Below are 144,179 nucleotides of genomic sequence, written 5' to 3'. Positions count from 1 at the left end.
TCTAAAAGCAGGCCCAATGTGGGCCAGGAATTGGGGTTCACATAATACAAATGAAAGTAACCCTGCAAAACCAGGCACTGAAAAAACATTGCCCTGTGCAATGTCAGTATAAATTGCTGCATATTTTTAAAACTTCTTAATCTAAGTGCATATTAGTACATCACAAAACATGACAAAATATGATTAAATAATCTATTTAAGCAAAATCAATAGTAACTTCAAATTATTCCCATTAATATTTACAGAACATTCTTCAGCGAGAAGATCAGAGTAGGCTACTTCTATCAAAGCCAATCTCTGATTATCTAACAGGAGTTAATCTTGTAGCAGATCCATCTCCCTCTCTCCTGTCCTGATTGATTGACCTAATATATTAAGACAAGAAGAAGCAATTCTAACTCCCAAAATAAGAAAGCTTGAGAGACAGGCAGTTTTGACAGGGTTCTGAAATGCGAGATAGCAGAACTTTTTTTCCATATGTATGGTAAGGCTACTTTCTAATAATTTTATCATCCCAGTTTTGGAAGTATCAGAGATACTTCAGCAAAATATCTCTTGGATTATTGGATGCATTTTGTGTTATTTTCAGTCAATTAAGTTAAGAGCTCAACACTACCACGTGGCAAACTTTGTGTACACAGATCCAATTCTGAAGGTGACAGAAAAGTTCTCACTTCTGACAATGAGTTATGATGGTTTTTTTCATCAGCATGAAAGAGCCATAACTCATGAGTGCTTGTGGCATTTGAGTTATGACGAATGAGAAAGTATGAACAGTTCCCTGTCACTGGTAAGATACTCTTGTTTATCATATGAATATTAGACTCATAGGAGAAGTCTGAATGTATTCTTTTTAAATAAGTCCTTCAACAATGAGGGATTCTTTGACATGAGATGACTCATCTTATGGATGCTGCAACCTAGATTAGTAAGAACCTTTATTCATTATTACCTTTAAAGCATGACTAATTATTTATTTTTAGTTATATTTTTATAGGAATATAACTTTGACAGCAGTAATTGTCTTGAATGCAACTGAACAAGATAGGTTCAGAAGCAAAATGGAATTTTTAGGTTGAAAAACACCTCTCAAAACATACATTTAGCCCAATAAAATCTGCTCCTACCCCCTGACAAATAATAGTTTGGTTTGGGGGCACCTTGTGAAATAATCAAGGAGAATCTTGTTACTCTATAACCTTGAATCAATGATATTACTCCTGTGGCAGTGAATTCCACCAGTTAGTCTGGTCCTATGCATTTCAAACCTTGTTATGTGGTCTCTGTAAATATTTGAGCCTGAGCAATCTTCACACCCGAATACATCCATCACTGAGGCAGTGTAATTCCACGCCCATAAAATTGCCTACCTTTGCTCCATCTCAACCCATCCATCAATGGAACCATTATTCATCCTTTCATTGCCTAAAAATTCGGCTTTATGAACACCTTATTTGTCCTCCATAGCTACTCTCTACAAACACTAACTTGTCCAAAACTCCTGTCTCTCACTTTGTTTCTCTAAAGTACAAAGTATATCAGAGTTTTGTTTTCTGAATGCCTTCTTTGTAGAGTTCTTGAATTATTCTCCTTAGAGCAGAGGGATGAAGGGGAGATTTAATAGAGACATGTGAAATTATTAGGTATTTTGGTGAAGTAAATAAGCAGAAACCAACTTCATTGACAGGACAGTCAGTAAACAAAGGACATAGCTTTAAAATAAATGACAAAATAACCGGAGGGGATTAAGGGGACATGTTGCAACAATAACAACAACCTTATGTTAGTATGCAGCAAGTTGCTACAATCTGGAATGCACTCGCTGAAAGATCATGGAAGCAGATTCAATAATAATGTTCAAAAGAGGATTGATTACATGCTTGAAAAGAAAAATAATATCAGGAAAGTGGGACAAATTTCTTTCAGAGAGCTCACACAGGCACAATGGGCTGAATAGCCTCTTTGATTCTCTGGTTCCAGGGCTGCTAGATTTGGCTCTATTGTACCCAGTTTTTCATTGTTGTGGGTAGCACTTTGCCTCCAAAATGGTATCTTCGCTATGTGCACACAATTCTCCTGCTACCTGTGCCAGACACCATATTGGAGAGAGCATTAGCACACGTGCAGGGACCGTCCGCTGGCAGTACGTAGAGCAGGCAGTTGTGACGTCAATCAGTGAGTAATGATCACTCCGACACCAGCACCACCACTTGGAACTCAATTATCCAGCTAACCCTCTCTCTTAACCTCACACAGTAGAACATGTGTTTGGCAGCAGGAAGTAGTCCCCTCCACCAGCACTATTTAAAGGGAGCATCAAATACTTTCATTTTCGTCCCTAGCTAATTCCTATTGCCTGTTGTGATTGTAGAACTCAGGAAGTTTCCTGAATTGTTCAAAGTTTCTAAAGGGAGCCATGTGGTACATGCTGAAGGCCTTTGTCCTGACTTCAAGATTCTGAACAAATGACTTGACCCCAGACATGGGTACTTTAGTTTAAATCTCCCTTGGACTATAGCACGACAGGGAGAATGAGCAGAGGTGACACAGAGCAGCACAAGCTGCTGGAAAAGTAAGGGAGAGAAGGCCTCTCAACAGGAGGCCGTACTGGCCCAGAGAATTCACAGAGCAACTCTTCAGCCAGAACTTCAGCCATAAACAGTGTGTCAGACATTTATGCTTCACTAAGGAGGTCCTCATTGAAATCTATCTCCTCCTGCAGTCACAACTAGTCACAGAACAGGATAGTGGCATTGCCAGTGGCTATAAAGGAATCCGTGGCCTGAAGTTTTATGTGTCTGGCTTCTTCCAGGCTGGAGCAGGCAATATGTGCAACATTTTCCAGTCCAGCTGGTGGATAATCATACTCAGCATATCATGCAGGCCAATGCCCAGTATCCTGGCAGCATGAAGCTTTTATTCTGCAGCCGCCTGCTTTGCCATCTGCATTTCAGCCACCATGGCAAACCACAGATAGCTACTAGGTGATAAGACAACATGACTCATGATTCCAGTGCAAACTCGTGCACACATGCGCAGCATGCATACAACAAAAGCCATGCTTTCACACAAAATGTGGAATATTACGAGCAGACCATCAGGGTGCTTAAACAACATCTGTTGCCTGGACACCCTAGAGGAGCCCTGCAGTACTCAGTAGAGCTTATGTCAAGATTTGTGGTGGTCTTCAAGAATGCAATATAACCTCAACATCATCAACAGCTATACGGCAAGCAACTGAGGAGGATGAAGAGGTGAAGGGGGAAGCAAAGAGAAGGGGAGGAGTTAACTGATGCAACCTCTTTCTGGCAAGGATGTCCATGATTGGCTCAGCCAACTGCGACACCAGTAAACGCAAACTTAATCCCCCATTCACTGACAGTCCCACACCTTATCTTCCTTCTGTCACTGACAATCACAACATCTGCTTGGTCATAATGCAAAAATAAAAGCCAACATAAAATAAATATTCCAAACTAAATTTATCAAACAAGGCATACCGTATTGCACAGAAACATCAAATAATCACCCTTGTGCATTCCCTCAGTGCTTGTATACCATGGGTTTTTGCCAGTCCTAACGCTATGACACAAGCAACAAGGCTGGTGGAAGATTGCTGGCTTTCAGAAGGGGAGACTGCAGTTGGCCTAAAATGAACACCTCGAGCAGCTCTGGCTCCAGAAGACTTGGCTTTGGACTGCACCATCTCGGCATGGGCAACAGCAGTCTGGATTGGCTGGCTGCTGGCAACTCACAGAGTGGCAGTGATGTCATCCTGGGAGAGATCAGCAGGTTCATGCTCCATGGAGACACTGTCACTCCCCAGGCAACCTCTCAGAAAGCCCAGTAATCAGGCGGCTGCAAAATAAAAGCTTCATGCTGCCAGGATACTGGGCATTGGCCTGCATGATATGCTGAGTATGATTATCCACCAGCTGGACTGGAAAATGTTGCACATATTGCCTGCTCCAGCCTGGAAGAACCCAGACACATAAAACTTCAGGCCACGGATAGGTTGCTGGACTGTGTGAGGTCATTGAAACATCCTGTGGTGCATCCAGGTCTTCATGGCTAGCCTCCTGGCATTGATTGCTACAACTACCTGCTCCTAGACCCCTAGTACAGTTGGTATGGAGGGCCTCCTGGCACCCTGTGGATTGAGCTCTCTCCTCCTTCATCATCTTCTCCATCAAGGTGACAGCTAGCGTCAGAGAACCTGAGAATATGCTATCTGTCCTGCGCGACCATTATTCAGCATCCTTGCTCACACTTTCTGCTGCAACCTGTTCCAGTCAAAATGTAACTCTTCCTTAAGAGATGCACTCTGCATTTTAAAAGGTGCTGGTGTTGCTCTTCCTCTGGCCTCTGCAGATGCATGCAGCCCCTCAACAGTGTGTTTAGCGCCAGCTACATGCAGCTATCATGTAGATCAACAGGCAGCACAAAGTTTGCATCAGGAGCAACAGGCATGGTTTAATTATGCATTGTGATACCTGCACCTATGTTTGGGCCCTATCCAATTTTGCAGCCAAGGTCTCTCTGCTAAGCTGCTATCTGGTAATGTGCTGTATTGCTGGTCCAGTTGATTTCCACAGCATGTACTAATTAGTCACATATTTGACATGACTTAATTACTTTAGGAAGGTTCTAAATTGTCGTACATGATTGACTCCACTTAACAGTGCTAAAGAATCCCACAGTAATACATTGCATGGTGAATATTTCTTCTATTAATACTTTTCTATTTCAGCATCAAGGCTTTGCTCTATTAAGATGCCATTTTCTTCTGCATCATTTCCAAGATGAGCCATCCTTCAGCCATTTTAACTGAGGCTGCCAACTTGCATTAAATTACAGTTTTATGCTATGGTTTTGCATGCTGGATTTAAACTGAACACTTCCAACTCATTAAGGACCTTTAGTCAGAAGGATGAGATCTTCATCCCTTCACTCTGATGTGGATTCAAATACTTGCGGGAGTGATGGGATGTAACTGAAAAGGCTATGCAGTAATCTACTGCACCCTTTTAGAGATTCCCTATGACAGTTGTATGACATATGTTTGAGGACTGTATAATGTAAAGAGAAAAAAATATATTGGGTTAATGGTCTTGAGACATTTTATTTGATAAATTTATCAAATTTTAAAACCAAAACCTACAATTTGGTACAATCATGTTTTCCTGATTGCCTTAGGACAGACTGTTTGTAAGTCTTTATAATTTCCACTTATTTTAGATCTGCTATTACTGTGATATTTTATCTAATTTCATTTATCTGATTGAAGAATGTGTGTCACATGCTAACTGATTTGTATATTAAAGACATGTGGCTTTATTATTAAAGAAGTCAGAAGCGGGAGTCTGTACTGAATATAAATCAGCATATTATATCATTTAATAAACAGAGAGAAAGATCAGGCAGATTGTAAATCAAACACAGCTTCGCAGTATAAGCAATAAACCAGGATGCCTGAAGACAGTGCACCACAAAATAACTGCAAACAGCTAGATAAATACTGGAGCAAATTAACTTAATCTAAACAGGTTTGGTTATCATTGTGTGATGGAAAGAATTACAGTATGTATTTATATTGTTGAAAGCTATGTCTGTGCACCTTTATAGTATAAATCATAAATCTTTTTAAAAGATGTTATAAATATGTGCTATAGGGTATGGTGTTGCAGAATCCCTTTGACTAAGCAAATTACAAAGCAGAGATCACTGTCTCTTCAACCAGTCACCAGAGCACATACTCAGTGCCTACCACCAGTTATTTCTGTTAGTTTTCCAGAGATCTTTCAAACCAACATTTTCACCAACCCACCCTGAGCAATACTATTACAAGCATATATTATGATAACTAAAGCTGAAAAGTTTTACTTACACCCAATCCAAAATGTCAACTTCCATCATCAAACACATGCTTTCTTTGGACCAAATCTTGATTTGTGTGTAAAATGTTTATGGTTACTGAACTCAAGTTAAATGGTATGTCCTTTTACTAATGCTACATGCTATAGAAGCAATTGGCGATAGCACTATGCACTCATTGTGATGGAAAATACTATCTGATAGCTATATAGTTCAAACCAGAAAGAATTAATACACGTTTATTAGGAAGTTGGATAATATAGAAGCAAAAGAAATAAGCATTTAGGAATAATAAAAACAGTAGTTAACTTCCATTGGTACAATAATCTTTGTCTTTTTCAGTGAGTATTAATTGAGTTTTGATAAAGCAATACATGGCTCTAAGCATTATGGAATCCCTTTTCACTAGTGTGACGCAGACATGTGATGTCCGAGTGAACTCAAAGCACTCAGACTGTCTCATTGACGCACTTAGTCCAGGCAAATTGCTAACACCTCAGAACAAAACAGCTTTCCCCTCATTAAGCAAGCTACATTTGAAGAAGTTCCAGCTGGTATAAAGCGAGATCAAGTATGCTCATCAATCAATCACAACTGTCAATCAGGAAAAATTCAGAGACTGTCTCCCAGGTTTATTTATGTAATTCTGATATCCTTGGAATAAAAAAAAACTACCAAAATAGTTGAGAGTCATCCTCTGGTGGACAACAGCTACAGATAACTGTTTCTTTTGGAAAATTGTTTTGACTGAAGTCTGCACCCTTGTTTTCAACTTTTTTCATTCTCCCAAGCCCCTCACCACTGGAGCCTGCTCTTTCATGGCAAGTTTTCTCTGTTTCCTAATCTCCTGCTTTAACTCCCATCACCTCAACTTCTCACATATTCTGTGTCATACAAATGTCTTTGATTTTGCTCATTACGCCTTTGTTAATACATTAACCCGTTTAGCCATATTCCATTTCAGGACTTTATACATCATTTGAAAGGGAGAGAGAGATACAGATCCTTCTGAACTGAAGCTGGCTGCATGGTCTGTCCATTTTCACACCCCTGTTTCAAACCAGTATTTCTCCTGGCTAATGAGTTAGTAATGCAATCATATGTTTTATACACACATATTTTAGTATAGGTATACACAACTTAGGGCAGAATTTTGCTGTCAGGTTGGTGGAACCCCTGACATCATCCCGCCCCATTTAAATTTTCAGGAAGGTGGGCCCACAGCAAAATCAAATTGAGGCCATTGACAGGATCATTTAAACAATTAAGGGACCTGCCCGTCCAACCTTAAGGTTGGGTGCAAAAACAAAAACAGAATTACCTGAAAAAACTCAGCAGGTCTGGCAGCATCGGCGGAGAAGAAAAGAGTTGACGTTTCGAGTCCTCATGACCCTTCGACAGAACTTGAGTTCGAGTCCAAGAAAGAGTTGAAATATAAGCTGGTTTAAGGTGTGCATCCGCAGTTTTTTTGTTTTTATCTTAAGGTTGGGTGGTCAGCCAGGAGGCCCGGCGGCAAATAGAGAAAACATGAAACCTCATCCAGGGGTGGGATGAGATTTCATGCAGGGTTTCAAAAATTTTAATAAAGTTATTATGTAAATTATGAACATGTCCCATCTCATGTGACATTGTCACATGAGGGGGACATGTTAGGGAATTTTATTTTCTCTATTTTTAATACTTTTCAACATGGAAGCGATCTCCCTGAGGCTGCAATTAGCCTCAGAGAGATGTGCGCTCTTCTATGCGCATGCACGAAAGAACACACTCTCACTTTTGGGGAATCCCCCCGCCCGCACAGGGAGTACATAGTGCTTCCCGCCGGACATCACGCTGGGCGGGCCTTAATTGTTTTAAGTGTGTTTGCAAGTGTGTTTCATGAATAAAATACCATTATTATAACAATTACCATTCATTTTATAAGGTATCTCTATACCTTAGAGTGCGTGTGCAGAACCTTTACGCATCACTATGCAACAAATCCAAAGGCTGAGAGATTGTTTCTTTTCTCTTTACGGAGAATCTTTCTTGCAAGTCATTTTTCACAGTTGAGAGAGAGGGATGATGGTGTGTGGAATCCTCACATGTGTGTGCGCCACTGACCTCGCTGTTGCCGCAGGCACGGTCCATGTCCTCACCAGTGAGCACGATGGTTCGCTCCACGAAGTGAATGAGAGGCCTCCCTGCTGTTGTGATCCAGCTTCTTCTGCATGGAAACAGATGGAGGGTGTGTGAGCAGGACACATGGCACTGTGCGGAATGTTTGTGTAGTGAACTGAGCCAAGGACGGGATGAGGTCACATCCTCCAGAGGATATGAGTCTGTTGGAGATGTGAGGGCGTGAGTTTCCTGTGGGTGCGTGATGTGTTTGTGAGTGTGTGAGTTAAGAGTGATGAGGCGGTTAACTTACCCTGGTGGAACAGATGAGAGCATTCATCCTCTTCCTGCACTGGATGGCTGACCTCCTCTGCTCCAGTGGTATTGACCTCCAGTGCCGCCACCTCCCAGGCCAGATTGGTGACTCTGGTGGACTTCTTGCAGCCAAAGTGAGGGTAGAGGACTTCCACTGGGTCCAGCAGGTGCCCAGAGAGACATCAGTAAATTTGGGGGCTGCCTTCAGGGCCATCTTACGCTTGGAGCAGTCCTAGTCTGTAGACATGAAGTAGGCTGCACTCTGGTGCGCTTTAAACATGGCGCCCGAAGCGAGGAAATGCTGATGTCACACTGTGGCGGGCAAATCTGAGCCCACCTGCCAGCAATCCAGCGTGTTTCCTGTGAATGCATTATTAATGAGGCGGGCGCACTATGAACATGTCCATATGGTGCAAAAAGCCGCCATTGCGGCCGGCAGGTAAGCCGTCCCTTTTCCCTGCCTGCTACTGCCCTTTGTGCAAATCCGGGACAATTCCTCGCTTAGTCAATAAGCAAAAGATTCAGTACATGTCTTATATTTATTATTTTGTTAATTATTTCATTTTATTTTTGGCATTGATTGTGCTCACAGCTGCTCTACATTCAACAGTAATCTAATTGAAGGATTTACTGTCCTGAAAGCCATCATAGTATTCTCAATTACTTTTACAATAGAAGTACTGTGAATAGTTCTTTTCAGTTTCAGATTTGTGCCATTGCAAATGCATCATGAAATAATACAACAAAATATATTACATGGGTGATGCGATCCTCAAACTTAGGTGAGCAAGAATAAAAAGACAGGTTTGAACTACCTACCTATTATAAAGGGTGGTAAAAATATGGAATTGACTGCCAAAGGAAGTAATGAGGACTGATTGCATTCTGTAAAACCAAGAGGGAGTTGGGCAGGTATTTAACAGAAAAAATAAAATTGATGGGAAAGGCTGAGAGACTTCTTGGAGTAACATTTTCCCTAGACCCTGACTTTGGCCAAAAAGATGAGAATGGTCTTTTCTATCCCCATGCTTTCCCATATTCTTAATGCCTATGTGGTAGAAAGAATAAAATGCAAATGCCACATCACTGTACAACCTTTGTTTGTTACATCCGGGCAAGCTGAAAGCATTCTCTACCATATTGAAATTTAGGGCTCACCTATGAGAAACATCTGAAACATGGAAGCCAGGTAAATCTAGAATAAAGAAACAGCCCCAAAACTTAAGGTCACGGCAGAAAAAAAATGTAAGCCAAATTGATCTTTATAAAGTTAAAATCTTTATTTCTCTTCAGGATAGCAGTCTGGATTGTAAGCTATCTCCCATATTGAGACTCAGCTGACTCTTTACTTTTACATATTGCTCTTCCCGTCTTAATTTTGTTCAGTCCTTTGCAAGAGCTTCTTGTACCCAAATGCTAGCTTGCTTTTTTTTTCTTTTTCAGATGCTAACAGACCTGCGGTTGGCCTTATCAGTTTTAATTTTTGCTGTAAGTAGGTACTGATCACAAACTGATATCTGCAGTGCAGCAGTATCCTCAGAGAGGTCATGTCAGAATCGCCTAAAGGTTTATAATGAATCAATTGTTAATGCTATTGTTCTTATTTAATTAAATGCATGAAAGTATGCAGCTTGCATACTTGAAAGGAGATGTGCCCTTATTGATAGAATTAAATATTGTTCGCGTAGACCGGCTGACAAAAAGCTTTCAGTCTCTTTAACTGATCATAATGAAAGGTTGGAGAGAAACGATTGCTCGAGGTTACAAATTTGTCCAGTCATTCTGCAAACGGTTTGTTATTTATTACATGCCACCACGTGTGCAAATTGATTTGATTTATTTTGTAAAATGGAACTTCTAAGCACTTCACCAAACAGAAAATAGAAAAAAAAACACTTGGTAATCAGATGAATATAATCAGATAAAATATTACAATAACAAATCAGTATTTGTAATAACTGCAAGCTGAAATTTACAAATAGATTGTCCTGAAGCAATCAGCCAAACCTGATTGTAAGACATTAAATCATAGAGTCCTTGAAGATTTGTTGTTCAAATATTCAACATGAAGAGAATAAACAAGGCTTTACATGTGCTTCAGATCTAATAGAGCCAAGTTTTATATTACTTTATCATTAAGACACCCAACTATAATATTTGGATGTACTATTATTTTTTCTATCATTTTTCTCCTGTTTTGCCTACCCTACCAATTTAGCCCATTGCATTTGTCTATCCTGAACAAGAGTCTGCTACACAACCAGATTTGCAGGCTTCATGAAGTGATGTAGAAAGAAACTTTTATCTCCTTCCTCGGTCATTTCCCCCTGTTAGCTGTCCCAGCAGAAATTACCTCCCTCCTTCCTTAGAGGGGAGGAATCCCTTGATTGAAATTCCAGTTAATCAAACTGTATGCCTTATACAATTCAACTTTGTATCTGCTAATTGGTCTAATATCCCATGAGCTGCTGTTTACCAGTCTTTCATTGAAGTGATCATAGTCTGTTGTTTGGCAGTGCTAAAACATTAATTGTCACATCTTGGCTTTAATGATTGTACTAATTATCATTCGGTCACACACAGCATAAACAGTTCAATAACGTTGAATAATCTGGTAACACATTGCATATAATTTCCTGATAACACAGCCTGATCCAAGCTCAGTCCTTTCACTAATATTGTTTTGTATGAGCAACCTTCTTGTCACATGATATAATCCCAAAAATGTCATACAGAAACCAAGAACTCTGCAGGTTTTACTTCATGAATAAAAAAAACTTGCTGTTTATGCACCCACCCTCATTACAATGAGTGCTAATGGTTTATGGTAACTGAAGTAGCCACAATTATATCTTTTACATGGGATTAAAAGTTTTTTTTATTGATCACACTCTATGATACCAGTTATCCTACCTTAAAAATAGAAATGCTCAGTTATAGTCTGAAATAGTTTCTATTTCTTGTCCTTGAATCATATATTAATGTAGATCTTCCAAGATCAAGAAAATGTGCATTGAAAGTAGTTACAAAGCCTTTTAGTATCTATTCATATAATTTTCTTTTTCTAAAGCACTGAGGGACAAAAGGAGATATAGCTGCTCTGTATCCCATTACATGTGTATTTTCCTCAGCAGGTACAAGCTATAATTAGTTTGCATGTAAGTAGCAAGCCAGCAAGTTTGTCACGAATATTTGCTCATCAGTTATAGTAACCATATAGATTCTAGAGTCTGTATGAGTACGGGATTTGTAAAATCCAAGAGTGTCCACAAATGCCTGCAAGTGTCAGTGTATAATCTCTGGCAGGAGCATGTGACTTCCTCTAATCCCATGAATCTCAAACAAGACTAATTGGAATTCCTCCAAATCACAAGTGGAGTCTAGGAGATTTACCTATACCGTGCTGTTGAAAGATTAACTGACATATTTTTCAAAGCTTTCAGGATTGCACAAAAAAAAAGTTTTTTTTTTATTTACTGAGCCTGAGGGATTAACCTTAGCACTCTGAGTGAAATGATGTGAGCTGCAATAGCAACACCTTGGAAATATACTTTCATAAAAGGGTTCAGAAAATAAAATTTTTAAATTACGTATTCTTAGAGGACCAGCATTCTTTAATTTCAGCCTAAATTTTCTGAGAAAGTACAGCTAATATCCCTTGTTCATTATCATGAAAACTTTAAAAAATAATTGTCAGGTAGAAATTGCTCAACTGTATTTATAACTAAAATACATTTGTGTTTTCAAATGGATTCCTCTGAGCGCTACTTTAAAAGTAAATGGGTTAATAAATATATTAAAGTAATGCAAATGAAATTGCAAGTGTATTGGATAATTACTGTTGAAATTAATTTGAATCAATTTATTCTTCTGATAGTTTTATTCCAGCATTTATAGAGAGTAATGGCTTCATGAGCCAGCCATTTTCCAACTAAGACTATGTTCTGCTAAAACAGCTTCAATTATTACACTAATAGAGCTACTTATATGTTAGTAACATAACATTTATCTTATAATACCAAACCAAATGCTCTAAACATTTTAACAAAAAATTAAAAGCTTGCTTGCCCTTTATCCCAGTCTGCTCTCCATTCTTTCATTTTTGTATTTTTATCATTTTGGTTTAGTTCTAAATAATATACAATATTTACTTTCTCATGCAATTAACATTAGCCCAAGACTAAAAGCTATGGAAAGGGACACAGAAGATTCACAAGAATGATGTTAGGTCATGGAGAAAGCCTAAATCAATTTAAGATAGCGGAAAGTTAAATTAGATGGGGTGTAAAAATGGCAACCAACCTGACTTTTTCAGGTCCCTACTGAAAAGACGAGGTTAAAATTACCCCTTAGATCCTGCTGAACAGCTAGCGGTGGTACAGGTGTTTTGGGCATCTGGCCTCCTTCTGTGCTATCACCTTTCTGATATAATCGAACTTAACATCCATGCATGTCTTCCTTTCTTTAACAACTTACATATTAAACTTTCTGCTTTCTTGATACCCCAGGTTCCAAGTCTATATTCTGGAGATGGTGCCACATAATACAAAATTAGCCCTCTAATTATTTTAAGGATTGATCCGGTCAAATCTCTTGATCAGTTGGGCCAAGTTCTTCACAGTTTTTAAGTGTACGCCAGGAGCTTCTGCCATTTAATAAATGAGGGAGCGAAGCAGACGTCACTGAAACAATCATTAGTAGCATCCCACAGGTTAATTAGCTTGCTGGAGACCTGCAGCTGGAAGCTACACAGCTTGTGCCCTGTAAAGACTGAAGAGAAAGACTAGAACCTAAAGAGTATGGCAGGATACATGTTACTTTATGGGAGTGAGAAATATTGCAGAATGAAGGGAAAATATTGTCTCGAAAAGAGTATTTCGAGGAGTAGATGACTACTTACTGAACTTGAGAGATTCAAGAATTGCTGCACAGTATTATGTTGTACATAGACTTCCAACATCCTGGAAGTTTGATCATGTGACATTTAATCACATGACATTTGATGACAGATTGCAAACATTATTCTGTTTACCTATGTCGAGTGGCAAAGTATTGCAGGCTGCCACGATTTCAGTCAGATGAATAATTCATAAACCAAAGCAAGCTTGAGTAATACATTTCCAGAGTAGTTTGTGGGTTGATGCTGAACTTTCCTTTCTTTACCAAGAGAGAAACTTCCACTGCTTCAATTTTTTTTAAACTTTCACATTCCCTATCCTGCCTTTTCATTCCCTATGTTTTTCTTTACATATTACCTGTATTTTACATCAATTTCTCACTACTGCCACCTTTTGCCTTTGTCTGTTGTGCTGGCCCTACCCCTTGCCCTTCTGTCAGTTAATTGTTCCCATGCAACTAAATTGGCTTAATGGCCTTTCAGGATTCCACACATGTAATTTAAATTGAGGGGACAGTTGAAATATTGAAAAGATTAATCTTTTAGCTTTAAATTCATCCTGCCAGATCATGATCAGCTCTTTCCACTCACTTGGATTTTGGCTGGATTGAACTATTTTTGCAACAATATTTCCAGGTATTTTCCTTCTCTGTCGAAATCTGAGGGTCATGCAGATGCAAAGTTGTACTTTACTGCTGAGTTATTCGCAGCATCACCTAGGACAGCAACCCTAAATTTCCAAAGATCCCTCAGCAAACCAGCAGGGTTGGCATCACTACTTCCAAGGTTGACAGAAATTAAAGTGGGGAGGAGGGACTTAATTCCATTTTTCCTTCCAATCTTCTATGTTTTAGAAAAACAAATAAGTACTGCTCGTCCTATGTTCTACTTGTACAACATATAGATGTGTTCCATCATTTTTTACAGGTTCAACCATATTTGTATTGCTCTGACAAGTAGCTGCTGTGAAATTATAACAAAGAGAATAAAGGAACTATTTAAATATCTTTGAAACCATTCAGCTGTTCTTTAAGATCTCAGTGTCGGATTGTTTTAAGTGCCCTGTGCAATTTATTAGGCCTTTTCTCATGAGAAGCTTGTTGTTTTAATATCATTCCTTCCTGAGTAAAATCAGATTTTTGCAATACATACATAAGTATGCTCAACCACAAGAAACAAAAATAATGACAACTCTGAATGTGCAACAGTAAGAATAATATTCTAAAAAGGCCCAATTCCAATCAAAGTCAAAAATATAGAAGATCTGCCAAATGTACTAACATGTCAAAATAACTGAAGTGGAAGCATTTGTTTGGGGGGTAATTGCTCATTAAAGAGCTTATTTTAAATCAGTGATATTTTCACACATTATCTCAGCTGGGGATTGAAAGCAGATTTCTATCATGGTTACCATCGCAAAAAGATGGTTGCTAAGTCCTTTATCAATAACTTCCGGATGATTCAGTGCCAACTGCATGGCCGTGGACTTCCGACCATCCTGTGAATTCACAATATTGGTCAAAAGAAAAATCACAGCTGTGAGAAGGGATGATGGACAGAATTTTATATTACACAGGGTTCCTGGTGCCCTCTGGGATAAATTTCTGGGACAAACCTTTCCAGTGGGTTGTGCCACAGACATTTAATGCTCAAAAGAGCATCAACTGGCTCAGGGCAAAACTTTTTCCCCATCTGGAAAGGAAGTTTCACCTCTGAGGGAAGTCTCACCTCTGAGAGCTGCCAGTCTGGTCCCAGCATCACAACCGCGATTGGTGGCGGTTCAGTGGAATGTGTTTTGGTAGCAGTGATCATAATTCAGTAAAAATTCTCAGTTGGGAAAAGGCTAATTTTACTAAGCTGAGCCATGAGAAAAGTGGCTGGAAACATCTACTTGAAAGTGAATCCATTTCAGAGCAGTGGGAGGCATTCAAGGAGAATATAGTGAGGTTTCAGAACTAATATGTTCCCAAAAAGGAAAAAAAAAAGGATGTGACTTGCAAATCCAGAACTCCCTGGATGTCAAGGTGCATACTGGGTAGGATAAGGCAAAAAAAGGCAAGCTCATGTCAGATACCAGGAGCTCAATACTGCAGAAAGACTAAAGGAGTATGGAAAGTGTAGGGATGAATTTTAAAAAGGAAATTAGGAAAGCAAAGAAAGGGCATGAAAACACATTGGTAAGAAAAACTAAGGAAAGCACAAAAATGTTTTATTAAAATATTAAGAGCAAAAGGGTAAGAAAGGGAATATAAGGCCTTTCTGAGACTGAAAAAGGAATGTGTGTGGAGAAGTGGAAGACATGGACATGGTTCTTAATGAATACTTTCTTCACAAAAGAGCTGGACAAGAGGAGTCATTGTTCTTTAGGAGAAGCAGTGTGAAATGCTGGATGGGGTAAACATAGTGAGAGAGGAAATATTAAAGGGTTTAGCATATCTGAATGAAGATAATTCATCAGGCCTGGATGAAATATATCCCAGGGAAGCAAGGAAGAGAATAGTGGAAGCACTGACCATCATTTTCCAAACCTCTCCAACTACAGGAATGGTGCCAAAGAACTACAAATGTGCCATTGCTTAAAAAGAGAGAAAGAGATAGACTGAATACTTGGCAGTCAGCCTAACCTTGGTAGTAGGCAAATTATTGGAAAAAATTCTGAGGGGCAGTATTACTTGCCATTTAGGATGAAGATTAATTAAGGACAGTTGTGTTAAGGAAAGTCGTGTCTGATTAATTTGATTGACTTGTTTGAGGTAAAGGAAAATCCATGAGGTAGAGTGTTTTACAAAATCTGTGTGGATCTTAACAAGGCTTTTGACAAGGTCCAAGGGAAAATGGTCAGAAAAGTAAGAGCCCATTGGTCCAATGGCAAGTGGCAAGTTGGATCCAAATTTAAATCAGTGGCAGGGAGCAAAGGGAGTGTTTCTATTGACAGCACTTTTGGTGACTAGAAGTCTATTTCCAATGAGCTTCTACAGGGCGAAGTTCCTTGCTTTTTTTGTGGTATATGTCAATAACTTAGATTTAAATGTAGGGATAATGAATAATTTTGCAGCTACAAAAATTGGTCATGTGGTTGGTAGGGGAGGAAGAAACTATGGACTCTAGAAAAATATCAATGGAATGGTCAGTGCGCAGAAGGGTGGCAAATGAAACTCAATCCAGAGAAGTGTTAGGTAAGACATTTGGGGAGGACAAACAGGATAGGGGATATACATTAAATGGTAGGATACTGAGAAGTGTAGTGGGACAGAGGCACCTTAGAGTGTATATCTGCAGATCCCTGAAGGTAGTAGGACAGGGAGATAAAGTAGTTAAGGAGGCAAATGGGATACTTGCTTTTAAATTAACCGAAGCATAGAATAAGAGCAAGGTTATCCTAGAACTGCATAAAGCACTAGTTAGGCCACAGATGAGTGCAATGTAGTTTTGGCCACCATATCACAGGAAGGATGTGAATGCACCAGAGCGGTTACAGAGGAGATTTATGAAGATATTGCCCAGACTGGAAAATTTTAGCTAGGATGAAAGATTGAATAGGCTGGGTTGTTTTATTTGAAACCAGGAGAGGCTGAGGGGAGTTTTAATTGAGATGAATATAATTATGAAGGGCCTAGAGTGGATAGAAAGGACCTACTTCCCTTTATGGAGAGGTCAATAACCAGGTGGCATAGATTAACAGTAATTGTGAGAAGGATTAGAGGGGAGTTGAGAATTTATTTTCATCCAGAGAGCTAGTAGGGATCTGGAACCCTCTGCCTGAAAGTATGGTACAGGCAGAAATCCTTACACATCAAAAAGGTATTTGGACATCACTTAAAGTGGCATAACCTACAAAGCTACAGATTAAGTTAGAAAGTGGGATTGGGATAGATAGCTCTTTTTCTGCCGATGAACTTCTGTGCTGTAAATGTACACGATTTTTATAATTCAAATTGGTTGGATGTTTAGTTATATGCTTGAGCCTCAGCTATTTACAATATCAATGACTTAGGTGAAGGGACCGAGTGTAATGCATCCAAAATTGCTGACGATGCAAAGTTAGGCGAGGAGGACACAAAGAACCTGCAAAGTGTTAAAGAAAGATTAAGTAAATGAGCAAGAACATGGAGGATGAAATATAACGAGGGGAAGTGTGAATTTATCCATTTTGGAAGGAAACATTGAAAACAGAATGATTTTTAAATGGTGAGAGACTGGAAAATGTTGGTTTTCGAAGGGAACTGGGTGTCTTTGTACACAGATCACAGAAAGTTAATAGCTAGGTACAACTGGCTCTGAGGAAAGCAAATTGTATATTAGCCTTTATTAAAAATGGATTGGAGTACAAGAGGAAATAGGTCTTACTACAATTATATAGAGCTTTGGTGAGGGCACATCTGGAGTATTGTGTATAATTTTGGTCTCCTTACCTAAGGAAAGATACATTTGCTTTGGATTGTACCAAAGTTTCACTAGACTGACACCTGGGATGAGGGGATTATTCGATGAGGATAGATTGAGTAGGGTAGGTCTGTATTCTGCAGGATTTAGAACAGAAATGAGGTGATCTCACTGATGCATAGAAAATTCTGAAATGGATTAACAGGATAGGTGCTAGGAGGATGTTTCCTCTGGCTGGGGAGTCAAGAACTAAGGAGTCACACTCCCAGAATAAGTGGTCAGACATTTAGGACTGAAACAAGGAGAAATTTCTTCATTCAAAGAGCTGTGAATCTTTAGAATGCTATACCCTAGAGAACTGTGGATGTTCAGTGGTTCAGTATATTCTAGGTAGATCTGTTTTTGGATCCAAAGGGAATCAAGGGTTATGGGGATAGTAGGGGAAGGTAGTGTTGTGGAAGATCAGTCATGATCTCATTGAATGGCAGTGCACGTTCATCAGGATGATTGGCCGACTCCTACTCCTATTTCTTATGCATAAAAAAAATATATACTGCAGCCATTTTGAACACAAAGCATACCCCTTCTGTGTAATTCAGCCTCTAAATGCAACAAAGTCTGTATTAGTTTGTAGAATGCAAAATAAACGTTGTCAAGTCAAAAGAAAATTATTTAAAATCTGTAAAAAGTTGCATTTTTACTTTAATTTATTTAATAGAAAATCCATGATTAAGCATTAGTTTATTTGCAATAATTTGTCTATGTAATAGCATATTGTATTGTAATTAATTCTATTAAAAAGACAGTTGCATCTATTTTAATGAAGATAAATGCCACCTTTCCATGACGATTATTTGGAAAAGCATAATTTAGAAGTTTTTACCAATTAAACCCAAGTGCTCAGTGTTCTTGACAAGAGAGTCTTATTGTTACTTTAAAGCCATTAGAGTTCATGTGGTTTTGTTGCTGCTGCAAAACTTAACCCTTTCAGAAAAAGTCATATCTCCCACCCCAGCCTCAAATTCTTATATCTCTCCTATTTTTTCCATGAAGACTCACCTCCTGCTCTCTAAGCTTCATTCCCACTGAACCCCTGACAACCCATGTTCCCTTCTTGGGCCCCATTGTAAATTATCTCAATTCAACGATTGTCACCTTCCTTGTAAACACCACTGTCATCACCACCCTCCTAAAAATCAACCCACCTACAACCCGTCTCTCAGTGTGAACAAGTATTCAATCTCCACCCTCCTGTTCCCCCTCCAAAGTCACTGAATATGTTGGCACCACCCAAATCCATTTTTGAGGCAGCAACCTGATCTCTCTAGTAAGGTTCTGCCTCTCCCACAGCACTGAAACTGTTCTAAATCAGTCACAAAAGACATTCTTTGAGTTTGATCATTGTGCATTGGCCTACCTCATCTTCCTTGACCTTCCTGCAGCCTTCAGCATGTTTAGCGACCTCAATGTCTGTGGTGTCAGACTGTTTGGATCAGCCACAATTTCAAATTATTGTTGTCACAAACACTAACACTACACTGTCCATTGTCTAGCCATTGTCCCAACCTGAATATCACTGTTCACAATGTTGGCATTTTGTTTGACCCTAAGCAGAGCTTTCACCTCCATAACCCTTCCATCATAGCCTATTTCTACCTCCATAGCTTCATCCTCCTCCCCTATTACCATACCCCATCTGCCAGTGACACACTCATCCATGGCTTTATAATCTCTAAATTCAATTATTTGAATGCTTCCTTGGCTAGTTTCCCATCCTCCACCCACTAAACTTCAGCCAATCCTCTGCAGCAAGTATCCTATCCTGCACAAAATCCTACTTGCTCATCAGCCTTATCCTTGCTTCCCTTAGCTGGTTTGCTGGATGCCTCAAATTTAGAATTCTCACCCAAGTAGTTAAATCATTTCAAAGCCTTACCACTATCCATCTCCTCCAGCTCTACAACCCTTCCTGCTGAATTCGCCACTCCTCTAACTCCAACCTCTTTCACATCTCCATCTCTTTGTCCCACCACTGGTGGCCATGCCTAAGTCACTGAAGCCCCATAATCTGAAATTCTCAACGGCTATCACTCCATCTTTCTCTAAGATCTTCCTAAAAAAAAAACCACTTGTTTAACCAAGCTTTTGATAACCTCTAATATTTCCTAGGCCTGAATCTTCTGGTTGGCATGTGGAGGGTGGCCCCCACTTGCCAACGCATAAAATGACACGATGTGATGTCGGGCATGCGCGTCATTCCAATCTTCAGTTCGGCGGGTGCACACCGGAGTCGGCTGCGTGCCCGCCAAACTGTCAAAGACCTGTTAAGGCCATTAATCCCCTCATTAAAGTCATTAACAGGGCTGCCCGTCCAACCTTAAGTTGGCGGGCAGGCAAAGAGCCCAGGCGGATTTCGCATTTATCATGAAACCTCATGCACGGGCGGGATGAGGTTCCACGAAGGGTTTATAAGTTTAATAAAAATTTTTATTAAAATGCATTGACATGTCCCAGCTCATGTGACAGGGGCATGTCTGATTATTTTTTTTTTCTTTATTTCAATTTTTCATAATCAAAGTAATCTCCCTGAGGCAACTCCATGCCTCAGGGAGATTTCTGCACTCTTTCACGTGCATGCGCAGAAGAGCACAGGCCTCGACTCTCCCTCCTCCCCCCTGCCCGCACAGGTAGCGCTCAGTGCTTCTGGGTGAGTGTCACGCTGGGTGGACCTTAATTGGCCTGCCCACATAAAATGGCAGCATGCAGCCAACAATCTGCTGTGCGCCCGCCCGACGGGGAGAAAATTCTCCCATTAATTTCTGTCCACATTTGGACATTTTTCTACATCAAATGTGCAATATAAACAAAAGCTGTTGTAGAATGGGATGTGAGACATAGACATGCTGGCAAGGCCAGTATTTGTTGCCCATCTCTAGTTGCCCTAGAACTGAGTGGCTTGATAGGCTATTTCAGAGGGCAAAAACAAAAAAAACTGCAGATGCTGGAAATCCAAAACAAAAACAGAATTACCTGGAAAAACTCAGCAGGTCTGGCAGCATCGGCGGAGAAGAAAATAGTTCTGTTGAAGGGTCATGAGGACTTGAAATGTCAACTCTTTTCTTCTCTGCTGATGCTGCCAGACTTGCTGAGTTTTTCCAGGTAATTCTGTTTTTATTTCAGAGGGCAGTTAAGAGTCAACCATATTACTATGGAATCACAGGGGCTAGAACTGGTGAGGACAGCAGATTTCCTTCCCTAAAGGGCATTAGTGAATCAGATGAGTTGTTATGGCCACCATTACAGAGATAACTTTCAATCCAGATTTATTAATTGAATTTAAATTCCAATAGCTGCCATGGTGGGATTTGAACCCACACCCCCAGAGTATTAACCTGGGTTACTAGTCTAGTGACATTACCACTATACCACCACCTCCCCTTGTTTAGCATATTACAAAAAAGATGTAATATTTCTTATAGCGTTCTGGCAGATGAAAAAATTACTCTCTCTTTCCAAAAACAGTGAATGATGGCAAAACTGTAACTCTTTCACCCAAGGTACAATTTGTGTAAGAATTTTGTTGCAAGAGTGGCTTGGTGATGCAGTACATTAGTGTTGATGCATGCTATACCTCAGTGCTAGGATGTGCATTCCTATCTGTAATTCCCTAGAGTCAAGCTGACGATCTCAGTCAGAGTGCCACACAATGGAACTGAACTAAGCAGAGTTGAAAAGACTACCACAGAAAGAAGCAAAGAAATCTGAAGACGAATAAAGATATTCTGAGCAACCTCCTAGTGGCCTTTAAAATAGAATGATCAGGAAAGCACAAGAGCTTATCATCTGCTAAACGTTACACACCAACAGTAATAGAAGGTACAATGCCCCTAAAGGTTAGACGAGCTTCCCTTGTTAACAATCCATATTTGGTTTCCAAGTTTCCTTGATGGTCAACAATGGAAATGTTTCAGAACGAATGATGAGAGCAACTGTGCCATTATTTTAGTGGCTAATTTCTCATATCAGGTCTTTGCCACAGATACAGGTTATGGTAGAGGGGGAAAGAAATAGTTTGAGAAATTAACTAAATGCAAAAAGGTCAAAATATATAACTCATTGATTGATCTAAAGAACTGAGTTGAAGACACTTCTTGAGTTTATTTCTTCCCAGACTGTGAGCATAAATCCCCAGAGCATCTTGGTGATTACAAACAATGGTTTTATTCACAAACAGGGAATAGGATGACTAAAGGTTCATTACCTGTCACTAATGAAGTTAGCTGCCCCCTGGGGTGGAGGGCTATTTCTGAAATCTGCTTCGTGTTTTGCTGGGTGATTTTCTAACGAAATTCCAAGATTGCACGAACGTTTTCCTCAAGAATTTTGTTTTTTAAAAGAACAGTAAGTTTCAACTGAAGATTCTCAAGAGGTTTAGGGATACACAACTAGGCATTAAGTGAGGAACAGGAAGCAGCTTTCTATTTGTACCTCACAGGCTTTGACAACATATATTGCAACTACCTTGTAGTCTGTGTAATATTATCCTGCAGCAGAAATGTTTTATCTTACACTGTCCTGGCAACAGATTGAATCTAGGAGATTTGCTAGTGGATACATTGCACCCTGTTTACTTGATATTTCACTGATCTTATTCATACCCTACCCAGGAAGCGTACTACCTGCCTGTTAAACTCCAAGAGCCAGTTGAAGGAAAGAACCAAAGCCAATCTTTGCACACTTCTATATTTATTTACAGCATTACACATTATAAGCCTCCTAACCCAACAACCATGGTTTCAGTCAGTGTTTATTTGTAGGATGCAAGTAAACCACCTGTTAATGCCCACCATCTGTATATAATTAAACACAATTAACATTGTCTGTATTCTTTGTGTTCCATCTCAGGAGAGACAGGGAAGTAAGACAGTGCTGTGGTTAAGGACCCTGTGAATTCTGCATATCCTGTCCATAAGAGAGGAAAGCCATCAAAATTCATCTAAATATTTAATAAACGTTAGGCAACATGGTACACAGGTTTAGGCCTAAGCTATAAACTGAATTTCAGGGGTAACATGTAAAGGTAGAAGCAAAATTGATAAAGGTATTAAACTCCAAGAGGTAGTAAATAGGAGCACAAGAAGAAATATATCCTTAGCTTTCTTAGCTTCTTTCTAAATTGGAGAACATCAGTGACTTACTTAGGTTACTAAAATCTACAAAACTTCCAAACATTTCAACCAAATCAGACCAGAACAACTGCAAATGAATTGAGACAAATGCACTGGTAATAAAAAGTGCACCAGGATTCTACTACTGATACTTTCAAAAGGACAAAACCAAGACTGGGTAAGTGTGATCAAAAAAATGAGGTATGAAAAGTCCCAACAGGCAATTCATCCAATAAGGAATCCCAGAGATCTTAATCCAGAGCTTTTAACTACATAATCTGAGCCATGGCTTGACTGTTTCAGTCGAGATAAGTGCTGGAAACCAAAGACTCAAGGTCACATGTAATTTACCATCATTTTGTTCAGCCTGTGCATGTCAGCTGGAGCAGAGGCAGTAACCAATTCATGGGACCTTGAAACCAAGTGTGGTCATAGCAGCAGGAATTCCCATCAATGAGCACCTTCCCAATTGTGCTGCAAGTTGGAGGCCTGTAATGATACCTATAAGCTTTACCCAGAAAAATCCAAATTTCTTCCATAAGGCCAGAAGTGCCGCTGTTCACTGATGATTTCAGTATTCGGTTCCATTTGCAATTCTGCAGGTAATGAAACAGTCCATGCCCTCATGTAGTAACACCTGGACAACATCTAGACTTGGTCTGATAAGTGGCAAGTAAAATTCATGCCATATAAATGATGGGCAATGACTATGACCAACAAGAGAGCCTAACAACTTCTCCCTGATATTCAACTTCTCATTGCCAAATCCCTGACCATCAACATCATGGAAGTTATCATTGACCAGAAACTCAACTCAACCAGCCACATAAATGCCAAGGCATTGGAGCAGAACAGGGGCCGGGTGTTCCATGGTGAATAGTTCACCTCTTGGCTTTCTAAAGCTGCTGCATCACCTGCTAGATACAAGGCTGGAGCGTGATTGAATACTCGCCATTTGCCTGAATCAACACAACAACAGGTACAGAAAGGAAGCTTGTGTGGTCAGAAGTTTGGAGAAAATGATACCAAAGGAGAAGAAGATATCTCATGAACATGAAGAACTTAAAAAGACATGACAGAGATGGGAGAGGAAGAGGTGAGATGTTTTGGGGCTACAGCAGAGTGGAGATTTGAGGATGGCGGGGAGGGGAATGTTTGGTTTGCTGGGGAAGGGGTGAGAAACAGCATAGGCAGTTGAATAAATGATTTGAATCAATGCCAAAGATTCTAATGAGCTCTATGTAAAGATTAGTGCAGGAGAAGCTGGAGGGGGTAGGGGGAAGAGGAGGGTAATTTAAAAATACTTGGTATTTCATTATAATTGTTCTTTGATATGATATTGGAGTCACAAGTGGTTTGGGAAGATTAAGTGCTTGGTGTGGTTTAATTGGATCTGGCGGTGGATGGCTAAGCCAGTGGTGTACCAGATACATTCACATCTATACCTCTTGGACTTGAGTAAGTGAAGTTGAGGGTCATACTGGGGGAACTACCAGGATAGGAGAGCATAAGGGTTTAAATGAGTACAAGGATAGCAAAGTTGGAAGAGAGGAAGTAGTTGAGCAGATATTGTAGCGAACTGAGGGCCAGCAATTTAAAATTCATTTGTAAGCATTGTAGGGGGTGCTTTTCCAGGGGTGGCACAAAAGGAAGTGGGATTGAATGGGTAGTAATGGGATACAATGCCAGAGATGGCTTTGTCTATGAATCAGACCACAGGAAAAAAAGAAAAGGAGCAGCCAAGGGAGCTGGTAAGAGCGAGGGAGTAGCTGTGAACATAGAATTTACACAGAGAGAGGTTTAGAGAGGAAAGGGAGGTAAGTAAAATCAGCTGGAGAGGGACAAGTGATTTGAATGGAAATAAAAATGTTAATGCACTTCCATCAGAAACCGTGGGAAGATAGAGGGAAAGACAACTCAATGAGAAACTTAGGCTGAAACTTTACCAATGGTGTGCTGCTCCTGATGGTGGAACAGGAAGTGGGTGCCATTTCCACTGTCTTGATTTTTGCTGGTTCCCATAAGATTACAATTAAAATTTAAAGTGCCAGTTCTGTGCACAAGAGACACGTGCAATCATGTGGTGGGGAATGCATTCATTAGTGAAACCTGCCATCAGCTGACAATGCAGCAGGTATGGGCAGGTTATAAAAGAGCTTCTTTGTCAAACATGGAGGCTCTTCATCTCGGCCACAACTTTCCTGCCCAACTCCATTGCCATTAACAAACGACTCATTGAGAGCACAAAGGTGGCATGGCTGCTTTCAAAATAAAATTTCACTTGTAAATATTTTATGTTACATTGGTTACACTTTATTCATGTATGCATCACTATTATTTGTTAAGAATAGCTTAGTCAGGGAGCTAAATGTACTGGCACTCCTCATGGCTGGCACCCAATGTTGATGACTGGGAAGTTAGGGTCATTTCTTTTATTGTGGAAGAAATGTTGATGTGTTTTTGCATTCACTCTTTATTGAATGTTCTTTATAGTGTCCAGCATTGTACTTGCCCCTCTGTGGGACATGGCTCAACTTGCAGACTCAGCTGACCTTCCCTTTCATGCATTATAAAGGGAATTGTCTACGAAGGCCCTCAATGGGGATAATTTTGTTGTGAGTGAATTCAAAGCCCTGTAAGGACTCTGCCAGCTAACACCCCAAGATGGACTCATGGGGCTGAATCTTCCCCCCGTCCAGGGGGAAGTTGATGGGTGGGCGTGCTTCCAATCAGAGGCGTGCCGCCATTTTACATGGGCAGGCCAATTAAGGCATGCGCATGAAAGAGCGCAGTCATCTCCCTGAAGCTAAGTGCAGCCTCAGGGAGATTGGCTGTACTTGAAAAAAAGACAAAATTGAACAATAAAATTTCCCCTACATGTCCCCTCATGTGACAATGTCACATGAGTTGGGACCTGTCCATAATTTTTACAAAATCTTTATTAAAATTTTTTAAAGCCTACATGAAATGTCATCCTGCCAGTGGATGAGATTTCATGTTTTTTCTAGTTCCTGCCGGGGCTCCTGGCCTGTCCACCAAACTTAAGGTTGGATGGGCAGGTCCTTTAATTACTTAATTGACCCTGTCAATGGCCTCAATTGGTCATTGACAGGTCGGCAGGCCCACAGCTGATTTTGCTGCGCTCCCGCCTCGCTGAAAATTTAAATCGGGCGCGGTGACATCAGGAGTTCCCCTCGACATCACCGTGCATCATTTTATGCATCGGCGAGCGGGCCCTGCCCCCGCTTGCCAAGTCGTGAATTCCGCCCATGTAGATTGGACCAACACCACCCTTTAGACCCCTCATTTTATTACCTTGACTGATTGCGGTGGGGAATAGTAGGGACACTCAGGACACCAGGCCCTTCCCAATTCACTCCTCCATGCGCCTTAACCCAGTCCATATTCTCCCCCACTTCCCCCACCCCACCACTGACACACCATTGCTAGTCCTGAGTCTTCCTATAAGTAGCCATTCTCTTGCTCCCCACGTTGTGCCACAGATTTCAACAAGGAAAACCGCTGACAACTGCACAAAGCTGACTCTTGCACGGCATCCTTAAATGAATGTGAACTAGGTGCCATAAGATTCTCATGTGCTGCTGACTTTACCTGGAAGGTAATTTAATTTATTTTTTACCTGAATGTGTATTCATTGAATGCAAATGTGTTCAGCACGGATTTATGAAAGGGGAAATCATGTTTAACAAACCTGTTGCGGTTGTTTGAGAATGTAACTAGCAGAATAGACAAGTGGGAACTGGCGAATATGGTATATTTAAATTTTTGGAAAGCTTTTGATAAGGTTCCATACAAGAGGTTGGTAAGCAAAATTAGCATACGTGGGTTTGGGAGGAATATACTGGCATGGATTGACAACTGGTTAATGGACAGAAAATAGAGTAGCAATAAATGGAATACAATGTGGAGAAATGTGAAGCTATCCACTTTGGTAGGAAAAACAGAAATACAGAGTATTTCTTAAATGGTGAAGGACTGGGAAGTGTTGAACTTCAAAGGGACTTGGGTGTTCTTGTTCATGAGTCACTGAAAGCTAACTTGCAGGCACAGCAAACAATTAAGGAGGCAAATAGTATGTTGGCCTTTATGACAAGAGAATTTGAGCATAGGAGTAAGGATGTCTTACTGCAATTATATGGATCCTTGGTGAAACCACACCTGGAGTAGTGTGCACAGTTTTGGTGTCATAACCTAAGGAAAGGTATACTTATAATAAAGGGGAACAAAGGTTCACCAAATTAATTCCTATGTTGGAAGGATTGTCCCCTGAGGAAACGTTGAATAACCTGTGCCTTTATTCTCTGGAGTTTAGAACAATGAAAAGGTCGCTTTCAAAAGTACAACATTCTTATAGGGCTCAACAGGGTAGATGCAAGAAGGATGTTTCCCCTGGCTGAGGGTTCAAGCACCAGGGGACACAGTCTCAGAATAAGGGGCAGGACTGAGAAGAGGAGGAATTTCTTCAGAGAGGGTGGAACTTTCCTTGCCCGCTGGCATCAGGCGTGTTCGGAGGCGCGAGCGGACAATATGGCGAGAAGGCCAAAAATTGGTTTCACGGCATTATGAAACCAGTTTGCGATCATCCACTGAGCCCATCAATGGCGGGCTGAGTTTCCCGCCATCAGACGTTGGGAACCTCATTGTAATACATCTGCATAGCATTATAAGGCCAGCCAGCTGGAATCATCGCCCCACGCTGGATCATCCAAGCACGTCGACATGATTGCACACTGATGTGTTTTACAACAGTACGTATAAGGCCTGTGCTTGGCAGGCTGCACTTTGAGGGGAACTCAAACGATGTGCAGTGCTCACGAAGCTAACCTGTTGGACTTCAAAATTCAGGCAGATTGGCGCGGGGGTGGGGGGGGTGTTGCTGTCCTGCAGTTGAGGCGTTTGGGGGGGTGGGGGGCAGAGCTGCTCAGTGGTTGAAGGTAGTGCAAAAGCACGTACAGGGTGGGGCAGGAGGGAAGCTGCCACACATTAGGGAAACCTTGTATAAAGTGACCATTCCTCCGCAGCTGAGACAATTCAAATGCAGCCACATTGACACGCAGAGGCATGAAAGTGCCACCAAGTGTTGCAGATCTTTTCACCCCTCAGGCACAGACGGTAATCCACAGACAGCAAGCCAATGAGCATTTTAGTGGACTGCAGAACAGTTGGACAAATGTGCAAGTTGCACAATCCCCTTGCGAAAGCTGGCCATATAGCAGTCACTGTTGGAGGTGCTCACAGCCCCTTGCAATGTCATCATCCCGGTTTGGACCAGTCTCCTCCATGGTTCAAGCTAGCAGAGCAGCCTTGCGGTGCAGGTTAGGAGAATGCCTGCGCCTGAGCTGAGCGCACTGCATGGAGTCCAGTGGGCAAAGCTGCTGCCAATTGGTCAGGTGGAGTGGGGTGGGGGATGGTGGGATTTCGGGCAGCTATGCAGTGCACTAATCTCTGGCCATCCAAGTGGCAGCTAGTGCTCTCTAGGATATATTAAGGGACCTGTACGCTTAACCAAGCGAGGCTCTTAGAACACCCAAGCTAACCCGTGTGTCTCGCTCCTTCATCGGGCAGGAGTACAGCATCAGGAGCATGGAGCCTGGTAAACTAGCTGAATGCCTTGTGGCATACGGAGAGCAAAGATGATGGAAAAGAGAGCAGCGGAGGGGCCTGTCTGCACAGAGGGAGGAGCAGCACCTTCAGGAAGAAGGGGCGGGTGGGGCTCCCGCACACGCCACTGAAGAACCTCTGAGCTGTCGCTGGTCAGCACCTAGCTAGACCCAGGGTTTATAGACACCGCCTTTCATTCCTACAAATGACTGACAACCAGTGTCGCCAAAGACTGCGCATGAATCGGGGCCATAAAATGCAGCGAGCCGTCATAAATCCCATTGACTTCAGCAGGAACGTAAAATCCCGCTGTCATAAAATTCTGCCCCATGTCTAGGGAACTGGTCAGTCATATCTGCCAGCTTTCTTTTAATTCATTCACAAGATGAGAGCTTCGCCTGGTGGGCCAGCATTTAGTGCCCATCCCTTATTGCCTTGAGGCGGTGTTGGCGAGCTGCCTTGAACTGCTGCAGGCCATGTGATGTAGCTACACCCACAGTGCTGTTAGGAAGGGAGTTCCAGGATTTTGACCCAGCAGCAATGCAGGAACAGCGACATATTTCCAAGTCAGGATGCTAAGTGACTTGGAGGGGAACTTCCAGGTGATGGTGTTCCCATCTATCTGCTGCCTTTGTTCATCTAGATGGTAGTGGTCATGGGTCTGGAAGGTGCTGTCTATGGAGTCTTGGTGAATTCCTGCAGTGCATCTTGTAGATGGTACACACTGCTGCTACTGTGCATCGGTGGTGGAGGGAGTGAATGTCTGTGGATGTGGTACCAATCAAGCGGGCTGCTTTGTCCTGGATGGTGTCAAGTTTCTTGAGTGTTGTGGGAGCTGCATTCATTCAGGCAAGTGGGGAGTATTCCATCACATTCCTGACTTGTGCCTTGCAGATGGTGGACAGACTTTGGGGAGCGAGGAGGGGAGTTACTCGCTGCAGGATTTGGCGCCATGGGGACATGGAGGGCATCCACTGCCAGTAGCTGTGAAAGTGACAGTGGTGCTCACCATTTACGCCAGTGGCTCCATTCAGTTCTCCGCAGGTGACCTCTATGGGATATCACAAGCCTCCACCACAAAAGCATCCATGAGGTCACCACCTTCGCGAGGGCACACAACTTTGTGCATTTCACCCAGGGCTAGGACAGCTAGGATGCAAAAGCGATTAGATTTGCCCAGATCTCGGGTTTCCCAAGGTGCAGGGTGCCATCGACTCTACATATTTGGCGCTCAGATCTCGGTCGCAACAAGCAGTGGACTACATCAACCGTAAAGTCTTCCATTCACTGAATGAGCAGCTGGTGTGCAACCACCACAAATGCATCCTGCAGGTCTGCGCACGGTTCCCAAGGAGTGTCCACGACTCCTACATTCTCAGTAAGTCACAGGTCGCTGTCATCTTCCAGGGTCCACAGATGCTGCATGGATGGTTTCTTGGGGACAAGGCCTACCCACAGAGGCCGTGGCTGATGACACCTGTGCAGTGGCCTCAGGCTGCAGTAGAGCAAAGGTATAATGAAGCTCATGCTGCAGCTCGCAACTTGGTAGACCAGACCATTGGGACGCTGAAAATGAGATTCTGGTGCCTGGACCGGTCTGGTGGAGCCCTGAAATATAGTCCACAGAGTGTATCACACATCATTATCACCTGCTAACCTGGTGCTGCAATGGGGATAGGAGCTGGCTGAGAAGGAGATGGACGAGCTGAAGGTCTCCTCTGATGAGGAGGACTTCGACAAGAATGAGGAGGACTTTGAAGACAACAATGACAGTGATGAGGCCGTAGCACTGGCCAGACAAGGCCGGCGCACTCAGGAGGTCCTCATAGCTGCTAGGTTTGTGGAGGATGATGAAGACATGCAGTGAGGAGACACCATAAATCTTCACCTTGCATCTGTGAACGTTTGACTCCAGTCTGGCTTATGGTAGTGCACAGACCCTCTGCAATAAGGCTCCTGTCATGGAGATGGGGTAGAGGCCCTAATAGTCGCTCAATTCCAGGAGGATGATAATGACCTGCAGTGAGGACACTCCATAGATCTCCACAATGCTTCTGAGAATGTCTGACTCCTGTCTGGTCGAGGGCAGCTTGCTTGCGCTCTCTGATCAGGGTCATATCATGGAGAAGCAGCCATGAAACTTTAAAAGGACCTGAGCCCTTCAGGAGCACAGCATCACGGGTCATAGGTGCTGACAGGATGGGAGCCAGCCCCATCATTAGGTAGCGAGAGCACACAGAGAGAATAATGGAACTCTTTGGGGCCTGCCTACAACATTCTGGCAGCAATGACAAGCAATGTCGAGGTACTGGTATCAGTAATGTGTCCAAGGGTTGAGAGGATGGGCCATCACTCTGGTCTGAAGGCTGCACAAAGCACAGGGAAGAGGCCCTGGACTGAGACATCTGCCTTCATCTTGTGCAGGAACCAAGGCTTCACACATCTGAGTGACACAACTACTGCTCATCAAAATAAGGAGTCATAAGCAGGGACACATTCTTGTGAGTTTATTTACAATATTGAACGTTATGTATAAATGATTAATACCGATGCCCAGGCTGTGCAATTACATCTTCTTATCCCCAATGGAGGGCTCACTACACAGGAGTCCTCCCCCTTTTCCATCGGAGACCTGGGTTGGAGGGTGTTGCACGCAATCGGAGAATGTGTAGGTTCACAGACTCCCAGGACACCTGCCCTTTTCATGGTCTTGTGGAGTCCGTGGACCATGCTTATATAGGGTGTGGTAGGCTGCACTCCCTTTTTAGTTATTTAAAAAAACTTTTATTAATGTTTTGTTTGCACTTCAGCCCCATGCTCCTGATCTACGGACACCCGGTGCGGAAGGGGGTCGGGAAGGAGGAGGAGGCAGTGGGCGATCGAAGGGGCAGTCCCGCCCGATTGTTTGTCCCTCTTCTGCGGCTACGTTCGCGGCCGGGTGTCCCTGGTGAGGGAGCGCGCGGTGTCTGCCAGCACTCTCGAGGCCTTCCATGCTTGGTGAGCACCACGGGGACTGGGGTGTTTTATTGACCCCTTTACTCACATTTTGGTTTAATGTTTGTAAGTTTCCTTTAAACTTTGTCCTTAGTTTTACTGCTGACCTGAATTAGAGGCTGTGCTTGATTTATCCCTTATTTTGCTAATTTAGTTTAATTGTTTTAACTCCAAAAGAGTTACATCTTCTTATCCCCAATGGAGGGCTCTCTACACAGGAGTCCTCCCCCCTTTCCATCGGGGACCTGGGATGGAGGATGTTGCACGCAGCATTCCCACACAACCGTAGGATGTGTCGGTTCACGGACTCCCAAAATGCCTGCATTTTTTGTGGCCTTGTGGAGTCAGTGAATCACACATATGTAAGATGTTGTAGGTTGCAGCCCCTTTTTAGTTACCTGATGAACCTTTTGCTTGTGTTTTGTTTGCACTTCGGTCCCACGCTCCTGATCCATGGGTACCAGGTGTAGAGAGGGGATGGGAGGGAGGGATCTCCTCATGAACCTGTTCCCGGCTTGATCAAGTTAGCCATTAACAGGTCCAGGCAGTGGGTGATCAAGGGGATTGTCCGACCCGACTGTCTGCCCCTTTTCCAAGGCTATGTTGGCGGCCGGGTGTCCTCGGAGAGAGACCATACCTTGTTTGCTGCCATTGTCGAGGCCTTCCATGCTCAATGAGTACCGCAGGGACTGGGGTATTTCACTGACCCTCTTAATCACATTTTGGTTTAATGTTTGTAAGTTTCTTTTAAATTTTGTCTTTGTTTTTGCAGCTTTCCTTTAAGGGACTGCCTTTTACTTTGCCCGTGATTTTGTTAATTTAGTTTAATTGGTTTTGACTCAGAACAGTTACATCTCCTCATCCATGTGGAGGGCTCTGGCGTGGAAGGTGTTGCACCCAGCAGTCTCATACAACCATAGGATGTGTTGGTTCACAGACTACCAAGATGCTTGCGTTTCTGGCGGCCTTGTGGAGTCCATGGACCACGCATATGTAGGTTGTTGTAGGCTGCACCCCCTTTTTAGTTACTTGAAGAACCTTTTACTGCTGTTTTGTTTGGGTTTCAGTCCCACGCTCCTGATCTATGAGCACACGGAGTGAAGGGAGGGTGGGGAGGGAGGAGGACCTTCTTGTAAACCTGTTGCGGGGCCTGGCCATCGGGCAATTGAGGTGGTCATCTGACCAGAATGTCTGCCCCTCTTCCGCATCAACATTCGTGGCCAGGTGTCCCTGGAGAGGGAGCACGTGGTGTCAGCTGGCACCGTCAAGGCTTCCATGCTCGGTGGGCACCGTGGGGACTGGGGTATTTTTTATAGACCCCTTTAATCACATTTTGGTTTGGTGTTGTAAATTTCCTTTGTGATTCTCTTTTGCAGTATCCCTTTCAGGGGCCTTCCTTTTATTTTGTTCCTGATTTTGTTAATTTATTTTAATTGCATTGTAACAATAAAGAGTTACATCTTCTTATCCTTCTTAATTCTGTTGCTATGTCTTGGTGCTCCCCGGACATCCATGGCAGAGATGGAGACAGCCTGCTCGCTGCTATGCCCTGTCCGTGATGACCTTGGTTGGTGTCCTCCAGAGGGCCGAGACCTGGAGGGCCCGGCCCGCTTTCGGGGTCCTGCTGTGTGGCAGTGGCGCCCTCCTCGGCCTGTGAAGCTGCTGGGATCACAGGAAGAGGGGATTCGGATGGGCTGGACTCTCCCACAGCCACCTGGGTGGATGGCCCCGGGGTGTGCACCTGCTGATACTTCTATAGGTGCCCAAGGGCACTTCCTTGAGGAGAAGGGGAAGCTGGAGTGAGATTAAGCTGCCCCGCACCCCCCTCACATACACACTGCTGGAGGCTAACTATGGCGTCAACAATGGAGTTGTTCAGCCCATGCAGCAGTGCGGAACGACGTCCTGGACCAAGGTCTCCATGGCAGCCATCATCCTACCAGTGTTGACCTCGGTGTGTTGGCAAGACGACGCTATCACCTCAGAGTGAAGGCGGTCAGACTCCTCCATCATACCTTGCAATCTGAGGAGTGCAGCAGACATCCCTACCTGATGCTTTCTTTGCAGCTCCAGTAACTCAGGTATGATCAAGTCCAGAGGCTCATCATCCGACTTAGACTCAGAAAATTTCTGGCCTCCAGCGAACATCCGCGTGCCGGGAACCTGGGAAGTCCCTGCCGCTGCCTGCTGTGGATCAGACAGTGCGATGTGCTTACCAGATTGTGAATCCAAGGCTACTCTAAAGCTAGGTTCCACCGAGTTGTCTCTCTCTGCACTGGTGGAGGGTGTTGATGAGCGCTGTGATGGGTCTTCAATGAAAGTGTCTTTAGATTCCTCTTCAGAAGTTTCTTCAGGGCTTGATTGAGGCCTTGGGTTGTGGACTCCATTGGCTCTTTGTCCCTTCGAAAGCAAAGAGACAATTAGTGCATGGCAGTGGCCTGTGAAACAGGACACACTGCTCACAGTATGGTTGTCTGATGGATATTGCACTGCTGGATCCTCACTTGGTAGAGCAGTACCGACCTCGCCATTAGCATAGGGATGATCCAGATCGTTGCCTGCCAGCTGGATGGCTGTGTTTTCAAAGGACCTTGATTTCAGGCATTCTTCCACAGGTCTGCGACCTCTTCCTCTTGTTATGTGCCAGCTCGACCTGTATAAATTGAGATGGAGAGAATGTAAGCAGGATGCCTGCCAGGCCAGGTGATAAGTATACCTGCCTGTGTGGGTGGTGAGTGGTCCCATGGATGGGATGAGGACAATGAAGGTGTGAGAGAGAGTGAATGGTGATGTCCCTTGAACTGGCAGTGAGTGATGTCCCTGTGGATGTGTGGTGGGCTTGTGATTGTGTGAGTGGAGACTGATGAGAAGGATGACTTACCCTGGCGGAATGGAGGAGATCATTCATCCTCTTGTGGCACTGGGTGGATGTCCTCTTTCGCAAGTTGTTGTTGCTGACCACCGCCTCCCAAACTGGATTAGTGAAGTTGCTGCCCATCCTGCAGGCAGAGCTGGGGTAGAGGGCATCACAGGCTTCCACAGGCGTCCAAAAGCCGCTCGGGGGATGTGTCATTAAACCTGGGGGCTACAGTCTTTTTGCCTTTTAGGGCCATGTCTTCCATGCAGCAGGCCTGACTGGAAGTACTGAGAAGTGTGTGCGTGGCTACACTTTAAATATGGCGCCTGGCATGAGGAAACAGCGAGGTGATGACATGACGGGCGAATGAGAGCCCGCCCTCCAGAAAAATAGTGTGCTTCCCGGGAATGCTAATTAGGTTGAAGGACTGTAACAGTTAATATATCACACAATGTTTTTCTTCAGGAGAACCACAAAGCAGGAAAAACCACAAAGCAGGAAAAATACACTATATTTTCCAAAACTACTTTAACCAGAATGTCATTTTGGAGTTATAAATAAAAGAGATCTTTGAACTTTAAATATTACCTGATTAATTGAAGGGGTAGGAAGTATAATCATAACTATCAGCCCATTGTGACGTAGAGAAGTCTCTGGGTTTCTGCAGTGACCCATTATGTTTTTATTATAGCACTTACCTTTGGTTTATTCAAACCTGATTGCGCAATATGCAATTACAACATTAAGAGCTTTGTTCCCAAGCAGGTTGTCTCAAATTGTCCAGAAAACATTTAAATTCAGTATATAGAAAATGAAAATAGGGCAGACATTTTGAATCTATTCAAAATCAAATTAGCGAAGTTCCTCATTATGAAGATAAGTCCATTTTATTGTATTTAAAAGCTAAACATTTTCCATATTTCACAGGATGTCTGAAATATCATGTAGTATTATTAGCTCTCTTTTGATGGATCCTTTGATTTTCACATAGTTGAAGTATGAAAATAATCCTTTGGTGTGCTAAAAAAGAGCTTAATTGCATATGTAAATTAACATTGGCTTGTCTAATTTACAGCATTGCCTAATCTGCATGTATAAGGAAAATTGATCTAATTTGCATCTGAAATTTCTCTTATGACCAAGGCAAAACCTTGTACAAAACACAAGACACTTTGTTGCAAAATTAAAACACAAGCAACAACAGTCAATTAAAAAAAACACATCAAGTATCTAGGTTCCAAGATAAATCACCTTACCTGTTGCCAGAAAACCCAACAATATGTGTTTGAGGCAGTGGCAGCATTCTTGCCTGAGTCAGGTTCAATCTCTGCTCTGGAGATTTAACACATAATTGTAATAGAAAGGGTTAACAGATGGGATATGCTGATGTATGATGTAGATGATGTACCACCACTGATACTAGTCAGTCATGTGTTAGACTCTCGAGAGAGAGAGATTGGAATCATGCCTAAAAGCTAAGTGCCTACTCTATAACCTATTTTGAAGTAGTACTAATAAGTGTTAGACAGGCTGTTGACATATTCTGTCTGATATGTATTTAAGAATTAAGCCCCACGCCTACAGTCCAAGACAGAAGGGCTCAATCTCAGCACATGGTGGCAATTGTGAGAGACATTGATGTTAAAAATCACATCAGTGTTATTGAAGGAACCACAGAGTGAAGAAAGCTTTGAAAGAATCTTGAAGAATTTTCAGCAAATGAAGGAGGCACACTGCAGAGAGAAAACGATGACCGTACCTAGTGAGCAGTCCCTGCCCTTGCCCCACCCATTTGGCTGCCTTAAGGGCACATAGAGAGGCCAGCAGTGGGAGTTAGAGAAATAATATTTTCTCCAATGCTGAGCAGCGTCAGGTCTTCATGAAAAAGAACCAAAACTCCAAGTTAGTTCCTTTCTTTATGCAGTAGGCCCAGTAGCAGATGAAATCTCAATCTTCATTGCCTTTTCAGTCTTTGATACAGCAGTCGATGATACAAATGATAGTTTTCCCTGGAGTTGTAGTTCATGCCTTTTCATAAGCTTCTTCCCAGAGCCCTTTGAGGGAGCAACAAGTTCCTCAGAGTGTCCTGAGTTCTTATCCTTTGGTCCCAGAAAGTGCAGAGTTCAATTCTCTTCAGTCTTCTCTTTGGGTCAGTCTTTTGTTGAAAAGCCTTCATTGTCCGTGCAGTTCAATCATTCTGCAACCTACACCTCAGTTTCCCAGCTATGCTGATGAAGTGGTGTCCAGTCTGCAGATGACGATTTCCTACCAGATGCAGAAGAAAACCTTTATGTCTCCAAGCCATCTTGGGCTGAGAACACTGAGGGAGATTGAATCCCCCAGAAATGTGACTTGGGGAGGAGAAGAGTGGGAGTTGGAGCCAACTTGAATCAGTAGTTGTAAAAAGGGAGTTACAGAAATGTAATGTACATTGTTAAAGATACAGTTTCATGTTGGTAAGAAGTAGGTGGAGGGGTAACATAAAGGGCTAACAGATGGAATATGCTAATGTATGACATTGATGATGATATATGACTGACACAAGTCAGTCATGAGGTAGACACTGTCTCTCTCAGGTTAGAATCATGCCTAAGAGCTATGTGCCTACTCTGTAATCTGTTTAAGAGTGTTAAGCAGATACCAGGGTATGTCTACAGTCTAAGAAACAAGCCCCACACCGAGAAGAACCCAATCTCAGAACAATAATCTGGGCTGAAACTTCTGTACAGTACTGAGGAAGCACTGCACTGTTAGAGGTACCACGTTTCGGATAAGCTACTAAACTGAGGCCTTGTCTGTCTTCTCGGATGGATATAAAAGATTCCACAGGACTATTTGAAGAGGAAGGTCAGTTAGCTTAGATGGCTAGTGTGTAGCTCAGAATAATGCCAACAGCGCAGGTTCAATTCCTGTTCTGGCTCAGGTAGATTTGGGACCTGCCTCCTTACCTGAGCCAAGCTTGATGCGGATTGGCGCCCCTCAAACTATATAACCAAATGTCCCTCATGGGTTATGGCTAATTATCCACCTATTTGAAGAGGTGGGGATCTCTCCCGCTATCCTATCAACAAGCTTTAACAGATTATCTTGTCATTTATCTTATTGCTGTGTGCAAGTTGGTTACTGCATTACCTTAAATCAGAATACTGACTTGTGTTTAATTGTTCTGCATTTGATTTTGAGAGTCTGGTAACAGATCTATTCTCACTGATTGAGTCCACACCCAGACTTTACCCAGAGCTAAAGTTAGCAGTGAAGCTGCTGGAAGCTGAGCATGAATGTAATTGAAGAGATATTTTAAAACTTGGTAAGTAAAGCAGTTGCACACTTAGAAACTCCTGCTATCTCTGCATCTTTGATCTGAAATACATTATATATACAACAAAATTCTCCAGGAATAGAAGCTTTTTGCTAGTTGTCCATGATCTACATAGCAAATGGCCAGGAAACACACAACAAATTCCATAATCAACACTTTGGTCATTGGCATTCTAGACAGGTTGTTTACAAAATGGGGTTTTCCAGAGACTATCACTACAGACAATGGAGCGCGTCTGTTTCCCATCAGTTCATGGTGTTCCTAGCAAGCTTCGCAATTTGTCAGCATCTCACTTTGCGATACAACCTGCAATCAAACTGTGCTGTTGGAATGATTCAGAGATATAAAGGGCAATCTGAGAGCTAGTATATCGGAGGGGAAAACATTTGAACAATCTATTCATATCCTACTTCGCACATATTGATCCATCCGTCACTTTCTGACCAGAAAGACACCAACTGCACTCATAATAAGCTGCAACTTTCGCATGCCACTGATCATTCAAAAGTCATCACCGCTATCCGACGAGAATGTCAGAGCGAAAGCAGGAGAAATCACAAAGCAACAAGGTGAGCAAAAGAATACTTTGACAAGTGAACAGGTTCAAAGGAACCACAATTTGAAGCTGGAGATTGGGTTCACGTCAAACTACCAAATCACAACCAGATACTTGCATTATCTCTATCAGCACCAAAGCAGATTAAGCAGTTGCTTGATACCAACATTTATATTTTGTATGACAACACAAAGTGGAATGCGAGATGCTTGATAGGGAGATCAGATCAGGATATTTCAAGGACAGTGATTATGGCGATACACTTCCTTTTCTGATGAGCGACTGTGATGTTAACCTTGCATCTCATCAAGTTGATCATGCAGAACCAAAACCTCAAATTTGTAGAACTGAGTGTAGTCATCAGGGAACTTTGTGTCTCAAAGACTATTCCCGTACTTAGAGAAAACAGACAAGTTGAAATCTAAGAAATTACTTGATGTATATATGTTTGCTGCCTAGGATGGTTTAATTTAAAATAAAGTCTTTAATTTTACAAGAGCGAAAAGATGTGGGCTGTAACTCCCGACTAGTGTTGGAAAGAGATGGCCCGCAGGAATTAGATGAAATAAATACATATTTACATGCCCTTGAAAATTACGCTGACATTTCCAATCACCAGAGCTGCATGGGGGCTGCATCGAAAAACTCCTCACAGGCCCTGGTGAATTGCATCTCTGGCGGATTGAAGGAGGCCAGGCCCTCTTTTTTACAGCTCTAGCTGCTCTAAAGCAGATAAGTTGAAAGGGCCAGTGAATTTGACAGGCCAGGTTGAAGGGCAGGGGTGTCAGAGGTGGGGGGCTTGAAGTTTAGGGGTTCGGATGGCGGGGTGGTCAGAGGTCAGAGGGTGGGGGGTTGGAGGTCGGGTGTTTGGAAGTTGGGAGGGTCAGAGGTCGGGGCTGAGGGGAGGTTGGGGATGAGTGAGGGGTTGGAGGTTGGGTGTGAGAGGGGTCAGCGGTTTGGGTTGGGGCTTGGAGGTCAGGGAGGTGGGGGCAGTCAGAGATCGAATGTTGGGGGTTCAGGTGGGGTCGGTTGGAGGTAGGTGGGTTTGGGTGGGCTGAATGTGGGGGTTGGAGGTCGGGGGTTGGGACCAGAGGTCAAGTGGCTGTTGGAGCTCGGCAACGATCAGGTCGGGCCCAGGGGGGCAATTGGAGGTCGAGTGGGGGTGTGCAGGCCCGCATGGGGGACCGGGTGGTGGGGGGGAAGGGGAGGGGTTCGGGGTTCGGTCTGGGTGTTTACAATAGTTATCCAGAAGTTACAAGAGGTTTTAATTCTTCTAACTTTTTCTGGATAACTATTGGTGTAAGCCTGGCGGAACCATCCGACGTTTACAATTTAAGTTGCATTTTCGGTTGGTACCCAGAGCAAGACAATCGTCCAGAGGAAATTTGTACTTCTGGGCAATTGCCATGCAAACACTTACCTGGGAACTTCCAAGAGGGATTCCCCAGCGCATCTTTGGGATACCCCCAAAATCTGACACTGGGGATATTGGAAATTACGACCTTTGAGGTGCTCAATTGTTCAGTGTTGATCATATGAGTCTGGTAACTGATCTACGCTCACTGTGCTTGATTGGTTAAACTGGGTGTGGACTCAAGAGCTAGAGTGAACAGAGAAACTGCTAGAAGTGAGCTCGGATAAGCATGAGTGCAGACACCTTGTGATTGCAGATATTGTAAAACTCTTGTAAATCAAGCTGTTGTACACTTCGAAATTAGCATTGACCTGAAATATGTAAAATATTCAACAGTGACTACATTTCAAAAGTACGTAACTGGCTGTAAAATGCCTTGGGAGGTCCTGAGCTTAGGCAAGGTATTATATAAATAACTTGCTTTTACGCACAGGACAAATAATGAGGGAAAATGTTAAAACTTGTTCTCACGCTCATTTTTCTCCTGCCCCTAGAAAGGGGTCACTGAAGAATATATCAAACTTAACATCTTAACTTCTATTTTTTTGTGTATATCTTGCACTTATATTGTGCCTTTAACATGGTAAAATATCTCAATGTGCTTCAAAGGAGCCACATAAGGATCTATTAGGGAAGCTTACCAAAATTTTAGTCAAAGATGTAGGTTTTAAGAAGTGCCTTAAATGGAGGAAAGAGGTGCGGAAAAGCTTCGGGAGGAAATTCCTGAGCCCGGGGCCCAAACAGCTGAAGGACACAGTGGTGGAGTTGGGAATGCATAAAAATCAAAAACACAGTTTCTAATGTTGCGGATGACACTAAGTTTGGCCAGTAGGGTGGATATGTGGGTGGGGGTGGGGTGTGGGTAGCGGCTAGTCAATACTGAGGGGGGCTACAACAAATTACAAGAGGACATTAATTAACTTGCAGAATAGGCAAATGATTGGCAAATGAAATTGAACACAGATAAATGGGAAGCAATATATTTTGATAGGAAGAATAGGGAGATTGCTTTTTTTTAATTCATTCATGGGATGTGGGCTTCGCTGGCTGGGCTAGCATTTATTGCCCATCCCTAATTGCCTTTGAGAAGATGGTGGCTGCCTTCTTGAACCGCTGCAGTCCATGTGGTGCAGGTATACCCACAGTGCTGTTAAGGAGGGAGTTCCAGGATTTTGACCCAGTGAGTGAAGGAACGGCAATATATTTCCAAGTCATGGTGCTGAGTGACTTGGAAGGGAATTTCCAGGTGGTGGTGTTCCAATCTATCTGCTGCCCTTGTCCTTCTAGATGGTAGTGGTCGTGAGTTTGGAAGGTGCTTTCGAAGGAGTGTTGGTGAATTCCTGCAGTGCATGTTGTAGATGGTACACAATGCTACTACTGTGCATCGATGATGGATGGAGTGAATATTTGTGGAAGGGGTGCCAATCAAGCTGGCTGCTTTGTCCTGGATGGTGTCAAGTTTCTTGAGTTTTGTGGGAGCTGCACTCATCCAGGCAAGTTCTCACCAGTTCTGTCGAAGGGTCGTGAGGACTCGAAATGTCAACTCTTTTCTTCTCCGCCGATGCTGCCAGACCTGCTGAGTTTTTCCAGGTAATTCTGTTTTTGTTTTGGATTTCAAGCATCCGCAGTTTTTTGTTTTTAAGTTCTCACCATTACTTGGAAGGCACAAGACGAGGTGTGATAGAAGAACAATGGGATCTTGAAGCTCAAATACAATAATCACTAAATATTGCAAAGTCTTTAAAAGGAAACCGAGCACTAGGCTTTATTTCTTGAGGAATAGAATTGGAAGATCAAGAAGTAATGCTAAATCTGAATCAAATCTTGGTTAGACCACACTTAAAAGGTACAACATGCAGTTCTGGTCGCCAGGTTTATGAAGGATATAGAACTGCAGGAGAGGGTGCAGAGAATATTTACAAGGATACCACCAGAAATGTGCAGATCTGCATATCAAGAAAGGATTGACAGGCTGGGGACCTTTTCTCTTGAAAAAGTGACTGAGGGGTAGTCTAAGAGAGGTTTTTTAAATTATGAAAGGTTTTGATAGAGTGGATGCAGAAAGAGTGTCTGTTATGGGGAAGAGATAACTAGCAGCCATCAATATAAGATAGAAAGCAAGAATTCCAATAGGGAATTTGGAAGAAACTTATTTCCACAAAAAGTGGGGTGAGAATGTAGAGGTCTCTACCACAGGGAGTTGAAGTGAATATTTAAGGGAAAGCTAGACAAGCATATGAAGAAGAAGGGAATAGATGGTTACAGCAACAGATTTAGATGAGGAGAGATGGGACGACGTTGGAGTGGAGCATAAACACCAGCATGGACTGGTTGAGCTGAATGGCCTGTTTCCATGCTGTATATCCTATCTAATCCTATGCAAGAGGCCAGAATTGGGAGAGCGCTGAAATAGAGTTGTAGGGCTGGAGGAGATTACAGGTATAGGTTTGGCGGGGGGTGGGGGGTGGCCTTGCAGGGATTTGAAAACTAGGATGAGAATTTTACAAAATGAGGCGTTGTCAGACTGGGAGCCAACATGCAGGTCCGTAAATATAGGGGTACTGGGAGGAGAACTTGTGCGAGTTAGGATACAAGCAGCTGACTTTTGGATGCATTAGGTGGGAGACCAGCCAGGAATGCGTTGGAATAACAACAGACTAGACATAAGAGAGGCATGGATGAGGATTTCAGCAGCAGAGGAGCGGAGGCAGGGGCAGAGATGGGCAATGTTATGGAGGCGCTATTGTGATGGAGTGGATATGTTGTTGGAAGCTCATCTCAGGGTTAAATGTGCGATAAATATTGCTCACATGGAGTCTTTTTGCTATTGGGTGCAGAAAACATTTGATATAAAGTGGTGTTCGAGTCAGAAAACCTTGGAACAATAGGGTGCCCCAAATAATTTGGCTTGTCACCTGCTTTCTGTCATTAGTTTGAGGCTCAGTGAAACAATGGGAAAGTGCCCAAAACTTAATTACTTGAAAAATAAAGGAACCTATCCAGTACATGGCTGTTTGGATCTCATATTCTAGGATAAAACAAGATCAGTGACCAAGTGCTAAATCACCTCAGTTAGTAGCATTATTGCCTCAGATTCAGGGGTTGTGGGTTCAAACCCCAATCCAGGACTTCAGTACATAATCAAGGTTTAATACTTCACTTTAGTGCCGCACTAAAACTTGCTGTACCATCAAAGGTCCAATCACCTGTTTGATTGGATTCCAATGACCCAGTCCTCCCTGTCGCTTGCCATTTCAACACCCCATCTTGCTCTCATGCCCACATCTCCGTCCTTAGCCTACTACAATGTTCCAATGAAGCCCAACACAAACTGGGGGAACAGCGCCATCTTCCAGTTAGGTACTTTACAGCCTTCTGGACTTAACATTGAGTTCAACAATTTCAGACCATTAACTCTCTCCTCCACCTTTACCTGTTTTTTAATCCAATTTTTTTCTTTTTAAAATTTGTTTTTATGTATTTATTCATTTTAATTTTTAAAAAAATCCTTTTCCCTAATCCATCACCACAGGGCAATCTGTCACTTCTTTCTATGTTGTGCTTTCAGAGTGCTGACCCTTGTTCTGCTATTAACACATTCTGCTGTCTTCTTACCTTTATGTCACTCAGCACCTTCTTTAGTCTTTAACATGACCATTAACACTCCCCCTGTCTTGTGTCTATGACATCTTTGCCAATCACTCATGAGCTCCCACCTATCCCTGACCTATTTTGGTCCACCTGCTTCACCCCCTCTTAACAGTACTCCCTCGTATTTTTAATTCTCTTTAGCTCTGAAGAAGTCATATGGGCTTGAAACATCAACTATGTTTCTCTCTCCGCAGATGCTGCCGGACCTGCTGAGTTTTTCTAGCATTTTCTATTTTTATTACTTGCTTCATAAATCCTGCTTATGATGTAAGTCGCTGCTTTCTTCTTTCCCCAAAATCTATTTTTAATTACATTATTGATTTTTTATGTCCTACTTTCTTTATCGGTTTACAATATTTACGTTTGATGTAAGTATAATTAACTCAGATGCTTTATTTTTGATTCTGGGGCCAAGGAGGACTCAAAGCAGGAAAATCTGAAATTTTGTTTATATGAATGAGAATGGTGACTACATTTCAATAAAGTAATTTATATGCCGCAAAGCTTTGGGGCATTCTGAGAAATGAAAGCAATTTATATACACAAGAAATAGGAGTAGGCCATTCGGCACCTCAAGTCTGCCCAGCCATTCAATAAGATCATGGCTGATCTGCCCCAGGCCTCAACTCCTCATTCATGCCAGCTCCTCATAGCCCTCAACTCCCCAATATTTCAAAAATCTATCTACCTTCTCTTTAAATACTTTAAGTGATCAAACCTGCACAATTCTCTAGGGTAGAGAATTCCAGACATTCACTACCCTCAGAGAAGAAATTCCTTCACATCTTTTTCAAATGAGTGTCCCCTTATTCCGTAACTGTGGCCTAAATATTCTTGTCGCCGACATGTAAAATGACGCATGGTGACGTCGGGTGTGTGTCCTGATGTCACTGTGCATCATTCCGATCTTCAGTTTGGCCCCCTCAGAATCTTGTACGTTTTGATAAGATCATCCCTCATTCTTCTAAGCTCTAATGAATAAAGGCCTAATCTATTTAGCCATCCTTGATAAGTCAACCCTTTCTCCCCAGGAATCAGCCCAGTGAATCTCTTTTGAACTGCCTCCAATGCCAGTACATCCTTTCTTAAATATGGGGACCAAAACTGTGCACAGTACTCCAGTTGTGGTCTCACCAACACCCTGTACAGTTGTAACAAGACTTCCCTATTTTTAAACTCCAACCCCCTAGCAATACAGGCCAAAATTCATTGTCATCTTAATAACTTGCTGCACCTGCATGCTAACATTTTGTGTTTCATGCACAAGAACACCCAGATCCCTCTGTGCTGCACTTTTTTGGAGTCTCTCTCCACTTAAATAGTCTGCCTTTTGATTCTTCCTTCATGACCTCACACATTCCTACTTTAAACTCCATCTGCCTAGTGTTTGCCCACTCACTCAACTTATCTATGTCCCCTTGCAGATTCCTTGATGTCCGCATCACAACATGCCCTCCCACCTATTTTTGTATTGTCAGCAAATTTGGATACATTACACTCTGCCTCCTCCTCCAAGTCATTAATATAGATAGTAAATAATTGGGGCCCTGGGACTGTTACTTGTGGTGGCACTCCACGAGTTACATCTTTCCAACCTGAAAAAGACCCATTAATCCCGACTCTGTCTTGTGTGTTAACCAATCCTCAATCCATGCTAATACATTACCCCCAATACTGTGAGCTATCTTGTGCAATAACCTTTTATGTGGCACGTTATCGAATGCCTTCTGGAAATCCAAATATACTACATCTACCCCTTTATCAACTTTGCTTGTTATATCCTCAAAGAACTCTAGCAAATTTGTCAAACATGCTTTCCCTTTCACAAAACCATGTTGACTCTGTCTGATTGCATTAAGCTTTTCTAAGGCCTGAATCTTTGGGTTAGCGAGTGGGGGGGGCGGGCTCCACTCGTCGATGCGTAAAACAACATGCGGTGATGTTGGGCGTTTGTCCCAACGTCACTGCACGTCATTCAGACCTTCACTTCAGCAGGCGTGCAGCGGAGTCGGCTGCCAAATGCCTATTAAGGTCATTTAAAAACTAATTAAAGTAATTAACTGAGCTGCCCATCCAACCTTAAGGTTGGCAGGCAAGCGAAGAGCCCAGGTGGCCTTCGCATTTATCATGAAACCTCATCCACAGGCAGGATCAGGTTTCATGAGGGATTTATAATTCAAATAAATTTTTAAATTAAAGTTCATTGATATGTCCCAGCTCATGCGACAGTGTCTCATGAGGGGGTGTTTAAATTTATTAAAATTTTTGATAATCAAACTAATATCCGAGGCAGCCTCAGTGACATTTCTGCACTCTTTCGCACACATGCGTGGAAGAGCGCAGGCCCCGACTTAGCCTACTCCCCTTGCCTGCACAGGGTGCGCTGAGCGCTTCTGGGAGCATGTCATGCTGGGCAGGCCTTAATTGTCCCACGTAAAATGGCAGCACATAGCGATCGCAGGCAGTGATTAGCTGTGTGCCCGCCCACTCCCGCTCAGCTGCGCTACACCCCCGTCCCCCGACGGGGAGAAAATTCTCCCCTAAATATCCTATTTTTTCCTTAATAATGGACTCTAACATTTTCCCAATGACAGATGTTAGGCTGACTGGCCTATGGTTTCCTGTTTTTTGATCCCCCCCCCCCCGAACAGGGGCATCACGTTAGCGGCTGTCCAATCCGCAGGGACCCTCCCGGAATCCGGAGAGTTCTGGAATATTTCGACCAATGCCTCCACTAGCTCTGCAGCCACTTCATTTAAAACCCTTGGATACAGGCCATCAGTTCCTGGTGGCTTGTCTGCCTTTAGTCCATTAGTTTGTCAACCAATATTTTGTCCCTCGTGATAGAGACTGTTACAAGATCTTTCCTCCCATTAGCTCCTTCCTTATCTGATATCTTTGGAATGTTTATGGTGTCGTCCACCGTGAAGACTGATGCAAAATATTGGCTTAAATTATCTGCCATTTCCTTGTCCCCCATTATCAATTCTCATGTTGCATCCACCAAGGGTCCCACACTCACTTTAGCCACTCTTTTTATAGACCCATAAACTCTTGCTGTTTGTTTTTATATTTTTTGCAAATTTACTTCCAATCAATTTTCTCCCTCTTTATTAACTCTTTAGTCACCTGCTACTGGTTCCTAAAAAATTCCCAATCCTCTGGCCTACCAATTGTTTTCACTACCTTGTATGCCTCAGTTTTTGAATGGACAGTCTCCTTGCCATCTTTGTTAACCATGGGTAGTTTATTTTTTTCATCGAGTCCTTCTTTTTGACCAGGGTAAATTTTGCTGAGCATTATAAAACGTCTTAAATGTCTGCCACTGCTCACCCACTGATCTTCCCCTTAGTCTATTTTCCCACCCTGCTTTTGACAACTCTTTCTTCATATCTCTGTAATTGGCCTTATTTACGTTGAGGACACTGGTTTGAGACCAGAGTCGCTCGTCTTCAAACTGAATTTGAAATTCTACTACGTTGTGATCGCTAACCCTTAGAGGGTCCTTATATCTCTTATTAATCCCACCTCATTGCACATTACTAGATCCAAAATAGCCTGTGCGCAGGTAGGTTCTGCAACGTATTGCTCTAAGAAACAGTCCCTGATGTACTCTACAAATTCATCTTCCACGTTACCCCGCCAATCTGATTTGTCCAGTCAATATGCAGATTAAAATTACCAATGACAATTGTAGTGGTCTTCTTACACACATCCATTATTTCTCGACTTATACTTTGTTCTACAGTGAGGCAACTCTTAGGGAGCCTACAGACAACTCCCACCCATGACTTCTTCCCCTTGCCAATCCTTATTTCCGCACAAACCGATTCCACATCATTATCTATTGCATCTATATCACTATTCACCACTGCACTGATACCTTCCCTTATTAAAAAAGCTACCCCATATCCTTTTCACCTATTTTTCCAGAATGTTAAATACTCTTGAATATTGAGTTCCCAATCTTGCTCACCCTGCAACCACATCTCTAAAAGCTATCAAATCATGTTCATTTATTTCTATTTATGCCATCAACTCATCTATCTTCTTACAAATGCTGCATGCATTCAGATAAGGAGCCTTATGCTTTGGCTTTTTACCATTATTGATCATTCCGGTACTGATTTCTGCCGCACTCTTCTGCTTATATTTTCTGTCCCTTCGCCTTATCGTTCACCTTTTCATTACCCTGCATCTCTGCTTTTTGATTTTTTAAGCTTCCCTTCAATTGAACCCACAAACTAAGAATTGCTCTGTTCCTATCTTTTTTTGAAATGCTGCTTTAAGTTCTGATCAACGTTCATGAGATAATGTTCAGCAGGATTTCTCCTAGCAGGCACCGTATCAAGAGATACCAGAAATGGACTAAATTCAGGACAATTCGGTGTGTACGTTTAAATGTAGTTCATAGTAAAAATAGGAAGAAGAACAAAAAAAAGTTAAAATGCTTTGAAATATAAACATATTTAACTCAATTTTGAATATCTGGCATCCAATTTATAGTTCAGTAGCACCTGTCTTGCCAAAATCTCCCAATAAACTTCCATCCCTCACAAGTGGCTCTCAATGCCCTTGCTTCAACATGATCTTTGTAGGCTAATAAAATTGATGCTAATTGCTGATCTTATTAAAAAAAAAATCACACTTTCTGTTACTGTTCACCCATAGCATAAATGCCAACTCATTAACAATTACTAGGTGGTTAGGTAAGGCAAGTCTGTATAATTCAAACCAACTCAGTAAAAAGGAGACACATACAAGCTTTTGAAAATACTGTGTTTTAATTACATTTGAATATAGACAACCGAGATGATGTCAAAGACCCACAACTAATATAATGGCAAAAACTAGAAAATGCCTTTCTCTTTTCCAGGGGAATGTTCTGAAATCTGGACGGTGTGTGGACTAATTGCTCTGTTGAATTTCGACAGATGCCTATGGCTACTTTCGCCTGAGCAAATTCTGTAATCCATTCTCCTTAAAGAAGTGCACTTCATCTGAACTAAGCTGTAAAGTAGAAAACTGCTTGTAGGTTTTCCAAAAATTAAAAGCAATGGGGACTCATTTAAAAAAAATTCAATCTTATCAATCCAGGAAAGAATAAGATTCCTAAAACATATAATACAAACAACTGTTTGCAAGATATGGTTTTAAAATAATGCAATCATCTTCTTTTCCATAAACATAGCATGCATTCAAATCTAAGCTGAATTTGTTTCATTCCCTTTTCAGGAGCCCATCTTGAAAATAGTGCTTTCAACAGAATTGACCATTGCATTTCTCTCAAACCAAATTAAAATATACCTTATTTTTTTTTAGAAATAATGGGAATTTTCAGAACATTCAATAAATGATTTCCCATGCTCCAATTTACTCAAGAATATTTATCCTTAACTCCATTGAGTTATAGCAACCAGAAGTCAGCAAACAATGTCATCACATTTTGAAGGTAACTTAAAAACACAGGAAAATAAAACTTGTGTGGTCTTCACAATTTGAACTTTTATGAAGTTTTACTGTTAAAATTTTGTTTTTTTTTAACCTAAACTTGTGGACAAATATACTTCTGTACAACATATATGTACAATATCTTAATATTCTGTATTTAGGAGAGCTCCTTGCTCCATGGATGTGCCTGATTACTATGCTAATAACTCTAGTTAAACATTTTTAAATTTAGAACTACTTTACCAACTTCAAAAAGGGCTGCCACTTGAAGGCTTACAAACAAATCAAGTGTGTTTCAGAGGCGTACAAATAATGACATTCAAAATCATTGCAATTTTATATTAGGGCTCAGCATTGCATGGCATTAAAACACATTTTAAAAAATGTGTTTTAATCTTTAAATTATGACACTTCTCCCACCCTTCTGTTACTTTATCTCAGTTATGGTGAAGACTCCTCCAAAGTGCTGACTCCAGTTAACAGGTAAGGCTCTACATAGAGGGCAAGATGGGCATTTGTGCCTCATTAGTGAAAAGTTGACAAACATTATCACATCTACACCAGCACTAAGATGTAAACATTTGACTAAACAAGGAGAAGTCACTTACCACTACACTGTCAGGCCATCCAGAATACAACTGATTATTAAGTACAATGTACGTGAGCATACCACACAAATTCAAAATATCTGTACCCATTATTACAGCATATCATTTTCGAAAGTAATTGCAACAGTAAATTTGAAATCCATAATTTACTACTGGTGGAGCTCAAATATGATAAATAAAATAACAAAAACACTTCCTAGGAGAGAGGATGCACAAAGCATTTGCAATTTGGGGGAGTGGTAGAAATACCTAAGAATGGAAACTGAAATAATTCTATAGTACTCTATCTGGCCTGTAGTGTTAGGTTACAATAGATCACGCCTTCTCTTAAGAGTAACAATTATGTTTGTGCACCAGTTAAGACTGCGTTTTGGTGTCACCAGCTCTCATTAGAGCCTTGATTGCCCTGGCCCGCATTTCTAGCTCGAGCAGTTCCAGTTGCTGTGCGGAAGGGTGAAGACCATCCCCATCAGGATTGGGAGAACCAGCTGATTGATGTCTTCCTGTGGTGGAGCCCGACAAGCCTAAAATCTCATTTACGCTCCTTTCAATGTCTTTCTGTATTTCATCTTCAACTCCAGTGCGAGTTGCTGTGCTTTTATGAGGTACCAAGTTTGTACTATCTTCTTGATCGTTGCCATTTTGTTCTATGTCACTATCATAAGTTTCAGCATTTATGCTAAGGGCATCGCTTTCATCTCCAGAGGCCCCACCTGATTCAGAAAGAACAAATCATATTATTTACCAGCTAAATACATTATATCAATTCTCATAAAACACACCTTCCACATAGCTTTTAAATAAAATATACCAAGGAAAATCCAGTTGTTGTATCACAATTTCAAATTTAATACATTATATAACTAGTAACATGCCACACATGACAAGCTCTTAATATCATGATGATCCAATTAAAATTAACCAGTTTTACGGATTAAGGTGTTAATGCAATGGGGGTAGAGGGCAAGAAGAATCATCGGAAGAGGCTTTCCTGCTGGTAGTGGATTTAAGGAGCTCTGAAAACTGAGGAAAATGCCTGCAAATAGTCATTCAAAGTTACTACTCGGCAAAACAGAGATATGGGAATCCACTGGAAGCTGAACTGCTTGTCACAAGGACTGTAATTCTGTGGGCAGTGTGACATGTTTTAAGTATAAAAAAGGAACATTGGTCTCTGTAGCTTAAAGCATTCGTTGCCTACAAGAAGAGAAGTTAGTCAATTGTCCTTTTAGCCATTTGTTACAGTAAAAGATTTAAAATGTCAAATCTTGCCATGTCATTCTTTCAGCTAGTAACTGTAAGTTTGAATCCCTTTTTAAAAACTATCGGTCTCTAAGGGAATTGTAACAATGGTACGGCAAGGTTATTATGATGTACAATTATCTCTTAGATAATCAAAGCTCCTGAATAATTATAATCTTGTGGATTTCTGATTAAAGTGTGAATGTCATACTAGAGTTGAAACCATTCCTCCATGTCTTTCTCCCAGCCCATTAACTCACCTGTGGCTTTTAAATGGAGATACTTCCTCTAACTGAAGAATCATTCCATTTGCACAGTGAAACAATGCCACCAACAAGAAAATAGAGCTACAAGTGTCCCTCTTAAACATCTCTTCACAATGTACAACAAAATAACTTAGATATAATATTTTACATATGCACCAAAAATTAAATTTCCTAGCTTCACAAGTTTATCAAGCAAAATAAGACAAAACCTGCCTATTTCCACTGGTCTGCTCAGCAACTTTGTTACTTAAGATATAAACAGAGTGAAACTCAAAGGTGGGCTAAGATCATCAAATTCACAAGTCGGTGCTGCAAAGATAATGGGATTTGGTTTGTACTGTTTTATGGAGATGACAGAATATGGTGCCTGAAGCACAAGGCCTATCAGTTCTTCTAAGAAGCACTTTTGAGGAAATTTTACATAAAACCATAAAAAGAATCATGTTACTCAATGTTATCACAATACATTTTCAGTCCTTTTGGACATGTAGAAAGTTCATCTGTGGAATGTATTTTATCAGGGTAGAACAGATATAACGTTAGTTTATTAAGCTAGAGTTTTGCTTGTTTTAAAAGAGAAATATCAGTTTTTCAGGGAGTTTTAACTTTTGGTTATTCATCTCAGGAGATGAACCTGTGGCAACTTCAGTTGTGCAAACTAAGTGGTGGATAGAAAGGAGTCAAATGAATGGGCAAAATAGATTTTCTGATTTTAAGCTTTATTTTATACTTTAAATTTTCTGGATTGTCTTGGATTAAGTTGGAATACATTCAGAACATTCAGTCACTGAGCTAGGCTGAAATTGAGATTCCAGTATTTAATGTACCCAGAGAGGTATTGGTTATCTCCATTTTGATACTCAAGGTTGCTACTCTTCTGAATGTCAATTTTTAAAAAGCCTTTGCCTCTGCCCATACAATACAAGATGCTGAATATAGAAATAACCTTCTCAGACTAACTAAATCCCCACTGCACACAAAGCATGGCAGTGTGTCACTAAAGCAACAAAACCTTTCATCCAACTTTATCTTTGTGCATTTCAGATTGTTACCGTCAGTAAAATGCAACAGCAAGGACAATTTGAAACACTGCAATGAATACTTTTAACTTGTTTATTTTAGAAGAATCCAATTTACATATAATTAATACGGATGAATGTGCAGAATCACTAAATTAAGGATATTAACAGTTTCAGATCTTTACTGTTGAGAACGTTTGAAGTCAGAGGGCAAATGCTACAGCATTATGTTTGACATGTAGCATTTACATTTCCAATGTCACAACATGACAATGGTGTAAACAAGTTAAAGAGGTTTAAATGCTGCAATATGTCAGCTGCAAGTGTATGAACATATGTGATGGTTGGTGTAAGATTTTCTACTACCTGTAGCCTAAAATGATACAATTCATAGGCTTTTCTGCTGATTGCGCAAGAGAATGAAAAGGCATAATTAAACAGCTAGCGTTAAGTATGTGTCAGTTCAATAGTGCACGTGTAAACAGTCAAACACAAAAATTTCTAGTTTTTGAACGATGGTCCATCAACTCTATCATACTATAAGTTACTAATGAATATTAACACAATCCTCCAGTTTTCTAGAAGTAGATCTATCATGGGTGAAGACTAAGCTTTAAACATTTAATATAGCTGTTGAAAACAAATACTAAAATTCACTCTATTTTACCTAAAGTGATACGTTTTGGACATGCAGACTAACTTCGAAAACTAATCACATCTGACAGCCCCCAAAAAGCTTACGGCGCAAAAAAAGCTCTGATTATAAGCTAATGCATATAAAAACAATTAGGTACAAAGAGGTTTGCAATTTAAGCTGTAGGCACTCTCAATGTTCCTTCACTTGTACTGATTAAAAGAAACAAGCACATGAAAGACTAAAGGGGAAAATCCATATGTGGAGGACACAAAATTAGTGATGCATTTATGGTAGGATTGGCTCTAAAACAGTTTGAATTTTTACACTGAAAAATGACACATTCTAGCAAATTATACCCCATATTTAAACTTGACCATTGATTTCTAATCTAAAAAGGGTTTTAGAAAATTAAGAAAAACAAACCAACTAGATCGCTTCCAAAAAATTACCTCAAGAATCATTCTCCTAAATCAAACTTGCCATGCTCCAGTTCACGCTCCAAATCTCTTAGGTGGTTCCGGAACTCTTCCGTTACTTATTCTCAGTAAAACATGGCATGTGTCTCTTTCCACAATTCAGTCAACTCTCTCTTCCCCAGCACCAAATAAACCTGACACTGTTTCTCCCTTCCAACTTAGGTGAAGTACTTTCCTTCTCTTCCCCAACAACACATTCAAACTGACACTACTTGTGCCATTTCCAGTCAAGTCGTCTGTCTTGATTCCCTCAAATTCAAACCAGTTCTTATCTATTTGCCCTCCCTTGTCTCTTTATTCTTAACATATCCACCATATTGCCATCATTCCCCAATCTTTTCTTTTATCTTTCATTGCCATCCATTTCCTCCTGTTAATCCCCTTAAACGCACCTCCACCAGAGCTTTGCAGCAAATGGAAATGGCCTAGCAGTAGCATGGCATGAGTGGCAACTTCTATTCCTTATATGTTTTCCTCTACAGTATGCAGTCAAGATCTCTTCCCGTAGTGGAAGGACTCTTTGTAGGAGATGGTGGCCAGTACACACTGATTTTTGTAGGCAAGTGCTGCTAACCCTATCCAAACCCCTAAAGTAATATCAGCAAAAAAAGCATGAAGTACTGATGATTGACAAGTCTCTTACCTTCCAAACAGATGTTCATTTGTATTACCAATTGATGAATCCCCCATCACCAACGTTCTGGGGGTTACCAGTGACCAGAAACTGAACTGGATCAGCCATACAAATACTGTGGCTACAAGAGCAGGTCAGAGGCTGGGAACTCTGGGGTGAGTAACTCACCTCCTGACTCCCCAAAGCTTGTCCACCATTTATAAGGTACAAGTCAGGACTGTGATGGAATACTCTCCGCTTGCCTGGATCAGTGCACCTCCAACACCAGTTGAGAAACTTGATACCATCCAAGACAAAGCTGCCCGCTTGATTGGCACCCCATGCACACTTCCAATATCCACTCCCTCCACCACCAGTAAACAGTGGCAGCAGCGTGTACCATCAACAAAATACTTTGCAGCAACTCATCAAGCCTTTCGACAGCACCTTCCAAACCCGTAGCCTCTACCACCTAGAAGGACACGGGCAACAGACGTTTGGGAACACCAAGTTCCCTTCCAAGCCTAACTTGGAACTGTATCACTATTCTTCATCTCTATGTCAAAATCCTGGAACTCTCTCCCTAACAGCACTGTACGAGTATCTACACCACATGAACAGCAGCGATTCAAGAAACCGGCTCACTGTCCCTTCTCAAGGGCAATTAGAGATGGGTAATAAATGCTGGCCCTTCTAGCAACACTCAGATCGAAAGGATAAATTTAAAAATGTATAAAATAGTGATGATTTACAAGTATCCTTCCTTCAAACAAAAGTTCACTTGGGTTTCCAGGCTCAAGAGAGGTATATTTTGTCTTACTCCTATTTAAATTGATGCAGGGAAATTCCTTTCATTCATTTTGAATAGAATTAACCAAGACAAAGTTTCTCAACTCTTCATTTGTTACGGTTCAAGAAATTAAACAGTTTGTAAAGAAAGAAAATCTGGAATTGGAAGCAATCACTGGAATGGAATCGACATATGCAAAATGCACAACACTAAAGAAATTCCTGAAAAATGGCACCCTCTAGTGTTCATTAGCTTGTAAGCTTCATGTATTTTTTCATTTCTCATATTCTTTTATTTCTCATTAGGACATAAACAAATTGGCCATTCTAATAATAGTTGACCCAATTTTGATAATCAGGATAACTTATTATAAAGATTTATTATACTGTTAAAGAATGTCATCTATTTTGATAGAAGTGAAAGTTATGGTAATTAAGAAGTTAAACTTTAGGCAAAGCTAAAATAGTTTCCTTGATTGTATTTATAATTAATATGTCAACTCAAGTCACTATGAGTTTTAAAAGGATACACCCAAGAACCATAAAAAGATATTTAAAAATTAAATGCAGCATTCCAATGCCAATTTAACTTACCCTGTTTCAAATCGGGGGCCTCTTGTTCATTGCACTCTTTGTAGGAAGAGGTGGAATCTATATTATTATCCTGTCTGGAGAAAAAGGCCAAAACTTCATAGCTTGCTCTTCTGTTCCTCTTTTGTTAGAATATATTTAACAATGCAGCTTAATAAACAAGTTTAGAAATCACAACATCCCAAAAGAGAAAAATAAAAAATTCTAAGTAGATAACTTCTACCATCTTGTGGCCATTATGAGGTAGTACACATTTTAGAAAATGTTATTGTAACTACAAGTAAGCAATACCTTCTAGAAAAAGTTAAATGTAAACAAAACCAATTCAGTTAATATTTATTGCTTCCACAAAATATTGTCAGAACAGGGTGGGAAATCTAGCACTGCAAGCAGCAGCCATACCTACTACTTGATAAAAACAAAAAACTGCGGATGCTGGAAATCCAAAATAAACAGAAACAGAAATACCTGGAAAAACTCAGCAGGTCTGGCAGCATCAGGGTTCCTTGGAATGGCATGCATTCAAAGCGTGGATACACCTTTTGTCAATTAATCTCCATCAACTTTCCATTATCTTTTAATTTGCTTTCAACAGCTGCATAAAACTTAAATTGGTGAAACACACAAATGTGCAATATTGCTGTTTTTGTTCAGCATTACCCAGAATTACTTAACATTCAGCCATTGACATAATTGAAAATAATGGCTCCCAAATTTTCTTCAATAACTTATTTTTTAAAAAAACACAACTCATTAGGACATTAAAGTTCCCTGGTTTATTCCTTCCCCCCTTCTTGAATAATGGTACCACATTGGCTCTCCTCCTGTCCTCTGGGACCTCTCCTGTGGACAGAGAGGTATTGAAAATTATTACAGAGATAAAAACAAAAAAACTGCAGATGCTGGAAATCCAAAACAAAAACAAAAACAGAGATAAAAACAAAAAAACTGCGGATGCTGGAAATCCAAAACAAAAACAGAATTACCTGGAAAAACTCAGCAGGTCTGGCAGCATCGGCGGAGAAGAAAAGAGTTGACGTTTCGAGTCCTCATGAAAAACAGAATTACCTGGAAAAACTCAGCAGGTCTGGCAGCATCGGCGGAGAAGAAAAGAGTTGACGTTTCTAGTCATCATGACTCTTCGACAGAACTAGATTATTGCCAGCGCCCCTGCTATTTCCTCCCTTGCCTCACTCAACAGCCTGGGATACATTTCATCCGGGCCTGGAGATTTATCTACTTTTAAGCCTGCCAGACCACTTTGAACCTTCTCCCTTTCTATGCTAATTTCTTTAATTATATCACAGTCCTTCTGCCTGATTTCCATACCCACGTTATCCCTCTCACTTGTAAACACCGACAGAAAGTATTCATTTAGAACCCTACCTATGTCTTCCGGCTCCACACACAAATTACCACTGTGGTCCTTCACGGGCCCTACTCATCCTCTTACTCTTAATGTACTTGTAATATAACTTTGGATTTTCCTTTATTTTACCTGCCAATGTTTTTTCATGCCCCCTTTTTGCTCTCTTAATTTTCCTTTTAAGTTCCCCCCTACACATTCCATACTTTGGGCTTCTCTTGTTTTGAGCCCTTGATATTTGCCATAAGCCTCACTTTTTCTCTTTATCCAATCCTGTATATCCCTCAAAATATAGGGTTCCCTGGATTTGTTGGTCCCACTCTTTATATTTACTAGAGTATGTTAGCCCTGTACTCTCCATATTTCCTTCTTGAATGAGTCCCACTGCTCTGATGCAAATTTACTTAAAAGTAACTGCTCCCAGTCCACTCTGGCCAAATCATATCTAATCTTATTAAAATTGGCCTTCCCCCAGTTTAGAACTTTGATTTCTGGCCCATCCTTGTCCACTTCCATAACAACCTTGAATCTAACGGAGTTATGATCACTATCTGCAAAATGCTCCCCCACTGATACCTCTACCATTTGCCCAGCTTCATTCCCTAAAATTAAGTCCAGGACTGACCCCTCTCTTGTAGAACCTTCTACGTACTAGCTTAAAAAACTCTCCTGGATGCAATTTAAGAATTCCACTCCCTCTAAACCTATCACACTATGACTAACCTAGTTAATGTTGGGGAAGTTGAAATCCCTCACTATTGCTACCCTATTATTTCTACACTTCTCTGAAATTTGTCAACGTATCAGCTCTTCTATTTCTCTCTGTTTGGGGGCCTGTAGTCCACTCCCAGCAATGTGATTGCTCCTTTTTTTTGTTTTTCAGTTCTACCCATATGGCTTCATTTGAGAAGCCTTCTAAGATGTCATCCCTCCTTGCTGCTGTAATTGATTGCTTGTTCAATATTGCAATGCCCCCTCCTCTTTTAACTCCTTCCCTGTCTTGCCTGAAGACCCTATATCCTGGAATATTGAGCTGCCAATCCTGACCCTCTCTTAACCATGTCTCTGTGACAGCAATGACATGTTTCCATGTGTTAATTTGGGCCCTTAACTCATCTGCCTTATTTGTCAGACTCCTTGCACTAAAATAAATACTATCCAACCTTGCCAAATTCCCTTGTGCCTTCCAGACTCACTTGCCCTCTCTTCTAATTTTGGCTGTGCATCTCCCCCTGCAGAACCTCCTCTCAGGATCCTATCCCCCTGCCAAGTTCGTTTAAACCCTCCCCAACAGCGCTAGCAAACCTCCTCGCAAGGATGTTGATCCAATTCCGGTTCAGGTGCAACCTGTCCACCTTGTACAGGTCCCACCACCCCCAGAAACAGTCCCAATGTTCCAGAAATATAAAGTTCTCCCTCGTGCACCATCTGTCCAGCCACATGTTCATCTGGACTTACCTCCTATTTGTATACTCACTGGCGCGTGGCACCGGAAGTAATCCAGAGATTACTACCTTTGAGGTCCTTTTTTTAAAAAAAAATCTGCTACCTAGCTCCCTAAATTTTGCTTGCAGGAGCTCATCCCTCTTTCTACCTATGTCGTCGGTACCAATATGTCTGTTTGCCCTCCCCCTTTAGAATGCCCTGCAGCCATTCAATGATATCCTTGACCTTGGTACCAGGGAGGCAACCTACCATCCTGGAGTCACGTCTCTAGCCACAGAAATGCCTCAGTTCCTCTTACTATCGAGTCTTCTACCACGATTGCTCTTCCCCTCTTTTTCCTCCCCCATGCCCCTCCGGCCCTTCGTGCAGCTGAGTCACTCAGTGCCATGAGCGTAGCAGCAATCCCCAGAGGAACCTTCACTCTCACCGTTTTCCAACACAGCAAAACAGTTCTCAAGCGAGATGCACCCTGGGGATTTCCTGACTACCTGCCTGACACTTTTCTTCTGATTGATGGTCACCCATTCCCTCTCTGTCTGCACTTCCGTAAGCTGTGGGGTGACATCTAAAAATGTGCTATCCATGAAACTCTCAGCCTTGCGGATGCACCTTAGTGCTTCCAGCTGCTGCTCAAGTTCTGAAAGTCAGAGCTCAAGGAGCTGCAGCTAGCGGCACATTCTGCACATGTGGTTGATTAGAGCACAAGGAGCATCTAAGACTTCCCACATGTTGCAGGCAGTACAAAACAGGGACTGAGCTGCCCTGCCATGCCTCTAGTTGAAAAAAAAAACCTTACTTTAAGTTAAATACAGTAAAAAAAAGTTAAATTGTTTATGTACTTCAAATAAAACTAGAACTCTTGCCTTTCCTTAGCTTAATCTATTTTAAACTAGAGAAAAAAAACTGGAGAAAAACACTTACCCACTACTCACCAATCAGCTCTCACCTTTGTGCTGACTTCACTTTTTGAAGCTCCTGCCTGCTCGCGTTGGTTCTGATCTCTCTGCTGCTCTCTCGCGCTGTCTTGTGATGTCACTGCTGTTATTTTCAAGAACTGACTACAGGACACTCTTCCCAGACTGCTTCACCACAATGCTGACTGCAGGACACTCTTCCCAGACTGCTTCACCACGTTGCTGACTGCAGGACACTCTTCCCAGACTGCTTCACCATGATGCTGACTGCAGGACACTCTTCCCAGACTGCTTCACCATGATGCTGACTGCAGGACACTCTTCCCAGACTGCTTCACCACGATGCTGACTGCAGGACACACTTCCCAAACTGCTTCACCACGATGCTGACTGCAGGACACTCTTCCCAGTCTGCTTCACTGCAATGCTGACTGCAGGACACTTTTCCCAATTAGTGACCAATCAAACTTTCAAAAATTGTGAAAACTTTTCAGCGCAAATACTGAATAACTGTCTCGCCACAAGCTCGAGGAACAGCATCTCAATCTTTTGATCAGGCACTTTACAGCCTTCCAGACTCAACACTGAATTCAACAATTTCAAATCGTAATCACTGCCCCATTTTATTTTGTTTTCTTTATGTTTCAGTCTTTCTCTGAACACACCTACTCTAGAAACATCTTTTGTTTCCTTTCTCGCCTCATCATCATCCCCTTTAGGTCCTCTTTTCTCTTTTAATCTCTCCCATCTTCTACCCTATTACAGACTTCCTGTTGTCCTTTTTCCCACCCATCTACTTGCTCAAAACCTGTAACATTTCCAACTTCGTTGCAAGATCATCAACCTGAAGTGTTAACTCTGTTTCTCTCTCCACAGATAGTGCCAGACCTACTGAGTATTTCCAGAATTTTTTTATTTATAACTTTTTCCGTTGGTTTGTGAACTGGTAACAACACGATGTAGATGGATCGTCCGTAGAAGAATAGGGCATTCTGTAATTTTTACCACAAAGGGCTATTTGTAGACGATTTGAAACTTGGTGAAGCAACAGATAGCAATGGGGATTATCATAGATTCCAGGACACAGACACAGGCTGGTGGAACAGACTGATGCATGGCAGATAAGGTTCAGTGTAAAGAAGTCTATGTAATATGATGCACTTTGGGAGGAATTTGGAAAGAGTATACCATAAATGGCAAGATTTTAAAATTGTGAACAAGCAGAGGCTTTGTTGTTCATATACACATATCCTTGAAGGTGGCACAGAAAGTTAATAAGGTGGTTAAAAAAAGCATATTGATTATTTGAGGAAAGGAATCGAATATATAAGCAAGGGATCATGCAAGAACCTTATAAATCATCGGTTAGGCCTTAGCTGGAGTACTGTGGATAATTCTGGGCACACTCCGGAAAGGTGCAATGGTCAAGTACAGACTAGATTCATCAGGAAATTACCAGGGATGACAGGCTTCAGTTATGAGACTTAGAACAGTTTTCCTTCAAATACGGGTTAAGAAGTGACCTGATAGATCCATTCAAGATGATGAGAGGTTTTAATGAACAGTGAATAAATATTCCTTTGGGCAAGTGAGTCAATGACCAGAGTGATAAGTTTCAAGGTCATTGGCAAATGATCTAGAGTTGAGACGAAGAGAAAGCTTTTTCACTCTGAAAACCATCAGGGTCTGAAATATACTACCTGAATAGGTGGTAGAACCTGATTCCATAAATAATTATAATAAGCAGTTGGACAGGTACGTGAGGATGAAGAACTTAATTAGGTTACGGATGAAAAGGAGGGATGTGGGACTAAGCACAACTGTTCTCAAAGAGCCAGCAAAAGCACCTCATTCTTTGCTGTGTGTGTCTATGGACAGATTTATTGAAGCTCACAGGAGTGGGAAACAAGGTGGGCGGGGGTTAGCTCTAGTTTAGCAGACATTTGATCAAGCGTAATGGCGGGTGGCTTTTGGTCTCACTGAAGGCAGAGCTAGGGTGATGGAATGAGGATGCAGGGAAGAGCAGAGGTGACTAAGGGAGCTCCAGGGATCCAAGTGTAGCAGGTGGGGAGGGGTTGGCAGCAGTTCAAGTTCAAAGTTCACCTCTCAGACATGCTGGATGATGTTGCTGGCTTACAGGAAGTGGATGCCTGTCCACACGCCGTTTAAAACCACCGTGAGGTACCATCGAGGTCAGCAACTTCCTGCTTGCCCCCAACGCACAAGTGGCCTTGCCCCTCAACTGTGCACAGCTACTCGATGGGCTGCCGCATAGCCAGCCATCCTGCCTTTGAACTGAAGTCCTGCTCACATCTGGTCCCACAGCCAAGACACTCACCACTGAAACAAAATTTCACCTTATGATTCTACTTCAGGCATGGAATTTTTATTACATGTGGATATTGTGACAAAGACTATAAACTTCACTTAAATTAATCATCTCGTATTTTAAAAAAGCAAAAAATGAACTCAGTAGGGAACGAACAGTGAAATGGCACTAGAATACACAAACCAACTGGTAAGGTATCATTGATCAAATGACCTCCTTCTATGCTATAATTCCGATGATTTTCAATGGCTACTAAAACAATGCATTTTTGATGAGAGCTTTATTTTCACATTGATAATTTGCTTTGGGATTAGTTAGTAGCAGTCTTGTCACAAAGGGTTCAAGCTCCATTCCAGGACTTGCATAATTAGGTTATCAGTCCTGTGCATTATTGAGCCAGTGTTATGGATGAAGCATCAATCCAAGACATAACCTATCTGGTCGAACTTTTAAGATCCTGTGGCACTTTCCATAAAACAGTAGGGAGAAATTACTCAACCTAGCTTGCAAGGGCAGTAAGAAAGGAAATATAGATAATGATTGACAATAACAATACAAGAAATTCGAATAGGACATGTGGTCTCTCAAGCCTACTGCGTCAATTGATAAGATCATGGTTGATCTCTGATCTCAACTCCAGTTTCCTATATAATCCCCACATCCCTGATTTCCTTAACTCCAAATTCTATTTCAGCCTTGAATAAACTCGAAAATTGTGGATGCCCAATTGTCAAGGGTAGAGAATTTCAAAGATTCACAACCCTCTAAGGAAAGAAATTTCTCTTCATCTTAGATTTAAGGTACTGGCCATTTAGGGTTAAGGCTATCACCCCTAACTCGACTCCGGCCAGGCAAGCAGCCTCTTTGAAAGTACTGTCAAGCCTTCACATAATCTTATACATTTCTATGAGATCACCCTTCTCACTCTCCAAACTCCAGACAGTATACAGCCAATCAACTTAATCTTTCTTCATATGACAACCCACTCATCCCAGGAATCAATCTAATGAACATTCGCTGTACTCCTTCTCAAGCAAGTATACGCTTTCTTGGATAAGACGACCAAAACTGTACACAGTACTCCAGGCATGGTCTCACCAAAGCCATGTTACAATTTCAGAAATACCTCTTGGCTCTTGTACTCCAACCCTCTTTTAATAAAGGCTAGCATACTATTTATCTTTCAAATTACTTGCTTTACTTGCAAGCCAACTTTGTGATTCCTTTACAAAGGTACCCAAACTCCTTTGAACACCAACATTTAATAGTTTACCACTATTTTAAAAATATTCTATTTCCCTATTCTTCCAACCAAAGTGAATAACTTCACATTTCCCCCCCACCCCATTATAATCCAGGAGGCCATTCGGCCCATTGTGTCTACACCTGCCCTCCAAATGAACTAGTGCCATTGCCCTGCATTTTCCCTGTGTCCCTGCATGCTGTTTCCATTCAAATAATCATCTAATGCCCTCTTGAATGCTTCAATTGAACCTGCCTCTACCGCACTTCAGAGCAGTGCATTCCAGATCCGAATAACTTGTTGTGTGAAGAAGTTTTTTTTCTCATGTCACATTTGCTTCTTTTGCAAATCACTTTAAATCTGTGCCCTCTCGCTCTTGATCACTTTACAAGCGGGAACAGCTTCTCCCTATTTATTCTGTCAAGCCCCCTCATGATTTTGAACATCTCTATCAAATCTCCTCTTAGCCTTCTTTTCTCCAAGGAGAACAGTCAACAGTCCCAACCTCTTCAATCTGTCCTCGTAACTGAAGTTTCTCATCCCTGGAACCATTCTTGTAAACCTCTTCTGCACTCTCGCCAATGTGTTCATTGCCACCTTTCCTATAATGTGGCACCCAGAAATGAACACAATACTCCAGCTGAGGTCTAATGAGAGTCTTATATAAATTCAGCATAACCTCCTTGCTCTTATACTCTATGCCCCTATTAACAAAGCCCAGGATACTATATGCGTTACTACCTGCTCTCTCCACCTCTCCTGCCACCTTCAATGATCTATGCACATATACACCCAGGTCTTTCTGCTCCTGCACCCCCTTAAAAATTTCACCCCTTATTTTATAGTCTATGCTCTTCCTACCAAAATGCATCACCTCACACTTCTCCTGCACTGAACATCATTTGCCACTATCTGCCCACTCCATCAACATGTCTATGTCCTTTTGAAGTTTCCTTTATCAACGTTCTCTTGTTACCTCCTCAAAAAACTCCAGCAAGTTAGTTAAACATGATTTTCCCTTGATGAATCCATGTTGGCTTCCCTTAATTATCCTGCACTTGTCTAAGTGATTATTGATTTTATCCTATACTATAGTTTCCAGGAGTTTCCCAACCACTGATGTTAAAGTGACTGGCCTGTCATTGCCAACTTTATCCTTGCACCCTTTTTTGAACACGGGTGTAACATTCATAGTTCTCCAGTCCTCTGGCACCTCCCCTGTGTCTAAGGAGGACTGGAAGATTATCACTAGAGCCTCTGCAATTTCCACTCTCATTTTCCTCAATACCCCTGGATGCATCTCATCTGGTCCTGGCACCTTAGCTATTTTAAGTAAAAATAGCCTTTCCAATACCTCCTTGCACTCGATTCTAAGTTCTTCTAATGTATCAATTACCTCCTCTCTCACCTCAGCCTGGGTAATAAGTTGTTCCTTTGTAAAGGCAAATGCAAAGTATTTATTCAACTATTTCTTCACCCTCCACAAAGAAGTCCCCTTTTTTGTCCCTAAATGATGCTACTCTTTCTTTTACCACCCTTTTATTGCTTATAGGAGACCTTGGGATTCAGTTATAGGCTCACTGCCAACCTCGTTTCATGCTCTCTCCTTGAGAAGCGGGTGCTGAGGGCGTGGGGGGAAGACTATAAATTTCAGTTTTGGTAATTCAGGGGTGCAATGATATCTAAACTTGTTCTGTATGAATATTTTTGTCATTTTCATTAGCCTAAAAAACCACACCGCAGCCCGTCCTTCAACAACAGTTTAGACATGTTAGCCAACCAGCCATTTGGAATGAATGGCCTTTATTGCACGGGAGTTTGGAGTATGTAAGTAGAAAATTCTTGCTAGAACGGTACAGGCCATTGGCCTATCCTTATTAGGGTTTAGAAGAATGAGAGGTGATCTTATTAAAATATATTCGGCAACATTGAAACAAACAGCAATGTGATCATGACCAGATAAACTGTTTTCTTGCTGTGCTAAGGGATAAATATATGCCAGGACACCAGGGATTAAATCACCTTTTCTTCTTCGAAATAGTAGCATAGTATCTTTTGCAACTACCTAAACAGGCAGACGGAGCCTTGGTTTAACCCAAAAGACAGCAGCGCTGACAGGGCAATGTTCCTTCAGTACTACACATAGAAAAATAAGTAACTTTTTTCGTGTAAGAAAATATTCAGAATAGTTCCACCAGGGCAGAATGAATGGGGAGATAGGAAAAAGGCTGCAAATTGCATCTCTGAAACAAAAATTTGTTTTTATATTTGTGCCATTTTGCTTCTCAGCAACCCCCAGCTTCAAGGTTCTCGCATAAAAACATTAAGTGCTGGAAAAACTCAGTAGATATGGTAGCATGTGGACCGCGAAACAGAGTTAACGTTTCAAGTTCAATATGACCTCATCTTCCAAAGAAGAATCATGGTGAACTTGAAATGTTAACACTGTTCCTCTCCCTATCTTGGGCAACTGTCCTATTACAGTCAGTATTGCCCTGTACAATTCTGTAGTTACCTTGCTTTGTTTTTTGCCTAATGGATATTTCTTTGAATCCGATATGAGGATAATAAATACGCTTTGGTAAATGCATTCATCCCTTAACAGCATACTATTATGGCATGGCGGATGGTAAATGCTGAGCTGTTCAAATCCCAGAGGGAAACTTGAAACAGCTGCCACAACTATTTTACGATTTGTATTTAATTCAAGATGCGTGCCTTGGATTCAGTAGTAATAAGGCCATTGAGTCTTATAGGTTTCTTACAAAACTAAATTAAACCTTTATCAATTAACAAATGATTTTAAGAGTATACATATGTTTACAAATTACTATGATAACTCCTAGCTCCCCTAACTAATCTAATTCCCAGTTACATCTCCATTAAGGCAACAGTAAGGCACACAGATTTTAAAAGACCCAGCCAAAGTAACATAATACCCTGATCAGTCGAATTCAACGTGAGTTTTTCTCAGCTTCAGTTCCTTCTAGGCAGCAGCTTGAGGCTTAGATGCTGGAGCCTTTTCAAACTTATGTTAGATCCTGGAATGCCTTTTCTTGCACACAGCCTTCTCTCCTTTATACGTATCTTCCCTTTTGAATGTAGTCTAGTAAACCTTCTCTGAACTGCTTCTAATACTTACATCTTTCTTTAAATAAGGAGGCTAGTACTGTATACAATACTTCAGACGTGGTCTCACCAATGCCCTGTTCAACTGAAGTAACCTCTCTATTTCTGTAATCAATTCTCCTCGCAATAAATGATAACATTCTATTAGCTTTGCTAATTACCTGCTGTACCTGCATGCTAACCTTTTGTGATTCATGCACTCGGACACCCAGATCCCTCTGAATCTCGGAGCACTACAACCCTCATCATTTAGATGATAAGCTTCTTCTTTATTGTTCCTCCAAAATGAATGATTTCACATTTGCCCACATTATACTCCATTTGCCAAACCTTTGCCCACTCACTTAACCTATCTATATCACTTTGTAGCCTCATGTCCTCTTCACAAGCTACTTTCCTACCTATTGCAAGCAAATTTAGCAACCATTCCTTCATCCAAGTCACTTATATAAATTATAAAAAGTTGAGGCCCCAGCACTGATCCCTGTGGCACACCACTCGTCACATCCTGCCAACTAGAAAAAGACCCATTTATGCCACTCTCTGCTTCCTGTTAGCTAGCCAATCTTCTATCCATGCCAGTATGCCACCCCCTATACCATAAACTTTTATTTTCTACGATTACCTTTGATGTGGCACTTTATCAAATGCCTTCTGGAAATTTAAGTGCAGTACATCCACCAGTTCCTTTTTATCCACAGAACGTGACTCCTTCAATGAACTCCAATAAATTGGTTAAACAATATTTCCCTTTTACAAAACAATGCTGACTCTGCCTGACCGCCTTGAATTTAACTATATGTCCTGCTATAACATCTTTAATAATAGCTTCTAAAATTTTCCCTATGACAGATGTTAGACTAACTGGCTCACATTTCCTCCCTTCCTTTTAGAATAAAGGAGTTATATTTGCCACTTTCCAATCTAATGGAACCTTCCCCGATTCTTAGCAATTTTGGAAAATTAAAACCAGAGCATCAACTATCTGACCAGCCATTTCTTTCAAGGCCATAGGGTGAAGTCCATTCGTACCTGGAGATTTATCAGCCCGCAGCCCCAACAATTTGCTCACTACCACTTCCCTGGTGATTGTAATTTTCCTCCGAGTTCCTTCCTCCCTTCCATTTCCAGATTTACAGTTATTTCCGGGATGTTACTTGTGTCCTCTATAGTGAAGACCAAAGCAAAATGCCTGTTTAATTCATCCAGCATTGCCCTACTTTCCATTATGAATTCCCCAGACGTACTCTATAGGACCAATGCTCACTGTTAACTCTTTTCTTATTTAAATACCTATAGCAACTTACTATCTGTCTTTATGTTACTAGCTAGCTTTCTCTCATACTGTGTACTATTTTAAACATTAGGGATAGAATAGAACATATCCACTTGGCAGATACACACCAAACAGCTAGCTCTTTTCCCTGTAGTAGAGCAAGAGCCAATTTCTATGGGATGAGAAAGATAAAAAGGGGAAACAAATAACTCCTTCTCCCCCTCACCAAACTCCAAATTTTCACCCAGTTAGTCGGCTCTACTCTATTTGCCAAGGCTGCACTAAAGATTCTAGAATTTATAGTAAACTGAATTGGGGCTACAGTAACAAGATTCAATCAGTTAGTTAATTAACTTCTCAGTTCCTATAACTCAGAGTGAGTTTACCCTTTCTAAACTACAAGAAAGAAATTAGCCTGCTTACACAGTACCTTCCAGTTACTGCTAATTACAAACTAGATTAGATTTTAAGAGGAAAATTTAAGAACAAAATTAACACTTAAAACACCCCTCTCACCAAACTCCAAGTTTTCACTCAGTTAGTTGGCTGCACTCCATTTGCTATCAGTCTAACAGTTATTCTTTAAAAGCACACCATAATTAAAAAGTGACTACACTGAAGTGTTTTTTGCAAAACAGATAAAAACATCAAGTTTTAAAAAAGCAAATGCAACAATGTGCTGGCACTCTAACACAGTTTGCCATGAAGTGAAAAAATGCAAGTTCACATGATTCCCTACATACCAGCATCTGATTTTGGCTGTGTGAAACAATGTCCTTCTCCACAGCAAAAGCAGGAAAAACGGACAGCTAAAGTCACAGGGATTGTTGAATTGCACCCCCTTGCTGCCATATCAATAGCATAAATGACAAGAGCCTGCAAAAAGGCCACTTACTTATTCTTCAAAAAATTGCACAATTGTGGAAAATCAATAAAGGAACATCAATATATGTGGGTGCATATGGAAGGAAAGAAAGTTGTCCTGTAATTGTTTTCCATTACAAATGTGAACATAGGAATTTGTAAAGAAAATATATAAAAATAAACACCGATAAATGGTTTTAAAAAATAGGAACCAAAATAAGTTATTTTTCTGGTTTATTTACTATCGCTTCACTTCAAGACACTTTGGTCTAGATTTTCATCCGAGTCAGGTTGACTTGGAAACCCTTTAAAAATGGTGGGCAGTTCTTATTCTGGGATTCGCAATATCATTCCTGGGTTGTGCGATTTTTGGGAGTTTCTTTAAAGGGTGTGGGTTTCCTGTCAGAAGCTGGCATACGGCACTTCTGGACTGGCTGTCTCCATTGCAGAGATAGGTATCTCCTACACCTCTGGAACTTTTACGGGCTCAGTTTTGAAAGAGTTGTGGTTCATGGCCCTTTAGAGGAGTCATGACCGTAGGTGTGCATGAGGGGACCTTTTAAAAGACAAATTCAAAAGATTCCCTACATGCCCCCAATGCCAGGCTCTACCCTTCCACCCATCCCCTCAGTCTCCTTATGCCAGGCCCTGGCATTTCCATACCCATTGACCTACTGTAAGCTTTCTAGAACCAATGAATACCACAGTGTAAAGTGGGGTGTGTAAAAACATGTAATCCAGTCACCACTTTGTCCTATGGAAAAAAAAATCTGAATGACAAACTAATAAAAGTATCAATCATCCAGAGCCTTTGAAGTTTCAAAACCACAAACACTTGAAACCACTTGTGTTATGTCAACAAACATTGTGAAATTGACCACACAGATCAGAGAGCCTGAGCTCTCAATCAACTTTTGTTTCCTCTGGGATGCACTTATGTTCACATGGCTGAGAGCCCAGACTTCTAATCGAATAACAGAACATATGCGCCCCAGAAGAAACATTATTTGATTGGCAGCTCTGGCTCTAGATTCTCTGTGGTCAATTTCACAACGTTTGCTGACATAACGCAAGTGATTTCAAGTGTTTGTGGTTCTTGAAATTTCAAAGGGCTTGGATGATTGACACTTTATTAGCTTGTCACCCAGACTTGTATTTCATCGGAAATGGTGATGAATGGATTACATTTCTTCAAAGCTTTTCTATTTTACACATACCACTTTACACTGTAGTGTCGTTTCTAGAAAGCGTACAGTGGGTCAATGAGCATGAAAGTGCCAGAGGCGGGCACGAGGGGCTGAGCCTTGCATAGGGGGAATGAGGGAACATGGAGGTCGGTGAAAGGGCAGAGCCTGGCATAGCAGACAAGGGGCAGAATGGCAGTGCTAGAATTACCTAGGAGTTAGAAATGGCTTTAGTTCTTCGAACTTTTTCTGGGTAACAATTGTTCTAAGACACTCGGAATCATCCGAAGTTTGCAATTTAAATCAGATTTTCGGGTGGTTCCCATTGCAGAGCAATTGCCCAATGTAAGTTTGAACTTTGCAGGCAATCGCCGTGCAACCCTTATGTGAGGACATCCGGGGGCAAGCCAAGCACATCTTTGGGTTAGATTAGATTTTCGATTTTAATTTTCTGGGACAAATTGAGTAACAGTGATAATTATTTCACTCCTTTTTACTTATGATCCCAATGGACACAGCTAGTTGTAACATTTTGAAATATGTTTCTTCTGTTAAGTCTCTGATGTAATAATACCTGTTCAAAATATAATGTGATTTGTATTGTTATTTGTAGCCTGAACGAATGCAATTCTGCAAAGGTTTAAGATATTACTATTGACTGCATTTAACATTGTGCTTCCAAAAGAGTCCCACAGTTCTTGGGGACAACTGGCTGAATTTTTAACATTTACCATTCCATTGACTGTTTACGGATAGGTGCATAATAGATCCAGAACTTCCGATCTCTTGGGGGGTGCGATGTGTTGTAGGTTGGAGGTTCCATACAAGCAGCGCTGGGGGGCCCCTGGAAGTCTACACATGCAAGGACTGCACCGGAATTGCCCAAGTAGTTTAAACCTCTGATGGGCAATTACGCTGCAATGGGAACCACCTGACACTCTGATTTAATTTGGAGACTTTGGATGGTTAAAGCTCTCTTAGCACAACAGTTACCCAGGGAAAGATAGAAGGATTAAAACCAGTTCTAACTCCTGGGTAACTACTGAACTGACCACCAACCACCCCCACCCGCCGACCACCGACACCCCCTCCCGAACCCACCAAAACCGACAACTCCCTTATCCCTCCAGACTTACCCCCCCCAAAACCTTCCTGATCCCCCTCGACTATCCTCCCAATCCCTGACTACCCCACCACCCCACCCATCTATCTGCCCTTCAGCACACCCCCCCAAAACTCATCCAGTTGCCTTCCTGACCACCCCCAACTACCCTCCTAACCCCACCCCAACTATATCCTATCCCACCCCCTGCGACCCAATCCTACCCCACCCCCCGTGACCCAATCCTACCCCACCCTGACTTCTCAAAATACATTTAAACACAGGGACCTTTTAATTTATCTGGTTTGCAGCAGACAGTACCACAAAAATGGGATGTGGCTTCCCTTCCCTCGACATTGCTGACTTCCACTGGAAGGAGTCGGGAACCAGGTATGCTGTATGTTTCACACCAGGCCCAGATTGGAAGAGCGGGCGAGAAACGTGCAGCTCCCCATCGGAGTAAGTAAAAAGGAGTGGAGTGGCAATCCAACTATGACTGGCACTCCTTGGAAGTTCCGGCCCATTGAAATAAAGGCCAACAAAAGGCCATTCATCCCATTAAAGCTCATTCTTCCAGCAACACCTTAGCTTTCTCACTGTAGCACCCAACTAGCTTTTGAAAGAATAAGACGGCTTTGTATCTGGCAGATTGCTACAGACTTATCATTTTTGAATAAGTAGTCTTCCTAATACTCATTACGGCATTTAAGTTTATGCCCTCAGGATATACTTTTCAGGTTTAAATTTCTGTAATATTTTTGGTTGACATAATTTACACTGTTATATCTACTTAGATTAAGAGGCCTTTTTGGTGCAGTGGGTAGTGTCCCTGCCTCTGAGTCAGAAGCTCTGGGTTCAAGTCCCACTTCAGGACTTGATGGCTAAGGATGGTGTGTTCATAACGCAGCCAAGCAGGTTGAGTATCAGTCTGAAAATCCTTCCAACATACGCCAATGGCAGGCACTAAGATCAGGGAAGACTTCTGATTAGCTGTGTGACAGAAAAAACATTACAGCCCCTACCATCACTACCCACAGCTCCAGATTACAACATGTAAGTAAAAATGCATGTAATACACTGCCAACCACACCTACCTAGAGGAGGGTCTATCCTTAGATGCCTTCTTTCTGGATAATTGAGTATATCTAATACTTTTTACTCATATTTTTACATTTGGGATCCAAAGTATTGCTCTTCTCCGTACCCTCTTCCCAGTATGTATATTTTTAAGATGTAGTGACCAGAACAGAGTTCTTCAACTGTGGTCATACCAAAGCATTTCAAACCCTGAGCAAAAACTGTAAAGATTTCACTGTTCTAACCATACTTAACAGCATTGTTACTATTTTTTTTTTAAAAATGCTTCACTCCAGTGTATATCTATTATTCTTCTCAGGTTCCTTTCTAATCACCTTCTGATAATTCAATTCCATTCACTGCATACTTATGATGCACATTTTTGACCAACATGTAATGTTTTACATTCTTGTACTTAAATGTGTTCGTTTGAGCCATTGCAAAATAAATATAAGTCCTACAAATCTTCTGCTGTATCCTCTCGACTCTGTTGCTCTTATGACCGCTGTCAGTGAACATGAAAGTTATATTGTGGCTTCAATAACCAGGTCATGAATTTAACTTAGAACAAGGTCCCAGTGCTATCTCCTGTGGGACCCAAATCAACATGAGCTCCCAACTTGTCATTGTAACTCATATTCATACTCTTTCTTTCCTAAACAAAATCCATATTCCACTCAGGATTCCAAGGGCTTTTAGTTTAATTATATGTCTTTCACATGTAAGTGTGTCAAAAGCATTCTGAAAGCTTAAAAAGGCTACTTCAACAGAAGTTCCACTATCTATTTAACATGAAATTTCTTAGAAAGAATCACACCTTCTAAGCCAATGCTAGCTGCCATCTACTGCTACACAGATGCTTTCTCAGCCTATACCATACAATAGTATCTAATTGATCATGAGCTGATAGTGATAGTAATGTTACTTTATTCCATTTTAGAAATATTGGACTTGATTTTATGGGCCACCCTATTCCTCCTCCTCCCCCCATCCCCCACCCACCCCATTATATGATATGGTGTATGATCTTGGGGAGGAGGGATTCCATCCACCCCACCCCTAAACAAGGTCCCCACAACTTCTTGTCCAACAGCAGCCCACGCAGTGAAAGCTGCTGGACTGTCTGGTCTGCATCATCCCCCACTGCAATTTTTAGTCCCTACGGGTGAGGTGGAATGAGGCCCTCAAGTGGCCATTAATTGGCTACTTAAGGGTCTCAATAGTCCCAAGGGCAGGTAGGCTGCCTTACGCCTACCCGCCCACTGTAAAATGGGAGACAGGTCAGGGGTCAGTGGGAAAGCAATGCACTTTATTTTAGGAGCGCCCCTCCCCACCACAAACCCCCCTTCCCACCTTTGAATACACTAGCAGGGAACCTTAAATCTAGCCCTTAGGTACATTTACTTGCTTTCAGTAATTGAAACTGCAATAACATCCAATGTTTCCTTTATAATTGGCCAATTCTCTCCCCTAGTCTCATTTAGGACCTTACTTTAAAATATATACCAACATGACCCAGGGAATTTGTTTATTTTTTTTTTAAACTTAGCGAGGGCCTCCGTCACACTGACTTCAAAACCATCCAGAAAATTGGATTGAAATTATCTTCTGTTCAACACTTTAAAAAAGTCTGATTTTCTATTTTATCTTCTTCAGTTTATCTTCTACAGTTCTAAGTTCTTCTCTAACTGTACTGTGGTAATATTGGTCTCTTTGACTAAACTCATCCATTGAGCCCATTATGCAAGTTATGTAGAAGTCTATTTCAGCAATTGTCTATTTCATTAGCGTTCTCTACATCTTTTTAAGTCTGATTCATATTTTAACTGCCCTGTTTAATTTACATTTTTTTTGGGATGTACAAATGATGCTTCATATTGGATTGCAATGTCAATTCAAAGATACAGATTATACTATGTATATAGTATATATGCACTCTGAAGTATAGAAACTGTGCTTCTTTTAGTTAACAGCAGTCATTTCAAGAGCACCCTTGTAAATAATTTTCAGTGAAAGTGTTCTCAAAATTGGTCATTTGTAACTACAGTAAAATGCAGCATCTTTCGAGGACTAAGTGGCTTTGAACATTTATTATAGCCCTTCTTACTTTCCCATATGTTCTGGGAGCAGAATGCTCAAGAGAACAAGAATACAGGAGCTGCCGCTGGCATTTCACTTCACTAGCATAGAATCTAATCATTTGGACAAATTTAAATAATATCAAAAAATGGATAACAGATGGCTGACAACAGAGGCTATAACTATTCAACAGTAATTGTTGGCCATGGCTTGTTAATGGAAGATGAACTTTTTAAACTGCTTTGTTTTTTAAAAAATCTTTTAGAAACAGAAGACAGACACTGCTTATGATGTTGCAACTGCACAAAGAAAACATAGTTTGAACAGTTCCAGTAATGTTCTAGCCAAGGCATTTGTGCACTTTTGTTTAAACACCTATATTGTGGGATCACAAAAAATGCTTTGGAGATCACTGAGCAAGAACAGCAGGTTGTAATAATCCCTTTCAAGGAGTCTTCTGACTAAAATGAAAATAGCGTCTCCATCAGCTCCAATAACAAAAAAAAAGCATTCTGCTGCAATTCTTCACATTGTTCATATTAAGATTTCAGGTTAAATACTCCTGAAGCAATCTAATTGTAGACAGTTACACACAATCACCAATAAAGACCCAATGTTGGCTTCAACTGGGATTTATTTTTAATTTATTTCTTCATGGTATGTGGGCATCACTGGCCAGCATTTATAGCAATCCCTAATTACCCACAAGAAAGTGGTGGTGACCCACCTTCTAGAACCACTGCAGTCCATGCGGTGATGGCACTCTCACAGTGCTGTAAGGAGTTCTGGCAATTTGATCGAGCAACAATAAAGGAACAGCAATATATTGCCAAGTAAGGATGGTGTGTGAACTGGAGGAAACGTGCAAGTGGAGGTGTCTCCATGCACTTGCTGGCCTTGTCCTTATAGACAGTAAAGACTGAGAGTTTGGGAGGTTGTTAAAAAAGTACAGGTGAGTTGCTGCGGTGCATCTTATAGATGGTACATGCTGCAGCTACAATGTGCCAGTGGTAGAGGGAGTGAATGGTTAAGGCGATGGATGGGGGATAATCAAGGGGGCTGTGTTATCCTGGGTGGTGTTGAGCAGCATGGACTTGATGGGCCAAAAAGCCACCTCCTGTGCCAAAATGACTATGGCACTTGAGTATTGTTTGAGCTTCATGCATCAAGTGGAGAATAGCCCACTTCAGTCCAGACTTGGGATGTGTAGATAGTGGAAACGCTTTGATGGATTACCCTTTGGCAGAATACCCAGTCTCTAATCTGCTCTTGTAGCATTTATGTGGCAGGCACAATTAAGTTTTTGTTTAATGATAATCCCCAGGATGATAATGGTGGGGAATTCTTCCATGGTAATTCTGTTGAATGTTAAGGTGAGGTGATTAGGCTCTACTTTTGGAGATGGTCATTGCCTGGCACTTGTGTGGTGTGAATGCCATTTGCCACTTATCAGCCTAGCCTGCATGTTGTCCAGGTGTTGCTGCTTGCGGGCGCAGACTGCTTCATTATCTGAGGAATTGCAAATGGAACTAAATACTGTGTAAACCTTCCTACTTCTGACCTTATGAAGCAGGTGAAGGTGGTTGGGCCTAGGACACTTTCCCAGGCCATTCCTGCAGGATTTTGAGGAAAGGGTAAGGGAATGGGACTAACTGAGTTGCTGTTGCAAAGAGCCGGCACAGACATAATGGCCTGATTGGCCTCCTTCTGTGCTGTAACCGTTCTATGATTCTAGCCTTTAATTCCTGATTTTATTTAGCTAACTGAATTGAAATACCCTAGATGCTAATGTCTCTGAATTGCTAGTCCACTATGCTCAGTGGGGCCAGGGCTCCTAAATTGATTTGGAAAGCCTACTTAAAATATCTATAACATGCCCAAACCAATTGTGCTAAATTCTAAGTGGAAGCTTAGTCACTTGCAGAGTTTCGTGAATAACAGGTGGCTGGAAAGGTACTCTATGCTTATAGCTTACTCTCTTGATAATAATTTTCAAGCACTTATGGTACTGTCTATGCAAATATACCCAGCCTTAACAGGCTTGGTAACATTTAACCCCATTTGATAGGAACAATGTAATTTGTATTAAGGTTATCATTTTGAATTCCTAGAAAAATCATAGTTCTCAAAAGAAGTTATCAAAATGCCAGAGATAGAACTTGGTGTTTTTCTGGATGAGTAAAACTTCCTGTAAACTTTATTATGCAATATGTTGTTAGCTTTCTTAGTTGTTAAGAGTACACTGATAAGAAAGTGCTAATCTGAGAAAATAGTTCCCTCAAACTCGAGAAGAATTTCCCTTGAAATGGAAGTGATAACTTTCCACGGTAGTATTCTCTATCCATGAGCCTGATAGCATACACATGAGACCCCATTCTAAGAGTCAGATTCTCTCTTTGCTTGTAGTTTAATGATGAGAAGGGTATTGTCACATAGTTATTGCTGGTTAAATGAAGCAAGAAGATTAACATGCTTTAGATTTTTTCCATCATTTGGTTGCATCTAAGCATTAGTCAAAGCAGTGAGCGTTCATGGCCAAAGTTTATACCCACAGCACCAAAGATATTTTTAGTTTTCAAAAGAAATAATTGGCTAGAATTTGCAGTTGGAATTACAGTGAAACTGTCAGTGTCATTGTTGTTACTGTACAAATGCGACAGCAACTTTTGGTGTCTGCAGGTAAACACTGAGGTCTAGAAGTTGCTAAGTGTTACCCTGCTCCATCACCATTTTGTGAAAAAGTGGTTTTGAACAATCCCATCAGTGGTGTGGCTGTTTCTTACCATGTTCCCCTTAACAAACACAAGCAAAATAGCATTTTTCAAAGTGGTTTCGCCATCATAAAAGAACATTCTACAAAATGTTCAATTATTTGTGAGACACATGAAATTCCTCATTCAACAGTCTCATTCAATTAGAGAACATTATAAAAGCATAGAATATAGGTTACGAGAAACGGTGTAATAAGTAACAGACCTCTACAGCTCCGTCTAATAGGCTTACAACATACAAAATGAGGAAAATGCAGACAAGACTAACTTAACCCATGCTAAGACACAGTTCAAAAGGACAAAAAAAATGTAATTTAATTACAATAAATTTGCTTCAATTCATTTGGTGTATATACAGGCATGTATATAACTGTGTTTCACAGAAAAAATTCAAATAGTGTTTTTGTATGCTGCAAGCACCTTCAAACACCCAAACTATAATATTGAAAAATTAAAACCTATACTTACTGACTTTCTGCTTCCAGTTTCTTTTTGTACTTATCATTCTCTCCTACTTCTTCTTCAGTATCAGATGAACCAAGGTCATCACCTAGAATAAAAACATCGCATGAAATATTGCAATCTAATTTGGGAGCCTAGAGCTGTGTTGGAATATTTAAAATTCGAATTTGTAAATATAAAGTATAACTGTTGTTAGATTTAGAAATTTTCATCCAAAAACAGAACATTTACTAGATCATAAGAATTAATAAGTTTGATTTATCTATTAATTCTTTTAATGTTTGGATTGAGCATTAGGTTTCTGCCATGATTTCTACTGCATTGCCAAATCATTTTAATAGTTATGATGGTTCCTTTAAATGCTTAATTGTCAACATTAAAAATCAATATAACACATGAACATTTCACATATTAAACAGAAATAATTCCAGAATCTCAAGCCTTCCCTCATAATAGTTTCCCCTCCCTGGTATCACCTATTCTGAACCTGAATTCTCTTTATGGCTTTCATGTTCTTTCTATACTGGGGGCAGGGCAGGGGGATTGTGTGCCATATTGTTGTAAAGAAAAAAAACTATGCTGTCCACATGTAGAGTAACACGTACTGCATTTGCCAAAGTGTAACAAGCAAAATTAATGTTTAAATGCAACAGCTTCCTTTGCAGCAACATGCAAGAAAGTGTGAATAAAACAAAAACAGTTGATCGAACACATATGGCACAGTCTGATTTGACAGTTTATTCCCATATTGAGACTTCAAATCTCACAAGGTGTTTCTGACCTTATAAGTTGGCAAAGCAGCCAAGCACCCTGACTGCTTATGCCCAAATTCAGCTTGAAAACTAGGCATATAATCTTGTCCATTTATTCCATCTTAAGAAATATGGTTCTTTCATACTCCCTTGTATCATTTAGCTTTCTATATCTTTCAGCACTGTGTATGTCATCAGCCCATACAAATTACTAGTTAATTATACTCCTTAACATAGGTAAATACATCTATTTCATTTTCAGTGGTTACAACCATACTTAGGATAATTTATAATGTTTAGATGATTAGTCTTGTACACAAAAGTCTCCAGCAACCAAATCTGAACTAGCTGGCTGTAATGTTGTGATCGTCAATCTATATTATGCCTGGAAATTACTTGGGGAAATGTTCTTTCCTTTACTATTTTAATGGAGGTATTAACTAATTTATTCTATGTATTTATATGATATCCTGGAAATAACTGAGCCATGTTATGTCCAAAAGAATATAATATACACTTCACATACAGGCAGCATTTTAGTTTCCTCCTGAACTTAGCCTTTTATATGTACAGTTATTAAAAGGCAATGGAAACTCATTATTACCACTTGTGTAAGGAAAGGGAGGAGGAATAATACTTTGAGCAATGTTCAGACTTTCTTCAAAAAGATACAAGAAATAGGAGCTGTAGTAGGTCATTCGGCCCCTCAAGCCTGCTCCACCATTCAGTAAGAGTGGCTGATCTGATTGTGGCCTTAACTCCACTTTCCTGCCTTCCCACCCCACGGCCCCCACATCGTCCCATAATCCTCAACTCCCCTGTAGATCAAAAATCTGTCTAACTCAGCGTTGAATATATTCAATCATACAGCCTCCACTGCTCTCTGGGGAAGAGAATTCCAAAGACTGATGAACTTCTGAGAGCAGAAATTCCTCCACATGTCCGCTTATTTTGAAACTGTGCCCCCTAGTTCTAGGTACCCCCATGAAGGGAACCATCCGCTCAGCATCTACACTGTCAAGGCCCCTCAGAATTCTATATGTTTCAATAAGATCAAATCTTATTCATCTAAACTCCAATGAGTATAGGCCCAACCCATCATCATAAGATAACCTCTTCATCCCAGGAATCAGCCTTGTGAACCTTCTCTGAACCACTTCTAATGTGAGTATTTCCCTCCTTAAGTAAGGAACCAAAACTGTACACAGTATTCTAGATGTGGCCCTATAGAGTTGAAGCAAGACTTCCTACTTTTATACACCATCCCTCTTGCAATAAAAGGCCAACGTACAAAACTGTATGCATAAAAATTGGAAATTATTTTCTGCCAAACAGCTGTTTCCTTTTCCATTGCTACAACAAAGAGGCTACTTCTTACCCTCAATAATTTGGAGAAGTTTCTTATCAGATAAAAGTGTCAGCTGCTCCAAACATAGTGCCTTAATTTCTTCTACAGAGCAGTTCTGCTGGAGACAAAATACCATTATTGTATTGCAGGAAATGGTATCACTGTATTATCTGGTCAAAAGCTAATACAACACAACTCCAGATATTATGAAAATTGATTTGGATTATAACCTGTGCAATTTAGCTGATCTAGGAAGTTGGGCATTCCTAAAGAGAGAAATGACCAAAGTGTGACAAAATACATTGAACATGAAAGGAAAATTTTAACTAGTTTCAAGCATTTGGCCACTGGACAAGCCTCAAAGTTGCTTTATATGGGCAAGCCCAGTCAGAGGTCTTAGCTTCTGAGATCTATGCAATTCCAATTTTTTAAAGCTTTGAACAACTCCTTAGAAGATCAATTAGCATTACTTAAAATTAATTCTGGATTAGTTCAGTGTCTTAATTTCCTATCTTCTCTTGACAGTCCACTTCTATTCAATCTCTTCCAGATCCATCTGTACATTATTATTTATTTGAGCTGGGTTATCAGTGGTCATATTACAAAGATTAAGCTTTGTTAAAATTTTATTTTTGACTTACGAGATAGGAATTAGAATAAGTCAAAAGGGGTCACGATATATGTTAATTAAAATAAAAAATCTAAGCAGGTGCTTGGACGAGAAAACCCATTCCTCATTTATACCCTTGGGGAAAGCAGTGAGTTTCACTTAACCAGAATACAAAAAGAAACTCATGTATGCAGTACACTGGCATATTTTGTGAGATGATTTTGTTGTTACAGTACCTTTAAAATATCTGGGAGCATTTTCTGAAGCTTTCTCTCTCCTATGACTCTGAAGCACTGTTCTAACATTTCTTTTCTGTCAGAAATGTATGAACTGATTGGCTTCAAGGCAACATTGAGATCAAGGCCCCCTTCTTCCAAGTCACTGGCCTCATTGGTCATCTCTTTTTCTGAAGCAAGTCTGCCTGACTTTAAGGACAAAAAAAATTGGAATTGTAAAACAATGTTCCATAAATTCAAAAGAAATTAATCCAACTGCTACATATATGAAAATGTGAATAGGAAGACTGTGCACAATATTGAAAGACGTATATCAGAAAGTTTTAATTTACTTATTCTTCGAATACAACTTAACCTCCACAAACAAATTACAGCACTATATAACTTTCTGAACTTTAAAGGCAGAGTACCAAAACATCTGAAAAAACATAACAGAACAACTGCTATTCCTGAAGCTGTAGGGAAACCTCCCAATTATACTGCCCTGTCTGGAACAATGCAGCAAGAAGGTCTGCACACAACCCTGGGAGACAGTGCTACTGATCAAGGCAGTCATTCTCAAATCCTTGTTTTAAACTCTTCACCCAAAAACATACTGAACCAGGTTTGAACAAATACAAAATAGGAAAAAGCTTCAAGGCTCATCAGGTTAGGGGAAAAAAAAAAGGGAATAAAAGGCAAGGAATTAATTTATAAAATTAGAACATAGAACAAGGAAGACCTCAAACATCAATTAAACTAAGAAACCACAATCTGAACAGAATTTCAAAATTTAAACCGTGGTAAGAAAAGCAAAAAACTTAGCAAATGCAACAACTTAAATATATTCTTTCAGAATGTGAAAAATAATCAAGATTTTATTCCTTGTGTGCTAATGAAAACTGTTGACTAAGGAAAAAGATAACACTAAGTTCGCAAGGGGGGAAGGAAGGAGGAAAACAGGAGGGGAGGAAGGGGGAAAACGGTGGGGGGGAAGAAGGGAGAGGGGGGGGGTGTGGGGGAGAGAGAGAGACCGGGGGTGGGGGGGGAAGAGGAAGACCGGGGGAGGGGGAGGAAGACCGGGGGTGGGGAGGGGGGTGGAGAGGAAGACCGGGGGTGGGGAGGGGGGTGGAGAGGAAGACCGGGGGTGGGGAGGGGGGTGGAGAGGAAGACCGGGGGTGGGGAGGGGGAGAGAAGACCGGAGGAGGGGGGGAAGAGGGGAGACGTGGGGGGGGGGGAGAGGGGAGACGGGGGGGGGGGAGAGGGGAGACGGGGGGGGAGGGGAGACGGGGGGGGGGGGGGAGAGGGGAGACGGGGGGGGGGGGGAAGAGGGGAGACGGGGGGGGGGAAAGAGGGGAGACGGGGGGGGGGAAGAGGGGAGACGGGGGGGGGGGAAGATGGGGGGGGGAAGGAGGAAGAGGGGAGACGGGGGTGGGGGAAGGGTGGTGAGGGGAGTCGCGAAACGGAGACTGGTGAGGAGCGGTTGAAGACAGGAACCGCTTCGCTGGATTCTTCCTCCTCCCCGCTTTTTACGCCGGGCGCTCACCTCGTTCGTTCCCGAATCCGAGTTGAGCCATTTCCTCTCACTGTGACTCTCCTCTCCATGGCTGCGTTTCCTCTTCTTGTCTTTCGACGATTTCTTACCCGCCATCAGGGCCCCCCAGACCGGAAGTGACCCCGTCCGGTCCGCCCCTCTTCTGACCTCTGACCTTGCGTTCCGGAAGCGGTCGCGAGCTGAGCGCTCGAAACTGGTTCTGAACGGGGCTGGCTGTCTCAATGACTTTAGGGAGAAATAATCCTGTAAACCTCCCCCACTCACCTTCAGGAGACAGAAACAAGTCATAAAATAATTTAGACAAAACGGACGGAAGCTCATTATGAAATCACAATCCTGCTTGTGTTACAGGCTATAATGAAAACAGAAAGTGCTGGAAAAACGCCAAAGATCTGGCATACCGCCAGATGTGGAGAGAAACAGAGTTAACGTTTTAAGTCCGTATGACCCTTCAGAGCTGTCACAGGCTGGTGCTCAGCTGTCTACTCTGGGACACCTTCCAGCTTCTAATTGCCACTAACTCATTTGCAAAGAGTTGTTTTACCTAGAGCTCGATCATGAACTAAGATACAGTATCTGGCACTTTTGTTGCTTTTTTCAGTATTTTATTTGATGTTGTTTCCGTGCGGTTAATCTATGTTCTTGAGGGTAGAAGAGGTTATGTTTAAACTGGCCATTGTCCAACGGCTGTAGAGGATTTTATAAGGTGCTCCATTATGTCATAACGTATGAAGATCTGAGAAAATACCTGATGTTGAAATAATCCTGACCTTTGTAAAAACAAATTGCCTGTTTTACCATCCAACAAAGATGTTTTTGGTGAGGTTAGCCAATTCCATGAGTGCTCAGTCCAAAAGCAGGTCTTTGGCTTGTCTGCTGATTCTATATCCTGAGCTTGGCAGTTTTTGTCAGTGGTGGTTTGCCATTGCCTTCCATTCTCAGTGGCAGAGCGAGGAGGCAGATCCCACGATGACCTCAGCCAAAACAAGAATGAAACCTGCACTGTTGGCATTATTCTGAAACACAATAACCATCCAGGCACCTGAGCAAACTGCCACCATTTGTACTCGGCTACATGGTTTATCTATTCCCCAGGTCACCAAAAAGGAAAATAAGTTAAAAGCAAAACAAAAACAAAAATTGCTGGAAAAACTCAGCAGGTCTGACAGCATCTGTGGAGAGGAAGACAGAATTAACATTTCGGAGTCCGTATGACTCTTCATCAGAACTAAAGAGAAATAGAAATGTGGTGAAATATAAGCTTTTTAAGGGTGTGGGACAGCTGGAGCTGGATAGAGGGCCAGTGATAGGTGGAGGCAAAGGAGAGATTGCCAAAGATGTCATAAACAAAAAGTCAAAGGGGTGTTGACGGTGATGATATTAGCTAAAGGATGTGCTAATGGTGAGATTAAGGGTAGAAAGCAGGATGAGCAAGTGTCAGATGGCCCTAGTGGGGTGAGGTGGGGGGAAGGGATCGAAATAGGCTAAAAGGTGGAGATAAAACAATGGATGGAAATAAATTTTAAAAATAATAATAGAATTTAGGTGGGAAAAGAAAAAAAAATTATTGGAAAAAAGAGGATCAAAAAGAGGGTGAGGATGGAGGAGAGAGTTCAAACTTTGAGTTCAACAATTTCAGATCAAGTCCAGAAGGCTGTAAAGTGCCTAATCGGAAGATGAGGTGCTGTTCCTCCAGTTTGCGTTGAGCTGCACTGAAACAATGCAGCAGGCCAAGGATGGACATGTGGGCATGAGAGCAGGGCGGTGTGTTGAAATGGCAAGCGACAGGAAGGTCTGGGTCATTCTTGCGGACAGTCCTTTGCGGAAAATAAGTTAGTTCAGCAACTATCTTTCATCCAAAGAACATCAATTTTGAATAAATGTCACCCCTTTGACTAAAACTTTTCACTTAACATAAAAACATGAAGTATTCTGGAGAGATGGGTGCATATTTTTCTTGGACAATGAGATGCTGACAATGGGAGGAAAAAACAAGTTCAGTGGGGATCTAAAATTGATGCAAATAGAAAAGAAAAATCCGGAAAGGGGGAGTGGGGTGGGAATAGGGGCTGGTTACAGGCTATCAATCCAGTAATACTTGTTTTGCCATCCCAGTCAAAGTTGAATTTTACCTCCAGTAAGGTCATATGTTCATTTAAAATGTAGACTTGCAAAGAAGCATCATCAAATCAAGTCCAATTTGGAAATTAAAATAAGATTTACAAATTCAGTAAGCGTCAGCACTCATTGTGCAAATGGACAGCCTGTCCACTATTCCTAGGATCATAGAATGACACAGCACAGAAGTCCATTTGGTCAAGGCCGTCAGCTCTTTGAAAGACCTCCCTAAATAGACTCATTCCCCTGCTCTTTCCCCTTAGCCCTCTAAATAATTCCCTTTTAAGTATATATTCAATGCCATTGAATCTGCTTCTACCATCCTTTCAAGTAAATTCCAGGTAATAACTTGCTCCATAAAAACAAAAAATAACTCTTAGTTTGCCTTTGGTTCTTTTGCCAAATTCTGAAATCTGTTGTTCCTCCAGCTGCTGATTCCTCTGCCACTGTAAATTTTCTCCTTATTTACTCTACCCAAAACCCTTCACGATTTTAAACATCTTTATATCAAATCTCCCTTTAACATTCCGTGCTCTAAGGAGAATCCTAGTTTTTCCCTTCATTTCATGTGACGGAAGCCCCAGATATTGGCATCATTCTAGTAAATTTCTTCTGCATCCTCTCCAGGGCCTTGTTATCCTTCTTTAAAGTGTGATGCCCAGAATTGGGCACCTCTGCAACTAACTAGTGTTTTAAAAAGGTTTAGCATAACTGCTTTGCTTTTGTGAGTGCTTCTATTTATAAAGTTAAAAATCCCAAGCGTCTTCACAATTTGCCCTGATGATTTCAAAGATTTGTATGCATACACTGAGGATCTCTTTGTTCCTGTACCCACTTTAAAATTGTACTATTTAGTTCATATCGTCTCTCAAGTTGCCTAACTAAAATGAGTCACTTTAAATTTGTGTTATTCATTTTCCATGTGTCTGTTCATTTGAACTCTCTTTATATCCAACTGAAATGTTATTCTTCTCATTGTTTACTACATTCCTCAGTTTCATGCCATCCGCAAACTTTGAGCATACCATGTTTATTAAAGTCAAGGTCATTAATATAAATAAATAAGTTGAATACTTCCCTCCAGTCTGAAAAATAACCAGCCACCACTTTGCACAACTTTCTGTATGTTAGCCTCCCAACCACCACCCCTTTAATCCCATGGACTTTATTCTCTAGGAAAAGAACCACCTCATAAAATTTAATCTTAGTGCTGACCATGTATAACTTGAGATTATAAACCCTGGTGCGCTCCAAGATATTTCACTGAAACTTGACATTATTCCAACTGTATAAGATCTTGGTCAGGCCCCAGTGACAAAACAATGCTGTGTCTTAATTAATTCTTCTATAAATGCATCCTAGAACTGTATTACCTTTAGCTACGTCTTCACAGCATTGGTAATGAACCTTTGGAGATCAATGCACTAGAATTGCCTAAATTTATCTGTCTTTCTCCACCAGTTTTAGTACTTCTCCCTGAAGGGTGTATGGATGTTCAGCATTTGCCCTGCCGATTTGTAAATGCTGCACTTTTCTAGTTTAAAAGTTACTTGCTAGTCACAAGCCAAACTCCAGCACAAGATCTGCTTGTAGTGGTTGAGCATAGTCTATCTTTAATGTCAAATGTAACTTAGCATCAAATTTGCAAACTTGCAGATCGTTTCCCAAGACATACACCCTGGAGCACAACAACACTGAAAGCACTATAGTATACGAGTAGCAGCTCTTTGTTAATTGTTCTGAAATAAAATAAACTAATTGTAGTCAAAAATAATTTTAAATATCTCAAGGTTAGGAATGGTTTATCTCAAACACATTTTGCAACATAAGGATATGCTGATAGGATGACATGAGGCAGAATGGGACGAGGTTCATGTGAAACATATACACCAGCATAGACAGTTGGGCTGAATGGCCTGTTTCAGCACTGGAAACTCTATGTAGCCCCTGTAATAAATTTAAGAGGATTTCTTTCCTACAGGGATAGAAATTGAATAGAAGATATGTGTAAATTAAATGGTCAGTTTGAGGTACTGTTAAATTCATTTTAGGACAATGATAATTTAGAGCTAGAATAATCAATAAACCGCACTCATGGATCACATCACCAGCTCTGTTGGTCTTGTGACAAAAAAAAGCAAACTTCTTGTTTGATTAAACTTATTTCTAATATTAGGTTCACATTACAATTAGACAAAAATAAAGAAACTTTTAAGTTAAGAATTGGATGCTTTTTTTTCTCCAAGCTGCTGACGTAGAAAAGGAATTTCTTGACAATTCAAGTTGTGATTAAAAAATAAATTATTCTGGATCAGTGCACAGACCATTAACATCAGCATTCCTTTATATGACCTCACATGCAGGATTAAATTCATTTTATTAATCAGTCTTCACAGCAAAACTGTAATTATAGTATTTCACGTACAAGACCAAACTTTACAACTCTCCATCATTTGGAAAATTCCATTATCTAGCCAACAGAAAAAGAGATGGGGGAAGAGAAATTTCAAGGTGAATGTTCCCTCCACAATGAAAGATTTAATGACAGATGGTGGCGGTTCCATACTGTAACGAGCATGTGAATATGTTACATACAGGAGCTGAATTGGACAACAAGAATGTGGTAACATACTGGAGAATCCCTGAAAGCAGGTTATAATCCTCCCCAAATGTCTGTGGAATTAAGAGAGCAATTTAATTTGAGAATTATTCAGTGGCCAATAAAAGGAATTGTAGTGAGGGAAATCGGAATGTTTCCATCTACAGATTTTCATATAAAATGATAGGTCAACTGTTTTAATTTACTGGAAACTTCTCAGAAGTACAGCAAGTAAAATATTCAAACACAATCACATTTCTGCAAATCATTTATTCTTAATATTTTATTTATATGTTGTACTTTTCTTCTGTGGCAGTTCCATCACAAGAATCAAACACTCCAGCATTTCTTTACCTACCATATGTCTCATTTGTCAGAGTTTATGGAACAATGTAATCAAGATTGATATCACTTTGCGATAACCCATGAAAATCTATAATTGGCAATCACAGCACCTTCAGAACTAATCTACAGCAGTCACCAACTTTAGCTGGATCTGTTACGGAAGAATACTTTCGGATCTGTGAATCAACTCCCAACGATTGTGCCAGCTGCAAGGCATTAGGATCATTACTAATAATTGTCCCGAGAGCCACCAAAAGTCTGAAAATAGCTTCATAATCTTGGACAGCTTCTATGGCTGCGCTAATAATGGATAAACAATTTGCTTTACCTTCAATATCATTTCCTGCATGCAGATTTACTGCATAGTTTAATATCAAAGTGGACAGTGCTATGTGAACATTCTTGTTGCTAGTTGATCTCATTTCAATTGCTTGGGAAAGTACTGTGTCTCGCAAGGACATCATGAGCTTTGAACCATACGATGGGCTAGAAAAACAATTGCAGACCGTTCGGAGGACAAGCATTTGATTTGCTGGTTTTCCCTGCAGGTTGATTTTGTTTAAGAGGTAGTTGCTGAACTGTGTGCTATAGTTTCCACTGCAGAAATGTTCATTTACTGCTGGGTGTCTCATAGCTAGACGAAGAATATCCAGCACAGGAAACACAATGTCTAGATTAGGGAAAAGATATAACACAAGTTAAATTTATATAGATAAATGCAAAAGACTGCTGATGCTGAAAATCTGAAATAAAAACACAAAATGCTGGCAAAACTCAGGAGGTTTGCCAGCTCTGAAGAAGGGTCATATAGACTCGAAACGTTAACTCTGTTTCTCTCTCCACAGATGCTGTCAGACCTGCTGAGTTTTTCCAGCATTTTCTGTTTTTATTCTAAATTTATATAGCACTGACAACATCTCAATAATAAAATATTGAAAGCACAAAGTTAACAGAGAATCCAAATGGCTGCATAAATGTAAGTTTTAATAAAAGTTGATAATTCATAAAATCAAGATTTTTGAATAGTGATTAATGGACAGTTGTAAGAAGTGCTATGTGGTAATTTAGAATTATATTTTCATCAGACATAGATGTAGAGAACAGCATCTCAGATAATAAATGAAATATAGCCTTGATTTTGTCAATGAAACAAATTATGCTGGCCAAGGCAGCCCAAATGGTTGGTCACATCAATGCTTGTGAAGAGAAACTTCCTCCCATCCCAAGTTCAAACATGCTGACAAGAAAAGCTTGCCCAGAATGCTCAGCCTGGAGAACACAAAATCCAGAAAGGTAGATGTTCTTTTAAGTGCAGTTTGCCATAAAATGTAAAATTGTTATGATGGCAGGAAAATTAGCTACTTGTTCACAATAGAACTTAATCTTGCAAAGCAAGACCAAATGCTTAAATAAAAACAAAAAAAACTGCGGATGCTGGAAATCCAAAACAAAAACAGAATTACCTGGAAAAACTCAGCAGGTCTGGCAGCATCGGCGGAGAAGAAAAGAGTTGACGTTTCGAGTCCTCATGACCCTTCGACAGAACTTGCGTTCGAGTCCAAGAAAGAGTTGAAATATAAGCTGGTTTAAGGTGTGTGTGTGGGGGGCGGAGAGATAGAGAGACAAAGAGGTGGAGGGGGGGGTGGGGGTGTGTGGTTGTAGGGACAAACAAGCAGTGATAGAAGCAGATCATCAAAAGATGTCAACGACAATAGTACAATAGAACACATAGGTGTTAAAATTAAAGTTGGTTATATTATCTAAACGAATGTGCTAATTAAGAATGGATGGTAGGGCACTCAAGGTATAGCTCTAGTGGGTTTTTTTTATATATAATGGAAATAGGTGGGAAAAGGAAAATCTTTATAATTTATTGGAAAAAAAAAGGGAAGGGGGTGGGGATGGGGGAGGGAGCTTACGACTTTGATGCTACATTCAAAAACAGTTCCTCTGACATGTCCTCCTTCTTCCTTAACCGAGGTTTTCCACCCACGGTCGTTGACAGGGCCCTCAACCGTGTCCGGCCCATCTCCCGCGCATCCGCCCTCACGCCTTCTCCTCCCTCCCAGAAACATGATAGGGTCCCCCTTGTCCTCACTTATCACCCCACCAGCCTCCGCATTCAAAGGATCATCCTCCGCCATTTCCGCCAACTCCAGCATGATGCCACCACCAAACACATCTTCCCTTCACCCCCCTTATCGGCATTCCGTAGGGATCGCTCCCTCCGGGACACCCTGGTCCACTCCTCCATCACCCCCTACTCCTCAACCCCCTCCTATGGCACCACCCCATGCCCACGCAAAAGATGCAACACCTGCCCCTTCACTTCCTCTCTCCTCACCGTCCAAGGACCCAAACACTCCTTTCAAGTGAAGCAGCATTTCACTTGCATTTCCCCCAACTTAGTCTACTGCATCCGTTGCTCCCAATGTGGTCTCCTCTACATTGGAGAGACCAAACGTAAACTGGGCGACCACTTTGCAGAACACCTGCGGTCTGTCTGCAAGAATGACCCAAACCTCCCTGTCGCTTGCCATTTCAACACTCCACCCTGCTCTCTTGCCCACATGTCTGTCCTTGGCTTGCTGCATTGTTCCAGTGAAGCCCAACGCAAACTGGAGGAACAACACCTCATCTTCCGACTAGGGACTTTACAGCCTTCTGGACTGAATATTGAATTCAACAACTTTAAGTCGTAAGCTCCCTCCCCCATCCCCACCCCCTTTCTGTTTCCCCCTTCCCTTTTTTTTTTCCAATAAATTATAAAGATTTTCCTTTTCCCACCTATTTCCATTATATATAAAAAAAACCCACTAGAGCTATACCTTGAGTGCCCTACCATCCATTCTTAATTAGCACATTCGTTTAGATAATATCACCAACTTTAATTTTAACACCTATGTGTTCTATTGTACTATTGTCGTTGACATCTTTTGATGATCTGCTTCTATCACTGCTTGTTTGTCCCTACAACCACACACCCCCACCCCCCCCCTCCACCTCTTTGTCTCTCTATCTCTCCGCCCCCCACACACACACCTTAAACCAGCTTATATTTCAACCCTTTCTTGGACTCGAACGCAAGTTCTGTCGAAGGGTCATGAGGACTCGAAACGTCAACTCTTTTCTTCTCTGCCGATGCTGCCAGACCTGCTGAGTTTTTCCAGGTAATTCTGTTTTTGTTTAAGACCAAATGCTTGGTGAGTAAAGGATTTCTCAGTCTACAATCATATTTGCCCAAAGTATTCTCTTCACATTTATAGGTCTTCTAACATGTAAATTCACCGACCCCTCACAAACTTCTCTTCCTCATCTTAACTGTGAGGAAAAGCCAGAAGAATACCCAAACTTGCATGATTACATAACTAGCAACAATGAAGATATTGGCAAAAAAAATCAAAATACGGACAAGTCTGCAAAACCAATTATTACACAAAAGGCAGCACAAGATAATTAAAATCAGAAAAAATATTATATGCAGCAGAAACCACTGCCCATTTTAAGCAGTCTAATTAAGCAGGTCAAATCCTGGGGATCTTACTTGCCAGCTGGAGACCCAGCAAGACCCCCATTTTGGGGAAGGCCCGCTGTACTAAGTGCCAGTCAGGAACTTAAGTAGCCAGCAGTGGGCCTTCCCTGGGATCAAGAAATCCAGGGGTAGAAATGTTCTTCTCACCCTTTAAAAACCGGACACAGGGGAGTGCCAGGATTTGACCTGCTTAATTAGACTGCTTCAAATGGGCAGTGGTTTCTGCTGCATATAATATTTTTTCTGGTTTTAATTATCTTGTGTTGCCTTTTGTGTAATATTAATTGGTTTTGCAGACTTGTCCATATTTTGTTTTTTTTTGCCAATATCTTCACTGTTGCTAGTTATGTAATCATGCAAGTTTGGGTATTCTTCTGGCTTTTCCTCACAGTTAAGATGAGGAAGAGAAGTTTGTGAGGGGTCGGTGAATTTACATGTTAGAAGACCTATAAATGTGAAGAGAATACTTTGGGCAAATATGATTGTAGACTGAGAAATCCTTTACTCACCAAGCATTTGGTCTTGCTTTGCATTACATTTTATTCCTTCTCACTTTTTTTTTTACCCTGCCATTCCCGTGGTTAACTCTTCTCTGGTAACTCACCCAAGCAGCTATTCACAGTTGAACTCAACAGCAAATGCCAAGAATATTCATTGACAGGAAAATCACAAGTGAGTCTGATGCTTTCCTCACCCAGCGCACACATATATTTATAGTAAGCAACTAAGAACAGAAATCCAATCTAATTTCATTGACTATTGTGTCACATAATACATGAGCTGAGTTATCAGGGCAGCAAAAACTCTGCATTTTTAACAAATCCCACAGTAGCAGTAAACTATTACTGTTAGGACAAACTGAAGAAAATGATCTCCAGCACTGCATTTCAATATTATGTTAAGTACACTCTTCAGGAAGAGAATGCTCTCCTCTGCTTTCTAACAATTAAATCCTGCATTAACCTGTTATTACAAGCTGACTTAGCAAAACTAACAAAGCCACCATCATATCATATACAATGATACATTAAAAAAAGGGAACTTGTTTCTTTCAGTCAGAATATGTCGCTATTCTTGGCAAGAAAAAATTCGAAGTCCCAGATAATAACACCAATTAGTACATATTGCTGCTGTACAAGATATTTTGCCCTAGGCATTTAAAACAATATTTGATCATTAATATATTTTCTTTTAGCTGTTCAGTGTGATCACTTGAGTTTCAAGAATGCCTTTAGACAACTGTGAAAATGAATAATGTCAATTTGTGTAGTCTTTTACCCACCTTCAGGCCACTGAGCAGCTTTCCATAAAATCTCCAATTGCTGTGGTGTTGGAGTTTCTAGTGCAGAAGGAATAGAAACAATGGAAAGAAACTTCTCAAGCATTTGCAGGTCATCTTCAGATAGCTTTTGTTCAGCAGATGTGCTCTCATTCAGTTCTTTTAGCTTCCCTGTAATACAGATGTTTTTTTCATAAATTGTCATATTTTCAAAAATACCTTAGAGAATTTGTTGTATTTCACAGCAATATGAACATGAAAAATACTTAATACTGTTGTAATTTAAACATGCACTTTCATAATGAGTAAAAAATGTAATGAAAACAAAACTTTCTCATGAAAAGGAAATAACGGTTTTGTTCCTATCAAGGACAGATTAATAACACTTACCTATTATCTGGGTTATATTTGCCTGATCAAATGTGACAGGGTCTTTTTTGGGAAAGTAAGGGTTGCTGATGGGTGTAGTAGCTGCATGTCTGTCAGCAGAAACATACGCATTTCCTCCTGTGAACAATAAGGCACTTTAAAACGCAAAAGTAGTTTTCATATTTTAAGAAAATTGTTATTTTACTCAATCTTGGGGTACTATAGACATTAGGAGATGGTGGTGTACTGGTAATGTCACTAGACTAGTAATTCAGATGCCCAGGCTAATACTCTGGAGACACAGGTTCAAATCCCACTGAGGCATCTGGTGGAATTTAATAATTCAGTGAATAAAAACTTGAATACAAAGCTAATCTCAGTAATAGTGACCATGAAACCATCAATTAAGAACATAAGAAGTAGGGACAGGAGTAGATCACATGGTCCATCGACCATGCTCACCATTCAATAGGATCATGGCTGATCTTGGGCTTCAACTCCATTTTCCCGCCTACTTCCCACATCCTTTAATTCCCCGAAACCAAAACTCTGTATATCCCAGGCTCAAATGTATTCAACGATGGAGCATCCACAATCCTCTGGGGTAGAGAATACCAAAGATTCACAACCCTTTGAGTGAAATAACTGTTGTAAAAACTCATTTGGTTCACTAATGCCCATTAGTAAAGGGAATCTGCCATCCTTACCTGGTCTGGCCTACATGCGACATCAGACCCACAGCAATGTGGCTGATTCTTAACTGCTCTCAAGGACACTTAAAGATGGGAAACAAATGCTAGCCTTGCCAGTGGCATCCACATCCCACAAAAGAATTTTAAAAATTGGTCACGGAACAACTCATACACCAGGTGAGTCCAAGCCTTTTGTCTTCCTAACTGCATTCTACTGATCACATATCAATAATCTAATTAATTTCTACATTTCTCAAACAACTAATACTAACAGACCTTAGATTTCTAATTTATGGTTTATCCGCCAATGAAATCAAAAATAGTCCTTTCCAAACTTCTAGCTCTCCAAAATTCAAAGCACTTCAAGGATTAAGATATATAAATGCAATTAGTCAAATAGTTCAGATTCAAAATGTGACAAATAAATCCTTTTCTCCATAGTTCCTGGGATATGTAAACTACATCAAATCCAGCAGCCATTTCTTGATGAAGAAAGGGAATTTATCCACAATACAGTATTCAGTAATTGAGGGAATACAGCATTAACAGGGAAAAAATGGATTTTAAAAACTGCCTTCTCCATATGTAATGCTCAAACTCCACCTGTAAAGGGATCACCTCCTGCAGGCGGAGCCAGATTAGCTGGTACAGAGCCAGGTACGTAGCGACCAGATCCTGCAATAACAACTGACAGTCAGTAACATCAACACCAGAATACATGCAGTTTGCACAACCATAAAAGCACATTATATACACTCAATTGCATTATATCAGCAAAGGCTCCCCTCAACTTTAAGGTTTATTTTTCACATGGAAAAATCATTCACACGTTTATTAAGGAAAACTGTACATTTATATTTCAATAAGCCTTACCGGTAATGCAAGAATCTTCCAAATTTAGCCAGGTTGCTGATCTGTAGATCAGAATTCGAGTACTATGATGTGTAGTGTGCAGTTGAAACTGGGTACATCAATGCCAACTCTGACTCACTCAGATTATATACCACAAAATAACCCCAAAAAGATTGAGGATGGGAGTGCAAAGTCCCTAAAGTATCAAAGATTATGACCAACAGGAAGCCAAAGAGAATTAGAGAACCACTCCAGGACCAAGCTATTAATGCTAGGAGCATTAAAAATGACTGGTGCACTTAGAGCTTAGGGATTGGAAGAAAGTTGGTTGTAAGTGTGGAAAGATCATTAAAACTTGAGTTCAATAAGACCCCTTCTCTCATTATCTGAGAAGACAGGAATAGGAGTAGGTCATTTGCCACCTCAAACCTTTTCCACCATTCACTTAGATAATGGCTAATCCATACCTCAACTCCATTTACTCACCTTTATTCCATATCTTTCAATATCCACATCAAACAAAAGTTATCAATCTTAGTCTTGAAAACATCAATTGATCCAGCAGCTAGAGCCTTTTGGTGTTCAGAGATAAGAAATAACAAAGGTAAGAAGTCATTTGTGGGAGTAATTTATCGGCCCCCAACAATAACTACACTGTAGGAGAGGAAGAAATAATGGGGGCTTGTAAGAAAGGTACTGCAATAATCATGGATGATTTTAATCTACATATAGATTGAAGGAATCAGAGTGGCAAAGGTAGCCTGGAGGATGAGTTCATATAGTGTATTCAGGACAATTTTTTAGAGCAGCACGTTCGAAAGCCAACCAGGGAGCATGCGATTTCAGACTTGATGATGCGCAATGACACTGGATTAATGACCTTATAGTAAAGGAACCTCTAGCAGTCATCATAACATGATTGAATTTTGCATTCAGTTTGAAGGTGAGAAGTTTGAGTCTAAGACTAGTGTTTTAAACTCAAATAAAGGCAATTACAAGGGCATGACGACAGAGCTGGCTAAAGTGAACTGAGAAATTAGGTTAACGAGTAGGACAGTAGAGGTGCAATGGCAGGCATTTAAATAAATATTTCATAACTCCCAGCTGAGATATATTCCAGTGAGAAAGAAAGACTATGAGAAGGGTGCATCATCCATGGCTAACTAAGGAGGTTAAGGATAGTATTAAATTGAAAGAAAAAAGTGTTCAATTCTGTGAAGTTAGCGGTAGGTCAGAAGTTTGGGCAGAATTTAAAAACCAGCAAAGAATGACTAAAAAATGAGGGAGGAATAACAGTATGAGAGAAAGCTAGCTAGAAATATAAAAACAGATAGTAAGAGTTTCTGCAAGTATTTAAAAAAGGAAAATGTAACTAAAATGAGCGTTGGTCTTCTAGAGAGTGTGTCTGGGGAATTAATAATTAATAATGGGAAATAAGGAAATGGTGGAAGCATTGAACAGATGTTTTGTGTCTGTCTTCACTGTAGCAGACACAAATAACATTCCAGAAATACTTGTAAATGAAAAGGCGATAATGAGGGAGGGAGGAACTCAAAACAATTATAATCACCAGGGAAAGAGTACTGAGAAAACTATTCAATCTAAAGGCTGACAAGTCACAAGAACTTGATGGATTGCATCCTAGGGTCGTAAAAGAAGTGGCTGTTGAAAATGTTGATGATTTAGACTGTAATTTTCCAAAATTTCCTAAATTCTGGATAGGTCCCAGCGGATTGGAAAATAGTGAAAGTAACTCTTCTGTTCAAAAAAGAATGGACATAAAGAGCAGGAAATGACAGGCCAGTTAGCCTAACATCTGTCATAGGGAAAATGCTAGAATCTATTATTAAGGAGATTTTAGTAGGACACTTAAAAAATCTTAATGCAATCAGATAAAGTCAACATGATTTTGTGATAGGGAAATTGTGTTTGATTTATTAGATTTCTTTGAGGAAGTAACAAGCAACATGCATAAAGGGGATCCAGTAGATGTGGTGTACTTGCATATCCAAAAGGCATTTGATAAGATGCCATATCAAAGATTACTACACAAAATAGGAGGTGCAGGGGGTAACATTTTATCATGGATAGCGAATTGGTTAGCTAACAGGAAACAGAGAGTAGGGACAAATGGGTCATTTTCAGGTTGGCAAGCTATAACCAGTGGAGTGCTACAAGGATCAGTGCTTAGGCCTCAACTATTTATAATCCAGATCAAAGACTTGGATGAAGGCACCAAATGTACGGTTCCTAAATTTGCTAATGACAAAGAGATAGGTAGGAATATTAGCTGTCAAAAGGACAGAAAGAGTTGACAAGGGAATTTAGATAGCCTAAATGAGTGGGCAAAAAATTGGCAGATGGAGTATAATGTGGCAGGGAGATTAGAAAAGCAGTATATTACATAACTCTGCAAAACTCTGAGGACAGAGGGATCTGGGTGTCCTGATGGATGAATCATAAAAAGTTAGTATGCAGGTAATAGGATCATAAATGGAATGTTGTCATTTATTGCAAGGGAAATGAAATATAAAAGTGGGGAAGTTTTGCTACAGCTGTACAGGGCATTGGTGAGGCCACATCTGGAGTGCTGTGAACAATTTTGGTCTCTTTACTTAAGATAAAACTGCATTGGAAGCAGTTCAGAAAAGGTTCACCAGGCTGATTCCTTGGATGAAGGGGTTACCTTATGTCGAAAGGTTGGACAGGTTGTTTCTGTATCTATTGGAGTTTAGAAGAATGAGAGGTAATCTTAGTCATAGAGCCATAGTCAGAGTTATACAGCACAAAAACAGGCCCTTCAGCCCATCATGTCTGTGCCAGCCATCAAGCACCTATCTATAGTAATCCCATTTTCCAGCACTTGGCCTGTAGCCCTGCATGCTATTGTGTTTCAAGGGCTCATCCGAATACTTCTTAAATGTTGTGAAGAAACATTTGTTCCTGAGGGGACTTGACATGGTGGGTGCTGCGATGGGAGAGACTAGAACTAGGGTACACAGTTCAAAACTAAGGGGTCTCCCATTTAAGACAGAGGTGAAGATAATTTTTTTCTGTGTTGTTTGTCTATGGAATTCACTTCCTAGAAAGCGATAGAGACAGGATCACTGAATATTTTTAAGGCTGAGTTAGATGGATTCCTGATTGGCAAAGGAGTCAAAGGTTATTGGGTATAAGTCAGGGAAGTAGTGTTGAAACCATAATCCGATCAGCCGTGATCTTATCAAATGGTGGAGCAGACTCATAGGGCCAAATGGCCTACTCCTGCTCCTAATCCATAGGTTCATATGTTAACAAGTTCCAGATTTCCATTAGCCTTTCTGGAAAAATGTGATTCTTTATTTCATTCCAAAATAGCCTAGCTGCAATTTTAAAATCATGCCCTCTTTTTCTGGATTTGCCTACCAAAAAAAAGTGTTTCGCTGAATTAGCCCTATTGAATGCTTCAATCATTTTAAATACTTTTATTAGACAAACCCTCAGCCATCTATACTCAAGAGCCAAGTTTATGCAACCTGTCCTCATAATTTAACTCTTTAAGCTCTGGCATCATTCTGTTTAATCTGCATTGTAACCCTTCTAAGGCCGATATCTATTGAGGCTCAGTGCACAAAACCGAATGTAGGACTTCAGATGAGGTCAGTCCAAGACTTTGTAGAACCAAACCATAACGCCCACTCTTTTGTATTCTAGTCTCCTTGAGATAAAAGCCAATATTTAATTAGCTTTTTTGATTATGTTTTGTATCTCTGCACTATTCAAATTGCTTTGTTCCACCATAGATTTTGGGTACCTCACCAATAAGAAAATTTGCTGATACAGCCTTGACCTTTGAGAAAGACATAAGAGTAGAGTAGCGAATTGGGTAAAATAAGCAGATGGTGTCAGGATGGAATAGTGTGTTTAACAATGCTAATAGTGCATTTAGCGATTATGGCCATATTAGGAGAAAAAAATAGTAAAACTTTGAAAGTAAAGGCACTATATCTGATGCATGAAGCATTCACAACAAGACAGATGAATTAACATCACAAAAAGAGTTAAATAAGTTTGACCTAGTGGCCACTACTGAGACATTGGGGGGGGGAAATCTTACTGCCTTATCTCTAGCAAAGCAGTGAACTGAACCGCTGAGTAGCAGGCCTTTCAGTTGCTCTTTTCAGTAGCCAGCCTCCAGGATTGCCACCCAATTACAGAGAGCGTGCAGGCCGAAGCATCAGAAGCATGAATGAAGTGTTAGTATTTAAAAGGACACTGGCAGCACAGTTTGGTGGTGTTTACTCAGCTAGAGGCACGAAAGAGGGGAATGGATGGGAAGCACTATCTCCCATTTCATGGCTACGACCCTGGAGGTGATGTTGGAAGCAGTCAGGGCCCAGAGACAGGTGCTTTTTCCAGATAATAGCAACAGGAGGCCAGTCGGCGTCACCAAATGGGCTTGCAGAACAGGTGAGCAGCTGACATATGGTGCAGAGGACACAGATCCAGGAAAGGGAAAGATTCAATGATCTCGAGGTCCAGCAAGGTGAGTGTCATGTAACGCTTAGCTGGCAGCCATCACTCTCTCACCTCCATATCAATTTGTAGCACAGAGATCAACTGAAGTACTCTCCAAATCCAAAGTAAGCAATGACACTCACCCTAAATTTGCTAACCTAGTGCTCCCAGTTCCAGAGTGCCACCCTCAAAATGTCATGCCTTATGCCAGAGCAAAGTCTGTACTCCTCAGTCCTAACTATCTACATTTTTTCACTGCAGAAGACAGCCTATAACTGTCAGGAAAAGCGAAGAGGTGGGGGTTGAGTTGGATCTTTGGCCATTCCACGTTCATCATGGGGAGGTGCATGCTTTTCTTTTTCTTTCATGGGATATAAATGTCATGATAATGTTGTTGCTCATCCTTACTGGCCCTCAAAGTGGTCGTGAGCCACCTTCTTGAACTGCTGTAGCCCATCAGGTGTAGGTACATCTACAGTGCTATTAGGAAGGGAGTTCCAGGATTTTGACCCAGAAACAGTGAAGGAACAATGATATAGTTTCGTCAGGATGTTATGTGGCTTGGAGAAAAACTTGCATGTGGTGGTGTTTCCATGTGTGCTTGTCCTTGTAGGTAATAGGGATCAGGAATTAAGAAGCTACTGAAGGAACCTTGGAGAGTTGCTGCATTGTTGTTGGTATAACCTGCTGCCATGGTGCACCGGTGATGGAGGGAGTGCAGGTTTAGGTGATGGATAGGGTGCCGATTAAATGACTGCTTTGTTCTGAGTTGTATCGAGTTTCTTGAGTATTGCTGGAGCCACGCCATCCAGGCAAGTGGAGAGTATTCCATCACATTCCTGACTTGTGCCTCGTACATGGTCAACAAGTTTTGGGGAATCAGGAGGTGAATTACTCGCTGTAGAATGCAGGTGAGCAGCAATGGAGGATGGTACCCTGGAAATCAGCAGGGTGGCAGCAGTGCAGGCTGTTGCCCATGGAGAGACAGAGGTGACAGAGACCGGATGAAAGCACTATATAATCACACTGGCCCACTTGGCACTGACCTGACCGCTCAGAAGGACCAGGGAACCAATATATTAAATCTGATTGTCTGCAAAATGTTAAATATTGTCACCTTGGTGCAGCACTAAAATTTCTTTCAAGTCCTGCAGGAAGCGCACCAAGAGACGAAAGAAGAAGTAGTACAGTTCTCAGCGAAGGGTATTACTTTGCGTAAACACTGTTACATGACTCAAGTGTATCTTGCACCAGTGCAGCTGCACTCACTTAGTGATGGCATAAGGTGAGAAGCACTTCACTTCACATATGATCAGTACAAGTGCCAGCAGAGAGACAGCATGATTTGACCCCACTAGGGCCTAAGGACACCTCCAGCAATGCTCAAGTTGGACACAGATACTGACTCTCAGGAGTCATACACTAACACGAGTACTTGTGGAGCAGCAAGTTGAAACGTGTGGACATCTGTCAGAATTTCCAGAGGTCGTATGCACCCTGGCACCGAAGATGGAGGAGTCCCTCTCTGCCGTAAGTGCAGTCACGTCTCAAGCATTTGAGCACCTCAACTAGGAGTGTAGGGAGTCATACGCAGGCCAACGAGTAGATGCAGGCCCACAACAATGGCTTCCACATGGTGACGACCAACTTGAGAAGTATTGATTAAATAGTTGCCTTGATGGCTGAACACTACGTTCAAATATAACCAAATGCTCTCCAAATCTCGGTTAACAGTGAAATGAAGGTAAGGTCGTGAGAGGGAAGAATTAGATAGGGATGACTGCACTGGCGGTGTTCCTCTAGGCACCTGCACATACCCTTGGCTCATCTGACAAAGTCACAAACACTGCATCCTACTCCAAACTGAGGAAGTACATGCACAAGGACCTCATTGGCACCACAACATAGAAACTAGGAGCAGGAATAGGCCATTCGGCCCTTTGAGTCTGACAGCAGAGAATGTCTGCATTTCATGTGAAAGTACATAAAACGAGCAGGCTGCCTACAGCTCTGCTGCAATCAAAGGGGTAGCACCATGTACTAGTGAGAAAGAGGACATGGAAACAATTTTGTTCACACAAAGGGAATCACTTGGGTACCTCTTTCAATGTTAGTGTCACATGGTCAATGTTTATTTCAATGAGGCATGTGTTTTTGTCCCCCGTTAAGTGTCATGGTGTTATTTCTGTATCATTCCACATTGATCAGAGGGAGATACGTGTAGGTGAGTGGCATGAGACTGCAGAAATTGACATTCCTGACCATTTTCTCACATTCCCTTCTGAGGGTATTCTTTCCCCCGAGGACCACCTGCTCTCCCATGGCTACATAGCTGATCCTCCCATTGACCTTCTGGATTAAGGCCTCTAACAATGCATCTGAGGACCTGGGAGTCCTCTTTCTTTCTTTTTGCACCATTTGGGGTGCTTCTCATTACAAACAATTCCTGCAAAGTCAGCAGCAGCTTTCTTGCAATCAGTGCAGTTCCCACTAAGAGTAGTAGGCATCTAAAACACATGCTAACCATTTAAGTTGCTGGAATGTTGAGCATTCAACCAACGAGCAGAGCACGTTACACTCAGTTGAACACATTCAAAGTTTGCACGCTGCCTGCCTCAACCTGACTGGGCAAGGGCTGATCATAATTGCGACTCCTGCGCCCAAAAACAGGAACAAATCAATTTTTAATCCAAGAGATTGTTGTACAAGATTAGGGCTCATGGGATTGAAGTAGATTATTGGTGTCAATTGAGGATTGGTTAAAGATCAGCAAACAGAGAGTAGGAATTCTCATGATGGTATGGTGCAGAGTGCTGCAAGGAACAATCCTTGAGCTTCAGCTATCTACAATCTATCCCAATGACCCAGATGACAGGACCAAGTGTAATATGTCAAGTTTGCTGATGATTCAAAGCTGTGGGAAAGTAAGCTTTGAGTAGGTTGGAAAGAGGGTACAAAAGGATACAAATTGCTTAAGTGATTGGGCAAGATAGCAGATGGAGCATAATATGAGTTTGTGTGAAAATATTCTAGGTAATGTCACAAAAACCTGCTTTATATTAAAAAAATGATTATTTGAATCCAGCATTGCATCCCACACCATTGAGATGGAGTCTACCTGTCTGCAAAAACTTATCAAAGACGATGACCTCAGGGGAATGTGAATGAACCACATCCCTTAATCCAGGGATGGGAAACCTTTTTAACCATCGGGTCATTCATGCATAGGCAAATTCAGTCGCAAGCCCCACACATAAAAATCAACTCAATTTAGTTTTTTTTTTAAAAAGAGAGAGTGCAAAAATGTTCAATTCACCCACCGTTTTAATGCAATGGCTGAATTTGAAGATTATATTGTTTGACATTATTATAGTTATTTAGCTGACGCTTTTATCCAAAGCAAACTCATAACGATGATGATAAATGCCATTTTGAAGGTGCTACTGTCATAGGTCTATATTTTCAGAAGTCTTGCTGTGTGCTGGACGAAACTGCCCACAGACCGTAGATTTCCCGCCCCTGCCCTAACTTATTAACACAGCGTTTAGACACTCAATTGGGTGAAGACAAACCACTGATGTAGCAAGTTAAACAATGGGATGCTAGCTGAGAAAGAGATTTCCAGTTATGAACTAATCAAACTACAATTTGGAATACACTGGCCATGACCTTATTTGAATCCCTGGGCAGTTGGGAGAGGGAAGGTCATGTAACAACCCAACATTTAGCACATTTTAAGCACCTGCTTTCTTTGCAGAACAGGACAAGCCGAGACACTAAAAGGAACAAGAACCTGAGTGGATTCTTTTTTCTCTCTCCCTCTCCACTCAACTTGCAAGATTTTGAACTGTGTTTGCGGATGGTAACTAAACCAGGTGCCACAAACAGTTTTTTGAAAGAAGTCAAGCGAGCACTACTGTCTCCAGAACTGATAAACCGTCTGCCTGCATCTTTAAACAGCCTCAATGCTGGAAGCATCAGAACCATGAAGTGAAAGCAGCAGGACTGCCAAATTGAGTCCGAAGGCAGCCAGGTCACCAAACTCCACAAACTGTAAATCCCTTTAAGATTACTGGACTCTACCTTGCTTAATCTATCCTTCACCACTCTGTAATCTATTTGTGTGTGTGCAAACTTCAAGTGTATGTGCACGCAAAAGTCAAGAGCATATTTTATTTTATGGTTAAGTACAATCAAAGCTATCCTCCTTTCTTTGTTAGAACTCAAGAAAACCTGATTGCGTCTTTTATGATCACAGCGCGTAAACAGTTAACCACACTCACTGAATTGGCAAATGTGTCCTTTTGTGGTCAAATGTGGGGAGGGAAAAGAGGAGCCAATTGACCCCTCTGCACCTGATCATAACAGTGGGAGGAAAGATAGGAAGAATTTTAAAAAAAACTATTCTTTTTTAAATGTGAGAGATTTGGAAATGCTGGTATTCAGAAGAATTTGGGTGTTCTTGAACTAGAATCAGAGGAAGTTAACATGTAAGTACAGCAAGCAACAACAAAGTCAAATGGTGTGTGAACATTTATTGGAAGGGGGTTGGAGTATTAAGAGCAAGGATGTCTTACTATAATTTTCTAGGGATTTGGTGAAATATTGTTTACAGTTTTATTCTCTATGCAAGGAAGGATATACTTGCCTTAGGGAGGGTGAAACAAAGGCTTACTAGATTGATTCTTGGAATGAGGGATTGAGTAGGATAGGCTTATATTTTCAGGAGTTTAGAATAAAGAGAGGCGATCGCATTGAAACGTATAAATTTCTTAGACAGCTTGACAGGGTACATGCTGAAAGGTTATTTCCCCTGGCTGAAGAGTCTAGAACTAGAGATCAAATTCTCAGGAAGGGGTCACTCACTTGGGGCTGAGAAAAGAAGAAATTTCATCAAAGGTTTGTGAATGATTGGAATTCTTTGTGGATTCTCAGTTGCTAACTTTATTCAAGACAGATCAATTTCTGCTCAATGAATCCTGGGTAAAACAAGTGGAAGAGTTCTCTCTTTTATAATCAAAATGAGTCAATTTTAACAATTTATAATGTATTTAACATTTTGCAGGTTCAGACCGCTATATACCAGGGACTGGCTTGGGCACTGGGGGCACAAGTGGCGTGGATCCATTTACACTAAGGGAATCAATAGATATGAGGATAGAACAGTAGAGTTGATGTAGAAGCTTAGTCATGATATTATTGAGGGGCTGCAGGGCCTACTGCTCCTCTTATTTATACATTCTCATAACCAAAATGAATGATTTTTGCACTCCCCCACAATGAACTCCATAGTGGAGTAAGGCAGGTCCTTCCAACTTAACAATCAACTATAACCTAGCAACACCTTGCAGGCAGAACTAGCACAGCAACTTTCTCCACCAGTTCCGAAATCAAAGCTCTTTGGTAGCCAATAAACAAAGAAGCAGCACTTTGCTGAAATAAAAACAAAGCTTTGCATACCCAAGAGCAGTACAAGTGTGTACTCAACTAAAATAAAACACTTTTGTGCTTTCTGGAGAAGAGCTTCTTTACAGCATAATAATGGAAAATTATGTGGGTAATATAGTTCAAAATAGACTGCACTTCAAGGACTACCCTTCCTTAACTGAGCTTACTGATGTACACGGAAGATGAAATGAAGCAAAAGTTACATTAAAGCTTCAAAAATATCACTGATTTTTGGGAATATGTCAGGCCATCTACTATTGTTTAAACATTTTTTAAAATGTTTGTCGAAAAACACTTATTTTTCATAAATTTGCTATTTGATTTATTTTAAAAAAGGCTCTTTCCCCAAAGAGAAACATTACCTGTAAATGGATCCACGCCACTTGTGCCCCCAGTGCCCAAGCCAGTCCCTGGTATATAGCGGCCTGAACCTGCAAAATGTTAAATACATTATAGATTGTTAAAATTGACTCATTTTGATTATAAAAGAGAGAACTCTTCCACTTGTTTTACCCAGGATTCATTGAGCAGAAATTTGAGTTCAAGTTTCATGATATAAGAATGAGCAGCAGTTTTTCTTTTACACCGCTGTCATAAAATCTGCCAAAAAGTGAGGTAGATTCAGTCTCCTTCAGCTGTCTACTTGCTCTTATTTCAGACTTCCAGCAGTTGCAGTATTTTGCTTTTGCTGTAGTTGAAATCTGCTCTAAAACCTTGCTATCAATGAAGAAAATGAACTTTATCTTTACAATAATCGGGTTACAAGGGTTGTACAAGTATTTTTCCCCATTCCAAAAAGTAAACTGATATGTCCAACATGTACCCTCACATGAGCTATGTGGAGAGACTAGAAAAGCTGGGGTTGTTCTCCTTAAAGCGGAGCAACTTAAGGGGAGGTTTAATAAATTTCAAAATTAAAATCATAAAGGGTATTGATAGTTTCTCCTTATTTATTCTGTTTCCAGTAGAAGAAATATTGGCAACCAGAAAACAAAGATTTAAAGTAATTGTCAGAAGAACCAGAGGCAGGATGAGGATTTTGAGTTGTCATAATCTGGAATGCACTGCCAAAAAGGTAGAAGCAGATTAAATGATAACTTTCAAAAGGGAATACAGGTTATAAACCTGTATCAGCATTCAAAATTAGATTAGATATGTAAATGAAAGAAAAGTGGGTGAAGGAATATGAGAAGATGGTAATGTAATGGTGATTAGCATTATTTGCTCACATGGAGGATAATTAGACTGGTTGGGATGAATGACCTGTTTCTATGTTGTAAATTATATGCATTTCTATGTATTATGGCAGCATACATTTGGTATCAATCATAAAATATCTTTTAAAATACCATAGTACAAGAGTATTAGTTCAACTCTTTACCACGAACTGGTTGTACATTGTTATTACTCTCACTTTGTAAGCAGTGTAGAATACTTCGGAATATTTGGGTTCATGCACATTAAAAAACAAGATGGATACATTTGCAGTACATTAATCTCACTGACCTGTAAAAGGGTCTGAAAACCCTGTGCCTGTTGATCCAAGTGTGTGTCCTTTCGTATTCTCAATAATAAAATTTGCAACCTGATCTAGGAACATTGGGTTCAGGTCATTCTTTTGTAAGAAATTGTGGGCAACAAGCCATGGATCATCAGTGATATTGTAAGGCAGTTTCATTGAAGGTCCACCCTCATTAATATCAATAGTAAACACATAATCAAACTCCTAAAATATGAGAGAAAAAGAAAACAGATCCTCAAACTTAATACTTAGCTTTTTGTAGGTCTGAACTTTAGTTAGCATTAAACTAAAATATAATTGTCACATTGTCAGTGAAGGTGCAAAGAGTGATAAAGTCATGACAGACAAATAAACAAGATGACAAATTGCACAATATGTTACAATAACTTCCTGTTTAGTAATAATGTTGAGCAAACTGTTTAATTAATTAAATACAGTTACAGCCTTCCATCTTGTAAAACAATGGTTTGCACAGTGGCGGTCAACTCTGTGTAACCTTCATTTCCCATATCGTGTTAACACTTTGCATCGAAACTGGAGTGACCCTGGGCTGCCCAAATATCAGGGTCCCCATCATGACCTCCCCAGCTGAATCCAAAGGAATGCAAAGCACTATGTTTGGCACTGGCTGGATTGCAGGAGTTGCTGGAAGGATGACATATTTAGACATCAACTTGCCTTTGGGCTCCAATCCAGATTTTTTAACAGTTTACTCCACTAGCCTACAACTCTCCTGAGATATCCACAAGGCAGTGAAGCTATTCGCCCATAGCTGGGAGTTTGGTTCACGAGTGCCACATGCAGGTAGGCTTGCACACTCCATGTCTCGGGGGCCAAACTTCTTCTAAAGCTTTAGCCTGGGGGCACAAGGGTCCCAGTTTCCGTGCGTCACCCAAAAGAGGTACAGCTGAAGACCTGCCGATGGAGAGTCTGTGCAGACAGGGACAGGCTTACACACCTGGGTCTCTTTTTCGTATTGCTGCTAGCCAGTGGTGTAGGCTGAAAATGAGAAGTAAACTAGAACATAAAAGCTGAAAGTACTCTATTCAACCACACACTAGATGCATCACATTGATCTGTTGGACACATTATATTGGATTTCCCACCATGTTACTCAGATGTGGAACTGGTTAGGCTGGTGGGATCGGGGAGCCAATCACAGGGATACACACGTATGTTGAAAGTGCATTTGCAAGCAGGATAGGCTGAGGAACAGTGGTTGGGTGGGATGCCATGCCAGGCAGCAGGTGTGAAAGTGCACAATGAGCTGTTATGCTTTCTAGTACTAAGCTCTTGTTAAATGTGTTTCTTATTTGGCTTTAGATGCTGAAGGTGAAGTTTATTGGAACTTAAGGTTGATTTCTATTTTTGCAATCTGAAATGGTGACATGGCAGCAAAAACCAAATATAAGGTTAGCAGAGACCAGTTATGAATGCTCCAGGAGCTAGATAAATAGAGATGGCAGAAACCCATACGGATGGCATTTTATTTTAAGTTTACTTTTCTTTCACAGGGTGTGGCTGACTTTGGCTTGGCCAGCATTTGTTGCCCATCTCTAACTGTCCTCGAGAATGAAGGTGCTGAGCTGTCTTCCTGAGCTGCTGCAGTCCATGTGGTGTAGGTACACACACACAATGGTGTTAGGAGGGGAGTTCCAGGATTTTGAGCCAGCTGCAGTGAAGGAACAGCGATATAATTCCAAGTCAGGATGGTGTGTGGCTTGGAGGGGAACTTGCTGCCCTTCTAGGTTACGAGTTTGGAAGGTACTGTCAAAGAGGCTTTGGTGAACTCCCGCAATACATCTTGTAAATGGTACACACTGCTGACACTGTGCATCAGTGGTGGTGACAGTGAATGTTTAAGGTGGTGGCTGGAGCGCCAATCAAGTGGGCTACTTTGTCCTGGATGGTGTCGAGCTTCTTGAGCTACACTCATCCAGGCATATTTTGACCTCCTTTATGAAACAAGTGAAACTTCACAAATTTTCATTTGTTAAATATTCACAAGTGAATTTATATTATAGCTAATAGACATGATTAGAGAACATTATTTTTGGATACCACTAAATTAAGTTTTCAGCCCGGATTAGAGACAGTCCAATTTTCTATTTTGTGAAAACAAAGGTAAAATTACAGATCGTGGCAGTGTAGATTACATTTCTTTGTCATTCTGAAACATACTTTGCCTTCGTAAAGAACTTTGCCTGAGGCTTTCTGGGTTCCTCCTGATGAACCCACCACATCACCAATCTTTAGCCATCGTCCGTCAACAACGCTCCACTGATAAGCGTGAACAGAATCTCCAACTCTGATCAGCCGTGTCTGGCCTTCCCTTGTGCCTGAAAGAAAACAAAAAAAAAAGAAACCTTAATTAAGTTCAAATATTGAATACTGCAACTGAAACTTGACCTCGTACTTATGTACAACATTGGCTTAACACAGTGGCATTAGGCTGATCAGAAAATACAAGGCAATTTTTAAATAGCCTTGTGCAAAGTTTGTGTGTTCAACCTCTGGCTTTGGGAACTCAGAGTAAGCCAGCCAATCCCATCTAGATAAGAGATTTTTCTCCCCTTACATTGAATTCCACTAAGATGTTTTCTTTAAGAAAAAAGGAATGTAGTAAGCACAACTTTGTTGACCTGAATGAAATTCATGGATTTGAACAGTTGGAGTTCACCACTAAGCTCCAAATAAAATGTTTGACTTTGGTTTACAAATTGTTGTTTATCTCACTATAAGACTAAGAACACATAAAAGAAATGTTTAAATAAAAATTTCTTCTGACATTTCTACAGTTTCAATCATAATGAGAAAATCAAGTAAATAGCATTAAAATCATCAAATTTATTGATGTAAATAACCTCCAAAGTTTTCATTACAGTTTTATTACTTTTATGAGAAATTATAAAAAGATAAATTAAACTAAATCCAAACTTAGTTCAATTAACTGACTCCCAACTCTACTTATGAAGCCCAGCTTCGGGGAGGCGAGGCTGAGTCTTCAGCGAGAAGCACCAAAGCTACTCAGCTCCTCTAAGAAAACACATTATACAACAGAACACATAACAGGCCGACAGAACTCTCCCTTACTCCAGTATGCATTTCCCTTGTTTTTTCTCTCCCTCCCCCATCTGTGTTTCCCTTGTGGTCTCTCCCCTCACTATATGTTTCTCTCCCTCTCCCCTGCTCCCCATTTGCATTGCCCTCTCTTCCAACTCCCCATTTGCGTTTCCCTCTCTAACTCAATCCTGTTTGTTTTCTTTCTCTCTCCCTCCTTCCTCAGTTTGTGTCTTTTTTTCTCTCTCTCACCTGAATTTGTGTTTCTCTCTCTCTCCTCCTCCACCAGTTTATTTCTCTCTCAGGACTTGGGAGTTTCTAGGCAATTTTCATTGACCAAGGCCATCATCGTCACAACAGGCAATGAAGTGATGCACTCTGGATGGCGCAGGATACCAGCTGGGCTCAGTTTGGTTGCAAGCCACAACAGTTAGGGTGTGTACATGTTTGAACCATGAAAACGAGGACTGTTTCTCCCAATTCATCAACTGCAGTGCTCAGGAGACCAGTTGCACAATCTGGTAGGTGTTGGGAACCTAATGCAATATAGTCCCACAATCTGTCACGCTTTGATTTTTTTTAAAAACCTAACTTCAAAATTCTCCTTGTTCTCCAACACACATTTGTCAGTGATTTTTTTTTCTGCCAATAGCAGTCAGGGAACACAACAAATTTAAGAGACCTATGCATTTCTTCCTACTCCCTAATACACATCTTCAAGATTTCTCCAGAAAGCTAATGTACAGCTTTGGTCGCAAAAGCAGTAGAATTTGCCTGGGTGAAGATCACATAAAAATTCAAAGTAACATTTTCTCCCTTCAACCCTTCTTGCTACACATTTGGCTCAAAGATGCAAAAAGTTCTGCTGCGAGAAGCAAGGGGAGTCAGATTTTTCATTAAGTTTAAAACATACACCTTTACCAATCCACTAACTCAAAAAGTGTAAATTTATGTTGATAAAGTATCAGTTAAAAACAGATTTTAATGATCCTTAAAACTTGCTTAGTTGTAGAAATTTCAAGAGATTACCATTCAGTCTACTGCACCCATTTCCACAATACTGTTTATTTTCCTTTTACAAAATATTACTCCTTTTCACAATTATTTACAGAAATTGGCTTTCTTCTCTGGAACAGAGGCAGCGGAAAGGAGATTTAATCAAGGGGTATAAAATTATGAGGGTTATTCCTATCCATTCTATTTCCTTTAGCAGAGAAGTCAGTAACCAGAGGGCACAGGCTGAAGTAATTAGTGGAAGTATTAGAGAGGAGTTGAAAAATTTTTCACCAAGATGGCGGCAGGTGTTTGGAACTCTGCCTGAAAAGGTGGTAACAGTGGAAACCCTCATCACATTTAAAATGTTCTTGGATATGCAACTGAAGTGCTGTAACCCCTAAAAGTGCAGACAAAGAACAGGAAGATTGAATTTGACTGGATTAGTTTGATTTTGGCTTGCACAGACTCAATGGGCCAAATGTCCTCATTCTGTGCTGTAAATTTCTATGGGCAGGATTTTACAGTTCGTGGGTTTCCTGCCCCACTCTGACAAAAATGTCAATGGAGAGCCTGCCCCACTCCAGTAGGCTGCCCTGCATCCACTTAACATTCGGAAGGGTGTTAACTAGCTCAGTATGAGGCTTTTGCCCCCATCTGGGGAAGAAATCCCGCCTCTGAGAGTTGCAGGCCGATCAGATGACTGGGTACCTCTCTGGGCCCAGCAGGACCACAGGGAATTGAGGCCACTGCTGAAACTGTACCCAGTCCCCAACAAATATCACCGCTGGAGCTAGACAGCAAAGTAATTGGGGGTTTTCGGCGGGGGTGGGGAGGCGGCAGAGGGGCAGACCATGTTGGTGGGAGGGTACGGGAAGGCCTCCAATGGGCCATGGGACAAGTAAAGGAGGAACCCACCCCTCCACAACCACCAAGGGAGTGAGACCTGGCAGGATTCAAACTTGGCTCCCTCTTCTGCCTCCCACAGGAAAAATTGTAGCTCGGCAGGAAGGGGTCCTTAAGTAGCCATTAATTGGTCACCTTAAGGCGTCCAATGGCCCAAGGGCCAATGGCCGCACGATGCCTCCACCAGTGCATGCAAAAATTGCAGTGGGTCAGAAGTAGGCAAGTGATTGCCAGAACAGTGCCCTTGGTATTACACCCAATTTTACACCTGTAGCCTGCCTGCCAACCCACCCCAGGAGCATAAAACTCTGTCCTATGATTCTATTTCCATATATACACACACAAAATCATTTTAACTACCCCATAATTCCAAAGGTGGATTTGTATTTCTTGCTGCAACTAATGTCACTGTAAATTCCCAACGAGATCGCAATTTAGACCTGGCTGGCAGCTTAACCCTAGCTATTTGACTGATGTCCAGCAAAATGTCGGAGTTATGGGTCAAAACAACCCTTCCTGAACCTGATGTAAATATCACTTTTCAGTGACACAAAAAAAAATCTTATTTGGTTTAGATTGTATAAAATGCTACAAAAGAATATTTGATTTTTTCTATGCCCATTTCTTAGTTTATGTCTTTAGCATAAGCTTTCTAGTTGCTTTTGAGCATTATAGTTCGACAGTAAAGCCCTCAATTCTCATATTTACACACATACACTCCACAGAAGTACCTTCAGTTCATTTTTTTTGTTCTTGCCCAAATATCATTGAGATAGTAGTAGTAAGCTTCTTGAATTGCTGCAGTCCATTTGGTAGGTAATCTCTAAGTGCTTTGTCCTATAGCGTTTTGATACAACTGAACGGCTTCCCAGGCCATTTTAGAGGACAGTTAAGAGTCAACCACATCGCTGTGGATCTGGAGTCACAGTTAGACAGAACGGGGTAAGGACGATAGATTTCCTCCCACAAAGGAGGACATTAGTGAACCAGATGAGTTTGTACAACAATACAATAGTTTTGTGATCATTATTAACAAGACCAGTATTTCACATCAGATTTACTAATTACTTGAATTTAAATTCCCCCAGTTATCGTGATGGGATTTGAACTCATGTCTCCAAAGCATTATTCTGGGCCTCAGGGTTACTGGCCCAGTAACTTTATCACTATGCTACCGTAGTGAGAGCATTCTGAAGACTGAGGGCAAACAGCCAGTGGTCATGGTACATATTGATACCAACAACATAGGCAAAAAGAAGGGATGAGATCCTACAAGCTGAATATAGGGAGTTAGGACGTAAATTAAAAAGTAGGACCTCAAAGGTAGTAATCTCAGGATTATTACCAGTGCCACGTGCTAGCAAGAGCAGAAATAGCAGGATTTATCAGATGAATACGTGGCTGAAGAAATGGTGTAGAGGGGAGGGATTCAGATTCCTGGGACATTGGGACCTGTTCTGGGGAAGGTGGGACCAGTACAAACTGGACTTGGGCAGGACCAGGACCAATGTCCTTGGGGGGGGAGGTGTTTGCTAGTGCTGTTGGGGACGGTTTAAACTAGAATAGCAGGGGGATGGAAACCTGAGCAGGGAGACAGAGGAGGGGGAAACAAGGATAGAAACGAAAGACAGAAAAGTAAGAAGGAAAAATGGAAGGCAGAAAAAACAAGGGTGAAAAACAAATGGGGTCATAGTGCAAAATAAAGTTAAGATGACTAACTAGATTAAAAAGATAAATCTAAAGGCATTGTATCTTAATGCGCGGACATTCGCAATAGGGTATATGAATTAACAGCACAAATAGATATAAATGGTTATGATATGGTTGCAATTACAGAGACATGGCAGCAAGGTGACCAAGGATGAGAACTGAACATTTAGGGGTATTCAATATTTAGGAAGGACAGACAAATAGGGAAATGAGATGTGGTAGACTGTTAGTAAAGGAGGAAATCAATGCAATAGTGAGGAAGGATATTGGCTTGGAAAATCATAATGTGGAATCTGTTTGGATGGAGATAAGAAACACCAAGGGGCAGAAAATGTTGATGGGGGTTATCTATAGGCCCCAAACAGTAGCAAAGATGCAAGGGAAGACATTAAACAGGAAATTAGAGATGCGTGCAATAAGGGTACAACTGTAATCATTGGTGACTTTAATCTACATATAAATTGGACAAAGCAAACTAGCAATAATACTATGGAGAAGGATTTCCTGGAGTGTGTACATGATGGTTTTTGAGACCAATACATTGTGGAACCAACTAGAGAGCAGGCTATCCTAGACTGGGTGTTGTGCAATGAGAAAGGATTAATTAACAATCTTGTTGTGCGGGGTCCCTTGGGGAAGAGCGACCATAAAATGATAGAATTGTCCATTAAGATGGAGAGTGAAGAAGCTGAATCGGTTCTGCTGAAGGGTCATGTGGACTCGAAACGTCAACTCTTTTCTTCTCCGCCGATGCTGCCAGACCTGCTGAGTTTTTCCAGGTAATTCTGTTTTTGTTTTGGATTTCCAGTATCCGCAGTTTTTTGTTTTTATCTAATTATTCATTCCTGTCTGGCGCAAAAATAAATCAGGAAAGGTAGCTCAACCATGGATCACAAAAGAAATTAGGGATAGTATTAGATCCAAAGAAACGACATATAAAATTGCCAGAAAAAGCAGCAAGCCTGAGGATTGGGAGCAGTTTAGAATTCAGCAAAAGTGGACAAAAAGATTGACCAGGAAGGAGAAAATGGAGTACGAGAGTAAACTTGCAGGGAACATAAAAACTTACTGTAAAAGCTTCTATAAATATGTGAAGAGAAAAAGATTAGCAAAGACAAATGTAGGTCCCTTACAGTCAGAAACAGGGGAAATTATAATGGGGAACAAAGAAATGGTGGAAGGATTGAACACATACTTTGGTTCTGTCTTCACAAAAGGGGACACAAATAAATTTCCAGAAATGTTAGGGAACCAAGGGTTGAGTGAGAGGGAGGAACTGAAGAAAATCAGTATTACTAAAAAACAAGGTGCTAGAAAAATTACTGGGGTTAAAGGCTGAAAAATCCACAGGGCCTGATAATCTACATCCCAGGGTACTAAAGGAAGTGGCCCTGGAAATATTGAATGCATTGGTGATTATCTTCCAAAATTCTATAGACTCTGGAACAGTTCATGCAGATTGGACGGTGGCAAATGTAACCCAACTATTTAAAAAAGGAGGGAGAGGAAAAACAGAGAATTACAGACCAGTTAGCCTAACATCAGTAGTGGGGAAAATGCTAAAGTCTATTATAAAAGACGTGGTAACAGAAAACTTGGAAAGCGTTAACAGGATTAGCCAAAGTCAGCATGAGTTTAAGAAAGGGAAATCATGTTTAACTAATCTACTGGTGTTTTTTTTTGAGGATGCAACTAGTAGAATAGATAAGGGAGAACCAGTGGATGTGGTGTATTTGGATTTCAAGAAGGCTTTTGATAAGGTCCCACATAAGAGGCTAGTGGGCAAAATTAAAGCACATGGGATCGGGCGCAATATACTGGCATAGACTGAGAATTGGTTGACAGACCGGAAACAAGAGATTGGGAATAAATGGGTCTTTTCCGGATGGCAGGCCGTGACTAGTGGTGTGCTGCAGGGATCAGTGCTTGGGACCCAGCTATTCATGATATATATATATATATATATATATATATATAAATGACTTGAATGACTTGAATATATAAATGCACTATTTCCAAGTTTGCTGACGACACAAAACTGGGCAGGCTTGTGAGTTGTGAGGAGCATGCAAGGAGGCTTCATGCGATTTAGACAAGTTGTGTGTGTGGGCAAACACATGGAAGATGCAGTATAACATGGATAAATGTGAAGTTATATGCTTCGTTGTGAAAAACAGAAAGGCAGAGTATTATATATTGGGAAATGTGGACATACAAAGGGATCTGGGTGACCTTGTACCAGTCAATGAAAGTAAACAGGCAGGTGCAGCAAACAATTGGGAAGGAAAATGGTATGTTGGCCTTCATTGCAAGAGATTTTGAGTTCAGAAGTAGTGATGCCTTACTGCAATTATACAAGGCCTGGTGAGACCACACCTGAAGTATTGTGTGCAGTTTTGGTCTCCCTACCTAAGAAAGGATATGCTTGCCATAGAGGGAATGCAGCGAAGGTTCACTAGGCTGATACCGTGGATGGCAGTACTGTCGTATGAGGAGAGATTGGTTCGACTGGGTCTGTATTCACGAGAGTTTAGAAGAATGAGAGAGGATCTGATTGAAATGCGTAAAATTCGAACAGGACTAGACAAATTAGATGCAGGAATGTTTCCCCTGGTTGGGGAGTCTAGAACCAGGGGCCACAGTCTCAGGATAGAGGGGAAGCCATTTAGGACTGAGATGAGGAAAAACTTCTTCATCAGGGGATGGTCAACCTGTGGAACTCTCTACCACAGAAGACAGTGGCGGCCTTGGGTACAATCAGGGAAGAAATTGATAATTTTTTGGATATTAGGGGCATCAAGGAGAGAAAGTGGGAATATGGCATTGAGCTAGAGGGAGGGAGGGGGGGAAGGGGGCGAGGAATGGGGGGGAAGGGGGTGAGGAACGGGGGAACGGACAGATGGGAACGGGGTGGGGTTAAGGAACGGCGGGGGAGACGGTGGGGAGGAGAGGGAAAGGGGGAATGGGGGGAGGTGGTGGTAAAGCTAATAAAATATATTTTAAAAAACATACATAAGTGAATAATATAATTAATTATTTAAAACACATTACAAGACAGATGATGTATCAAGGCTGCAGCACGTGGGAACTCCTGGACAACCACATCTACACTAAGTGTTTATGGCTCGAGGAGTTTCGACTCAAGAGTCATTGAGCAGGAGGCTGAGCTGCAGACTCTGCAACACATCAGGGGCAGGGGAAAGTAATCTGAATGCTTTGTACCAGGAGGTAGTCACACCACTAGGGATTAGGTCTTTTGATTTGGTCAGTGGTCAGGGACAGGAGGATGTGACTGTGAGTGAGGTAGGTAAGGAGACCCAGAGGGCAGGACTGCAATTATCCAATAGGTTTGAGGTTCTCTCAGCTTGTTTGGATGAGAGCGGGGACTGCAGGTCAGATGAGAAAACTGATCATGGCACCGTGGTACAGAAAGCCATTCAGGTGGGGGGAGGACAAAGGAATGCAGTGGCAGTAGGGAACAGTAGAGAGAAGGGGATCGACACTGCTCTCTGTAGCAAAGAGCAAGAGTCTGGTCGGCTGTGTTGCCTGCATGGTGGCAGGGTTTGGGACATCTGCTCAAGGCTGGAAAGCAACTTGGAGTGGGAGGGGGAGGATCCAGTTGTCGTGGTCCATGTAGGTGCCAATGACATTGATAGAACTAGGAGAAAAGGTCTACAAAGAGAGTGTGAGGAGCTCGGTACTAAATTGAAAAACAGAACCTCAAAGGTTATAATCTCTGGATTATTACCTGAACCATGTGCAAATTGGCATAGGGTATATAAAATTAGAGAGACGAACACGTGGCTCAAAGACAGGTGTGGGAGAAGTGGGTTCTGGTTTGTGGGGCACTGACACCAGTACTATGGAAAGTGGGGGCTGTACCGTTAGGATGGTCTGCACCTGAACTGTGCTGGGACCAGTGTTCTTGCAAATCGCATAACTAGGGAAGTAGAGAGGGTTTTAAACTAAATAGTGGGGGCAAGGGATCAAATGTGGAAAGATGTGGTGTATCAAAGAGCAGAGGCAAGGTAAGAGAGGAGAATAGTAATATTGTAAATGAGGGCTGGAGAGTAGCAGGAAAGGACAGGAAGAAACAAATCTAAGAATTCACCAAGAATCAAGACTAGATGTCACAAAGATAACAAAAAGACAAAGCTAAAGGCTCTGTATCTGAATGTACATAGCATTCATAACCAAATGATAGCACACACTGAAGTAAATAAATATGATCTGATGACTATTATGGAGACATGGCTGCAGGATGACAAGGATTGGGTCCTGAATATTGTGGGGTACATGACCATCAAGAAGAATAGGAAGCTAGGTAAAAGGTGGAGGGTACCATTGTTAATCAAAGATGGAATTTGTGCAATTGTTAGAGATGACCTCAGTTCAGAAGATCTGGATGTAGAATCAGTTTGGGTGGGGATGAAGGATAGAGGGGAAAGAAGTCACTAGTGGGAGTGGTCTACAGGACCCCTAACAGTGACCACAAAATTAGGACAAAGTATACAAGAAATATAGGGTGCTTGTGATAAAGGGACGGGACTAATCAAGGGTGATTTTAATTTACATATAAACTGGAAAAATCAAATTGGCAGTAATAGCCTGGATGAGGGGTTCATAGAATGCTTTCCAGATAGTTTCTTAGAGCAGCACGTTCTGGAACCAACCAGAGAGCAGGTTATATTAGACTTCGTATTGTGAAATGTGAGCTCAGGATAAATGCACCCCTGGGTAGCAGTGACCACAAAATGATTGAATTTTACATCTGGTAAGAAAGGGAGAAGAGTGGATCAAGGACTAGTATTTTGAACTTAAATAAGGGCAACTACGTGGGCATGAAAACTGAGCTAGCTGATGTTAACTGGGATACTAGGCTACGAGATAGATCAATAGAGAAGCAGTGGCAGACAATTAAAGGGATTTTTCAAAATACTCAGGATAATATCAATTCCAACTATAAAGGGAAAATTCTAAAGGGTGGACCCACCGTCCATGGTCAACTTAAGTTAAGGAAAGCATCAAACTTAGGAAAAAGTATATATCTCTGTAAAGATGAGTGGCAGGTCAGAATATAAAGAACGGCAGAGAATGACTAAAAGGTTAATGAGGGGAAATTAGAGTATGAGGGGAAGCTGGCTAGAAATGTAAAAACGAATAGCAAGAGTTTCTACAGATATTTAAACAGGAAGAGAGTAGCTAAAGTGAGTGTTGGTCCTCTAGAAAGTGAGAATGGGGAGTTAATAGTAGATAATAAGGAAATGACAGATGAAATGAACAAATATTTTGTTTCTGTCTTCAATACAGAGGATACAAATAAGATTCCAGTAATAGCTATAAATCAGGAGGCAGAGGGGGGAGAGGGACTTGGTGAAATTACAATCACTAGGGAAGCGGTACGGAGCTGCGGGCTGACAAGTCTCTGGGTCCAGGTGGACTTCATCCTAGGGTCTTAAAAGGTAGTAGATGTGTTGGTGTTAATTTTCCAAAAATTCCCTAGATTCTGGAAAGGTTCCATCAGATTAAAAAGTAGAAAATATAATCCCACTATTCAAGGGAGGGAGGCAGAAAACAGGAAACTATAGGCCAGTTAGCTTGACGTCTGTCGTGGGGAAGGTGTTATAGAGTCAATCAGTAAAGAGGTTATAGCTGGGCACTAAGGAAAACGCAAGTTGATCAGGAAGAGTCAGCATTGGTTTGTGAAAGGGAAATCACGCTTAACCAATTTATTAAAGTTCTTTGAAGGAGTAACTTGCGCTGTGGACAAAGGGGAGCCTGTAGACGTACTGTACTTGGTTTTCCAGAAGCCACATCAAAGCTTACTGTGCAAAATAAAAGCTCATGGTGTAGGGGGTAACATATTAGCTTGGATAGAGGATTGGCTGGCTGGCAGAAAACAGAGAGTATGCATAAATAGGTCTTTATCAGATTGGCAGGATGTGACTAGTGGGGTCCCGCAGGGGTCTGTGCTGGAGCCTCAGCTTTTTACAATTTACATCAATGACTTAGATGAGGGAGTGATGGCATGGTAGCTAAATTTGCAGACGACATAAAGATAGATAGGAAAGTATGTTGTGAAGAAGACATAAGGAGTGTGCAGACGGACATAGATAAGTTGAGTGACTGGGCAAAAATCTGGCAGATGAAGTATAATGTGGGAAAATGTGAAGTTGTTCACTTTGGCATAAAAAATAAAAAAGCTGAGTATTACTTAAATAGAAAATGACTGCAAAATTCAGATGTGCAGAGGGATGTAGGTGTTCTCATGCATGAGTCACAAAGTTAGCACACAAGTACAGCGTGTAATCAAGAAGATGGAATGCTGTCCTTTATTACAAAAGGAACTGACATAAAAGTAAAGATGTTATGCTTCAGTTATACAAGGCATTGGGTGAGGCCGCATCTCAAATACTGTGCACAGTTTTGGTCTCCTTATTTAAGGAAAAATGTAAATGCGTTGGAGGTTCAGAGGAGGTTTACTAGATTGACACTTGGAATGATCGTGTTGTCTTATGAGAATAGCTTGAACAGGCTGGGTCCGTTTCCACTGGATTTTAGAAGAATGAGAGGTGACTTGATTAAAGTATATAAGATCCTGAGTGGCCTTGACATGGTGGACGTGGAAAGAATGTTCCCTCTTGTGGGTGAGTCCAGAACTAGGGGGCATTGTTTTAAAATTAGGGGTTGCCCTTAAAGAACAGAGATGAGGAGAATTTTTTTTCTCTCAGAGGGTTATGCAACTTTGGAACTCCTTGCCTCAAAAGACAGTGGAAGCGAGGTCACTGAATATTTTTAAGGCAGAGGTAGATAGATCCTTGTTAGCAAGGGAATCAAAGTCTATCAGAGGTAGGTGGGAATGTAGAACACAAATAGATCAGCTATGACCTTTTTGAATGGCAGAGCAAGCTTGAGGGAACAAATGGCCTACTTCTGCTTCGATTTTGTATGTTCATATGTCTCTTCTTTCAGCAATACTCTTAAGTTCTGTACTACCAAACAACTGCAAGACAAATATTATGTGTTTCTCTCACACTCAGAATCTGGTCAACATCCAGCTCAATATACTGACTCCAGAAAAAGATAAATAAGACAATATGAGGAAAACCTCTTACATGCATTTCGAACATCATGTAACTAATTTTAGGAACAAGTTTTCAAAATCATATAATGTTTACATATTTTTAAATCACAGTTATCCCCAACTGTGTACACTAAATTGAATGAAGAGGAATGCAGATTGAAGAAATTATTTGTGGGATTTTTTCGTTAGATTATTATAAGGGATAAACTTTTGAAGCATTGTCACTGTTGCAATGAAAGAAAATGCTGCAGCCAATTTGCACACAAAAAACTTCCACAAAGAGCAACACGATCATGGCCATATAATCTGCTTTTGTGATGTTGAGTGAGGGAAAAAATATTGGCTAAGGTGCTGGGAACAGCTTCCCTGCTCTTCTTCAACAAAGTGCCATGGGATCTTATACATCCATCTGAATAGGCAGATAGGGCCTTGGTTTAATGCCTCATCTGAAATATGGTACCTCTGACATGCAGAACCCCTTCAGAACTGCACTGGAGTGTCAGCCTTGAATTTTGTGCACAAGTCCTGGAGTGAGACTTGGACCTGAAAGCTTGAGATTCCGAGGCAAAAGCGTTACCAACTTTTACCAAGTATCACAACTGACACTTTTAACAATAAAAGATATTTACGGTTAATAAGCTATTTGAAGAAGTTACAATTTTTGCCTCACTGATGTTCAGTATCTCCAGAATAATTCTCAGGTGCGATATGGTAGATGTAAATAAGTACAGTTACCATCAATACAAACTGACGAAGAGCTCCAAGTAAATCAATGATATCACCCAATCATGTGATTATCCAATATACCCAGATATTAAGAAAACATTACTTCTATTCAGCAGCATTCTGACTACTATCAATAAATAACACCCAACTCCATATAACATGTTGCAGTGAAGTTAACATTCGTGCATGCATGTGCGCGCCTTCATGAGAGTTGCAAATTAAACGTCACATTTTGTTGCTGTTAAATCATTCTCTCGTGTTAAGAAGATAAATTCACAGATTGAAGGAAAAAATTGTAAATGCTGCACATCTAAACGGAAAAGACTGGAAATACACAAATCAGTCATCGCCTATAAAGGACATGTTATCACATTGTCAGGTGTAAAACCTATCATCAGTATAGGATAAACACTATTTCATCTCAAACTATTCCAAATAAAAACAAATTACTTGCATTTGACGTAAAACGAATAATAATCTTTGCATTTTGTAAATAAGAATTTGGAGCGTTACTAAACTTATACTTCAGCTCAATGTAAAACCATTCTTAGTTGTGTTAAAGAGGAATGACGTTCACATACCAGGTTCATCAAGATGTTCTCTTCCTGGAAGTTCATTAATATTTATATCCCCTAAATCTCCAGTTTTAGGGTCAATGGTTGCACTGGACAACTCATTCTCAAAAGTTTGGATCTCTTCCGCAGTGGCTGTCCGCTCTTCGGCCTCTGTGAACACTCTTATTATGCCATCACTGCAGCAGAAAAAAATCATAAGCATAACAAAGCAACATAAGTAATCTGAAAACAAAAACTTGCATTTATACAGTGCCTTAAATGTAGCAAGATGTCCCAAGGCCTGTTCAAAAGAGTGATACAAAGAGCTACACAAAATTTGACACCAAGGTCAAGTGACAAAATCGCAAAGATAGGCTTTGAAGAAGGCCTTAAAGGAAGACAGAGAAAGCTAGAGGAGCTTAGGGAAAGAATTCCAGAGTTTAGGGCCAAGGCAGCTGAAGGCAAGAGTGCCAATGACAGAGCAAAGGAAATCAGGAATGCGCAGGCAGCCATAATTTGAGCAGTGCAGAGATCTGAGGGTTGTAGGAGATTACAGTGGTAAGGAGGGGCAAAGTCAGATAGGCTTGAACCAAAGGATGAGAATTTTAAAACCGAGGCATTGCTGGACTGGGAGCCAATGTAGATCAGCAAAACAAGAGAGATGGGTGAGTGGGACCTGAGGGACTTAGCATACAGGTTTGAAATCATCTAAACTGAGCTTGAAAGTAAATCAGGTATAACTGGATGATTGATAAATTTTCCCAGGTTTTGCAATTACGCTTATTAAAGTCATTTGCACATAAATCTAATGGTCTAGTACTCACCAGTTTTCTTGTCAACTTAAATTGGCAACTTAAAATTTCAGATTAAATCATTATTTTTGTGCTGTTAGTCAAATAAATTTTCACAAAGCTGAGATTTTTTAAAAAATAAAATTAGTTTAGTACGTGAGCTCAGAGTCTAAGTCCAGTTTCCCGAAACAAGTGCTTGAGTGCCAAAGGCTGTCTTAGGAATTGTGTTGCCTTCATGCAAACTTTACACCAAAAGACAGTTCCTTCCAAACATCTTACAGATAAACAGGATGTCAGAAATGCATTCTGAAAATATTTCAAACTACATATTGGATGACTTTATCTATTGCTTTTTAAGCATCTATAGTCATCAGTACTTTGATGGGCCTTACTGCTTCAGTAGAATTATCTTGCCAATAAATCTGTAAGTTCTAGTCTGAATGTAGTGGGCTGCATTGCCAGCATTTATTACCTTCCAAAATTGACAAGAGGGTATGGTAGTCATCCCATTTGGCTGCAGAAGCATTACATCACAGCTGAAATGCAATTGTGATTCCTGTGTTATGTTATCCAATTCATTGCATGCATAAGACTTAGATTTGTGTTATTTGGAGACTTGGGCTGCTTATGGGAATGGCCTTTTATTTCCATAACTCAAACTAGAAGTGATGTGACAAAGGCCAAATCATACTAAGTACAACACAAGATAATGATGTACTGGACAGCATGGAAAGGTGAAAGGTACAAGCAGATCAGAAATTACCAAACATTGGGGAAAAAACTATACAGAATTTATAAAGAGTGTAAGGTCAAGAAACAGCTATGCAGGATTGGAAAAAGGTTTAACTTGCATACTCTTGTTTCAGTTTAATCAATGACCTGGATTTTTCTTGCTACTTTACCAGCTTTGTTTTACTTTCAGAAACGTATCAGACAAGACAATAGGGCTGAGTGATTTAGTTAAAACTGATGTGAAATGTACCTGGCCTCAGCTAGGAAGTAAAAGGCTCTTTTAAGCATAAAACCAACACTCGTCAGTCATATGCGAAGAATAAGTATGGAATATACAAACAGCCCATGTTTTAGAAAGAAGGGGAGGGAAGAAATCTCAAATATCTGCATTTATTGTCCAATTCAGTACAAACACAAATGCAATCTCAAAAGGGTATAAAGAGTTTAGGTTCAAATGTCTGCATAAGAACATTCAACAGGAAATAGTGCTCAATTTAGCTCAGTTCATCTGCAGCCACCTGAATGTTCCAATATATTCAGCAGGACATATAAATCTGACATTGTGAGCTCTGTACTTTTGTTGTCTGAGGCAATGAAGTCTTAAAGTGCTTTTCACAATGGAAATCAGAAGTAAAGATAGGGAGAGGGAACGGGACAAGAAGAAAAGCAGCAAGAAAGAAAACAAAAGATAGATTCTAGGGCCTAAAAGCAAGAGCAACCCAATTTTTAATTTTAACATTCCATTGAACAGAGCTTTGAAGGACTGAGTTTTAGAGTAAATTATAAATAATGAGACTTTATAGCTGTACAGCAAATTTACCTTGAACCTACAACAATATCACCATTATCCAGTACACAGCAGGACCAGATAGACTGAGCTGGAAGCCTGATGGTTTGAGTACATTCTGAATCCTTCCAGATTCTTAAGGAGCGATCCTCCCCTGTAGTAACAAAATCTGAAGGAAAGGAAGAGACCAATCCAAATCACAATTAGAGAAAAGTATATTTAAAAAACAGATATTAAAAGATTGTTTTCACTGCCTAAACATACGAATATACATACGAACAAGGCCATTCAGCCCATCAAGCCTGCTCCACCATTTAATAAGATCATAGCTGATATGATAGTTACCTTAAATCTGCATCCTGCCTACCCCCGGTAACCTATCACCCCCTTGCTTACTAAGAATCTATCCACCTCTGCCTTAAAAATATTGAAAGACTCTGCCTCCACTGCCTTTTCAGGAAGAGTGTTCCAAAAACTCACGACCCTCAGTGGAAAATTCTTGCCTCATCTCCGTTTTAAATGGGTAGCCCTTTATTTTAAAGTGACCCTGGTTCTTGATTCTCCAACAAGAGGAAACATCCTCTCCACATCCGCCTTGTCAAGACCCCTCAGGATCTTATATGTTTCAATCAAATCGCCTCTTACTCTTCTAAACTCCAGCAGATACAAGCCCAGCTTTTCCAACCTTTCCTCATAAGACAACCCACCCATTCCAGGTATTAGTCTTGAAAACCTTCTCTGAACTGCTTCCAACACATTTACATCTTTCCTTACATAAGGTGACCAATAGTGTACCCAGTACTCCAGATGTGGTTTCACTCGTGCCCTGTATAACTGAAGCATAACCTCCCTATTATTATATTCAATTCCCTTCGCAATAAATTATAACATTCTATTAGCTTTCCTAATTACTTGTTGTATCTGCGTACTAGCCTTTTCTGATTTATGTAGTAAGACACCCAGATCCCTCTGCACCTCAGAGCTCTGCAATCTCTCACCATTTAGATAATATGCTTCTATTTTAGGTAATAGGCTTTCTCTTCCGGTCAAAATGGATAATTTCACATTTTCCCACATTATACTCCATTTGCCAGATCTTTGCCCACTCAATTAACCTATCTATATATTTTAGTAGCCTCCTTATGTCCTCTTCACAACCTACTTTCCTACCTATCTTTGTGTCATCAGCAAATTTGGCAACCCATCCCATCCATCCCTTCACTGAAGTCATTTAAATAAATTGCAAACAGCTGAGGTCCCAGCACTGAGCCCTGTGGCAAACCACGTGTTACATCTTGCCAACCTGAAAAAGGCCCATTTATGCCAACTCTCTTCTTCCTATTAGCCAGCCAATCTTCTATCCATGCCAATATGTTACCCCCTATACCATGAGGTTTTATTTTCCACAATAACCTTTGATATGGCAATGTTCCCTCTAATTTCCCTTTGCAATGCAAGGTCCGTTTATTGCCCTGCATAGTGCCTTTATGATTATCATATGGCTACACATCTTAAGAAGACCACTTCTTATGCAAGGCTTCTTTGCCCCCACGTGCTAAGTTCTTACTGTCCTTGTGCATGACAGATAGAAAGGTCAAAATACAAGAACAGTAATTAGGAATGCAAAAAGTTTGTTGGCCTTTACTGCAAGGGAATTGAACTACAAAAATAAGGAAGTCTTGCTGCAAATATTCAGGGCTTTGGTGAGATCACAATTGGAATACTGTGTACAGTTTTGGTCTTCATATCTAAATAAACTTGCCTTAGAGGGAGTGCAACACAGGTTCACTAGATTGATTCTTGGGATGAAAGGATTGTCCTCTGAGGAGAGATTGAGTAGAATGGACCAATGTTTTTGGAGTTTAGAAAAAGGAGGTGATCTCACTGAACATAAAAAAAAAATTTGAGAGAGCTCGACGGGGTTAAGATTAGGAGGCTGTTGAACTAAAGGGTATAGCTCCAGGATATGGAGTTGGCCACTTCAGACTGAGATGAGGAGAAATCCTTTCACTCAAAGGGTGCTAAATCTTTGGAATTCTCTAACCAAGAGGTTTGTAGATGCTCAGTCATTGAGTACATTCAAGTTTTAGATCAAACAACTATTCAACTCTCAAGTGAATAAAAGGATATAAGGATCAGTCAGGAAAATGGATTTGAGGTTGAAAATTTGCTATAATCTTATTGAATGATGGAGCAGGCTCAAGAGGCCTACTCCTGCACCTAATTCTGATGTTCTTATTACGTTCTTATGATAATTTACAATTTCTATCTCCAGAACTAGGCTCTCTTATTGATGCAAAGCAATCTGAAAGTGCCGCCAGTTCCAAACAATCTCCAGCTTGTTAACTGAAATGCAAATGAAAACAATCCAGGCTCTCATCTGCAAGCTGATCTCTTAAGTGGTCGCTCTTCACGTGAAAAACACAAAGCAATTACACTTTGTGGCCTTCAAGTGGGACACAACCACATTCTATTCAATTTACATGATATAACCTTCCTACCCTTATAAAGTGGAGCATCCATATATAGGAACCCACAACGTGGGTTACTTTAACTTTTATCATCAGGTAAAAGTTGTTTGATGGCAAATTAGTGGTACATTTTACAACTCCGATCCCAGGACTATCACAAATAAATCAGTTCCCCTTGCAACTGCAAATAGCATCATTTTTTGAACATCTTCAGCACTGCATAAGATGTTGTTGTAACACATGAAGCAAAGTTTATATAGTATGCATTTCCTGTTTTTTTACAGAAAGGTCATGTCACACTACTTCAATCATGTCTGGGTGTAAGCTTAAAATTGATAAGGTTTAAATTCTTCTTTTACTTCCATTGCACCTGTATTTCCACCTTTTCAGCACCTAAGATATGCAGCATTAGAGGCAGCAGCGTAGTACCATCCTGACATTACTTTTGCCTACTATCACACTTAATAATCAGTGGTCTACAGCTACAGTATATTGACATATAATTTTGTCATTACAAAATGTTGATGTAAATTTTACAGATTATAAACAGTAACGTTAAAGGTTTGACAAAAATATAACAGGAAGTAAAGTGATAATCTTGCTAGGAAGTGCATACCATACTCAAGACTTAGTTACAGATGCATTCAGTAAAAGACAATTCCTATCAAACTAGTTTATGGATAGGTTACATCTGGGAAGCATGCATTTCATACACTGTAGTATATGGTCAATTTTCTTTAACTAAAATAAATGGCTTTTTTTAAGGTTCCTTGCTTAACCCTCCCACAAAATTTCGAAGCTAATCTACTGCTAAGAAATGGGTCAGCCTGTACCTAAACCCTAGCTCATCTGATGACTGCTAAGTCCTCAGTGTCCAGCATCTGCAATATACCTACCAAAAGGCCACATCCCAACTCTTGAATGTTGCCATTTATGCAGAAATTGTCTAGGTCAGGAGAGTTTAGTTTTTGAATCGCCAATACATTAGTCTGGTTTAAAGTGATTTTTGTCAAAACATGGAAGTATCCTGTACTAAGAATTAAATTACTTCAATTCAATAGTACTTGACCGTTATGTAGTCAGTGTGTGGATATGTATATATGATTAATTTAGTCCTGGATTGTGCAGAAGTCAAGCATTAAGTGTGCACTATTGTAACATGACTTTATCCACACAGCCAATATTCAAACAGCTTATTTAATTTAAAATAAACATTCCTGGCTTTGTGACATCAGGTTCTACTACCTGAAAGTCTTTGCTTGGATGCTTTATCTGATGACATAGGCACTCCTTTATATTTAAGACTGCCTCTCCAAAAGTAATGTTACTTACATAATTGAACGGATTCAAGATAATACAAGTGTATATATTTGTGTGAGAAGAATAGAAGAATATTGTTAGCAAGGAAGTTACATGTGAACTTGTAGGTCCTGAGAATAGGTTATCTGAAAAGCAAAAATCTTGGCACCAATTCAACTGGGCAGGCTTAGCATTTAGTTGTTAATAACTTCAAATATATATTCCATGCATGCAAATACTTGCAGCCTGGCCAGTTAAATTTAAGTGCATCAAATGCACCATAAATGAGGGCAGCTGTGGAGTTACTTTTAAAACAAAAACTTACCTTCTCCATTTGGGAAGACTGATAAGCAATAGATATAATTTGTATGTCCATAATATATGTGCAAACATTGCCCAGTGATTTGCCATCGGCGAATAGTGGCATCGTTACTGCAAGACAGGAACTCTAATTCATTCAAAATGGCCAGTCCTCTAACACAGTCGTTATGACCTAAAAAAGGTCAAAGTTAATATAAAAAAACATAACTGAGAAATGCTTTCCATCAACTCTCATATAAAAGTCTAAAAAACATGCTTGTTCTCTATCTGAACAGGAACCCAAAATCAAAATGAAAAACAATTACCATCTTGGAGGAGTTTATCAAAAGTGGGTTTAACATGCAAGTATGTCAGAAGAAACAGTGCAAAAACAGGCCAATTGGCCCAACCTGTCCATGGTGGCACTAATGTGCCACTCAAGGTTCTTCCCAAGCATCCTCACCTATCAGCATAACCCTCCATTTCATTCTCCTCATATGTTTATCTACATTTTCCCTTTAATGTATCAATTCTATTGACCATGTGGCAGTGAGTTCTAGGTTCTCATCATTATCTGGGTAAAGAGATTTCCTTTGAATTTGCTACTTAGTTTTTGGTGACTATCTTGAATTGATGGTTTCTAGTTTCCTTGGTCCCCATAACTAAAAATTCTGTCTACTCTGTCAAAACCTTTCATAGTTTGAAAGACCTCTATTAGGTCACCCCTCAGCTTTCTCTTGTCTGGGGAAAAAGAGACCAGCCTTTTCATCCTTTCCTGATAACTTTATAGTTCTGGTACCATTCATGCAATTTTTTTTGCATTCACTCCAGTGCCACTAAGTGTGGTCCAACCAATGTTCCATAAAAGTTTTCCATAATTTCTTCACTTTACAGTTTTATTCTTCTAGAAATAAACTCTAGTATTTTGCTTGCTTTTGTTATGGCCTCAATGACTTGTTACTGACAATTAGTATATGTTCTGATCTAAGAATACTGTAATGTTTAATTCACCATATAGTCTAATTTTGACAGCTTGGATTCATTTTGTTCTGTCCAATTGGAACATCAACTGTACGTTGAACATTTGACTCAAATTTAACACTGATAATCTTACATAAATAGGAAGGTATTTTTATGAAAGAAATCCATCATCACCCAAGAGAATGGTTAAATTAAAGCTGCAAATCTACTTGGGGACACAGTTTTATAGAAACATTTATTATGCACACTTAATTTCAACTAGCTTCAACTCCAAGTCAGGCTGTGTTGACAATGCAGGACATCCACTTCTTATACATCCAAGATTAATTAACTTAGCAGCAAGCCTGTAAATTTCTTGTTGTATGGCCCAAAAGTTCACAGTGCATTTACCCCATGTTGCTCCATTTTTAAAAGAAGATAAAAGGATCCAACTCTCTGATTTATAGAAGGACACTTACAAAATTTAGCTAAGATCTTGGAGGTTTTTCTTGCTGTGGTGATACTTTTAATCTAGAAATATTAATACATCATAAAATGCTTAATTTTTAGCAGACAGAAGTTATTTTAAGGATCAGTGGTCTTTTTTATGATTTTAGAATTCAGAGGCAGTTAGTAAAATTCACTCTATTTCAACAAGAGATATGCACGGAACTATGAATTGCATCTGTCCAACGTAAACAGGCATACCCGTAAAAGTGTGCTCACAACGGCCTGCTTTCCACATCTTAATTGTTTTGTCAGCAGATCCTGTCAGCATGAAACCTTGTTCAGGTAGTATCTTTACTGCCCATACTGCTGCTGTATGACCCTATAAGCAAAATACATTTCAAAATAATTTCACAGCAAGAGAATATACTCAATTTTTGTTAAAAGGATGTAAAATAAGATATACCTGTAAAGTCATCAAACATTTCTCATTTAGCCAGACTTTAGAAGTTGTATCCCAAGATCCACTGAGTAATGTCCCAAATTTTCCAGCTGACAGACTACAGACTAGAAGAGAAAAAAATGCATGAAAAACTGTATAATGTGGAATCTGGATTATCTGAAACAAAAATCATAAAAGATGAGACACAAGTGGGACTTTGGACTGAGTTTTGAATAAATTACCTATACATAATGCAGGTTTTTAAAATTGATTTTGCAATGGCTCCAGATCCATTCTAAGTTGTTACCTAAACATCCAGTATTTAGTAGAATTCAATTCCAAGCAATTCTAATACTTAGTCAGTTTCAGGTCAGAAAGAAAACAGTAGACATCAAAATCCCAACATTTATTTTCAAGAAAATAGCATATTTTTAAAAACTGAATACCTCTTATCTGCATAAGTCATGGAATTGATTAGATAATCTAAAACTCACTGTCAGATGAAGGTTAATGGAACTTTTGATTGCCTACCAAGTGTCAGCTTGGCTCAGTGGTACCACTCCCATCTGAGTCAGAAGATTGTATGTTCAAGTACTACTCCAGAACTTGAGTTGTCACTTCATGAAGTTCTGAGACACTACCACAATATTACAGGTGCAATTTTCAGATCCAGCCCTACATTGTGTTCCATCTTCCTGTTTAGGTGGATATAAAAGGCCCCACAACAATCTTTTGATGAAAAGCAAGAAGTTCTGTCAGCATCAGTTAATATAAGCAAAAACTAGTTAACTGATCACTCGTTTTTGCTGCTGCTTATTGAACATTGTTTTGAACGAATTGACTATCATGTAAATGTACATAACAACAGAGACTAAGGGCAGAATTTTCTACCTGCCGGGCCGGACCCAATCTCTGGCGGGCGGGGAGGCAATCCCCGCCACCATTTTACGTGGGTGGGCCAATTAAGGCCCACTCAGCGTGACAGCGGGGAGAGGATTCCCCAAAAGCAAGTGTGCGCATGAAAGAGCACACATCTCCCTGAGGCTAAGTACTGCCTCAGGGAGATCGCTGACAGTTTTAAAAACATTAAAAATAGAAACAAAAAAATCCTTAACATGTCCCCCTCATGTGACAATGTCACATGAGATGGGACATGTTCATAAATTACACTAAAACTTTATTAAACTTTTTAAATCCCTAAATGAAACCTTATCCCACCGGTGGATGAGGTTTCATGCTTTTTCTAATTCCCGCTGGGGCTCCTGGCCTGCCCGCCAACATTAAGGTTGGACGGCCAGGTCCTTTAATTGTTTCAATGATCATGTCAATGGCCTCAATTGGCCATTGACAGGTCAGCGGGCGCACTGCTGATTTTGCTGCGGGCCTGCCTTCCTGAAAATTTAAATGGGGCGTGGTGACATCGGGGGTTCCCACAGACATCATCCCACATCATTTTATGTGTCGGTGAGCGGGCCCACCCCCTGCTCGCCGACGGAAAAATTCAGCCCTAAGTTTCTAAACTAATTAACTGCAAAACACTTTGGGATGCCCTGTGGATGTGAAAGCGAAATCTTTCTTCTCTCAATTTCTATTATCCATTGACATTGCCCCAGTATGAACACTTTGGGATGCCCTGTGGATGTGAAAGCAAAATCTTTCTTCTCTCATTATCCATTGAAATTGCCCCAGTATGATGTATAATCAAGGTTGAACAATATTAAGTGGCAAGGGTATAGAAAATAATTTTTTTCCAAAAAATACTTTATTCATAAATTTTGAAAAACTGCATTTCATAACAGTTCAACTTTCACACTGCATGAAGTGCAGTTTAGATCAGTTTATTTCAGTATAGTACATGAGGTGTTTCACCACCACTGTATTACAGGTTATATCTACAATGTAAATAAATTTAATATGATACACAATACAGTAACAGGCCATTTGTCTCATTAAGCCTATGACATACATCTTAAAGTTCTTCTTTTTCCAAGCAACTATCCAATTGTTTAAAAGCTACTAATAGAAAATTTTGGTTTGACAAGTTTTTGGTAATGTTCAGGGTAGCATTTTACCTAGTGTGATATCAAGGAGCTTTACAAAACTGAAGTCAATCGGAATCAGGAGAACTCTCCAATTACCCTCTATGTAAAGAATTTGTTTTTAACTCACCCTTAGAAATTCTTTCAGCTCTTCCTTCAAGAGTTGAACTCAGGAAGTGAGGTGAGAGTGACTGCCCTTGATAAGAAGGCAGTATTTGATACTGTAGCATCAAGGAACCCCAGCAAAGCTGAAGTCAATGGGAATCAGGAGAACTCTCCAATTACCCTCTATGTAAAGAATTTGTTTTTAACTCACCCTTAGAAATTCTTTCAGCTCTTCCTTCAAGAGTTGAACTCAGGAAGTGAGATGAGAGTGACTGCCCTTGATAAGAAGGCAGTATTTGATACTGTAGCATCAAGGAACCCCAGCAAAACTGAAGTCAATGGGAATCAGGGGAGAACTCTATCTAGCACAAAGTTTGTGATCGTTGGGGGCCTATCATCTCAGATTAAATCTGGTCCCTCATTAACATTTTACTAACTAGCGTAAACAATCCATCATTATCAACCTCATTCCAATTCCTTATGCTCTTGTTGACTCTATAAAGGAATTCCCTTAACTTCCTCAGCTCTAAAGAAAAATATTCCTTACTTCTAGCTTAATAACTGTAAAGCCTCACCCTAATAAAGCCAAGCTGTTCCAATACTGGCATTGAACTGACAAAGTGCAAAATTGCCAAGGTACATCCTGTCCACAAAAAGGACAAAACCAATCCAGCCAAATACCGCCCCATCAGTCTACTCTCGATCATCAGAAAAGTGATCAACGGTGCATTCAGCAGCGCTATCAAGCACACTTAGACAACAATAACCTGCTCAGTTTGGATTCTGCCAAGGCCGCTCGGCTCCTGACCTCATTCCTACCTTTGTCCAAACATGGACAAAAGAACTGAACTCAAGAGGTAGGGGGAAGTGACTGCCCTGATATCAAGGTAGCATTTGACCAAGTGTGGTATCAAGGAGCCCTAACAAAATTGAAGTCAATCAGAATCAGGAGAACTTTCCACTGCTTGGAGTCATATCTAGCACAAAGGAGATGGTTGTGGCTGTTAGAGGCCGATCATCTAAGACCCAAGTCATTGCTGCAATAGTTCCTCAAGGTAGTGTCCTAGGCCCCATCATCTTCAGCTGCTTCATCAATGACCTTCCCTTCAACATGAAGAAAAAAGTGGGGATGTTTGCTGATAATTGCACAAAGTTCGGTGCCATTCATTACTCTTCAGATACTGATGCAGTCAGCGTCTTTATGCAGCAAGATCTGGACAACATTCAGGTTTGGGCTAAAAGTGGCAAGTAACACGCACCACACAAGTGCTAGGCAAGCCACGGACCATCCTGAATTGGAACTATATTGCTGTCCCTTCACAGTTGCTGGGTCAAAATCCTGGAACTCCCTTCCTAACAGCACCCACAACAGATGGACTGCAGCGATTCAAGAAGGTGGCTCACCACTTCCTTCTCAAGGGCAATTAAGGATGGGCAATAAATGCTGGCCTTGCCTGAAACGTGCATATTTGATGAAAGAATTTAAAACTTGAACTGCACTTTTTCCACATTCTTCCAATACTCTCAATATAACTTTGCAATTGTCTTGTAAAAGTTCAACATTGCTTTTGGTTTCCATGTTTCTACTTATAGAACCAACTTTACAATCTAATAGAATCCCTCTATCATTGTTTTTGTTTTGCTAATTTTGTACCTTTAAACATATTTCCTGGATTAATTCAATTTAAATACAAGTTTCTTCCCTTCCCCCAAGCAACCCCTTGTTATAGAGCATTTTCTCTCAGCAAATGCTAAGAGCACAATTTCAGGATAACCATACTATTTTTAGAATTAGAAGCTCAAGTTCCTGAAATCCAAACTGTCTACTTTTTAATCATCTTCTGTCCACAGTGAAACTCCACTATAATACTGATTTTGGAATCAATTTTACATTGTTCTACTGAACATCTAGTTTCTTACAAGCTCAAATTTAATGCAAATGTTAAGCGCTTCCTGTACAGGAAAAACTGCAAAGCAGATTTCATTGAATCTGACTGGCACAATCAATCAGAAACATAAGCAGCAACCCCATAGCATGGAAGTAGTACTGAGTCATGCAGACCAGGAAGGTCCCTGACAACTGGGACAAGATAAAACCAGCATAACATATTTCAGCACTCAAGACTAGAGAACTTAAGAGATAAAGAAAATAATCCACTAAAGAATTTGTGTGCAAACGTGAGGCAAAAGTAGGATCAGGCTATACTGTAGTAACACCTATAGTTGAACATCCTGCCAATATTCTTATAAATTAATGGTAACTGGGACAAGGTACTGGAAAGGCACCAGGTCCAGGGAAACATAATAAGAGCCTTCTGCAATAAAGGGGATAAAACAGATGAAGAAAATCTACATGAATTCAGTAATCATCAACATTTCTAGGATTTTTTTCACTAGTTTAAAACAATCCAATCTCCAAAACAAGTATGTTTTCAATCTGAAGTGCTGTAACACCTCTAAATGTTCTAGTTTGTGATAAAATTCAACAGCAGCACAAAGTAATTTCAAGAGTTCAATGCGTCAAAATCATATCCCATTTATGTACAAATTTTTCTACCATTAGAGCACCTCTAACTTGTATCATGAAACTATGACAGGCCAATTCCTTTCCTGTAAATACATGAAGTTTCTGTTGTACATTTCAAAGGGTCATTGCAAATTAGCATTAGTCAAACAAGGAAACCAAACACATAGGATAATGAACTCTTACCTGTATTTTTATGTCCCTTCAGAATGTATAATGGTGCTGGGCTATCCAAAGTGAAAACACAAATGTTATGGTCATTGCCTCCAGTTACAATCAGTCCACGAGGGTATGTGTCATTGGGTGCTATGATGCACACACAAGACACAAAATTTGAATGTCCATTCATACAGTGCATCTCTGTAAAACCCCTGTTTGGACTGAAATAGAAGCAATCCAGTTAACTTTTTCACCAGAATAAGATAAAACATTACACGTAGTATTTCATCAAACAGAGCCTTCCAAAAAACTCTACTATATTCACCTACTGGCCTACACTCTGCTAGTCTGAACTGCCTTACTTAATATGGAAAACATACAGTATTAAACATATTATGAGTCTTGAATTGTAAGTACCGAGAGAGCTACAGTCACTACAACATGGAACTGGCTTCTATTATGGTCTTTGAAAGGTGAATTATATTATCACTAAGCTGCACAGGGGTTAATCAAAAATTAGTTAACATGAAGTTTAGGGTGAACATATAGTGGATAGCCTCCCTCTAGAAACAGGGAACCAGTTTCCACTGATTATAAAACACAATAACTAACAAGGATTACACAGATAAAAGCAAAATACTGCAGATGCTGGAAATCTGAAACAAAAACAAAAATTGCTGGAAAAACTCAGGTCTGACAGCATCTGTGGAGAGAAAAACAGAGTTAACATTTCGAGTCCAGATGACTTCTTCAGAACTAAAGAGAAGTAAAAATGTGGTGAAATATATACCGTTTAATGGGGTGGGACAGATGAAGCTGGATAGAAGGCCAGTGATAGGTGGAGGAAAAGGGATGATTGCAAAAGATGTCATAAACAAAAGGTTGAAGGGGTGTTGATGGTGGTGATACTGGCTAAGGGAGATGCTAATGGTGACATTAAGAGTAGAAAGCAGGATGAGCAAGTGACAGATGGCCCTAGTGGGGGTGTGGTGGGAGGAGGGGGCAGAGTGGGAGCAAGGATCAAAATGGGCTAAAAGGTGGGGATAAAACAATGAATGGAAATACATTTTTAAAATAATAATAGAAATAGGTGGGAAAAAATGTATATGTAAAAATTTAAAAATAAATATTTGATAAAAGGGGATCAAAGATGGAGGAGGACGGAGGACAGAGTTCATGATCTGAAGTTGTTGAACTCAATGTTAAGTCCAGAAGGCTGTAAAGTGCCTAATCTGAAGATGAGGTGCTGTTCCTCCAGTTTGCGTTGAGCTTCACTGGGACATGGCAGCAGGCCAAGGGCGGACAAGTGGGCATGAGAGCAGGGTGGTGTGTTGAAATGGCAAGCGACAGGAAGTTCTTGGTCATGCTTGTGGACAGATCGAAAGTGTTCCATAAAGTGGTCACCCAGTCTGCATTTGGTCTCTCCAATGTAGGGGAGCAACTTGCAGTCTCAGAAATGATTTCATACACTGAAGAAGGCCTGACTGATTTTCCCCTCTTTAATCTGAAGGTTATAGTTAACTGTAGCTGCTCACCTATCACATAGCAAACAGCAGCACATTCAGAAAAGATCAGACATCCAATCTGGGATTTAAACATCATAAGATCTAAGAAATAGGAGGAGTAGGCCATTTGTTTTTCTGGTCTTTAGGGTTACTTTGCTGTTATTAAAGTTCTATGCAATCATGCATCTGCTTGAAATTTGATGTACAACCCCATATCTCTCACATTGTCTACATTATTATTCTAAAATCTATGAAGTTTGTCAAGGTGCTGAATTTTGTCCCATATATATTTTAATTACAACGTGGTAGCAAATTGGTCTCAATTTCTAAGATCATGCCTTGATTTCATATTAATCATGAAAACATCAACTTAAATTGTTATTTCTGTTATTGTGGGGACTTATGCATATTGTTTCTATTTTAATTTTTTTAAAACAAATTACATCTAAGGTGTTGTTCTAATTGTCAACACCTTACTTTGCCCAAGCATACCTCTCTAACAGCACTATGGTTGTATCTACACCACATGGACTGCAACAGTTCAAGAAGGTGATGGGGCAGTTAGGGATGGGTAACAAAAAATGCTGGCCTAGCGAGCGATGTCCACGTCCCGTGAATGAATATAAAAAAAAGTTTCCCCAATGTTTATTCAATAAGCTAATTCATGCAAGTTTTTTTTGCAAACCAAAGCCCCAGTGTTCTGCATTCTGCACAATGCTCCTTTAATTCACCATAGTCAAAGACAACTGAAGATTGCCATTTTATTTGCTCAAAGTTGTTTTCACAACCTATCCGCCTAGGAAAAAACATGGGTTAAATAATTATGGTATGTGAGAGGCCTTCAAGACAGTGTTCTATGTTGAACTGACCAATGATTGGTGGTATTAAGGACATTATTAATTTGCACGTCTCACTTTGTACAAAAGGATAATCACAAACACTTTCGGGAAGTCAAGGCAAAGTCCATCCAAATTCCTGCATCAACAACTTATACTTATATAGCACCTTTAATGTAATGAAACATCCCAAGGTGCTTCACAGGAGCATTATAAAACAAAACATGATACTGCAGCACATAAGGAGATATTAGGTCAAATATTAAAAAGCTTGGTCAAAGAGTTAGGTTTTAAAGAGTGTCTTAAAGGAGGAAAGCAAAGTAGGGAGACTATGAGGTGTAGACTGGGTATTCCAGGGGTTGAGGCCACCAACGTTGAAGGAATTAAAATCAGGGATCCTTAAGAGGCCAGAATGAGATAATCACAGGTATCTCAAAGAGTTGTAGGGCTTGAGAAAATTACACAGAAATGGAGAGGGGAGGCCACTGTGGGATTGAAAACAAGGATGAGAATTTTAAAATTAAGGCTTTGCTCCACCGGGAGTCAATCTTGGTCACCGAGCACAGGAGGTAGGGGAACAGGGCTTGCTGCGAGTTAAAACACGGCAGCGGAGTTTTGGATGATCTTAAACTGAGGAAGGGTACAATGAGGGAGACCCTCCAGGATGTATTGGAATAATTGAGTCTAGGTATTCAGCATCAGATTAGCTGAGATGGGGGCGAAGCCGGGCAATGTTACAGAGGCGGAAACAGGCAGTATTAGTGGGGAGACGGTGGAGTAGTGGTATTGTCACTGGACTAGTTATCCAGAGACCCAGGGTAATGCTCTGGGACCCGGGTTTGAATCCCACCATGGCAGATGGTGAAATTTGAATTCAATAAAAATATGGAACTAAAAGTCTAATGATGACCATGAATCCATTGTCGATTATCATAAAAAACCATCTGGTTCACTGATGGCCATCAGGAAGGACATGGACTGCAGTGGTTCAAGAAGGCAGCTCATCACCACCTTCTCAAGGGCAATTAGGGATGGGCAATGAATGGGCCTAGCCAGCAATGCCCACATCCCATGAACAAATAAAAAAAATTACTTGGAAGCTTATCTTGAGATGAAACGTGACAGAGATTGTAAAGAGACTGGCTTAATTTCAGACGGTCGCAGAGGAGGTATGGAATCGATAGTTAGGGATTGTAGTTTGCAGCAGGGACTGAAAATAATGGCTTCAGTCTTCCCAATATTTAAAACAAGCCATAAAGGTCAGGCAAGATAATACAATTTATATTTCAATGGTCAATAAAAATTCAAGTGATTCAGTAATACTGTGTTCTAGTATTGTTTTGGGCAAGTGCCAATAATCAAAACCCCTCCTTCCCACCAACTCTAAGCATTTTGGACTTGTGGAGGCAAGTTTACCGTAGTCCAGGAACAGACGCAACCTAAGGGAGGATGGCAAGAGCAAACTTTAAAAGCCATTCTCTTCTAACAATACAACTACAACCTCTCAGCTGTAAAAAAATTCCTTTGCTTCACCGCAAATCAGACATATGGCAAAGTTCTGAGATGATGCAAACATTAATTGGAATGCGCATTACCCAACATCTTCCACTTCAAATCCTCAGTGGAGCTAAGAAAAGCATTTGAACACAAGGCCACCAGGCATTTATGGTTAGCCAATAAGAAAAATTTCTACCTAGATCGGCAAATCACAAGAGGAAATCAATTAGAATAACTAAGATGAGAGTGAACAAGAAAGACCTCTGCACACTGGGCAGTCACATGGAGGCCAATTTCAAAGGCATCTCATGTAGTTCAAAGGAGGAGACTGAGGAAAGGACAAAGCAATCAGGAATACATTGGGACAGAAATCCAGAGTCCTCTAAAATTTCCACAGAAAAAGCAGATCTAATGTCATCAAGTGAGTCAGCAGGATGGAAAGACTAAAGAGATACTCAGAGACATAATGCACTCTGTTGCATTCAATCTGAAATACCAATACCCAACATAACCCATTTCAATTGTCTCATGTCAGATTCTTAAGTTAAATGCTGGAAATTGAATAAATACAGTAAATGCTGTTTGGATGAAGATGAATGTCTATCTGAAAATGTCATTTATTTTCTTTTCCCCATTTTAACATATATTAGGAATTGGAGTAGGCCATTTGGCCCTCGAGCCTGCTCATCAGTCAATAAGATCATGGCTGATCTGATTGCAGCCTCAACTCCACATTCCGTCTATCCCCGATAACCTTTGACTTCCTTGTTAGTCAATCATCTAGCTACTCCTGCCTTAAAATATTCAATGACCCTGCCTCCACCACTTTCTGGGGAAGAGAATCCAAAGATTCACAAGCCTCAGAAAAAATTCTTCTCATCTCTGCTTTAAATGGGAGACCCCTTATTTTTAAAACTGTGTCCCCTAGTTCTTGTCTCTCCCATAAGGGGAAACATCCTTTCAGCATTGACCCTATCAAGTCCCCTCAGGATCTTGTGTATTTCAATAAGATCACCTCTCAATCTTCTCAACTCCAATGGATTCAGGGCCAGTCTGTCTAACCTTTCCTCAAAAGCTAACCCCTCCATTCCAGGGGTCAGCCAAGTGGACCTTCTCTGAACTGCTTCCAATGCATTTATATCCTTTCTTAAGTAAGGGCACCAAAACTGTACACAGTACTTCAGATATGGTCTCACCAACGCCCTGTACAACTGTGGTAAAACATCCTTACTTTTACATTCCAATCCCCTTGCAAAAAACGAGAACATTCTATTTGGCTTCCTAATCACTTGCTGTATCTGCATGCTAACTTTTTTCTGATTCATGTACAGCACTTCCCATTTTTACTTCCTGTATCTGGGATATATAGGTAGGATTTAACAGGAATGATAATGAAAGAAACAAGTTGAATGCAGCAATTTTCTTTGGAAACTCAATGATGCTAAATGTTTCACAAAATTCACTAGACCATTGTGTAAATATGCAATGATGTTAAACAATGCAAGGCTATAATGAGAGGATTTTGATATTATATTGCTTGACATCATTGTATGTTAAAAAACTGCAATGTCAATGTGTACTTATCTTGTCTACATTTCTGAGCAGTGGATCACAGAATAACGATTAGCAACAGAAATCCTAACAATTTTTTCTTCCCCAAAAAGCTGCTTGATCCAATTACAGCTCAGCAAACATCTACCTTATCACAAATTTGGGATAAAACCTGACTTCTGATCTGTATAGCTTAGCCTTGTACCACTGATATAAATATTCAATTTCCCCAAATGAATTATTGTTGAATGTGAATGAGGATGTCTTGCTCTGTGTCTGTATTCATTTCTCAAGAACTTTGTCTTTTAAGTTTTTGCTCAGGCTTCACATTTAAGATCAAAACTAAAATTAAGGCTCCTAAAACGTAGCTAATCACTATCAGATCAATGCTACCCCTCGACAACATTATCCAAAAAACTGTAGTTTTCATCCATACACTTACAACATCCAACTCTAACTCACCAAAGCCCCTCTTGACCCTTGAACTGTCTCTAAGTTTGTTTGTCCGACATTCAATACTTGGTCCGCAGGAATTTCCACAAACTAGAAATTGGGAAGACTGAAGCCATTGCTTTCTGAACCTATGACAAATTCCTTTTTCTCTATGATTCCATCCCTCCCCCTGGCAACTGTTTGAGACTTAACCAAACTTTTTTCAACCTTGGTGTCATACTTGAACCCAAGATGAGCAGCTTCTGGCCACATATCCGTGCCACCGTTAAGACCACCGATTCAACCTCTGGACAATTGCATGACATCAACCCCACCTCAGCTCATTGGCTAGTCAAACCCTCATCTATACTTTTGTTACCTCTGCTCTTGACTACTCCAATGTATTCCCTGGCTGGCCTCCAGCCTTCGACCCTCTGTAAACTTAAGATCATTCAAATCTCTGCTGCCCATATGTTAACTTGCACCAAGTCCCGTTCACCCATCACCTCTGTTCTCACTGAATTACATTGGCTTCGGTTCAGCGTCGCCTCAAAGTCAAAATTCTTGGCTATAATGATTGGGATACCACAAGTATCTTTGCTTGGGGCCTCTGCTATTTACAATTTATGTCAATGAATTAGAACTTATCCAAGTTTGCTGATGATACAGACTTAGGTGTAAAAGATGCTGCAAAGGAATATAGACAAGTTGTGAGTGGGCAAGATCATAAAAGATGGGGTATAATGAAAAGTGTGAAGTTCACAAAATCACAGAACTGTTTCGGTGCAGAAGGAGGCCATTCGGACTGTCGTGTCCGCACTGGCTCTCCGATACAGCATTATGTATCAGTGCCATTCTCCTGCCTTTTCCCCATAACCCTGCACAATGTTTCCATTTAAATAATCATCTCCCTCTTAAATGCCTCAATTGAACCTGCCTCCAACATACTTCACGGCAGTGCATCCTAGACATGAACCATTCGCTGTGAGAGAAAGAATTTTCTCACATCGCCTCTGCTTCTTTTGCAAATCACTTTAAAACTGCGCTCTCTGGTTCTCGATCCTCTTACAAGCAGGAGCAGTTTCTCCTTATCTACTCTGTCCAGCCCCCTCATGATTTTGAACATCTCCATCAAATCACCTTAGCCTTCTCCTCTCCAAGGAGAAGGATCCCAACTTCTCCTATCTTCATAACTGAAATTTCTCATTCCCAAAACCATTTTTGTAAACCTCTTCTGCACTCTGTCCAATGCGTTCACATCCTTCCTAAAGTGTGGAACTGTACACAATACTTCAACTGAAGTCTAACTAGTGTCCTCTACAAGTTCAACATAACCTCCTTTGTCTTGTACGCTATGCCCCTATTAATAAACACTGGGGAACTCCACTACAAACATTCCTCCAGCCTAAAAAACATCCATTAACCATTGCTCACTGTTTCCTCATGCCTAGCCAATTTTGTATCCATGTTGCTACTGTCCCTTTTATTTCATGAGCTATGACTTTTCTCACAAGTCTGTTGTGCAGCGTTGTATCAAATGCCTTTTGGGAGTCCATGTACACCACATCAACAACATTACCCTCATCAACCCTCTCTGCTACCTCTCCAAAAGACTCCGGCAGGCTAGTTAAATGTAATTTTTTTCTTAAGAAATCCATTCTAGCTCTTCCTAATCAACCCACATTTTTCCATGTGACTATTAATTCTATCCCAAATAATTGTTTCCAGAAGCTTCCCCAACGCCCAAGTTAAACTGACTGGTCTGTAATTGCTGGGGTAATCCTTGGAGCCTTTTTTAGACAAGGGCATAATGTTTGCAATTCTCCAGTCTTCTGGCACTTCCTGAGTCCAGAGAAGACTGAAAGATTAAGGCCAGTGCCCTTGTAATTTCCACTCTTACTTCCTTCAATATCCTTGGATGCATCTCACCAAGTCCCAGTAACTTGTCAACTTTAAGTACTGACAGTTTATCCAATACCTCCTCCTGATCAATTTTGAACCCTTCTAGTGACAGAGTTTCCTCTACTGTCACCATGGCCTGAGTAGCCCGGGTTACCCACTTTGGCAGGAAAGATAGGGAAGCTGAATTTTTTTTTAAAAAAGGTGAGAAACTGAATAATGCTTGTTTTCAGAGGGACCTGAATATCTTTATGCATTTGGTTAAAATGCAGATACAACAAGCAATTGGGAAAGCAAATGGCAAGGTAGCCTTTATTACAAAGTGATTGGAATAGAAAGGTAAAGAAGTCTGACTGCATTTGTAAGACCAATATGTACAATTTTGATCTTGTTATCTAAGGAAGGATATGCTTTCCTTAGAGGAAACGCAACAAGGGTTCACTAAACTGATTCCCGGGATGACACAACTATCCTGTGAGGAAAGATTGAGTCAATAGAGTTTTGAAGAACAAGAACTAACCTTATTTTTTATTCTTTCATGGGATGTGGGCATCGCCGGGAAGGCCAGCATTTCTTGCCCATCCCTAATTGCACTTGAACTGACCTTGCTAGGTCATTTCAGAGGGCAGTTAAGAGTCAACCACATTGTTGTGGGTCTAGAGTCACATGGAAGGCCAGACCAGGTAAGGATGACAGGTTTCCTTCCCTAAAGGACATTAGCAAACCAGGTGGGTCACTAATACTGAGATTAGCTTCATATTCCAGGTTTATTACCTGAATTCAAATTCCACCAGCTGCTGTGATCAGATTCAAACCCATGTCCCATTCGCCTGGGTCTCTGGATTACTCCATTGAGAAACATAAAATTACGAGGGGCTTAACAGGATAAATGCTGGTAGGATATTTGCCCCGGCTGAGTCGTCTAGAACTCAAAGTGACAGTTTTTAAAAAATGGGCCTGGCCATTTGGGACTGAAATGAGGAGAAATTTCTTCAAAGGATGGTGAATCTTTGGAATTTTAAAGCCTAGAGAGCTATGGGCATTCAGTTGACATGCATATTCAAGACCGAGATCATACAATTTTGGAAAGTAAGGGAACCAGGGGATATCGGGGTTCCTGCAGGAAGGTGGATTGAGATAAATCAGCTATGACTTTAGTGGCTGGAGCAGCAGGCTCAAAAGGCCAACACCTGATCCTTTCTTTATGTTCTTATATTCAAACTGATTTCAAATCCCCCATAGTCTTGCCCTTTGCTATCTCTGTGACCTCTTCCAGTCCTACAACCCTTCACGACTTCTGCACTCCTCCATTTCTGGCCTAGAGCATCTCAATTTTAAAATCACTCCACCATTGGTTAATATAGTTGATAACGTCCCAAGATCTGGAATTCTCTGTCTCTCTTTCAAAGGACTTCTTAAAATCTCTGTAGTTGATCAAGCGTGCTAATATCGCCTTATGTGGCTCAGTGTCCAATTTTGTTTGACAACACTCCATTGAAGCGCCTTGGGACGTTTAAGATGCTATGTAAATACAAGTTGTTGTTAAATCATAGTGATTAGTTTGTTTTTTTCCCACGAAAAACATCTGCATACAGACGATTACAGGAAACTGCCCACTTTTATAGAAAGGCCATAGAATCGCGGTTGAGTATTAAATATGCAGCTTCATAAATCGGGACATTAACGAACCCCCACCACAGGACTGAAGCTGTCAAGTCATCAGAGGCGCCACACTCCCTGGTGGGGCCTACAGCCAAGCTCCTGACTTTATTTTTTTTTACCTGCTGGGCACCCACACTCGAGCAGTGCGGTCCCTAGACACGGACACGAAAGCTCCCACAGGGAATAGGGTGGTGGCCAGCCCCCTGACGTCCATTTCGTGCCCGGGTAAGGAGCAGCTGAGCCTGAATCCGGATGACGCCATGTCGGCCTGGCCGTCTCTGCCGGGAACATGGTGGCATCCTGGGAACAGCAAACCCAACACCTTCCCCTTTCTGTAAATTTATTATAAAACATACAACTCCAGTTAAAACGCTCAATTATTGGTGCACTTTTAAATATATGTATTTAAAAAAAATACGTTAACAATTATCAACGTGCCTCAGACGGGTCAGAGGTGCGTAGCCATGGTAACCGTCATCAAAGGCTGACGATTATAATTAGCCGCGCCGGACAAAGGTGCTCATTTAATTCCGGTTAGAAAAGAAATTAACGTGAGGATTTTTTTCGTTTTTAAATCGGATTAAGGGAGAAATAAAAGAAGTTAATTGTTTTAGTGTCGGCGGCGGAAGGGATCATTTGGGTGTGACAAAACTGACAGGAGCCGCCGGGTGGGAGGGAACCACAACGACATCTAGAGGTTCGGATGACCGAGTTGGAGCCATCGTCCCTGTCCCAGCGCTGAGTAGACAGGTAACAGCAACAGAGCTAAGGGAGCCAGCTTAGTCAATGGCTATTAAGTTACCCTTCACAACACTCAATGCACAAGAGTCCCATCGTCACCTGCTCCTTCAGGTCCTTTTATTCCTGGACTGCTCAAGAAGATTGTTATGCTATTCAATTGTATATATTTTTAAAATCCCAATAGCTGAACTACACATTCCTCTTTCTGCCCTAAGTCTTAGATTAGATCTAAGCCTGCAAGTTTAAATTATTCGTGCTAATTTTTGTAATGCTCGCGGGGAAGATTTTTTTTCTGCACATGTTATAAAATCCCCCACAATTAACTATGTTCCTGCTGCTTTAATTTGCATTAGTTTTTTTTAGTGAGATGGTAGTAAGGTGGTAATAATGAGAACCCCTGCCAGACTGTACATGCGGGAGTCTTTTTTTTAAATGCCTTCGTGGTGTGTTGAAGTTGTTTCATTTTCTTCATGTTTAGACGCTTATCAGGCGTGACTCACTCACCAAATCACCAAGGAAACGTGACGCTTCCCCGGAGCGGCAGTGAGTGCAACAAGCAGTTTGTGATCAGCAAGTTATTTTCATACCAAATGAGTTCATTTGACATTGTTTTTCCCCCCTCCAGACCTCTGAATCTGTAACATGCCTCAAAAAGTTCTCAAGTGTGTTATTCAACTTGAAATCCACGCGGTAAGATACTTATGCATAGTGTCAACTCTTAATTAATTCTTATTGTTATACTCTTAATTCAATGCTTTATTTAAAATATTACAGATGCACCGTAAATATATATTCTAGTGGCTCTACACTAGACCACTAGAATGGTGTTCAACGTTTAATTATTAACAAGCCAGTATTTATGAACCGCATGTAGTTGTGGACTCAATCTGTCGAAATGGCATGTTGTGACTGTTGCTAAGATTCCGGACGTCGAAAACAGTGATTATCCCGAAAAAAATCTCTTTATAAAAAGGGAGAATGTCTGCTTTTCTCCGTAATCTTGTTAACAATTTCTTGGTATTAGCGAAACAGCTACTTTTTCATTTTATGCATCATTTATAAAAACTTTCCCATATTTGACTGGTACTACTACTTTACAACAATATTCATGCTTCGTGTTTGCATTTTTCCTTAAACACCTTCTTCCAGAAGTCCTTGAAGTTGAGCACTGCACTTAACTGCCAGTGATGTAGTACCATACGTGGCAAACCCCTTTTATTGCAAGCTTGTGAAATTTGCATCTTTTCATTCAGTTCTTGGAAAATATTAAGTTTACAAAAATAAGTATGATGCAATTTTTTTTTTAAAAAGACCAGTTCCAATGTATTCTAAAATGAGGAAAAGCTCACTGTTCATGATGGTTGATTATAGCCATATAACAGGCAAAATACACAGAGGTAGTTCTAGTTTAAGATCAAATACAATTTTATTGATTTGTAACTTTAACAAAGATTAAGAGTCCCTAGTTACATGTACGTTATGTAAACAATACAACTGTTCTGAGTCAAATATGATCCAAATCAAAAGGTGGACCTGCACAGTTAAGTAACTACACCATCCCAAGTTCCCACTATATATAAATATCTAATATTTTAATATCCTTTATCTTAATTACTATACCACTACACATGTAGAAAGATGCCTTAATCATTATTTACCTGTCTGTCAGGTTTATTGACACTGCTTCAGGTAGACTCCATCTTACACAAGTGTAATAGTCTTTCCCTATCCGGTGCACACAATTCCTTGGTTCTTTTTCTGAAGGAATCATGACCTTCGATGCCAAGCAGCTGGCTCATGTATAATCTTCCAATTAGCTATACCATACTTCCCTAACTGTTCCTGCATTTCAAAGGATATGATGGCACTTCCTCAGCTTCCCTTTAAATCTTGAAAAAGATAAAATTGGTGTTCATGTCATCCAACCAAATCTGATTAGGTGATATTGCAAAGTAGTGCTTACTCCATTTAAACCATCCAATAATCATTGCAGAAAAGTGCAATTAACTTCAACAAAAAAAAGCCAACTGACCAATTATCCAAATTTCACACTGCTACACTGCATAGCAACACAAGTGGTATTCACCACCAACAGGATGCTGCCGTCAAGCCAAAAAGGTGTTCTGCCCATTGTTATGACCGAACAGTTGGTA

At 40.7% G+C, this 144,179-nt stretch overlaps 2 protein-coding genes across 8 annotated transcripts; both read right to left on the bottom strand.

Annotated features, from left to right (window-relative positions):
* Nucleotides 1–47,912: 47,912 nt before the first annotated feature.
* On the bottom strand, nt 47,913–80,716 carry LOC121277410 (caspase activity and apoptosis inhibitor 1). Of its 3 annotated transcripts, none has more exons than XM_041186840.1 (6): nt 80,553–80,715; nt 79,028–79,216; nt 78,212–78,299; nt 76,088–76,169; nt 54,843–54,916; nt 47,913–49,919 (listed from the first exon to the last, which is right to left on the bottom strand). In XM_041186840.1, exons 1-6 carry the CDS (start codon nt 80,655–80,657, stop codon nt 49,564–49,566), a joined length of 894 nt encoding a protein of 297 aa, XP_041042774.1. In that variant the 5' UTR covers nt 80,658–80,715; the 3' UTR covers nt 47,913–49,563. The 3 variants fall into 3 exon arrangements, with proteins under 3 accessions (XP_041042774.1, XP_041042775.1, XP_041042777.1); XM_041186841.1 differs by having other exon boundaries at nt 78,212–78,296; nt 80,553–80,714; XM_041186843.1 differs by lacking the exon at nt 79,028–79,216 and having other exon boundaries at nt 78,212–78,296; nt 80,553–80,716.
* A 4,817-nt stretch (nt 80,717–85,533) lies between these two features.
* Nucleotides 85,534–141,571, bottom strand: plaa (phospholipase A2-activating protein). Of its 5 annotated transcripts, none has more exons than XM_041185849.1 (14): nt 141,405–141,571; nt 131,931–132,124; nt 127,101–127,201; nt 126,896–127,016; nt 125,253–125,420; nt 121,191–121,326; nt 118,875–119,044; nt 105,996–106,153; nt 103,799–104,018; nt 102,655–102,723; nt 92,099–92,170; nt 90,825–90,941; nt 90,438–90,605; nt 85,534–86,293 (listed from the first exon to the last, which is right to left on the bottom strand). In XM_041185849.1, the coding sequence occupies exons 1-14, from the start codon at nt 141,545–141,547 to the stop codon at nt 85,725–85,727; spliced, it is 2,406 nt and encodes an 801-aa protein (XP_041041783.1). In that variant the 5' UTR covers nt 141,548–141,571; the 3' UTR covers nt 85,534–85,724. The 5 variants fall into 5 exon arrangements, with proteins under 5 accessions (XP_041041783.1, XP_041041784.1, XP_041041785.1 ...); XM_041185850.1 differs by having other exon boundaries at nt 131,931–131,971; XM_041185851.1 differs by lacking the exon at nt 125,253–125,420.
* Between the last annotated feature and the right edge of the window lie 2,608 nt (nt 141,572–144,179).

This window comes from Carcharodon carcharias, chromosome 4 (assembly GCF_017639515.1).
Source record: "Carcharodon carcharias isolate sCarCar2 chromosome 4, sCarCar2.pri, whole genome shotgun sequence".
Taxonomy (NCBI): domain Eukaryota; kingdom Metazoa; phylum Chordata; class Chondrichthyes; order Lamniformes; family Lamnidae; genus Carcharodon; species Carcharodon carcharias.
Note: the sequence above shows the minus strand (reverse complement) of the source record. Positions and strands in the feature narration are given on the sequence as shown.

Coding starts and splice junctions, on each gene's coding strand:
- LOC121277410 (XM_041186840.1), bottom strand. CDS start 80,657: ATGGCGGGTAAGAAATCGTCGAAAGACAAGAAGAGGAAACGCAGCCAT. Junction 79,217..80,552: donor CGGATTCGGGAACGAACGAG/GTGAGCGCCCGG, acceptor TTGTCCTTAAAG/TCAGGCAGACTTGCTTCAGA. Junction 49,920..54,842: donor GGCCCCCGATTTGAAACAGG/GTAAGTTAAATT, acceptor TTTCTGAATCAG/GTGGGGCCTCTGGAGATGAA.
- plaa (XM_041185849.1), bottom strand. CDS start 141,547: ATGGCGTCATCCGGATTCAGGCTCAGCTGCTCCTTACCCGGGCACGAA. Junction 127,202..131,930: donor GAAGGGACATAAAAATACAG/GTAAGAGTTCAT, acceptor TTTCTCTTCTAG/TCTGTAGTCTGTCAGCTGGA. Junction 104,019..105,995: donor AAGTTCTTTACGAAGGCAAA/GTATGTTTCAGA, acceptor CTCATATTTTAG/GAGTTTGATTATGTGTTTAC.